The sequence below is a fragment of the Aricia agestis genome, chromosome 1, assembly GCF_905147365.1.
Source record: "Aricia agestis chromosome 1, ilAriAges1.1, whole genome shotgun sequence".
Taxonomy (NCBI): domain Eukaryota; kingdom Metazoa; phylum Arthropoda; class Insecta; order Lepidoptera; family Lycaenidae; genus Aricia; species Aricia agestis.
In genome coordinates, this window is record NC_056406.1 from 8956574 (window position 1) to 9083498 (window position 126925).

Sequence of the window (126925 nt, forward strand, 5' to 3'; positions counted from 1 at the left end):
TTAAGCATGTCACACACATCCGATATCTTAAATGCATTAAATATCGGAGGGAGTAAGGTTCAAAGTAATACTAGTACTGTAGGGCTATAAAATGGTCGCATTTTACAATTCCTCTAAAATCAATTCAGAAACTGAATCGTCAAATCACTCAAACTGACGAATGTCAAATTAGTACGAATTACTAGACATGAATTATTGCAAGCAGAGAGAGGTCTGCATTTTGTGATTTTAAAAAATGAATAATATTATGATTCATAATATAATTCTCCAAAGCGACCATTTTAGCCCCGCTGATATGGTGACCGATGACCTAAAAGAATAGAACATAGACTTTAGGTACCTCCTTAAAAATCAAAAGCGAGTTTTAATTCCCATGTCACCATTTTGATAATAGGGATGACGACAAGGTCAAAGTTTAGCTGATTTTTAAATGAAAATTTCAGCTTCATAAGTTTAGTTTTTTTTTTGGGAAAAGCCTTCAAAGTTGGATGGTCGAATAATTTTTTTTTAAATACATTTTCTTAATTTTTGTATACCATTCGATAAGTTATGCAATTTATAACAATTTTTCTTATGAAACCCCTTTTATTAACGTCAATATAGTTAATATATTAACATAACTATCGAACAAAATCTTCCCGCGATACGTACAAACTAGCTAGGTGTGACGCTTTGCATGGAGCGTTTTGGGAAGGTCTATTTTATGTAAGTTTTGAATTGTAAGGTATTGTAAACTTGTAGAGTTTTTAAGCTATCAGAGTCATTTATTACCGATGTTTCTGTTTGAATGGTCCTTTGGTTACCAACAAGGAAAAAAAATCGTCATGCCGATTGAAAAAGGGAATAAATATTTTACAGTGGGTACAAAATTCTCTAGGTAAGGATTTTAAAAATTCCACGTCTGTGGTGAAGTCTGGAATCAAAGTTTGTTTATATTCTACTAGATGACGCCCGCTAGTGACATTATTCGTTTATCGCGAGGGAACCGTACGTTTTTTCGGTATAAAACAATCCTATATTCTTTCCCGGGGTGTAAAGTATCTACATATTTCACAAAAATCGATTCAGTGGTTTTAGCGTTAAGTAACAGACTGACACACAGTATAAAATTAGTATGGATTAATTTCAACTTAAAGTAATAAATAATTTACCAGTAAATTTACAAAATTTCTTTAATTTACAAATCGAGAGTATTTTTTGGAAGCCCCGACGAGTAATAATATTGGTAGATTGCACACAGACAGACAGTATGTACACATCACGCATTATATATATATTTTTTAATATTTTAAGTAAGGATTTTAAATTAAGGATCAAAGTTCATTTATATCCTACTAGATGTTGCGCGCGGTTTCGCCTGCGTAAACAAGGATTTTCACAGACAAATTAGCCCACAAAAAATAGCCTATGATCCTTCACGTGGTCTACTTTTTATCTGTGCCGAATAACATCAAATTGTTACAGTAGTTCGTGAGATAAGCCCTTTCAAATAATTTTCCCATTTTTTTAGGGTTCCGTACCCAAAGGGTAAAAACGGGACCCTATTACTGAGACTTCGATGTCTGTCCATCTGTCCGTCTGTCTCCAGGCTGTAACTCAAGAACGGTAATAGCTGGAGAGTTGAAATTTTCGTAGATTATGTATTTCTGTTGCTGCTATTACAAAAAATACTAAAAACAAAATAAATTAAAATATATTTAATAGGGGCTCCCATACAATATACAACTAACGTGATTTTTCAAATATTTTTTGCTTGGTATCAATGATGACTACAGGTAGGCACTTGAAATGTTCACAAATACTCAGCTTTATTTATACTTTAATAATTAATAATAAAATTTAAATAAAATAAATAATTAAGGGGGGCTCCCATACAAAATACACAATTTTTTACTATTTTTGTTCTATAACGGTACGGAACCCTTCGTGCGTGAGTCCAACTCGCACTTGGCCGATTATCCACATTTTCGTCTCTTTCTCTGCTTAGTCTTAGCGCGATAATATAAATAAAGGTCGCTGTTAAGCATTAGTGTTTTAACCCACAATTTTTTTTGTATATAAATTTTGAATGCCGTCTTGTTCTAAATCATCTAAAGATGATTTAGAACAGGACGGTATTCATAACTCAATACGTAATTTTTTGTGGGTTAGTACACGAATGCTTAACAGCGTCCTAGCCTTCCTCAATAAATGAGCTATCTAACACTGAAATAATTTTTAAAATAGGACCAGTAGTTTCTGAAATTAGCGGGTTTAAACAAACAAACAATCTCTTCAGCTTTATAATATTATAATAGTATGTAGATTGCAAGCGAGCGAAGCCAAAGCAATACGCTTAAGGGGGCGACTAACCCTAAAGTGTTTATTTTATAATTCATTTTTATACTTGAAAATAAACCCCGAATTGTTTCATTTTCTAAAATTAGATACTACATTGTATTTCCGAGAATTCGATCTGAGCAAAAACACGATATCTTAAAAATTTCTCGATAGAATTAAATCACAAAGATGCATCTAATTTTCACGAATTTTTCATTTATTGCCATAACCGTGCATTGAACTAAGTTAATATTTTAACACATTGTATAAAATTCTATCATTGAGAGATCAACCTAGCGGATTTTTAATATGTTGTATATTTATCGAGTTATTGAGAAATAACTAATTTGGCGATGAATCCGCGTCGTTCTTTTTCACCTGGCATATGAAAGACGGGCGTGAGTGTGAAGAGAGAAGGATGATGTTTGATTTTTGGGGTTAGTCGCCCTCTTAAGTAAAAAAATACCACCCGCACTAACATACTTACAAACATACAAAGCAAGTTAAATAAAAGCTTCTAAAAATTGTTATTTACCGAGTGCTACGCGCAAGTTGCAGGTGCTACGAGCGTGGGCGCGTAGAGCTACGAAGTACGAATTTCGCTTCCTCTGTGTTTTACAGTAAAGAATAAAGTTGGAGCTATCTCCAACTATTAAAATGTTACTTTATATATATATATATATATATATATATATATATATATATATATATATATATATATATATATATATATATATATATATATATATATATATATATATACACGAGCAAACGAGCAAACGGGTCACCTGATGGAAAGCAACTTCGGTCGCCCATGGACACTCGCAGCATCAGAAGAGCTGCAGGTGCGTTGCCGGCCTTTTAAGAGGGAATAGGGAAGGGTAGGGATGGGAAGGGAAGGGAATAGGGTGGGGTAGGGAATAGGGGATTGGGCCTCCGGTAAACTCACTCACTCGGTGAAACACAGCGCAAGCGCTATTTCACGCCGTTTTTTTGTGAGAACGTGGTATTTCTCCGGTCGAGCCGGCCCATTCGTGCCGAAGCATGGCTCTCCCACGTATAAATATATCCTTTTTGTATTAAAAACTATTAAAATCATAAGTAAATAATGACTATTAATTATTTACTTATGATTTCAATAGTTTTAATATAGTACAATATGTAATAGTTTGTTTGAAAACTTATAAAATTTGATATCAGTATTTATAAATAATGATGGCCAACTGCAGTAATTTGATGATGAATGGTCGACAAAGCATCTCAATTTGGCCAATCAGTTAATTACTCTACTATTTATACTTAAAACATACGAGGATAATTCTAGAAGAGTAATGTTTACTATCTACCTAGATAGTAGAACGTTATTTATAATTTTCAATATTATATTAATTCTGTAAATAACAAAAGCAATGTGAATATAGATACTACTTATTTAAATAACAACTAATAATTTGTAACAGGAAGGGGCTTCAAGAAATCTTTAGGCTTTTACTAAAAGCCTCTTCCCGTTAAGAGAACGTACATACAACACGTGAATCGAAATCAAAAGAAAATCGAAATATAATTACGCATTTATTTCTTACTAGCTGCTGCCCGCGACGTCGTCTACGTGAAAGCTCTACAGCACCAAAAGTAGGTAATAGCGTGAATCGTGATAATAATATTAAGTGGTCTATATGTTGATCTCTCCTCCTCTACTTCTTACCTCTTAGTAAAATTCATGCAAAATTTGAAATAAACCCATGCAGTACTTTTTGAGTTCAGCCCGGACATACAGACAAATAGACAAATATTCCAAAAATTCAATGTACTGTTGTGATTTTCCTACGATTTTATTATTATTTACAGATAAAAAAAAAGCTTTGTTTTCACTCTAACCAACATACTTTTGTTTCATCTCTGTTTATACAGAACGTTAATTTACGTCCCTGAACCTGTTCAAACTTGGCACCGTAACCATTCGGAAACAGCTTGGAAACGTAAATATATCTTTTGTTTTATCCAATTTTATCAAATTGGATAAAACAAAAGATATATTAAGAAAGTCAATATTTCTTTTTTTTATCAAACAAAAGAAATATTGACTTTCTTAGAAGGTGTTTGCACAGTTTATAAAGTGATAAATTAGTATTTGCCGAGTAGTTAGCGTGGCTTTATTGATGTACGCAAAAGAACCCATTCAATTATTTATATGGCGGAATGTAATAATAGTTTCATTCTTTCACCAGTCGTAGTCGTCGTACCGCCTATCCCGGCTGCACAAGAAAATGTGAGCTCTATTAGAATCGGGAAATAATATTAAATATTACTCTTATTATTATCATCCGTATTGTTTAATATTTATTCTTCTACAACTTCATTAAAGTATACTTTTGTGTGTCCAAAATGAAGTACTACGGTGTGTTCTCGGAAGGAAGCAAAGTTAATCAAGTGTTATGCGCCATTTTAAGTGAGTTTTTGCATTTTTTATATTTAACGATCGTTACATCTAGGAAGTTGACGATAATTGAATATTTATTAGTACGAGTATGAATTTTATTGTGTTCGCAAATTTTGCACGTTTAATATCACACTTAGCATTTTATATGTCATGGTTTTCCAGCACACTAGCATTTGTTTATGATTTTAAATCAAAGTATTTTCGTTAAACACCATTTGTTATACCATCTTAGCAATTGAGATGAGCGAAAGATATCATGGTCATGACCGTTTTTTGTGAAACGACAAAATATAATAATTAGTTCAATTGGGCTCAAATCTCAATACATCTGCACGATTTGTATGAACACCATGGAAAGATTTCTTTGCGTAGAAAGAAATAATACTCGTAATTCAAAGTAATAGATTGAGAAAGAAATTCTGTGTTTCTATTCTTTTGCACTTTTACCGTGAAAGTGCAATATTTGTATTTAGTCCATTGAAGTGTTACAATTTAAGGACCGAATATTGGAGGACGCAATCTTTGAAATATGCTGGGGGGAGGTCAATAGAAACTTAACCTCCAGTTTGTGGAGTCGCCACCCTTGTCCCCCGGCCGCTATCTTGAAAAAACGGGTAACAACACTATTTTCGCTATATCTCGGAAACTATACGTCTAGTGTTACAAAAAATTTGCGAAATCATATTTTGTTGCAAATTATTATGCCTACAAATATGTTCCTTTAAATTTTCGCCCTAAATCAAAACTTAAAAAGTTATAAGCAAAAAAGGGTCAAAATTTTTCTCATTGCTCTTTAATTTTGTTTAATACATTTTAATAAAAAAATACCTCAGACCAACCATGTAGATGATTTTTTGAGGAAAAGACCCCCCCTCCCCCCGATCTCATGAAATTAATTTTCTGCAGATACAAAGGAAATTGTGGAAGCATGTGTGGCTAAAAGCAGACCTGAAATGCTCTACAGTATGCCAACTATTATGTAGAGCATTTCAGGCCTGACTTTCTGCAGCCACACATGCTTTCACAGTTTCCTTTGCATCTGCAGAAATTTAATTACATGAAATCGGGGGGGGGGGGGGGGGGGGATGACCTTCATCAAAAACGTTCTCCATACTAATATAATAAATGCGAAAGTGTGTCTGTCTGTCTTCCGTTACCTCTTCACGCCCAAACTGCTAAATCGATTTTGCTGAAATTTGGTATATTTTGAGTCCTGGAAAAGGTTACTGTTTATCTTGGGAAAATGTACGGTTACCGCATGATAAACGAATCTATCGTTTATCATGCGTTCAGCAGTGGACGGCAATTATAGGCTGATGATGATGAAACGAATTTTGGCGCGACGGAGTTGCAGGCGTTATCTACTTTCCAATAATTTTGAAATCGGTGTAACTTTAAGATTCGAATAGGTATGGAAATTTATAACTATTTATAATCACTAACAGTAGTTTTGAATTTCTTCAGTTTCTTTGAGCACATCTTGTAACCTTTTACTCAAGAATACGCATGATTTTGTTTTGTTTTCAGTAAACATTCCAGTGTTTTCGTACGGTACCTGTGTGGGATGGATGTCTCCTATGTCGTTGCTGCTGCAGTCAGACCGATCACCTAGAGAAACTCCACTTACTGACGTAGAGGTAAAATAGTTCCTGCCTTCAAATTATATAAGGCTTGTCTTGCTTTACGTTTTACAGCATCAACATAATATTATGGTTTAGCATTTGTGGGACTGTGACAAAGCATTTACAGTTTGCGTTTATTTTCTTTGTTATCAAACATTGTTAATTTCTAACGTAGAAATAGAACTCTACATATATTTTTTTACTTCAAAATCGTTAACAACTAGTTAAAATGGATGAATTGTAAATTTTACTACTTGATTTTTAGTTGATTTTACATTTTTTTAAATCTTAACCCTTTTTTCAGATATCATGGATGGCTGCTGTACCTTACGTAGTGTGTGTATGTTTTGACTTTTTAATAGCTGAGATCTCAGACAAGTTCGGCAGAAAATTCGCAACAATATTCATGTCATGTGGAAATATTGTGAGTACTTGCTTATGTGGTTTTTGTTCTTGGATCTTAACGAACTATGATCAAACAAATTGAGCAATTATAATTGTTGCTTCGTCTCAATTCAAATACGAAGCGTTAGTGTACTGAATAGATGTTTGGTCATAATATGTCTAAACGCTCGTATCTTATATCTTTAAACGAGCAATTCTTGTATATATATAATTGGAATCTCGGAATCGGCTCCAACGATTTTTATGAAATTTAGTATATAGGGGGTTTCGGGGGCGATAAGTCGATATAGCTAGGAATCATTTTTAAAAAATGTAATTTTATTCGTGCTTTATTGAATACCGAGCAAAGCTCGGTCAAATAGCTAGTAAGTCATTGTAAAAATAATATTTTACACGCCATATTAAACATTTTTAGGAGGCACTTAAATTATTAATTCTCGAATCAGTACCGCTCTTTCTTTTCTATGAAGAAGAAAATGTAAAATTGCTACTAATTGCGAAAACTTTGAAATGGCTTATACGACTTACGAGTTACCATATTTATAATAATAGCTGTAAGTTTTCCGAAGAAATAAAAAAAAATAAAAGAGCAATACTGAAAAAAATTCAATAAGTGCTAAAATGCTTCAAAGTTTCTCAAAACAACATTTATGAATTGCTTACAATAATTTGTTTTAAATATTACTTATGATGTTATGCGATGAGAGTTTGACTAAAACTTGGATGTATCATCGGACGTCTCACTATGTTTGCTATATTATACTATGTTATTTGTAGGCGAGTTGGGGCCTACTGCTAATATGTACGGACTTTTGGGCGCTGATACTCGCCCGTGCCATTATAGGTATCAGCATGGCTGGCTCATTTGTCACCTGTCCCATGTATACCAAAGAAATCAGCGACGACTCAATCAGAGGGTCTTTAGGATGTTTGGTAAGTTATTTTAGGACTACAATGTCTTTTTCAATTTAATAGAAGCGACTTAGGTTGCATTTCCACGTAAATGAACTAAGCAGTGTTGCGACTTGCGAGGAATCTGAGAGCCAATAGAATTCCGCAAATGAAGAAATTCTAATGGTTTTTAAAAACACATTTCTCGCGATGCCGCATAGCTCAGGTTCGGTGGAACCGCATCCTATAATAATTAAGCTAATATTATAAAAAAAGAAAACTCGCTAAAATATAATACTAGACTATGTAGCAAAACTAATAAATTATTGTATTCACAATTATTGTTTTTCAGTTGTAGCTCCACAATGGTGTACTTAATAAAATTGTGGCTTTTAGGTAATACTGTTCCAAACGTCAGGAAATTTGTTTCTATATGTGATAGGCGATATTTTTGACTACTACACCATACTATGGATCTGTATCGCAATTCCTGTGGTACATATTCTCCTGTTTTTATATATGCCAGAATCGCCGTCATATTTAATCAAGAAAAAACAAAATGAGGTTCGTAAATCCTTTCCATTACTAAAATTATAAGTGGGGAAGTGTACCTGTTTGTCCTATCTATCTGTCTGTCTGTATGTTACATCTTACGATTAAAATACTGAACCGATGTTGATGTTTGTTGTAGAGATACTCTAATTCCCGAGAAAGCACTTAGCTTTGTTTTTTCAATAACAATGCAACTAGACATAATATAAAAAGAAGTTCTGTGCTAGTTTTGTTCCAGTAAATATTTGTTATTTTCTAAAATTATTTTGACTTACAAATCGTCAATTTTGCAGAAAGCCATCAAAGCCTTAGCATGGTTAAAATGCAAGGGCGAGATGGACAGTGACGTGACGAGGGAGGTTGATCTCATCACCAAGGAGCAAGCCAGCGATGAGAAGCCAAACAGCTTCTTACTCAAAACTATGCGTAAGCTCATTTTATATATTTTTGTAGGAGAGGCGGAAATATCCCCCTTCTCTTTTTATCTTTATATCATACAACAAATTGCTGGTTCTTCTGTTTTATGTCAATAAAAGTAGTATAGAATAGGTTTTGAGTATAATTATATCTTACACAAACCGATTATTTTATTCTTTCATAAATTAACATTCAATTTTATAAAGTAACAATTATAAGTATAGCGCAGGTAAATTGAAGGAACGTTATTAATGTTTGTCTTAACATAAGTCATAACTAGGTATGTAATATATAGTTACAATTCTTTGCATCATAAATAATATCATATATATCCTACCAAAAACACTTTCATGTAAAAATGTTGCCAAGATGAGAACATAATAATATTATAGTTCGTCGTGTCAAAAGGTAGTGAGATCTCATGTAGAGCCAAGTTTCTAACCTTACATACTCAGCCCTAAATCTAAAAACCTTAATTTTACACTAAAGCGCGGCAAAATATTTGATAATAATATTATGTGTCAGCCGCACGAGGAGAATCTAAAAACTCTACACATTAGTCAAATAAGTAATATATACGTACTTACAAAAAGTATAATATATACGTACTTTAATATATATATTATAACATATTTACAGTACGGAACCCTTCGTGCGCGAGTCCGACTCGCACTTGGCTGATTTTTTGGTGTATTTCTTTTAGTTTTCCATACCCAGAGGTTAAAAACGGGACTCTATTACTAAGACTTCGTTGTATTTCCGTCTGTCCGTCTGTCTGTCTGTCTGTCTCCAGGCTGTAACTCAAGAACGGTAATAGCTAGAGAGTTGATTTTTTTACAGATAATGTATATCTATTGCCGCTGTAATAAAACATACTAAAAACTAAATGAAAATAATATTTTAGGGGGGCTTTTTACAACAAACGTGATTTTTTGGCCTTTTTTGCTCTATATCAATAATAGCAACTGGTAGGTACTTGAATTTTTCTCAAAGTCCTTAGTTATATATCTACTTTAATATTTTATAATAATATTAAAATAAAATAAAAAATTAAGGAGGTACCATTTTAGAGCAAAATAAGGCAAAAAACACAAATTTTTGCCTTATTTTGCTCTAAAATGGTACGGATATAGGTTAAGTTGGGTTTGATAATTTGTTCGTTGTTTCAGTACTAATATTATGTTACATACCAAATTTCAGCTTTCTAAGACTTCAGGAAGTACCCTAACAGTTTTGATGATCGGTGAATCAGTGACCAAATTGTGGGTTTTTGAACACCTATACAATCTAAAGTATAATAGCTACGATATTCAAACTTTGCGCATTTAATGACTATACCTATGTCATTATATCTTAAAAATTTCAACTATCTGGCATTATTCAAAGAAAAGTTACGAGGGTTTAAAAATACGACGAAACGTTTCGAGAAAAGGTAGGTAGTGCCCTTGCGCGCTTCGCTTGGCTCATCTTGGCGGGGGCACTCCCGTGCCCCCAGATCTTTCTATAAATTTACTACACTAAACTGCAGACATCTTGCAAATAAACTACTAATACTAAGATAATATTAATGTAAAATATTGGTTTGGAAAATCCTGACATTCATTCTTTAGTAATATTAAACATAATACCCAGGCAAATAATGTCAAGTTTACTTCCACTAGATCACAATACAAAGACAATAACAAATAGATACGACTACATAATACAATGTGTATTTAGTTAGCACGTATACTAAAATACAATTGATAATAAGATATCAGATTTATTTAAATAAACATTATAAAGATATGTGTCAAATCGTACTTTCCACCACATGAGATATTCCACAAAATCACGAATCTAAAAGTAGAATAGAAGAAGAACTTTAAATTCTGTTATTGGGTAAATCTGACTTTAAAAATATTAGAAAGAACAAAACAATATCCAAACACCACGAAAACAACTGATTTCTCAATCATTATACAATGTACATACAATAAATATTATAAATGCGAAAGTGGGTCTGTCTGTCTGTCTGTACGTCTGTCTGTATGTCTGTCTGTTACCTCTTCACGCCCAAACCGCTGAACCGATTTCGCTGAAATATGTCATGGAGATACTTTGGGTCCCGGAAAAGGACATAGGATACTTTTTATCCCGGAAAAATGTACGGTTCCTGCGCGATAAACGAATTTTGGCGCAACGGAGTTGCGGGCGTCATCTAGTTATACAATATACAATAAGCCATGATGTAAACAATGTAGCCTTAAATTTATTTTCTGCTCTTTTAGTTTCTGACAAACTACTCCGTAGAGTGTTCACTATAGCAATGGTAGTGACTCTTGCAAGGGAAGTGTGCGGCGCCGTTCCTGTCTTGAATTTCGCTGGAGACATTTTCGCCTTTGCTTCGAGTGATTCTGCAGTTGTTTTCAGTCCAAACCAACAAGCGATGATCCTTGGAGCGGTGCAAGTGATTGGATCTGTGCTTGCATCGAGCGTTGTTGAGAAAACTGGAAGAAAGGTATTATTATGTTCATTTTATTAGATATTTTATTAAATTATATAACAATTCTGCAGGTGATTTGGCCACTAAATGATGGGTAGCTTTGTTACAACTTACAGTGTATAATTATTGTTTCTCACAATGTAGCTGTTATATTGTATCCACCCAATGTTCCATTAATTTAATTAATTCTTAATAAAACAAGCAATTATTTTATTATACTTCTAAAAATAATATAGAACAGGCTCAGGTAGTTACAGCATGTTCCGTGAAGGTCTGTATACCAAAAAGGGGAAAAAAATAACTAGAATAATTATAAACACAGTCATTTTCATTTTCATTATGACAAAGCTTCAAATTCTTTTCGAGGTGATATACAGCAACTGGTTGTGGGTAATGCAATTCCACGTGACTCGGTTTCCAGAAATCACGTTTCTGACGAGCATTTGAAATTATAATAAACTAGATGACGCCCGCAACTCTGTTGCGCCAAATTATGTTTATACAGTGTTTAACAAAAATAAGTGATAATACTTTAGGGTCTGTACGTGTAGAGAGTTGAGAGTTCACTGTAAAAGTAGCAGCACTGAAAGACGATTTTTTTTCACTTTTGTATGGGCACGAGTTTCCCCATACAAAAGTGAAAAAAATTTTGGTCTTTCAGTGCTGCTACTTTCACAGTGAACTCTCTACAAGGAACACGTACACACCCTAAAGTATGACCACTTATTTTTGTTACACCCTGTATATCGCGCGGGAATGAAAAGTAACCTAGTATACGTTTCCGGGATGAAAAGTAACATATTAGTCCTTTCCCGGGACTCAAAATATAACAAATTTTAGCACACTCGGTTCAGCGGCTTGGGCATGAAGATGTAACAGATAGACAAACAGGCAGACAGAGAGACAGACACACTTTCGAATTTATAATATTAGTATAGTATAGATGAAGTATGAAAGTTACTCACGCCACATTAACTGAGCCAACTGTGTTAATCGTAAAGAATTGAAGTCATTTTGTCAATGTTATGCCTTTTTAATGATTAAAGAAACGTTTCATTTATCTAAATTATTATAACAATACTATATTTGATGGCTGTAACAAATTAGAACACGAGAAATCATTATTTCTTTTCAGATTTAATATCATCTCTGCTAATATTTAAAAATTTAATATTTGTATGCTTGTTTTCGCATCACACGAAAACTACTAGACAGATTGATTAAATGATCAATTTCTTAATCTTAAGGATGCTACATTATTCCTATTTAATATCTACTTTTTAATAATCTTCATCACAAATTAAAAAAAAACGGTTTTGGTGCCTTCGAAGTAGGCACGGGTCTTGAATTTAATTTTATTGATTCGTTTTTGTTTCAGTCGTTGCTATTCATATCATCTTTACTATCCGGACTGAGTATGTGTGCACTGGCCAGTTGGTTCTTACTCAGGGACTTCAACATCGGAGCACCATCGTGGATACCACTGTTGACTCTTTGTTTGTGCATTTTCTGTGACGCCTCCGGGCTTCAACCCATCTCTGTGGTGTTGTGCGGTGAAATATGTTCCTATAAGGTCAGTATCTCGAATTTTCAAGTAGTTTATGAGAGTATGTTGAATTGATATGGACTGATTGTCACTCTCAATGAACGCCAAAACGACCGATCTCCTGCAGCTACTCGCACCCAACATGGGCCTGCAACTAAACGGAGATCGTCGTCCCACCTAGTTGGAAGTCGACCTACACCCCGATTTCCCAGCCTTGGCCTTGAGAGAGGCCTATGTCCAGCAGTGGACGACTATATGCCGATATGATGATGATGATGATGATTGTCACTCGTTTAAGTGCTCTCGTTGAGAATTAAGGCGAGCTAATCAAATATGAATTATGAGAATATGGCGAATTATGAAGATACGCAATGAATAAAGCCATTAATTGAAACAACCTAAAGCAAAATATGGTTTGAAGTTTTCGCTCGCTTGTTCAGAATTGTTGATCCTGGCGTTGGTCATTCAGTATGCTACCTTTAAATTAGATATATTATGTATAAATATAGTGTTGCTTGAAATTTATAGCTGATTTATGCTTCTCTTTTATTCCAGTACCGAAGCACAGTCATGGCCGTCACGATGGCGACATCCTCGTTAGCAGACTTCGTCCAGCTGTTGCTATTCAAGCCGCTAGCTAATGTTATTGGAATCCACGTTGCGTTCTATTTCTTCGGCGGCATTTGCCTCTTGATGGCCGTGTACGTCATATTCCAAATCCCAGAAACGAAGGCCAGAAGTCTTGAAGATATTTACAGAGATTTATCCAAAGACGCAGCGAAGAAGGCGAAAGAAAAAGAGGCCGAAGCAACAGTAGCCGCTGTTGCATGAATTTTTATTATTTATTTATTAAAATGTCAAAACCAATATTGTGTACCTTATTAATCTGTTAGTTGTTAGGTACTGTATAACCAGTAGGTATTCAAACGTAGATAAATTAATCGTCAAAAAAATAAAAACGGAAAAGTAACTCCGTCAAAAACATTTTCTACAATACTTGTCAAAAATGTATCCTAGACACACACCTACACCTTTACAATACATTTGCAATAGGTGGCCTTAAGCGGTATCAGGCTGACGTTACATGTTACAAGTCTTCTTAGCCGTGATAGTTTTCCTTTTAATTTCCTACCCCCGTGAATTTTTCTCACATTTCCAGAAGCAACCGTTTAGCTGGTAGATGGTGGGGACACTGGACTCTAACGATTTTTTCCACTTTATAACTGCAAATTTCACAAATGGATCCCTAAATTGGAAAATGATTTTTGAATACTCGTAAAATTTTTAAAAAACCTATCCAATGACACCCCACACGGTGGGATGGACGCGAAAAAAAATCACCCCCGCATTGATGTCTAGAAGAGGTACTGTAAAAAAAAAAAAGATTTTATATACTTACCTGCATCATTAAGATGTGCACTCATGCCGAATTAAGGCTTTGTAGGCCTTATAGTCTTTGAGCAAAACCGCGGACAGACAGACGGACGGACGGACATGACAGACGGACAGACTGACGGACGGACAGACCGAAACTATAAGTTTACGGAACCATAAAAATGAAGATTGTCGAGAATTATTATACTGTAGGTACTCGGCGAAACGAGGCAATAGCGGTCATTGACCTTTTTAGTCACTAAACGAAAAATGCTCGCACTGTATCTAGAAGATTTTTTTTTTGAGTTGCCAGCATTATTCTCATAGAAAAATTTGTTCATTTTGACGGGCTCATTTGATGGTTTCAAGCATAGACTTATTTATATACTGTCGTAAGTTTATGGTTTCAAGGATAACGGTGTTTTACACTAACACACTGTATTCTTACCTTAGGCCTTAGAGTGTTATTAGATCGGATAGAGCAGGTATGTAAGTATTATATCCTACTAATATTATAAAGGCGAAAGTTTGTTTGGATGTATGGATGTATGGATGTTTGTTACTCTTTCACGCAAAAACTACTGAATGGATTTTAATGAAACTTTACAATAATATAGTTTATACATCAGAATAACACATAGGCTATAATTTTAACCGACTTTCAAAATGGAGGAGGTGTTATTTTTTTATGTTCAACGATTTTCAATTTTTTTCTTTTGGTGTATAAAGTATCATCCCAATTTGGTACCATATTCAAAAAAAGTGGTGACCTGATAAAGGAATCCATAAGTAATCAAGGGAACTCCTCTAAATGTGGTGACTTCGGTTTCATGAGAAGTATTCTATTAATGTTTAATCTGCGATTTGATTGAATGACACCATACAATTTAATGACTCGGCCGAACGTGGACTGAACGATCGTCACACAACGTCCAACTAGTATCATAGTCCTGAAGGTGTTGAGAGAACTCCTGACTTCTTATATGTAGATACGAGGTTGGAGGTCTATTTTTTGTCTGGTCACTCATAGTGTGGACATGTATGAATTATGATTTATGATAAAGTATATAATTATATATTTGTTTGTTTGTTTGTAAGTATTATCATTTTGTCTAGTGACCCCGTTTCAAATCATTTTACGAGTTAAAAAATAATAACATCAGTTCTCTTACACCGAATACGAATACACATAAATAAGGGGAAAACTTTTACTGTCAGCGCGTAAAAATAATGAGGTCGCTTATCAAAACAAACAATCATACGTATAAATGTAGATTTATAAAAAATGGCGATGCGATGTCCCCTCCCCACACCTCTCCACCCTCCACTGACCTTTCACACCACACGTTAGTAAGGATTGCGGATGTTATTCACAGCCGAAACAAGAACGCAAAACCTTCAAATTACCGTTATCTATTTGTACGATTTGTATGGTAATGCGAAAATAATCATTTGACAACGAAGGAAAATGAATATGAAAAATGTTTTATTTCTAAATCGGTTAAAAATTAACACTTTTAGAACGTCTATGAGGCCAACCACTACCCTGTTACGACAAAACGGTACAACCCGGGTTACAGCGTTTTGTCTAAAGTACAGTCTAACTGCCGAACTCAGAGTGGAACATTAATTACTTAAATGTAATTAATTCAAAATTTTGACATTATTAAGCCCCATACATTATCTGTCAAACTCTTCATTAACTTGAAGGTTAATCGTAATTAAATGTCTCTGAGTACGGCGGTGAATTTATATACTCGGTGTAAGCTTTCTATTGATATAACCCACAAAATTGAGGACAAGTTTTTAACTGAGATATTCCATATTACATTATTCTGTAACCCAAAATGTGGATGAAATATTTCTGCAAAACGCTGTAAGCCACTCGGCTTACAGTGTTTTGTAAAAATAATTAAATATTGCAGCGTTTTGTACCCGTAGTATTTTTGCAAAACGCTGCAAGCTGAGTTTGCCCCTTAATATTTTATACTGGTACATATTTTTATAGTATTTTAAGAGAATTAAAAAACATACGATAAATTAATGTTCTAACGAAAATTTGGAAATATTATAAGTAATCAGCTCATATAGAAACCATATACTTACCTATCTACACTGGATAAAATTTGGTGACAAGCTTAAGTTAAAAAAAATTAAACTCATTTTTTTAAAGTTGGCGTGTCACAGGATACAGCGTTTTGTCGTAACAGGGTAGACCACCGGTTCGGGAACTAACCCGGCGAGAATAACCGGCGTAAGAAAAACGCACGCACCTTTAACCAAAAAGATGGGAAAACTGTTATTTTTTTAAATTAAATATAAAAATGTCTAATGACTTAAAATAATTTACACAAATGATGTAAAAATGTGTTATATTTATATAGAAGCAGCCTATGGTGTGTCAGCGTATTTTTCTCAAGGTGTGGTATCATTTAGAATAGTAGAAACAGAACAGGCTCTACAAAATCATTGATGCCTGGTTCCTGGGGATTTTGATTCAAGTTTAATTAACATTTAAGAGTGTTTTTCACTGGTGAATGATAGGACGTTAGCAAAGAGCTAAAGAATAAATATAAGTATTATAAAATTATGCCAAGGAGATTTTCTCAAATTTTTAATATCGTCAACATATTATAAAACTTCATAATTATTGATACTTCTAAAAATAAATTATACTTACTACATATTTCAGCAATAACTTTCGTTTTTGATATTCTATATTAATTATTTTTACACCCGCGCCCTACGTCACTGGTGCAAATGCTAGAGATGGGTAGTGGGTAAAAACCCATTCGTTCCATTTGGGTTAAAACTGGGTGATTAGGGTTTTAACCCGGTTATTGCCCATTTTCACCCATTTTACTGGGTGAAAACAAAACAAATATTGTAAATGATTTATTATTAGAGAGTATATATTTTATACTTAAGTTTAATAGAAAAAGGTAAGTATTACAAATAAAAACCAACAAATTAGGTGATATGCTAAGTACTCACATACGGTTTTGCTCGATAGTTTTACTCCGAATCGAAGGAAATGACATATTTGACATATTTAATTCCATCGAGCCGGCTCGAAGCGAGCCTTCGAGCTGTCAGTTTTGCGGTCCACACGGTGCTTATTGCTCGATTTGGAGTAAAACTATCGAGCAAAACCGTATGTCAGTACTTAGCAATACACAGATTAATCATCATTATCAGCCGGTTCTTCTCGCCGGGTTAGTTACCGAACCGGTGGTAGACCTCATGTCGACGTTCTAAAAGTGTTAACAACCTATTTAGTATTTAGAAAAAAATATTTTGATTTTAAAAAAAGAAATTTGGTTACAATCAAAAAGACCAGATGTATAGGGTGTCAAGAAATTGAAGAAATTAAAAAGTGGCAGCATCGTAGTGTCATCCCTTTCAAATCAATCTAAGAAAAAAGGGATGACACTACGTTGTTGTCACTTTTTAATTTCTTCACTTTCTTGACAGACTATATTATGATGCTTGAGATGGTTCAGGGCTTTGAGATTCCATCGGGACGGTCGAATTAAAGGTGAAGTAGGTACTATACCATCCTGGACCTTTTGTTAACTGCTGCAGCTGGAGCTGTTGGATTAACTGGACTTATAATTCGTCCATGATCTTCATTAGACTTAATATTTCGATATTTGGTCTCAGATTTGATAGTATCTATATGAAAATGGTTCGGCCCCTATAGTCTTAGCTCACTTTTGTACTGTCAACTATAAGAAATATTTTGGTTATTTTAGGAATTTTATATTTCTACTCTCTTTAAGCTCTTACAAAGGCTTTCTTTTCCTCATTGAGTAAGATGTAGCTTACTGAAAAAAGTTTTACTGATATTCATAATTTTGTTAAAATTCGTAAATTGCTAGTTTGAAGCTTTTCTCTTTAGATATTATCAAGAATTTTTTGAAAAAAAAACGTGAAAAGCCTTCTAAAGGCCCAAAAGTATAAATAACTGGACACGATAATTGACCTATTTTTGTAAGTGAAATTTAACTAATTGACCTTTACTGTCTAGATGAAAATCCACACCAACCACCTTGACTAAAGCACTTTTAGGTCTTAGATGGCTATTAAATTGGTTTTTGATATAATATTATCATTTCCAATGTTTATAGTAAGGCTCTCTAGGTATATGACTCTATTATTGGTCATGAAACATTTAACATTGTGTTAGAGCTTTTGTCATTACAAAGTTTTTGTCATTACTGTGCTTTAATATCAACCTGTATTTTATTTAAATTTAATTTTTTTACAGATCAGGACTTTAAAAGAATCTTCTAATTGCTTTTTGAAATCATCCAGTTGATAAATACTTTTACTCGAAGCTTTCATCTGCGAATGCTCTTAGTAGTCAAATTTTGATTCATTTTCAAATCCTTAAAGAAAACCTCCAATTTGTAGAATATTGTTTGAAATTAAGTCTATAATGAAGCTACTACTCTCTGTGGACATAGGTTCTAAAAAAGGACACTTATAATTATTATCTTTTGCAGAAACTTATAACTACCCCTATGTTTCATCCCCAATAACAAGCTAAAGAAACAGCTATTATTTGTCCTAACTTAGCCTAAAAATCAATTATTTCTTCTTAATTTATTTTATTTCTAAAAAAATAATTAAATGTAATGTGTTCTGAATCAGAGCATAGCGGGCTATACATATATTATGGAAGGATGTTTTGTAGGAACCCGGCAATGTATAATATACTATAAGCACTATCATTTTCTCGAAAATTGTCAAATAGGGTTTTTTTTTTTTATATTTTTGTGTAAGTACATCTTTAGACACTAAAGGAAATGTATATGAACAAAAAAAAAAGCGCGAAAAAAAATTCCGTCGAATTAAGGGTAAATTCCAATTGTAGCTTAAAAATACTATTTTTTCTGCTCTTTCCGTTGTCAATTTCTTTTTTAGTGTGTGTATTACTGTGGGCACTAAAAGACCGCTCTACAGCAGTAGAAGTACACGGTGCTGAAGGAATCCTTACAGCTACTTTGCTCAGTGCTTCAGACCCACATAGCCCCTACCGCCATGTTACAGCGCTCACATCATTACTTACTATAATTATTATCCCAAAGGAACGCACACACATAGCCGCAAGCGATTTTACGTGCACACTGTATACTTAAGTGTCGTTTCTTTTCGCGTGGTATTAATTATTTTGCCACTGTCAAGTCAGAGCACAAAAGGAATAACTCGGTGCGCCTATTTGTGTCGGTTTAATTATACATAAACTCGAAAATATAAAATATTTATTTTTCACCCGCCCAAACCACCCAATGGGTGGAATGAAATGGGTGATAACTGGGTTTTTACCCAGTGATGGGTTTTAACCCGGGTGATTACCCATCTCTAGCAAATGCGTCTTTCATATTATCTACCACAATATACATAACTACCTGTCTACTCTGTATCTACTAATGAATGTCTTAATAAAGATAACTAGAGATCGCCCAATGGTCGAAATTCGACCTTAATTTCAACGACATTAGGACTACTACCTATATTTTGTAAAAAAAATTGACTTTATCATATTTTTTTCAACCCTTGTCTCTGGGACTCAGCTGATCTCAGACTGGCTGTGTAAGCATTGTCTTATAGTATTTATGATTCAATAAAAAAACTATACTCCATTTTCAATTTGTCACAATGTTGTCAACAGACTTCAACCATAAATAAAAGAGTAATTCGTATGTATAGGCTTGTCACTCAAAAATCTGACATTTTTCCTAGTGTGTGTGTAATGTTTTATTTGTTAAAAAAATGTATGATAAAAGCATAATTTTAAAATAATATTAGCTCAATGCTAATAAACTATAACTATAACTCCTTCACCATATAAACTATAACTGTGCAAAATTTCATTCACCTACGTTTCCCCATTTTTCGTCAAAAGGGATACAAAGTTTTTGGCTCACGTATTAATATATAGATATTATAAAGCTCATTTGCGACAAAACTAGTTTTTAGCGCGGTAACCGTGGATTTTTCCGGAATAAAAAGTATCCTATATCTTTTCCCGGGACTCAAAGTATCTCCATACAAAATTTCAGCAAAATCAGTTTAGCGGTTAGAGCGTGAAGAGGTAATAGACTGACAGACACACTTTCGCATTTAATTATTAGGGTTCCGTACCCAAAGGGTAAAAACGGGACCCTATTACTGAGACTTCAATGTCTGTCCGTCTGTTTGTTTGTCTCCAGGCTGTAACTCAAGAACCGCTATAGCTAGTCTTCTGAAATGTTCATAGATTATGTATTTCTGATGCCGCTACAACAAAAATACTAAAAAAAAATAAAGTCAATATTTAAGACGGGCCCCCATACAACAAACGTTATTTTTTGGTCTTTTTGGCTCGTGATCCATGATGGCAACATGTAGATTGTAGATACTTAATTGAGAATTTTCACAAAATTCTCAACTATAATATGACGTGTACTTTAATAGTAAGTAATAAAATTAAAATGAAATAAATAATTAAGGCTCCCATACAAAAAACACAATGTTTCCCTATTTTCTCTATAACAGTACGAAACCCTTCGTGCGCGAGTCCGACTCGCACTTGGCCAATTTTTAAATTTAATTAACCTCTCCATACATGGGGGTTCATAAAATAAATATGCGTGGGAAATTTTAAATGCCATATTATGATTATTCTTAGTAATAATATGACAGATATTATATCGGCAGGTTAAGTACCTACATAGTAGGAATTTAGAAATTTAAATAATGGTAATTTTAAGAGTCTGGATTTCACGAGTTATGCTAATAAACTTGTTAGTAGATTACACTAGCAACTCGTTTCGCAAAAACGCAGATTGAAACAGACGATTTACAATTTTACTATGTGTTCCCATGGGGAAATAAATAATTCACATTTGATTTTATACTTGTGGAATGTCAATAAGTTGGTAGACACAATTTAATACTACTTTAAATACTTAATGATTTTTGATCTATCAGGAAAATTAAAAAATGACTGACTACTTTAAAACAACTTTATTTTTTTAACGGGCTTTAAGAAAAAAATGGTGGCCCACCATACATTCCCACCGCTAGGACGTGTCTCCTGTGACGATAGGATCGACAGCTGTATTCAACCACGAAAACCCTTTGATATGATCTCAGGGAGCCCGAGGGACATGCTAAAGCTGTCTTGGGACCCGCATTGAAATTAATCAGAAGAAGATAGGAGGAGTAGTTACTCTATTTGTGAACTTATTGTCGCGTGAAGAAAAAAATTTGCTCGCTTTGTCGGTGTCGTTAATATTCGCTTTAATTATGGAGATAATATTATAATCGACCCAGCGCGGTAAGGTGTAACAAAACTAATGTGAAAACTGTGTATGGGTTTTCTTTATATAGAGTTTACTGAGAAAATAGCAGCACTGAAAGACTAAAAGTTTTTTTAGATTATTTGTATGGGCAAGGGTGAAGAGCCCCTGCGCGATGTGTTTTCCCATACAAAAATTGAAAAAAATGTTGCTCTTTCAGCACTGGTACTCTCACAGTGAAATCCACACACACCCTAAAGTATTTATCACTATGTTTCGTTACACCTTGTGTAGAGGTATAGACCAGTTCTGATCCCACTCTCACACAATTAACCTGTTAGTTTCATCATGATCAGCCCGCATCCACCGACAAATGACGACCAATTTAATGTTCATAGATACGCGCAAATCCGGCCATATTTAGGCGAGCAAATATTAAGACTATTCCATTCCATTGCCAACAGTGGTCAAAGCTTTGTCGGTCGTGTTCGAAATAAAAAATGTTACGCAAATATGTGCTCAAAGTATCCTCATTCATCTATTTAATTATTTGATTGAGAATAGTTAGGTAGTGCAAGCAAATTTAATAATTTTTGACTTTAATAAATTGTACCTGTGAGTTAGTAAAATGAAGGTTTACGGGGTGTTCGGTAACGGCAGTAAAGTGAACCAAGTGGTCATCGCAGTTCTAAGTAAGTTCGTTTTCTACTTACTTTAATTAATATTACCATTACAGGTTCCTAGGATTTACTTTACTTTTTGTGTACTTATTGTATTTAGAAATTTTATATTCATAAGATAATTAAACTTTAAAATTGAATAGAATTTGAAATCAAAATTTTACCATAAACTTTTAAATAAGTACATTTTTTTTAATATTATATATAACATATTCTCATTTTATTAAAATACAAAATGTTTCGACTGTTATACGCATTTGAAAATTCGTGACTCTAGGATAAAAGACGTGAAAACTGCATTCAACGATGTCTTCAAATTGCTCTCCTGTAAATTGTAATATTGGGTTTTTGGACATCCGATAATTTACGTAGGAGCTACGAATAATAAAAACTAGTAGGAACCATTTAATTATGTACTTATTCAATTGACATAAATGTGGATTTTCTTATTTTTATAATCTTTCTTATGCTATTATTATAAACAAAAAAAAAATCAGAAATCAAGGAAGTAACACCTATATAGGACAACAAAAATATTTTTACGAGAGCTTTCTTCTAATAGTTTCACCAAAACTCGCTTTCTCAGAAAGCATGCCATACATACTGACGTAGCCGATGGCGCCTACAACGTGATTATAGTAGATATCAAAGTAAAATTATAGTGTTCTGGAAAACTAAAAGGTAAAAAATTACTAGCACCTTCTAAAAAAGAAATGTTGCAGATCGCAGTATTTAATTTATTTTAGAACATTGTATTACTTAATTGAATTATTGATAGAATTTTAAATTAAGGGGGCGACTTATCCTAAAGTGTCGATTTTATAATTCATTTTTATACTTGAAAATAAGCCCCGAACTGTTTCATTTTCTAAAATTAGATACTACATTATATTTCCGAGAATTCGATCTGAGCAAAAACACGATATCTTAAAATTTTCTCGATAGAAAAAAATCACAAAGATGCATCTAATTTTCACGAATTTTTCATTTATTGCCATAACCGTGCATTGAACTAAGTTAATATTTTAACACATTGTATAAAATTCTATCACTGAGAGATCAACCTAGCGGATTTTTAAAATATTGTATATTTATCGAGTTATTGAGAAAAAACTAATTTGGCAATGAATCCGCGTCGTTCTTTATCACCTGGCATATGAAAGACGGGCGTGAGTGTGAAGAGAGAAGGACGATGTTTGATTTTTGGGGTTAGTCGCCCTCTTAAGTAAGAGAGCAACAAATTACGTTTTCATAAGAAATTTTCAATGTTTATAGCCTTAAAAAAATTACTACTGTCTGTTGATTTACTTTTATAAGAAAGTAGGAAAAAATACTATACTTATTTAAAAAACATACATAATATATTCTTGTTACACAGTACAGTAACAAAAAACATGTTATTGGGAATTTGGATGTAGGTATTTAATAAAATTATTTAACATTCTATGTATTTTCTATAAAATAAACTTTAGACGACTTTAAAAATTTTTCTTTTTTTTCTCTTTTACCTTTTTTTGTGTCTCTTTGTGTACATGGCCCATCTATGACAAATACATCCACTATTTATAAGGTTTGCTGGAAGAGATCTCTTAAAGAGATAAGTATGCCGTTGCATTAATATAACTTTTATAAATGTATAATTGTAACTCTGTGCATAAAGAATAAATAAATAAAATTTGTTGTTTTATAATTTGCTGATTGAAACAGGATTTAGATTTTAATTAAGGCCGTCCCCGGAGCAAACGACCTTGACGATACATTTGCTGCGTTGCCGAAATCGCACCAAAACCCTATTTTTTTACCTTAGTTCAAAATTGACCTAACTTTAGCACACCTTAAAAATTAAGCACATCTATCTATAATAGTGAACCTTATCTTTAAATAGTACTGAAATATTAGAATCGTTAAATATTATTAAGTATTTACAATAAAATTATTATTATATTTTCTAAACACAACAGGGTTGTCTTTTCTTAAAAACAGAATTTTGTTACAATATTTTCAGTCATTATTGTAAGTTTCAATAATGACTGAAAATATTGTAACAAAATTAGAAGGATTCGCAATTGTTCAATGTTCGACTTAAAATAATCGGCCAAGTGCGAGTCGGACTCACTAACGAAGGGTTCCGTACCGCTATAGTGAAAAATTTGGCCAAAAATTGTGGTTTTTGTATGGGAGCCACCCTTAATTTATTAATTTATTTAAATATTTTTACTTATTTATTAATAAAGTACACATAATTATTTTGTTTTTATTATTTGTTGTTATAGCGGCAACGGAAATAATATACAATCTGTGAAAATTTCATAAGTCTAGCTATAGCTAGACTGCTATAGCGGTTTTTGAGATACAGTCTGGAAACAGACAGACAGACGGACAGACGGACGGATATCGAAGTCTTAGTAATAGGATCCTGTTTTGGCCCTTTGGGTACCTAAGTGTGCAGTGCAAAAGCGTCGCCTTATAACGATAAGGAATAAAACGTGAAAACCAGACAAGATCACAACTTTTTGAATTAATGTCCAATAGATTAAAATAATTTTAATTTGTATTTTTTTTTTGTAAGTATCATTATTAGTTGTTAATGCGGCAAGCAACAAAATTTTTGAAAAGTATTCCTTTGGATAGTACAATTAAATATTAATATAAAATTATTTAGATATTGCAACAAAAAATGAACAACAAGAGCTGATGAGAATATAACATGAATTGCTAAATCAATCCTATTCATAGCTTCTAATGACGCCTATATCATGATTAAATCTATCACACGCCGATTTCAGTAGGTATCGTTTTTAGGGTTCCGTACCCAAAGGTTAAAAACTGGACCCTATTACTGAGACTTCGATGTCTGTTCGTCTGTCCGTCTGTCTGTAACCAGGCTGTATCTCAAAAACCGCTTTAGCTAGAGAGTCGAAATTTTCATGAGATTGTGTATTTCTGTTGCCGCTATAACAACAAATACTGAAAATAATTAAAGAAATATATTTAAGGGGAGCTCTCATATTACAACAAACGTTATTTTTTTGGCCTTTTTTTGCTCGTAATCTATAATACCAACAGGTAGGCACTTGAAATATTCAGTGAATCTTTAGTTACACTTAGACTTTATTAATTAATAATAAAATTTAATAAAAATAAAAATTTAAGGGGGGCAATACAAAAAACACAATTTTTTGCTAACTTTCGCTCTACAGCGGTACGGAACCCTTCGTGCGCGAGTCCTACTCGCACTTAGCCGATTATTTGGTCGATGTGCACAGTGCAGTTTTAATTAAAACGCATGAATCGTATAATATTATCTTGATATCAAACCTTTACTAAGAAGTTTTTTTACTTACTATGTACTACTTAGATAGGCTAGGCTAGCCTATCCATAAGGAGCAATTTAAATAAAATTTGTGAAGTCTCGTCTTTATAATTATCGATACCAGCTACCAATCCTATGAGAGTATTAAGATCTTAAGAATTAAATACTAATATAAATTATAATCATATTATTATGATTGTATAATATAATTTTTCGATGATTAAATCTGCAAGATCATCACAAGCATAGGCTTGGAAACTAGTATCGATCTGTATCAAAAAATTTACAGTTTGAACTTTGATCTCAAACATCTCACTCATTCATTCTAATTTTTAAAAATCCTTCTCAGTAAACCTGCCAGTATTCGTGTACGGTGCCAGCATAGGATGGCTGTCTCCCATGTCGTTGCTGCTTCAGTCAGACCAATCACCGAGTGGTGTCCCCCTATCAGATGCAGTGGTGAGTTGTAAACATTTAAACTTAAACCGTATTTCCTTGTTGCCAGGGTTCAATTTACTATTAAACTGTTGTATCCATTAAGACGTGAACCGCAGGCAAATTCCAAGGTTCTCATTGAGACAAACAACAATCTTCGATACGCAGTTGTATCAAAACAATACAATCTATTTCCATTGCAGACATCTTAATATGTTTATTAATGATTTTACTGCCTACATTGTATCATTCAAATATTATTGCGTCGATTTAAGGGACTAAAATGAATGAAATTTTCGTCGACTGACTTTTTAAATTTTATCCTTGATTTTTTCTTTTCAGATATCATGGATCGCAGCGGTCCCATATTTAGTGTGCATCTTCTTCGACTTCATCATGGCTGTGATATCGGATAGATTAGGAAGAAAAGTCGCCCTTATTTTCATATCAGTTGCTAACGCTGTAAGTATTTTTGCGTTGTCTCAAAAAATTTTTACCATAACTGTGATAAGATATTATATATTAAACTTTTATATTATATACAAAGTTTTTTTTTTGTTAATAATGTTCAGGATGTTATAATAATGTTTAAGTCTTAAAATTTATAACATTGCATCGTAACTATGAGAAAAGATATTCAATGATTTTTTTCTTAATAATGTTCAGGACGGTATAAAAAAATCTTAACCAATTTGAAACATCCAACACGATTCACGCAAGACGGAGTCTGGAATCGCCTCAAACCATCCTCAAACTGATTGTTATTTTTCAGACAAGTTGGATATTGTTGCTGGTATCGACTGAGACATGGGCACTGATCCTCGCCCGTGCTCTGATCGGAATCCCCATGGCAGGCGCTATGGTCACCTGCCCCATGTACACGAAGGAGATCAGCGATGACTCTATTCGTGGTAGTTTAGGATGTTTGGTATGTTTCCTTGAAATTATAACACGTCACTAAAATGCAAATTAATAAGAAATGGTTTTTCGTTAGAATTTTACTGGAAATTTTTATAACTAGACTCTATGTAGATTGTAGAGTCTTTTAATTTACAATGTATATATTAAATAAGTATAGACATAAATAATCTTCACATACATCAAATTTATCACTTAAATATTTTATATTATATTATTCATATAAATCTAATCATACCTGTTGTTTTAGGTAATAATGTTCCAAACGATAGGGAACCTGTTTCTGTATGTCATCGGTGATATGCTGAGTTACCGCACGATACTGTGGATCTGCCTGGCCGTGCCGATCGCGCACGTGATAGTGTTTGTGCCAATGCCGGAGTCGCCGTCGTATCTAGTCAAGAAGGGTAAAACGAAGGTGTGTTTCATAAGTATTAAGTGTTATATCTATTCTTCAAATCAACGTGGCGGGGATACAATGGTTTTTAAATGTGTTTCTTTTCAAGTAGTTAAAAAAGTTCAGTCTTCGTTAAAGAATGTATCGATTGCATCGACGCGTTGTAGACCAAAGTCAATCGATGATCAAAACTCAATTGAATAATTTTGTATCCTACAGGCAGCAGTGGCGGCTTTAGCATGGCTCAAATGTAAGAGTGAGACTGATAATGAAATCCTAGAAGAATTGGATCTTATAATTAAGGAACAAAAAAATGATGAAATGACCAGTTCAAATTTTCTACTTAAAACATTAGGCAAGTTTATAATTACTACTTAATTTTACTGTACAATTATCTGTTGTTACCTACATCATAAAATATTCAAAATTATTTATTATGATTCTAGAGTTCCTGCTTCCTAAGCTCATAATATCTAATTTGAAAGAAATGTTATAATGTAAAGTCTTAGATCAAGTATTTATGTTTGTTGAACATTGAATAATCTGAATATCTTTTTTACAGTTACCGACAAGCTTCTATCCAGAGCCTTCACTATCGCTATGGCAGTGACGCTAGCGAGAGAAGTATGTGGGGCCATCCCAGTGCTTAACTTCGCTGGGGAGATATTCTCGTCTGCTTCGGAAGGATCTACAGTCATATTCAGCCCCAACCAACAGGCCATGGTTCTTGGAGCTGTGCAAGTTGTAGGAGCAGTACTAGCGTCTAGCGTTGTTGAAAAAGCCGGAAGAAAGGTATAGAGCTATTTGAAAATAGGTTGTTTCTAGTATTATATTATTTCTAATAATAAAAATCAAGCCAGTTACACCCAAGTGTGTTTACAAATAGACACTCTGTTTCTTATGTTGTAAATTCTCATAACCCAATGGGACGGAAAACTCGACGCGACTGACGAGGTATCATATACAAGACCGACTTTTTGTATGCCACCTGACGTTTGGATTTCAGCGGGCCTCAGTTTAATACAAAAATGTTGCTTCGTTTTTTGACCGCTAGAGGCAGAATCGAACTCACACGAAGCCATTAGAAGGTATAGGCATCAAGTCACAACACTAAATTCATGTTTTTTTCTTTACAGCCATTGTTATTCCTGACATCGTTGATATCAGGGCTCAGCATGTGTGCACTAGCGACGTGGTTCCTGCTTCGGGATTACCAGATATACGCACCTACATGGATACCACTTCTGACTTTATGCCTTTGCATCTTTTGTGATGCGTCCGGTCTGCAACCTGTCTCCATGGTATTGACTGGGGAGATTGTCTCATATAAGGTTAGTATAATTTATAATTTTTAAATCTGTACCAAACTTTCTTTGTAAGACACCTTTTCACTTTCTTTGAACTATCAGAGAAAATTCATAGGCAGATGGCTGACCTGCGTATTTTGGTCGCGTTTTATTAAAACCATTCGACAGATGTTCGACAGTTGACATAATCTGACCAAATAACGTCGGTCCGTCAACTGCCTATGAATCAATTTCTTCGATGGTACATATTTTTGGATTAACATTTGTCTTCTTATTTATTTCAGTATCGAAGCACAGTGATGGCAGCCACTATGTCCGTATCATCAGTAGCGGACTTCCTTCAGATGCTAGCATTTAAACCGCTAGCAAATATGATTGGAATACATGTAGCGTTCTACTTCTTTGGTATTATATGTATTCTTATGGCTGTCTACGTAATTATACAAATACCTGAGACCAAAGGAAGGACTCTTGAAGATATTCACAAAGATTTATCGAAAGGAATCGTCAGAGTAGATAAGGAGGCTAAAAAAAGTGTACAGACGGCACTTTAAATACTTGTTAGATATTAATAAATTTATTTGACTGTTACCTAGTATTTTACTTGAATTCTCTATTCTATTAAGGGAGAAATAAGCTATATATATATAATAAATAAGTTAGCAAAGAAGTAATAAGTAGAAAAGAACTTTCATCATTACTGCTTTACAGAACCGTACTTACCTATCTGCTATGAACAAACGATCCCTTATAGGAAATGGAAATGGAATTTTTAATAAATAAACAAAAATAAACAAAGATAAAGGCTTTCGGCTGAGCGTGTTGGAACAATTAGAGATCATAAAAGAAAAGAAAAATAACAGATTTGCATTGTTGAATGACCAAACTTGCTTGACTACGTCACCGCTTATTAATATGTTCGGGGGTACTAGTGAGAGTAGTGGGGGTAGTGGGGATAGTAGCGGGGCTCGATAGTGTATAAAAGGCGGTGTTTTGGCCGTTGGCGGCACTTAACGGACGTTGTTCGTAGAGTCCACATCCTGAGGATGCTCCGGTGTTGGGGCGAAACGCGCGTCGAGGTTTTCAACCTGCATGGTGGTGAGGGGCCTTGCACGGATTTGCCAACATTATTGCTTGTGTGGTGGTGGTGTTTGCAAGTTCTTGCATGCGAGTGTACGCATAGGCAGTGTGGGAGGAGGGAGGTGCTGTACGCATGCCTATGCGTACACTCACTCATTTACTTAAAGGTGGAAGTTGTTTTGCGGAATATTGCTAAAAATAATAACAAACTAAATTTAAACTATGGATTTCCGCAAAGTAACGCCTGATTCCATTAACTAATAAATAAACAATAAAAAGAACTTTAGTTCAAAAAGGTTTTATTAGATAGTTGATTGGTTGCAAATTGAGCGTTTTAAGCTCTGCCGTTATCCAGTCTTTGGCTGAAGATAAACTACCGACTATGGCTGCATCATTATAGCACGATCTTCTGGCTACACCTCTCACATCGTTACTCTGCAATGCAATAAAGAGACTTAAACACATTCTACAAGTGTCAAACAATACAAGAAATTTTGTGTTCAAACTGTTAAGTTTATAATCTACTTTAGATCCTTTACAATTGAGTAAAATAAATTAAATGAAATATTTAGGGCCTGGTGCACCACTTCCTAATAAGGCTATCCACCAATTAACTTGACAGATCAAGTATGGAGAATCTGTCAAAAAAGTTGTGAATAGCCTATTAGGCACTTTATCAGAAAGTGGTGAAACAGGCCCTTAAGTAATAAAGTATGTGCAGTGTATGTTTGTTACTTCATGTTTATGCTACCGATTTTGGTTAAAATTTAGGATAGAGCTCAAGCTCTACATTCTTGATTAAGACAAGCAGATGGCGGACCTAAGTAATTTGGTCGCGTTATGTCAAACCCAGCCGACAGATCACGACTAGCTATGACTATAGACCTATGTCATTTGGTCGGATCATGTCAATCATGATATTCCACTGCCTATACGAATAAATTCCTTCGATGGTACTATCAGATAAGTTTATTCATTGGCAGATGGCGGACGTACGAATTTAGGTCGCGTTTTGTCAAACCCACCAGACAGATGACCATTAAGTTGACATAATCCAACCAATTGACGTAGTTCCGTCAACTGCCTATGAATAAATTTCTTCGATGGTACATACTCCTTCGCAATAAATCGGAGAGCCGTAGGCGATGATGCAGTAGTCCTCTCGGTCAGTTTTCCTACTGCACGCCGCGTCCGGAGTGTCGCCGCTGCCAGAGCATCCTCCAGGTGTAGATGTCAGCAAGGTCTGGAGTAAATTATAAGCACACACATAACAAATTATAAGACTTAATCTGAAATAATTGATTTAGTTATTGTAAGAAGTAAATTAAAGTATTTGTTGTTATAGAAGGAAACAAAATACATAATATCTGAAAATGTCAAGTCTCTACCTATCACCGTTCTGGAGACAGACAGACGGACAGACAGCAAAGTCTTAATTTTAATTGTGGTTAATTTAATGAGCTACAAGTTTATTTCTGTATTTTTTTTCTGTATATTTGACAATAATCGCGATACGGGTCGAACATGTCGAAATTATACTTTGACTTGTTTTTTGCAGTTATTTCCGTAAATATTGATTTTACAATAAAAGTTATAAGGACTAAAGTTGTAGAGAATCAAATTTGCGACAAAAATCCTTATCATTTTCTTAAAAAAATAAAATAAAGGAGATATAGCTAAAAAATATTAGACCTTTAAACCGATATGGCGGCTTACACGAATTTTCGTGTCGAATTTTTGAATTTAAGCTATTTGTGACCACCTCTAAACACTGGTCCAAAAAAAATTCTGACTATAATTAATTAAAAAAAAACTAACTCTACTAACAGATTAGCATAACGTCTCACGCAATTGAAGTCTATCAAATCCTTAGGGTCAATTCAGACCGCAACGCGCCTCGTCTCGCCTCGTCGCGTTGCCGTCTGAATTGACCCTTATACATTTAGAAATGCATCTACGCATCGCTTTGCGGTCTGAATTAACCTAGAATAAACCCTCATTGGTGCCTATCTAAGATTTAAGTTTCTTAAGTACATAAACACACTTCTGATACCGAAAAGATTTTGGAGTCACTATCAATAATTACCGAGACAATTTTGTTGTTCCCGTCAAATCCGAAGCCGAGACATGCTCCTTTGACTGGCGCCTCCAGCCCCAGACACGCGCCTATCCACTTCTGCTGACCCCAGCTTACGTCTTCCTGGAGTACCACGAGACCGAAATCGAATTCATGGGTGCCTAAAAAAATAAAAACAATTTTCGTTAATTTAAACTTTTTTGGCCATGTGGACTACTTGAAGAAAAAGGTTGGAATCGTTGCAAAAATTCAAAAGCATGTGCTATTATAAATTACGAATACGAATATTTGAAAATAAAGCTGCGCATCCATTAGAGCAGCCTTAGGCCGAGAGCCTCGACTTGAAGCAAACCGAGGCAGCGGAGAGAGGAAGTGGAGACGCTAACTCAGGTTTGTTCCGCTGCACCCCGCGGGTGGTTTTAGTGAGTAAGAGTCTCACATACGCCCGGGGGGTGCTTTAGCTAACTGAGGCACATCCCCACCCGGGGCACCCATGATGGGTTTTACCCTGCGCAAAAAAAAAGAAAAATCTCCACTTGCACGGACTCAGGTCGAGCGGCTGCCTCGCCCTGAGTTTGCTTCAAATGGATACGCAGCTTATCATATATAGCAGACCCCAAACAATTGCTAGGAACTAGAAATTTCTTTGCGACTTCGTGCAAGCGAAATTAAATTTCGCGGAAACCAATATGATGATATTCTATACTTACGCCAAAATAGTACATATTTTGATGTAAAACTTGCCTGTGTTGTAATTCGGATGGAGCTTCGTGCTGCGAATGGCGTATTGCTGTTTTGGCTTCGGTGAAGTCGGTACCTGTGCCCACATTGTAACGTTTTGGGCACCAAGTATACAGCTGGCTGACGTTAATATCACTTTGGGGCCGATCATAGACCCCATACAATACAACCCTGTTTCGAACATGTCATTCAGTGTGCCCCTGTAAAATAAAAATATAGGCTTAGCCAAAAAGTGGCCCCGTACCATGTGAGTTTCTTACGCCGGTGGTCTTGGCTCCCGAAAGCTCCCGAACCGGTGGTAGATCAACGAGTAGGACGTTCTAAAAGTATTTGATTTTTTTTCATAAATAAATAATTTTTTACTTTTTTTTAGGATGCTGAACATTTTTTCACTCGAACAGAGACGTAGTCGGATTAAGTCAAGGTTAGTGAGGTGATAAAGTCGTAGATTTGCTCTTCAAATTTAAGGCAATATTCTTTAAAATTCATGTACCTACTGTTAGAAAACTTGATTCTTAGGCAGGTTCCTATTTCCTAGGGACTTAATATGTAGTTTGGTCGCGATACGTCAAACCTAGCCGACAGATCACAATTAACATTGAGTTGACTGTTGACATGATCCGACCAAATGACGTTGGTCTGTCAACTGCACAGGAATCAATTTCCTCGATGGTACATTAAGAGATCGCAGAAAGCAAAATTTACCATTTTATAATTATTATTTTTACTTGATAATAAGCTACGAATAAACTTCAATTTTTAAACATAGATATTATATACTACATTGTAACAAAGATATTGTATCTAATTTTCAAATTTTTTTCAATTTAATTTCAAAACGGTGCATTCAACCGAATCAATATCATAAAACAGAATGTAAAATTCTCTTACCGAGGGACTATACTAGCAGATTTTGCAAAATTTTGTATATTGATCGAGTTATTACGAAAAAACCATTTTGGTAGGTCCGCGTCTTTCTTATTCACCCGGCATATGAATGAAAGGCGTAAAAGTGAAGAGACAAGGACGATGTTTTATTTTTTGCCTATTTAGCCATTTAGAAATGTATTTAAGACGACATGCTCAACTTTAGATCAAGCGTTATAATTATCCTTTAAACTATTTTTGTGGAAAATATTTAGGATGATTTGTCTGCGTGTTTTCTTTATAAAATTAAAATAATACGTATAGATAATACCACAGAGAAAGTGCATACTTATTTTCCTTAGTCTATGATAATACTTAACGAAAGTATAATATGAACTCACTTGTGAAGAGTAGCACACCATGGGCAATCTACTGATTGTATAGGCATACAAGCCGTGCTAGTGCTGCCGACTTCTGAAAATTATAAACCATAAAACTGTACAGACTCTCTTATTCCACTAATCATTAAGACGAACAAAGACAGCATTTCAAAAAGTTTGTGTTAACATTCTATGGCAACACCTGTTTACTCTCTGATTTAAGGCGTAAAGTTCTTTTATCAAATTGTTTAATGAATCAGGCACAAATAGTTTTTAAGTGTGCCGAAGGCTTGAGACGCTTAGCTTTTTTTTTTGCCTAGCCGACTAAAATACCGACTACTTCGACAATCGCCAAGACAATCAGAGTTGAAATGCGGCACGAATAAAAAAAAACCGGCCAAGTGCGAGTTGGACTCGCAGCAGCAATAAGGTTTATTTTTATGAAATTAAAAGGAAACATGATGTTTTTCCAAGACCAAAAGTAGCCTATGTTACTCTCTATCCTTTCAACTAAGTTGATGCCAAAAATCAAGTCAATTGGTTGCTTCGTTAGGCTATGAAGAAAGGACAAACAAACAAATACACTTTCGCATTAATTATAATATTAGTATGGATAGTTGTTTCCCGCGACTTCGTAGGCGTTACCATAGTATAATAACGGAAATGGATAATACTCTCCTTTTTATGGTCCTTTACTCAAATGGTAAAAAACGGAACCCGAGTACAAAGATATTATAATATCAGCCTGTCCGTCTGTCCATATCCAGGCAAAGCCTCCCTCATATTAATCAAATGACACTCGAAATCTGTATGTTTCACATGTTTCACTATTAATTAATAACTTAGATTATAATATAAAAATGGCTATAAAAGACAGGAACGATAAAGTCCTAAGCCACATGGCGGGTAGATTCGACACAGAACGATATCTTTTTAACAACCTAGAAACTCCACCCAGCTTGAGTGACCCCTCTCCACCAAGCCAATGTCACAACATCTAAAGGCAAAGGGTGGAGCAGCATAAAATCTAAGGAAATCGGAAAATGTCGGATCTACTGGCCGCCACACCGACTGGGACCTCACCGTTCAAAACATTAATATTATTATTATGCAATTTATAAAACAATAAATGTATATATTTATTTATTATATGTATAACATATTATACTCTATTCTATTAAATATATATATACACATATTAAAAAAAAAAAAAAAAAAAAAAAAGTGTCCATGGCGCGATGGACCACAATTAATTAAAATTCATAATATTATTTCAATTATCCTTGGTGCAAAAAATCTAAATAATAAAATAACAAAAAAAGGATATGGACGAACAGTCTATAGACGGCCCCAATTTTATAATAAAAAAAAAAAAAAAAACTTAGTTTGTTCCTAAGGAATAAGAATTAAAACTCAACACTAACGACGCAACATGTTTTTGCTTGGCAACATTACCAGGAGGGGGGGGGGTATGGGGGGGGCGCAGCCAGCCAGACAGACAGACAGACATACATGACGAATCTATAAGGGTTCCGTTTTTGCCATTTGGCTACGGAACCCTAAAAAAGTAACTAATTCAACTTAAACTTTATTTACTACGAGTACATGAAGACCTCTGCGTGCTATTATAATATTTCACTCTACAAATAATTAAGTTCAAAACTTGAATATTACAGAAGTTGATTTTTTAAAATACCCGAATGTACTATTGAGTGATTTCGATAGGTTTTTCGTGGTACTTGCCATTTTCTTTGCCATTATTCTCATTACTTTCTTTTTTCCCAGGTGGTGTGTCCGTTTGTTCCTCCGAGTCGTCGTCATATCTCGGACGAAGGCAGCACCATTCGTTGTCCCTGCACTGTTTCTTTTCTCTAAAAAATCAGAAGCGACTTATGTAAGTGCAATGATTGTACCTATAATTTAAATGCCGTATGTAATATTAATTGTATAGGTTATTCTGTAACTAAACACTATAAAATAAAGAATACAGTAATATAATTTACATCATGCACCTAAAGTATCTTACCTATGTGTACTTTACCTATGCTTACTTTTACTTCCGTACGTACGTACTTCTTACTTTTAAGATTTAAATCGCATCTTGAACATTGAAATCTTATACCTTAATTTATAATTATGAATTATGTTGTTTGCTACTTTTACTATTTTTGCCCTAACTGAGGAGTAACGTATGCCGAATTTACATCAGGGAACTAGCGTTACGCAACACTCATATTGGGATGAGTTTCATGTAAGTAGTTGCAGCACGTTTAAATCTCTCTCTAACTAAAACTCATTAATATAATACTGTTATGAATTGAACAATTGAACCAACGACATGACTTTGTCAACATCAAAGCTTTTGCCTTCGTTGGTTTGTTGTTATAAGTATTTATATCCGTATTTTACTAACAATTTCTTCCACAGTGTCTAATTTCATAGTTTACATAATAACATTGTGGGCTGCCTCTCTAGCATCTTTATTTTTATATTGGGGTGTTTTGAATCCCGACACTCGTTTGCTCCTATACCAATAGTTCCTCCCTTTTAATAAATGAAATGTTATTCTCACCTCAATTCGCTATCATCAATGATACCGTAACCCGCGATTTCATGCTCCGCAGTACAATACTTCTCGAGTACACATATTCCCTTTATGTTATTTGTATTATTTACAAAACACTCTCTAGTCTTGTTTGCTCCTGAAAAAAATATTACAACAATTATTATTTCGGTTTTCGCTAATATTCATAAAATAAACATTTATGGCAGACTAGATAACGCCCGCAACTCCGCTGCGCCAAAACTCGTTTATCGCGCGGGAACCGTACATTTTGCTGGGACAAAAAGTATCCTATGTCCTTTCCCGGGACTCAAAGTAGGTATCTCCATACAAAATTTCAGCAAAATCGGTTCTGCGGTTTGGGCGTGAAGAGGTAACAGACAGACAGACGGACAGACAGACAGACACACTTTTATATTTATAATATTAGTATGGATTTACATTGACTCAGTAACTGTCCTTAGTCCATTGCCCTGTCAGCACACTGCCATAGTGTAAATTGATTTAAAGTCAGCAGTGTACACTGACTCAATGTAAATCTGCCTTTACACTAAAGCACTGACACGTCAGTGGACTGACTTCAGTTACTGACTCGATGTAAATATGCCTTTATTCTACAAAACAATTATAAAGATATTATAAATGTTAATGTTATTCCCGACTTACTGGCAGCTACTTTCCAACTTGCCGAAGTTAGATTAAAAGTATAGGAAGATTTAAAACTGCGTAAATCAAAATTATTCTGAACACAATTAGTAATGATAAAAACTGATGAATCTAGTCTTCTTGTCTTGAGTAATCTAGTTTCAAATAACTTCAGTAACTTTGACTTCCGTCACCTCAGTCCACCCGTGATCACGGACGCTGAATATTATAGAAGAAAAAAGTAGGGAATAGTCGAAACGCCGAGATTAAGAAAAGTGATGCAATAAAAAATTCCGAGTCCGAGTCCGAGAGTGAGTCGCAGAATTTCGGTCGCGTAAATATATTTTCATGCTAATCATGACTCACAAAATTACGCTCGTGTGAATCAAATAGGACTTTTGTATGAAACTGAATGCAGCAGAATTTCTGCCAGCCGGAATTCTGCGACTCACAACTCACAAATTACGCTCGTTTGGCTTCACCCTAAGTGTTAAAACTTTTTTCCTCCAAACTGACCTCGTATGTCTGGATTCAAAGAGAAACCTTGTGCACGTATTATTTGAATAGTAGTTAATGCGAAGTACGACAAAAGCAGTAACTTTGCCAAATCTTTCGAACACATCTGAAAAAAAAATATATGCTTAGAAATCTGCTAATGAAAATTAAATGTATTATAATTCAAACTTTCATTACATATTTACTGTGTGAAGATAGTTTTAAAATAAATAGAATATTCTGTTACAATATATTTTAAATAAATTTTAATTAAACGTCAGTGCATTAATCGGAAATTAAAAAAAATGTATAATATTCAAACAACAATATACATTACCATGCAAGGAGATTTTGCACTTACTATGAATATAATAATATTAACTGTTTTCTCTGTATGTTATATTGAACTATTCGATAAGACTGACCCTGTAACCTCATGATTCAAGAAATAGCTAATAATCTCGGGTTTACCCATATTTTATTTGTTTGCGCCAATTTCCCAGTAAAAGACTAAGTACCAACTTACATTAGAAAGAGAAAAAATATAATAATATTTTAGTTGCGTTTCATGCAAAAAATTAAAATTGTTAGTTATTCTTAAATTTATATGGTATAATTAGAAGAAGTTTTTTAAGGTATTGGATGTTTTTAGAGCTACATCTAACACATAAAAATTAGCTGATCATACTTACGTTTAACGGTGAAAGCAATATTGAAGAAACAATTCTATCTTACTAATTATTATGTACTTTTGCAGTACAATATCTAGACTTCAATAAACAACAGCCACACTTTTAGTAATAATTTTATGATTAAATCAATTAGCTATATTTTACATTCTAAATTATTAGTCACGTCTAGTGTATCACTCATATAATTATGTGATGTTACCTTATTACATTTGCAATAATATTTTTGATTATAACACAAACACTAACACCGTTGCCAGCAACGCGTTATTTACATCTGTTACACTTTGTGTTACCGGTTTAAAAACTGGTTTTACATTTTTTTATTCTTTTGGTGCGGAAAATAGCTGGTCTACCGTCTCGTCTAAGTCTCAAATCGTCTAAGTCTAAATCGCAAAGTTTATAATGTTATACACAGGTTTGTTAACTAATTAGCTAAAAAAATATATTATATTGGTCATCATGAATGTCATCATTTTCAGCATTTATTTAGTTTTATTATTTTAATGCACTCAAACTTCTAATTATACAAAAAGAACGCCTGCGTTTATCGACCACTCAAATGCTTGGAAACGTGTATGTGTTCTTACTTGGACAGGCATTAAACATTTATTTCTATGATGTACAGTAACTCATACAAGCTTTGCCCTGCAGGGTGCAGCTATAATAATAGAAGCTAGTTACATGAGTTAGCAGTTTATCCAGACTTAATCTAGCACTCCACTTAGCCGAGCAATAACGTGAGATTACTAAGGTTTTGCTAGGTGCACTAACAATGTTTGGTACAAATAACGTACAATATAAGGTGTCAATAGATAAGACTTAGAACATCTTGTAACTAACGAATATTAATACTGTATTTTTATAAGCAGTTACATGAACGTTTTCTTAATGTATTTCTTAATTCTTGATTATGCTAGAAAAAGAAATGAAAAATGTATTCATAAATTTATTTGCACCCTGCTTAAGAAATTTGAATTTTAAAGGAAAGCAAATTGCAAAAGGACTATCAAATGGTTGACGAGAACAAAAGAAAATCGAAGGGGCAAAGTCGCGTCCACAATAAAAACACCACAAGCGCTGATTTTTCTGTATCTTATGTTCAGTGCGCGTAGTATATTCAAAGACAACCGACGATCCTCCTCTGAAATAGTAAAAAAAAATAATGTTAGAAATGTACTTACAAAAAAATAATACTTTCCCAGTTCTTAGAGTATCTTTATACCAGCAGCTTTATCGATTTAACGATTTGACTATGACCACATTTGAGTATGAACACAGAACTTACTCAAATCGTTAAATCGATAAAGCTGCTGGTATAAATATACTCTAAGACCTGTGAAAATAAGCCCCGATTTGTTTCATTTTCTAAACTTACGAGTAGATACTACATTATATTTCCGAGAATTCGATCTGAACAAAAACACGATATCTTAAAATTTTCTCGATTGGAAAAAAATCATAAAGATGCATCTAATTTTCAAGAATTTTTCATTGATTGCCATAACCGTGCATTGAACTAAGTTAATATTTTAACACATTGTACAAAATTCTATCATCGAGAAACCGACCTAGCGGATTTTTTAAATGTTGTATATAAGTATTTATCGAGCTATTGAGAAAAAACTAATTTGGCGATAAATTCGCGTCGTCCTTTTTCACCTGGCATATGGAAGACGGGCGTGAGTGTGAAGAGAGAAGGACGATGTTTGATTTTTTGGGTTAGTCGCCCTCTTAATATTAGATCCTTACATATGAAATTGACGTTTTGTTGTACAGGCCACTTTGATCTCAAATATCTTCTTTGTTTAAGAATTCCAAAGCAGTCATTCATTTATTTTTTCTTGATATTTTTTTCTTTGGAGTCGTTTATATCGCACAATTGAAAAAATTAAATATAGATTTATTTAAATTTTCCTACAAGGAAAAAAATTAAACTCTGATGTGGCAGTCCAAACCGCATTCAAAGAATTTATTGACTGAGTCTCTCCGTTTTTTTAGAAAAGGGATCAACTAACTACCCTTAAGATGGCAAAGATGCATCGATAACAATGGTATGCACTTACTTTGATTAATTAAATATATTTTACAAAAAAAAAACGACTTTATTTTCCTCCCATACAAAACGCCAATTTCATATGTAAGGACCTACTATTAGTATAGGGTTTCTCAGAACAATACTCACTTGAACAGCTCTTTTGCAATAGCAACAATGCGGATAGTCTTATAGATTCTATTATCTCGTATAATCTGTTGCACGAAACACACAATATAATTTCTAACATCAGTCCCCTGCTAATCCAAGTTATGACACCCAACATGTGACTCGTTGCTGTTGTATTTTCAGTTGCCTTAAAATTATAATTCGTAAGTATGATTTCCTGATTTATATATAGGGTGTAACAAAACAAAGTGATAATAATACTTTAGGGTGTGTATGTTTCCCTTATATAGTGTGAAAGTGATGTAAAATTAGCAGCGCTGCACCCATAAAAAAATGTTCGTTCAGCGCTGATACTTTCACAATGAACTCTATTTAAGGGAAACATACACACCCTATAGTATTATTATCACTTTGTTTTATGACATTTATAAAACGGACGATTTTTTTTATCTTTACGAATAAGTAGAGATAGTAAAAAAGAAAGTACTATTTACATTTAATTTCTTCCACATGATCCATATTTGTATGTATGACAAGGAATGAACGAACTCCGTGACCACATGCGTAAACGTCTGCAACACATTTTATCAAAAAATTATTACACGGACTAAAAGAGCTTAATAATTATTTTTTAATACATACCGGGACTTTAGATGCTTTTTCTGTAATTATAATGGCGTCAATTATATCTTCCATAATAATTGAGAGCATGTTTCCATTATTTGGCACATTAAGATTAGTATCCGTATCTTCAAATGAATCATATTTTTCTATCATGTTTCGCAGCAAGTCGTTGTAATGTTGTCCTTTTTTCGCTATGAATAATATAACGATGACGTAGTAGATAATTTGCAAGTCGAATATAATCGTCGAAAACACGAGCACACATCTACTCCAGATCCATGTCGAATCTACCAATATTTTGGTGACAGTAAAAACGGTAAAGCTGGTAATAATGATAATATTTAATTTCATAGATAATCTCTTAAAATATCTGCAGTCATTGCTGCACAGCTTACGATCGATAGCTTGAAGTAGGACGAGTAATTCTACGTTGTGATCACTATTGCAGATTGTGACAAAATTGTGCATAGTGTGACTGGCACAGTAAATCGCGTATGTCAGAGCGTATATGAAACAGATAATTTTATTTCTGAAAATCTCCGAGAAATTGTCGATTATAATCGTTAATATCCAATAAAAGAAAACGTTAGGAATGACGCTGAAAAATGCATACAGTTTAGTGTTTTTGGAAATATTATTACCGGATAAGACATATTTACGAGCACCGAAAGGAATGCTTAGATAGTAGAAGGGTTTGAAAATTTCAACGAATTCACTTTTCAACATGATCACTTTCGTCCTTCGTATGAATACTGAGAACTGGCGAGTGGACGATCAATACGTAATTTGTTAAGTACTGGTTCTTGTGAGTCAATTTATTTGATGGTGTTTATGAACTACTGCTAAATACATATTATAAGCTTAGATAAGACAGGTCAATAGCTAATATCGCAAAAAACGGTCGTTTATCATTTGAATTTTCAATGAAATAAACTTGACATCAATGAGAGTATAATATTAAGAAACATTATAATTCGCTCAAGTCTCATTATATTACTCTTACAAGTAGTACCTATTTAGTAAGTGTGGACTGTAGGCAGTATTGAATTTATATAATAAAACTCGGTATAAGATAAAACAAGATTCAATTTAACCACGAAAAATATCAAAATATAGTAAATATAAAAGACAATCTTATTGGTATAGATTACAGATAATTATCTCTACTTTGAAATAATATACTCTACCAGTCAGACCTGAGTCAGACAGTTAAATTAATGATATATTATACTCTATAGTCTATAGTTTAAAATATTACATTTTTTTATCTTACAAAGCTAATATCTCTCATCTCATTAATATTGAGAGATTTTATTATTAATATTGTAGTAGTAGGTAATATTGTAAGGCCGTAAACTTAAAAACAATATATGTTTATGATTGCAATCAACATTTACATATAAATATGTTTTTACTGTCTTATGAAGGAGATTAATCAAGGTAAAATGAACATTAAAAATAAAAATAATATGTTAAACTCGTACTTATATCTTTTAAGACAATAATTATTACAACTGTAAAACATAGTATAAGTTAGAAGAGCAATGCCGCGATGTCAAACTTTGCTCTACAGTTATGCAACTAGGATTATAAAAAGTATATATGTGTCTATCTTTCTCTGCTACTTCATTACGCAAATACTGAACTAACTGAACTATTTTTTTCTTTAATATCAAATTTCTATGTAGATACTTTTTGCGTCCCAGGCTTGTCCCAGGTAACCATATAAAATATTTTCGATGGAGATTTTTTTCGCATTTATAAACTGTGTTGTGGACTATGGTATTATAACTTCATATAATATAATAACATCATGTACTGGCTTGTCGGACTACGCGGTACCACAGAGTATATATTAGTAGTTTACAAGTTGTCATATACACCAGTGTTTTCCAACCAATGGGTCGAAACTGAGGGTAAGCCAGAGGTCAAAAGGACTGTGACAGTATAAAAATATATTTTTTTACAACCAGTATAAAAATTGACCAAGCCTAAAACGGTTTTGGCACGCACCTCTTGGAAAATATTATGTCTTCAGCCTAAGATAAACAACGAAAAGTCTTCTTCAAACTAACCTTGCATACTCATTACAATGATAGTAGTTTAATAACTCTGTGATAAATTGATAATTAATGTCTAGTCGTAAATTATTATGCGGTGTCTGCCACAAATCACAATCAAGTGTATAAATACTGCAGTAGATATCCTATTACATTATTAAAAGGCGCATTAAGGGGGCGACTAACCCTAAAGTGTCGATTTTATAATTCATTTTTATACTTGAAAATAAGCCCCGAATTGTTTCATTTTCTAAAATTAGATACTACATTATATTTCCGAGAATTCGATCTGAGCAAAAACACGATATCTTAAATTTTTCTCGATAGAAAAAAATCACAAAGATGCATCTAATTTTCACAAATTTTTCATTTATTGCCATAACCGTGCATTGAACTAAGTTAATATTTTAACACATTGTATAAAATTCTATCATTGAGAGATCGACCTAGCGGATTTTTTAAATGTTGTATATATGTCGTAGGATGATTTGATAAATCCGTGTTTTCGCGAAATCCCTAGAATTTTCGCGAAAATTCGATTTATCAAATCATCCTACGACATATATATATATATAAAAGGGAGGGACGATGTTTGATTTTTGGGGTTAGTCGCCCTCTTAATAACAAGCCTTTTAAGTACTGCAATTATTGAATTTTATTCCCATCTACTACAAATTTTAAAAAAGAATCATAATATTTAATCGTTTATTATAGTTTTTTAACATTAAATTTACTTACATTTTTTCTAAGCGACAGTTAGAATACCAATTTCTTTAAATTTATCTCTCAGAGATTCTAAAGCACACATTTTATAAATATAACTAGATGTCCCACGGCTTCGCCCGCGTAACTTAGGAATTTTACGGAAACCGTACATTTTCCCATAAAAAATAGCTTAAGTCCCTACTCCCTTCACTTGGTCTACTCTATGTCTGTGCTTAATATTGCCATAAAAATTGCTCCAGTAGTTCGTAATTTCTAATATTTCCCCCGTTTTTCCCACATTTTCCTGAGTTTCTTCGGTCGTATTAGCCTAAGCGTGATAATATACAGCCTATAGTCTTACTCGATAAATGAGCTATCTAACACTGAAATAAGTTTTTAAATCGGACCTGTAAGTTCCTGAGATTAATGCGTTCAAGCAAACATACTCTTCAGGTTTATAATATTAGGTAGGTATAGATTTTTTTTAATTATCGCAAATTATTTGACAAACTCGAGTCTCGATCTAAAAGACTATGAAAAGTACCAATAACAGGGTCATTATAGGCTCATAAGTCATAACCATGGGACGATGCATGGTATAATTTGGTAGTGATGATGATGATGAATGTAATTTGCATAGTAGTACATTATGCTTTCCGTCCTTAAAACAACGCCGAAACTACCAAACTTGTATCTATAGAGAATCAGGAGTTCTCTCAGCACCTTCCGAACCACGGTATACCTCGGTGCTAAATCTTACTTTTAAAATTTTGAAAATCGGATAACAAACGGAAGAGTAATCGTTGAACATAAGAAAACGAACGTAACACCTCCCCCATTTTGAAAGTCGGTTAAAATTGTAGCCTATGTGTTATTCTGATGTATAAGCTATGTTATTGTAAAGTTTCATTTAAATCCGTTCAGTAGTTTTTGCGTGAAAGAGTAACAAACATCCAAACATCCATACATCCAAACAAACTTTCGCCTTTATAATATTAGTAGGAAGTAGGATAGTAGGATTAGCTAGTAGGATATAATATGGCTCGCTCCTGCAGCACAAATATTGTATAAACGTCGGCAGCGTTTCCCCGTAAAAGGATTCTATATGACATCCTACTATGAAAAAAAATATATATACGAATACGTGCCGTGTCTTCGTCAGAAATTTCGTCAGGAAAGTTGAGACAGAAATGTTAGCAAAAACTTTTCAAACATTTTTCAAAGACCATCGCAACTTCTGGATCATTAATTCATTAGTATTTTTTTTATTTTCAAAGTATGGTTCCAAATCAGAGCTACGACAGGTGACATTTCCAGCCTCACCAGGTATTATTACCTGTCATGTTATTTTCTAAAAGTACAATTAGTAATATACGATTCTTCGGTTCGCTCCTAAGTCCTAAATAAAAAAAAACAAACCCTGTGTTTGTTGAGAGGATTTCTCCGAATCTAGAGATAATGCTTCTTCAGCTCTATTTCTTTTTTTCTTAGTTTATCAACCGGCAAACCGGCATGTGTTCAAAAAAACCGGCCACAAAATATGTCGAGGATAAAAAAATCATGTTTCTCGTGTTTAAAATAATACTAGATGACGCTCCAAACCGTATGATTTTCCGGGATAAGTAGCTATCCTATGTCCTTTCCCGGTATTGAAAGTATCTCTATACTCAGAAAAATCGGTTCAGCAGTTTGGGCGTGGAGGGGTAACAGACAGACGGACACACTTTTGCATATATATTATTAGTATGGATGTACTATCTTTGTTGTATAAGTAAAATATAATAATAACATTATGATGTCCTTTACATTTTACTTAATGAGTTACGTCCATTGCTGACTAATATCACTTTACATCGATCGCAACATAATATCTGAAGTGTGTTATGTATTCGATATTTTAAACTACTTCTGTGGAAAATAACAAGTCATTATTTATTATTATTGCTCACTAGATGACCCGCTGAATTTAGTATCATTTTCCTCCATAAATGTAACCTTTCCTGGATTTCCACGAGTATTTCAAGACTAAAATTAGCCAAATCAGCTCAGCCATTCTCGAATTTTAGCAAAAGTAACAAAATTAAAAATTCTTTTTTATTTAGAAAGAAGATTTGTCGGTAGTCGGTACCAATTACGTCCTATTCACGACCAATATCGGATTTTGATCTCTACCTACGAGTCCTACGAGCGAGTCCTATGACATACAAGGTACTTATAACAAAACTAAGTAAGTAAGTAATAATACTTTATGTATGTGTCCCTTGTATAGAGTTCACTGTGAAAGTAGCAGCGCCGAAAGAGCAAACATTTTTTTGTGATTTGAATGGGCAATATAACAAATCAATACAAAAGTTTTAAAAAACTCTCATTCTGTACTGCTAGTTTCACAGCGAACTCTATATAGGGGACCCTTACACATCCTAAAGCATTATCACTTAGTTTTGTTACACCTTTTATAAGTAATCCAGAAAAACGCAGAGGATTGATAAGCAATTAAGCAATAAGTACTGTTTATAGTGAGTATGGCAAAGTAGATACACCTACCCAGCAAGTGCGCCATAAAATCTATATCAAAAGCGAAAGAGTTTGTTTGTTTGTCTGTTTGTTTGTTTGAACGCGCCAATCTCAGGAAGTACTGGTCCGATTTGAAAAATTATTTCAGTGTTAGATAGCCCATTTATCGAGGAAGGCTATAGGCTATAGCCTTCTTCGATATATTACTTATTTTGTCACGCTAAGTCTATTAGGAGCGAAGAAATAGAGGAAAATGTGGAGAAAACGGTGGAAATGATTTGAAAGAGCTTATCTCACGAACTACTGGAGCAATTTTTATGTTATTTGGCACAGATAAGAAGTAGACCACGTGAAGGATCATAGGCTATTTTTGTGGTTAATTTGTCTGTGAAATATCAAATTTACGCGGGCGAAGCCGCGCGGAACGTTTAGTAACTATTTTTCCACTCGCATATGCCGGGTCGGCGCACTTTGCCACACAGCTACGAGTATAATATGTGAATATCTCCGATGGTACTAAGCCGTTAGGAGGGTCACTAGACATCAATAGGAGACAATTGCTGTAGACATTATAGGCGAGGATAATTTGTTAGACGTGTGTTAACGTGTGGTATGTGTATAAAAGCAATATATGACCTACATGAGTTCTGAGAGAGAGATCTGTTGTTTTAACTTGACATAAAATAATTACGTGGGTGTGCCGTGTGCCTAGGTATACATTTATTTGGTAGTAGAAGGACCGCGAAATAATTTTTTTATTTTATTATCTTGTCCCCCTAACATAACAGTGTCAGGACTTGTTGTTATCTTTTAATTATACACCATAAAATATTCAATTATTATACATACTACATTATTAAAAGTTCTTATACGAATAGGTTACAAACAAACCGCAAAATAGGTTACAAACATATAATTTAAAACAGCTTAAATAAGGAATTTGCACGCCATAGAAAATGACTCAATCTGATCATCTAGTTATCTTGTCTAGCTTTTTAACTCAGTAGGTATCTGATTTTCCATTTATTTCATAAGTTCTAAGTATTATATGTTTTGAATTTACAAAAAAATTGGAAAGGCCCTATGAGTAACCAACAAAATATATTATCACTTTCAATACTGATTCTTCTACTAAAAAATCTGGAAAACCAAAGGAAAAAAAGGAAGAAAGGCTTTACAAATTTTATTACGGTAATTGTTGCCTTACCTGCAAGTTGCAACACAATAATCTATTTAAATAAGGATGAATCTTCAATTTTGTCTCGCTGAAACTGGAGAACGGCTGAACCGATTTGGCTAATTTTAGTGAAGTCGAAGGAAGGAAAAAAAAGATACGAAGTTCACCGGGTCATCTAGTAGTTAATAATAATAATTATTTGTTCTTGTAAAAATATTAATGCACTACTATCTACATAACGTAAACAAGTTAAACGGACAGTCGTCCAGTGGACATCTATTATTATGTACTAATCGTGAGCAATTAATATCAATTATTGTTATAGTAGACAAGCCACGAGACTCGACAAAAAATTCAAACTTTGTAATCAAAAAGCGACAAAAACAAATATTCGTAGAAGTCCAGGGAAGGTTTATATTAGGTGAAATCATTCGAAGTTCATAGGGTCAACTAGTAACGAAATATTAATAACATAGTTTAAAAAATCGGCCAAAAGCGAGTTGGACTCGCGCACGAAGGGTTCCGTACCGTTATTGAGCGAAAGTAAGCAAAAAATTGTGTTTTTTTGGCCCCCCTTAAATATTTACTTTATTTTAATTTGATGATTAATTATTAAAGTACAAATATAATTAAGAATATTGTGAGTATTTCAAGTGCCTAGCTGCTACCATTATTTATTACGAGCAAAAAAGGCAAAAAAATCACGTTTGTTGTATGGGAGCCCCACTTAAATATTTATTTTATTTTTAACCGACTTCTAAAAAGGAGGAGGTTATATGTTCGTCTGTTTATATATATATTTTTTTGTATGTTCAACCATAACTTCGCCGTTTGTGGACCGATATTCATGATTCTTTTGTTGTTGTACAGGGTTGAATCCGAGGTTGGTATCATGTTCACAAAAATGGTGATCTGAGGATGGAATCCATGAGGAATCGAGGGGACTCCTTGAAATTTGTATGGAAATATATAGTAATTTTTTTGAGAAGCATTTGAGGTAAATGCTATCAAAAAGTTAGATTTTGCACCAGGTATACCCTGGATCCGAAGGTACCGAACAGAACTTTTTAATCCTTATACATACAGGTTCGGGGATTTCGGCGTTGCTTAAACAACTGAAAGCATTGGCTTATGCTACACATTATCAATTTGATTGATCATCATCATCACAACCATAATTATACCATGGGTCATCACATTATAACCCAATTATTGGTACTTTTCGTGATATTTTGCATCGAAGCAAATATTTTTGATGATTACATCGCTATTTGTGGACCGATTTTCAAAATTCTTGTGTTGTTGTATAGGATATAATCTAAATTTTATATAACAATTACGAAAGCGGTGAGCTGACGATGGCATCTATGAGCAATCGAGGTAAATCATTGAAATTTATCAAAACACTCATAGTGGTTAAAATGTTGTTTCTAGTAACTTAAGCATATGATACGAATATGAGAAATTTCATACGAAGGTGTCTCTTGGTCCAAAGGCACTGAACAGAATTCCTGAACCTTTAAAGATAAAATCTTGGAAACTGCAGCATCGCTTAGATAAGAAAAACATACCATCTTCATCACCTTGATGAGTGGCAATCTTCCACAGTGCGTTTTTTGCGTAACTTTCTGCCGCGCACTGTAAAACTCTGGAATGAACTGTCACCAGCAGTATTTCCGGACCGATACGACCTGCAAACCTTCAAGAAAAGAGCGTATACCCTCTTAAAAGGCCGGCAACGCACCTGCAGCTCTTCTGATGTTGCGAGTGTCCATGGGCGACGGTAGTTGCTTACCTTCAGGTGACCCGTTTGCTCGTTTGCCCCCTTATTTAATAAAAAAACACGAATAAAATGACATTTCCTAAAAATGATTCCTAGATAGATCGATTTATCGCCCCCGAAACCCCCTATAAACTAAATTTCATGAAATTCGTTGGAGCCGATTCCGAGATTCTAATTATATCTTATAATATAATATATAAAATTCTCGTGTCACAATGTTAGGCCGCGTACTCCTCCGAAATGGCTTTACTGATTTTAACCAAATTTTATATGCATATTCAGTAGGTCTGAGAATCGGCTACTGGGTACTTTTTATATTCATAAGTGCATTTGTTGAATAAATAATAGTAAATTATTACAACTCGAGACTGACGGCGACCATTGTTTGTGCGACGGGATAGCGATGGACGTTGCCATGGTGACATACTTATTTAGTCACTTCAATAAAATAATATGGGTGAAATACTTTATATGACAAAGAAACGTTTGCCGGGACAGCTAGTAGGTATATAATTATATATATACAAGAATTGTTCGTTTAAAGATATAAGTCTATAAGATGTGGGACGGGCGGTAGAAAATCTTGAAAATTGACCAGTGCAGTTAGGTATATTGCAAGTATTACTTATGTAAACTGTTGTTTGTAAGTAGTACCCAATACTTATCTTATCATAATATTCAATCACAGTTTTATCAAGTATTTGATATGACAGGAATTCCAGTTGCGAACGATTACTTAAGATTATTAGAACTAAGGTTTCTTATTTATAATTAATCAAATTTATATAAAATGATAAATTTAATTATGCTGTTGACTAAGTTAACTGTTGGTTAGCTAAGTAACATCTTTTTTAGGGTTCCGTACCCAAAGGGTAAAAACGGGACCCTATTACTGAGACTTCGATGTCTGTCCGTCTGTCTCCAGGCTGTAACTCAAGAACAGCTATAGCTAGAATTCTGAAATTTTCACAGATTGTGTATATCTGTTATGGTTAGGGGGGCTCTCATACAACCAACGTGATTTTTTTAACCTTTTTTGCTCTATATCAATAATGGCAACAGGTAGGTACTTGAATTTTTCTCAAAGTCCTTAATTATATGTGTACTCTAATATTTATTATTTAATAATAATATTAATGTTAAATAAAAAAAGAGGGGCTCCCATAAAAAAAACATAGTTTTTGGCCTCATTTTGCTCTATAATGGTACGGAACCCTTCGTGCGCGAGTCCGACTCGCACTTGACCGATTATTTTATTATCTTCATATAGGCTGTAACAAAACGAAGTGATAATACTTCAGGGTGTGTATAATATATCCCTTGTACATATTATAGAGTTCACCGTGAAAGTAGCAGCGCTGATTTTTTTTACATTTGTACTGGCAAACTCATAAGTCATGACGCTAGGGCGCTTGCCCATACAAATCGCAAAAAATTGCTCTTTTAGTGCTGCTACTTTTACAGTGAACTTAATATATAATATAATACAATGTGTCCCGACACCGGTTTCTGATCCTTCAATATCATGGTGTACGGCATATTTTATTGACAAATTGGCTTTAAAAACTGTGAAAGTGGCAACGCTGGAAGACCCAATTTTTTTTTACTTTTGTATGGCAAACGCCATATTATACCGTCATGACTCATGAGTCATGACGGTATAATATGGCGTTTGCCAATACAAAAGTGAAAAATAAAATGGTATTTCAGCGCTGCTACTTTCACAGTGAACTCTGTACAAGGGACACATACACACGCTAAAGTAATTATCACTTAGTTTTGTTACATAATGTTAAAAAAAAATGTCAAACTAAAAACGTAAAAAAACAAATGACCAGTATATCAAGTAAAGACAATCTGACAGATGACAGACTCGTATGTAGAAAGATAATCTCTGAAATGTGAGTTATCGGTCAATAATTTTTCCCGAAACGACGCAAAAACATTGACCCATTTAAAAATAGAGGCAATACCTGTTCGTGTTTATGAAGTATTTATCAAACGAAATGACATTGCGTGGACCAATTCAGCTCTGCGTCTGCGCAAGATAATGGTATTGAAATTGGTGTAAGCTACTAGCTAGTACGCCGTGATCCTCGTAATCGCACGCACGCATTACCCGTGTTATATTATGACGGGCTATTAGTAAATAACGAAAATTGTGTTTCGATGTTTTTAAGTTTGAGTCCGCGCTGAATTTTTAACTCCGTGCGAACGAAACCGCTCAATGTGTAAACTATTAAGATACATAAAAGAGAATAAAATTATCATACGTGAGGTGTATTCCCATAATAAAAAATAATTATTTAATAAGGCGTAATTGTGATTAATAACCTTGTTATATGAGACAATAATAATATCACAAAATATTTCTCACTCCAAAGACGCAGTCGTGAAATAATTTGCATGGACACAACGCCGGTATTCTAGTTACAGTAATAGATTTGTACAACAAGAACAAGGTACTCGTGCTAACTGGAGCAAACCTATCAATAATGTAAGCGGACAGTTGATACCTGTACATTTGTGCGTATTGAACAAGTTTTCAAGAACATTTACCATTGAACAAATATACAAGTGGCCATAATTTGACTGTAATGTAAAACATGAAGAGAAGGAAATGAGAAAAAGAGAAGAAAAATAAACAAATATGACCTGGACAAAGGAACTTGATGAGGCAGCCGAGATGGCCACGAAGAGGGGACACTGGCACACATTCCTCTTCTATCTACTGTGCGGTCTAGCGGCGATACCGACTTCCTTTCTAGTGTTCTCCCAGGTAATTATTATACCTTGCGGCATCAACACTCTTTGCCTAAACTACCTACCTATTAGGTAGGTAATAGGTTATATTATATAATTAAAAGCTGAAGGAAAGAGGTCAATGTTTTTTAAATTAAAAGTTTAACTAAAAAAAACTATAGATTCCAAGCAAGTCACCTCAATCAAAAAAGGAAAATTGTTTGTCCTGCCATGCCTTGTGATTCTCCTGCAACAAGTTTTTTTGGTGTTTGAAGTAGAAAATAAAGGATAGTATCGATCCTTTCACATCGTTTAACTCTTTCTGGGACATAACCGTACCTCCAAATTATCTCTTAATAGGTATGCCGGTTGACCAAATACCTATTGTTTCTTGTAAATAATAACAATCCTTCTCTGTCATAAGTCCGTCACGCTAATTTAAGAAAACCAACATTACTTACCTATTAGTTAATTGCTCATTACTCAATATTTTTGCATACATGACATATTGGTCAATAGAACTTATAATATTGTTTGCCTTTGTTTTATGTCAAGTAAACAACTCTGAAAAGTTGTTTACTGCGCACTGTAAAACTCTGAAATACTTACACTGTCACTATATTTTCAATACGACCTGCAAACCTTCAAAGGCCGGCAAATACTTGCAGGCTGCAGCTCTTCTAATGTTGCGAGTGTCCATGGGCGACAGTATATTTGCTTTCCATCAGGTGACCTGTTTGCTCGTTTGCCCCCTTATTTTATAAAAAAAACGATCATATAACTGATATCGTGTACTTAATAATCCTAAAAAACAGTACATATTGTATGCAGATTATTTTCTATACCAAACTAACATTCTATACTGTCAGATATAAAAGTGATAAATATTTCAACATTAAATTCATAAATACATAATTACAACACTGTACATCTGTATTAAAAATGTTTTTACTAGGTATTAATCGCCAAACTATCGTTTGCAGCATCGCGTCGTCCTGAATATCATATAGATTCCTATAAGAAAAGTCAATTAGTTACGATCGTTTTTAAAGTACTCGGTGATTGTTTAATCCAAAAAGGACATTGTATTTGGGATACAGTATAAGTAGTCTACTATGCCTGATATAAATGGTTTCAATCGATTACGGGTTTTTGGTCCATACATTTTTGGGCATTCGCCTTTGGGCAACCGTTTTTATGGCCCTATATTTTTGTTTTAATTTTGCTGCAATACATCATATTATACATCACAATCAATACAATATTACAATATACGAGTACTGCTGCCTTACTCCCGAGTCCCGACACAATCAGTATCGCATCGAGAATCGTATCAGCTCGATCCCAAAGCTTTTGCTACTTCCGACATAATATTATGTACTAGCGAAAAATCGTGCTGCGGCTAAATTTGCTCGTAAATCAAAATCGTATCAGTTTCGGGTTTGATTCTGCAGTTTTGTATTTAGCTTTTATTGCCAACACCTAAAATTTAAAACTGTAAAACTTTTATAAATTCGTTATTAGACCAAATTTGTAAAACTTTATTGCAACTGTGTGTTCTTCAAAATATTTATTTTTTTAGGTATTTACAAATGCCACACCAGATCATTGGTGTTCGCCGGATCCCGAACTAGGACACTTCGGGCTGTCCAACGAACAGCTGCGAAAATTAACTGTACCAGAAACTAACGGAGTATATGAAACATGTAAAAGTTATACAATTGATATAGACGAATTACGCTCTATGCTCAATAAAACAATAACAAGGTAAGCTTTGCGTGCTAAAGTAATTTCAAAATTAGAAGTTTAAGATTAACAGATAGAATAAGAAATAGCACGCTGCGTTCCAAAACTGGTATAACAGACATAGGCATAAAGGCTGCCAAACTGAAATGGGATTGGGCGGGTCATATTAGCCGTATGCATCCTGACCGCTGGGCAAAGATCGCCACAGACTGGGTACCTGATGATGGACGACGCCGCCGCGGTCGACCTCGCAAAAGATAGCGCGATGAACTTGACACATACAAGCCAGGTTGGCCGACGGTGGCGATGGATCGGGATGAATGGAAGGACTTGGGGGAGGCCTTTGCCCAGCAGTGGGACAGCATAGGCTCTTAAAAAAAAAAAAAAGTTTAAGAATAGGTAGAGCGAGTATTTAAATATTCATAATATTATAGTTTCTCTGTAATATAATGATCATAACAATTCAATAATAGTTATTATAATTATTACTGTTTTAATAAGTTATTTTGGTGTAATCAGTGCGAGCGAAGCGAGCTCTAGTAAAATCCCACAACCTGAGCACTTTTGTGGTACACTTTACGGAAAAACTATAATGCTTATTATATTTTATGCTTTAACATAGTAATTTTTATCTATAATATGTAGATGTGTTATCATCGGTCAGTCAAGGTTCGGTTACTTTTAAAATAAAATAAAAAAACTGCTTTAAAAATTATTATCACGCAGAAAAACGACGCGAGTCCCCACAAAGCTCGGCTTTTAGCTAGTGAATAATTTTATCAAACTAAATTAATACTTTGAAGGCTAACATGCAAGTATAATTTAACGCGACGATACGTAGTGGTTAAGAATTTAAAGAGGTTTGTCACGAGTGTGTTGACTTAAGAAGGTTAAAATTAGAATGCAATACAAACCTGTAGCGGCACAATAATACAATGTGATAATACGCTTTCAGTATTCTTGTTAAACACGATCTACAAAGTAAACATTGGCTTTGGGCCAAGTGCGATGATTTAGTTATTGTATTCACTGTACATAATTGAAAATATTGAAAATATTTAAACCACGCTACACTAATCTATATTATAGTTGTCTTTGACAGTGACAGTCACATGGATTACCCGTATGCGTGGAGTAATCTTTTATTAATAATACAATAATGGCTTTGTATTATAGGACCCAAGTATCAGAAAAAATCGGAGCAAGCTCATCTCATCTAAAAATAACTGATGAAGATTTGGATGGGAAGCGAGTAAGTTAAAATATCAAATATATTTAATTTAAAGAAAACGTAATATATGAGTCGGTGGGATATGTTCAATACTCGAGGACGTGATACTTGGCTATTATAAGTGTGTTTGTGTAAACACCGTATCCTTGAAACCATCAAATGAGACCGTCAAAATGAACAATTTTTGTATGAAAACAATGATTTTCTCATAGAAAAAGTTGTTCATTTTGACGGTCTCATTTCATGGTTTCAACGGTGTTTGCACAAACATACTGTATTAGATGAAAAAAAAAATAAGCCGCGCCGGCCGCATAGTAATTTACTAAGTGTCCATAATTCTTTTATATATAGGGAAATTTGGTCAAAAATTAAGTACCTAATTTTATTACATAATTATAATAAGAATCGAGTGCCGAGTACTCTCCATGTCTGACCAGTCAAGCCGTATACGGGTTGTATAAAAGGGCTGTATAAAATTTTATTTTTTGTTGGTAATAAAAATGTTTTCCTGCTTAAGCCTGGAAATAATACCTCATTTCCACGTGGTTTTCAAATCACATAGTTTGTCATTATTATCTTTTTCCCAGAGCTGATTATTGATACTAGAACGATAAGTCACTGACATGATACAACAATTTGATTAATGTTCAAAGGAGGCATAAATAAGACATAACATTTATTGAAATCAATAAACTTTAGGATTAAAAAAAAATGTCGCATTCGTGTTGATTCACGATAACCAGTCGCTAACTGATGAAAAGTGATGTTTTATTTGCAATAGCTAAATATTTTGGACAAGGGTATGCGACGAGCTTCATAAGATTTTAATAATTTGTAACAGTTACGTGTTGAGGACGCTATATTAGCAGTGAGACAGGAGTCAAGCAATTGCTCTAACGGATGGACCTTCAGTGAGGAACATTATAAGAGAACACTTGTCACTCAGGTAGGAGGTTACGATTACATTATAATTTGATTTAACCATATTATTATCCATACTTACTTAATATTATAAATGCGAAAATATGTCTGTCTGCCGGTCTATTTGTTTGTTACCACTTCTCGCAGAAACTACGAAATAGATTTTGCTGAAATTGGGTATGGATGTACTTTGAGGAGAGGACTACTAGGATACTTTTTATCTCTAGAAAATGCACAATTTCCAGGCAATAAAATAATTGTGACGCAGCAAAGTCGCGGGCGTCGTCTAGCTAAAAAAATATTTTTCTGATTTCTTAAGGATTTAAGCTTTCCATCTAATCATCTAATCATGTACTTTTCAGTTTTTATTGGTGTGCGACAAGGACTGGTTACCGAGAACCAGTAATACGCTTTTTTGGGTTGGGTCAATATTCGGAAACCTGTTTTTCGGAGCGATTTCTGATAGGTAATAAAGAGTCCTTCAAAATAATTAATTACTCAATTAATATTACTTTAATCATGTCGAATACTTTTTAAGGTATGGTCGACGTCCAACGATACTCCTCATGATACTGATAGAAGTACCTCTGACGATTGCTGCATCATTTTCAAGCAACTATTGGATGTACATAGCTCTGAGAGTACTTGATGGTTTGTTTTTCCCAGCATTGTACCAGCTACCTTTCATTCTGGCATTAGAATTGATGCCACCAGCAAAGAGAACATACACAGGTATTTTCTGATAATTTACATAATTGAAAGTCTGGGACACAGTCTAAGCAAGTTAACTATATCGACTCTCGACTGGAACTGAAATATATTTTATCCAGTATAGAATGATATTTTAATATGAAATTAAGGTATTTTATCATTTGATCCATACTAATATAATGAATGTATTTTATGTTTGTACAATATCTTGAACGCAATAAAGTATATTCTATTCTATTCTATTCTAATATTATTGATGCGAAAGTGTGTTTGTCTGTCTATTACCTCTTCACGCTTAATTCGCTGAACCGATTTTGCTGAATTTTGGTATGATGATAATTTAAGTCGCGGGACATAGGATACTTTTTATACCAGAAAAATATCAAATTCCTGAGCAAATTTTAGCGCAGCAGAGTTTTGGGCGTCATCTATATTAGTTGTCTATAAACTTAACTGCTATTTGTAGGTATCGTCGTTGGAATGCTGTTCGCCAGCGGCATGTGTTTGCTGGCCTTGCTCGCTTTTTTCCTCCGTGATTGGTATCACTTGTCTCTGGCTACCAGTGTGCCTTTTGTATTTCTATTTGGGTAAGCATTACATCTTCATAATATTGTCTGTCCGTATGTCTGTGTGATAAAATGGTTAATAAAGAGTGACCATTTCAGATATTACTGGCTTATTCCAGAATCTCCCCGTTGGCTCGTCGGAAGAGGACGGGTGGCTGATGCGGAGAAAGTGTACATAAATCTTGCAAAGAGAAATGGAATTACACTGCCACGTGGATTCCTGATAGAACTGCATGTAAGTGACATTAATTGTGATTCATACGCAAAGGCATTTTTAATCGTATCTACCGCGATGATTACTCAGTTTAGGTAATCATTTAATCACTTTAAAATAGTATAATATAATCTATTCACGAAACATATCAATTTTAGTTAAAGCGTAAGAAGCTTTACAACCTAATTAAATATCAATATTTTTAACAGAATTTTTTTAGAGACGAGGACGGAGATATCGATATAGCGGTAAATAAAAACGGATACCTCCAAAAACTACGGCCAACAACAGAAGAACTAAACGATAGACGAATAAGTAATATGATAACATTCCAAAAACAGATTAAAAAAGAAGTGGATAATATTAAAGTAACAGAAAATTTGGGTAACGAACCAGAGGGAGAAAATAAAATGGATGAGTGTATGGAAAACTCAGAAGCAGAAAATATGGAAGCTATAAAATTGAACACAGAGATGAAGCACTCAAATTATGATTTACCTCTATCTTTGAAAACCGAACAACAATCAACAGTCATTGATTTGAGAAAGAAATCTATACAGGTTGTTAATAGAATCTTCCTAAATAACTCATTTGAAGATGTAGAAGAAAAGAAAAGAATAGATGACCAAAACTCGGAAGGAGATTGCAGAGCATCACCAATTGATTTATTCCGATATCCAAACTTGAGAAAAAAGTTTCTAATTTTAACTTTCAACTGGGTTGCACTGGGCGTTGTTTACAATAGTCTTAGCTATAATACGCCAAATTTAGGAGTAGACGATTACATCGCATTTTTCATTGGTGAGTAGAAAAAGTGAAGATTTTTTACACTTGCATCTGAATGATTAGCTTTACAATTTAATTTTTATACAAAAATATTTATAATTTTAGGAGGAGCAGTAGAATTGCCGTCCTACTTCATAGCCTGGTTCAGCATGGAGAAATACGGTCGACGCTGGGTCTTGTCGACATTCCTTCTACTTGGAGGGCTGTCATGCCTCAGTTGCGTACTCGTGCCAGAAAGTAAGCTGCTTCTATTGACTTGTTTATATAATTTATTACTAACTAGATGACCGGGTGAATTTTCCTTCAAATAATTCCTTCTAACCTAACCTAACCTTCCCCAGTGGCGACAGGGCTGGCAAAATGCCACAGGCCCCTGACCCAAAAGGGCCCCAGTCCATGAGGCCGTGAGGTCAGAATTTTTTATGCATTGTTTTATTATTAACGTGACGAATCGGTCAAATAGCTAGTCATAATATTAAAGAAGACATTATTAAACATATTATCTTTAATTTTTCAGCCTGGCCATGGGTGACGGTGTCACTGGCGATGCTGGGCAGGCTGTGTGCTGCTGCGTCCTTCGCCGTCTTCTACGTGCAGATTGGTGAGCTGCTGCCGACGGTGGTGCGAGCGCAGGCGATGGGAGCGTCCTCATTTATAGCAGGCGTTGGACTACTGGCTTGCCCTTATATTGTGCACTTGGTTAGTTGAGTAATTTATTTATATATCATTTTATTAATAAATGATAGACAGTTAACAATAATAACAGTGTTAAAAAAGCCCGGAACAGGGTTTGTGTTAACACGGCTTCACGGGATATAATAAGTAACACTACAATGGAAAAGTAACCTCCAACTAAAAACTAAATTATTTTGTTGCGAAACGCTTCTTCAAAAACTTTAAACTCATTATAATACTTACTATATTTTTGGTTACCTATATAGTCAAAATGAAATAAGTTGTCCCCAGCGGTCATCGTCCTTTTTAGTCTGGGAGCTATATGAAAAATTCTGACTGACTGAAAAACTCACACTGTATTCAGTTAACTTAAGTAAAAATTGAACTCCTATGAAGACACATCTAATATTTAAAAAAAATGTCGGGTTTTCCTTCTTGGCGCTATAACTTCAGAACGCACCAACCGATTTACACGGTTTAGCATTCGTTGTAAAGGTCTCGGGCTCCGTGAGGTCTATAGAAAATTAATTCAGAAAAAACTTCAAGAGAAGAGCAGGCAAACCCAACATAATATGACAAGTTTTTAACAGGTGCGGTCAATGACCGCTACCAAAAACCGCTACGGACAGGATACGGCAATACGAGAATAAACGTCTATGTAAAATAATAATAAACCAGTGATTAATAGCAGACTCTATTTTATTTCAGGCCGTGTACTCCAGGTCACTGCCGCTGATCATCATGGGCGTCCTCAGCTTGGTGGCAGTGGTCACCTCCCTGTTCCTCCCGGAGACCCTCAACCAGCCTCTTCCTCAGACCCTCGGAGATGGAGAAATGTTCGGGAGGAACTTCAAGATTTTCAGTTTCGTTGAGAAAGGATGATAATTATGTTTATTTTTTATAATATTATCATGGACCAATCGTGTATATTATAATAAGAAGAGTTACTTAATAGAACACAGTATTATTTAGATACGTAAGTAAGCGTTGTTTCTTTGACGAATGAAGAGAAAAATATTTTCTTATAATAAAAAAAAAAAACAAAAATGCTAAAGTGTGTCTGTCTGTCTTCCGTTACCTCTTCACGCCCAAACCGCTGAACCGATTTTGCTGAAATTTGGCATGGAAATACTTTGAGTCCCGGGAAAGGACATAGAATACTTTTATTCCGGAAAAAATGTACGGTTCCTGCGCGATAAACTAATTTTGGCGCAACGGAGTTGCGGGCGTTAACTTAGTACCTATATACGAGTATGTTATTGTGTCATGTAAGTAGTACTGGACTTTGTTATCCATCACAGACCACAGCTGCACGAATCTGTAAATTGCTAAGAATACTGAATAGTTCTTTTAAAATATTATATTATTAAATTTACCGGGAGCTAAAATCTAAATACTTAGTAAACTGCAAGTTAAATGAATAGGCAATAACTATTTACATAGTAGTAAATTGTAAAAATTCAGCTGTTTTTAGTCTGTAATCAATACAATTATTAATTTTAATCATAATATTATTATTATTTCGAAAATTAAGTTGATCATTAAATTTTATAACACTGGCAATTTTATTAAAAATCATTTGAAATTTCAAACCTCCAACTATCGTTTCCGTGGTGTAGCGGTTATCACATCTGCCTAACACGCAGAAGGCCCCCGGTTCGATCCCGGGCGGAAACATGCTTTTGCATTATTTTTGTACTAATAACAAATTATATATTTTTACTGTTATAGGAAACTATACTAATATTATTCATTTTACATAATATTTCGTGAGTGTTAATCATGATTCACGGTACTATCTATATTCATATTTAATCCATAATTAAGAGAGACGCGGCGCACGCACTAGTCTCTAGATTAAACTGTTTAGGAAGCCCTCAATTAGTGCTAATATCAACGTTATAAGAAACCTAATAATACTATTGATATGATTATAATAATATTATTTGGTAAACATAAATATTATTGAATAAACTATAAAAAATTAACTTAAAATTAATTAACAACATTAAATAATGCCTGTCATCTACTAGCAAAGGTCAGTACTTTTTAGTTTACCTGATACCTAATAGATGGTGCTAATAAAATAGATTGATGCTATTTGTCGCTAGATGTCGCTGTTTGGACCCATATTTTTTTAAAGTTTGCCATTTAATAATAGAGGTCTCTTTATTTCATTTACATGAGTCCTAATAAACCAAACCACAGTAAGTAAAGCTAGACAATCTAGACCCGTGGTCGTCAAATTGCGGCCCGTGGTCGTTATCTGTGCGGCCCGCGACAAAGTAAATTATTTAAATGTTCAACTATACTATTATTATAATATGATATTAATTGTATTGCTACTTTTTAATGTGCAAAAAAATTATTATTAAGTATTATTATTATTACTCTACACAATGGTTAAAATTGCGCCATATTATTTAATGATAAAAGTAACTGGCCAATTCTGGCCTGTTATTGCTAATGTTTAGACTTTAGTTAACAAATGCCAAAATATTAACCTAATCTAGTTGTTTTATAGGGCCTGATTACACCTATCGAACCGCCAGCGATGTTATGTGGGTTCAATTCAGACCGCAACGTGACGCGTAGATGCATTTCTAAATTTGCACGCAATTGAAATCTGTCAAATCAATACAAATTTAGAAATGCATCTACGCGTCGCGTTGCGGTCTCAATTGACCCTTAAAAATTCATCACAATTCACATCGCTTCGACACGTTGCAATGCGAACTGACCCTAACAAGACTTTTGTCAAGATAAGGATCACTTTCATAGGAACTCCAAGGTAATATATATCTCTAGGTATTTAATGATAATATTATAAAGGTAGAGAGATTGAAAAAAAAAGTTAGGTATGGATAGCGACTCTAATTTTACTACTGTTATCTCGCGACAATAATGTCTATCGCCTATAAATTCTCCATATAGACAAGTATGTATGATTCATGAACTTGTAACTTATTGTATCTATGGCATTTGTTAATTATTTTTTAATCGTGTGAAAATTACTCATCGATCTAAAAGTGGTCATGCGACACCTGTAATCAGTACCTAACTGAAATGTTTTGAAAATCGTTAGCATATCTTGAAGAAAGTAACTTTTAAAATAAGTACATTAATTAATTTCACTTGTATTCTACGATTTTGAAAGCTACTTGCTAGGTAGAGTGAAAGATGCCGCTAGGGTTGCCAGGTCGCTTTGCCAAAAAGCCGGACAATGGTGCCAGCTTGGCCGGACATTTGTACAAAAAAGTCCTGCTATGGAGTACTGTAATCGGAACTCTTAGTATTCCTAACACGTTCGTAATTTTCTGTTTTATTAAAAACAGTTTTACATAAAATTTTACGTTTTATTTAGTGTAAAATCTTCTAGAAATAGTAGATTTTCATATAAAATTATCGATTCAAAGCTCTACAAAAGCCGGACTCCTCTTAATTTTGGCCGGACAAGCAATCAAAAAGCCTGACTGTGTCCTGCTTTATCCGGACGCCTGGCAACCCTAGATGACGCTGTACTGTATTTCACTTTAAAAAAAACCCTTTTCACTCGTATCCTTCCTAGGTAGTGTTCTTTTGCTAGTTACACATATTGCACTTAATAATAGTATTTTAAAAAGATAAAACCGACTTCAAATTGTACGTAATTAAGAATTAAAATCCCCTATCTCAAAAACTGCTGAACTGATTTTGATGAAACTTGCAGTATTCCCTAAGTTGAACAATACCTAGTACAACAAAAAATAATCACTTAAATCGGACTTGTGATCCGGAGATATGCGTGCCAAACATAAAAACATACTTACATACATACATACATACACTTTTGTTTGGCACATACACTTTTGTTCAGAAACAGCTATACAGAGTGTAACAAAAATAAGTGATAATACTTTAGGGTGTGTACGTGTTCCTTGTAGAGAGTTCACTGTGAAAGTAGCAGCGCTGAAAGACCAATTTTTTTTTTCACTTTTGTATGGGGAAACTCGTGACGCTCGGGCCCTTCCCCATACAAAAGTGAAAAAAATTTTTCGTCTTTCAGAGCTGCTACTTTCACAGTGAACTCTCTACAAGGAACACGTACACACCCTAAAGTATTATCACTTATTTTTGTTACACACTGTAGATTAACATATACAAATGTTGGATAGTTCTGGAAATATTACCATTTGCACATGTTGCTACTGTAGGATTGGTGCGTCATGTACGTACCTATCCTACAGTAGCAACTCGCTAGATAAAGGGAAAGGCTGCTATCAGCGGTTGGCGGGTCCGGAAGTAGAGACAGTACCTGGGGTATAAGAAAGTTCCCTGGTGGTTAAGGTGCTCCTCACCTATCATCCGGAGGAATTCCAAATATTCAGGCGAACGTCCTTTATGTGTCTAAACTCTTTCTGATAAAGTGCCGAATAGGCACAACAACATTCACAACTTTTTTGACAGATTCTCCATCCCTGATCTGTCAAGTTCAGTGGTCGATAGCCTATTCGGCACTTATCAAGAAGTGGTGAAACATTCCCTGAATCTATAAAGTATTTTCCCAAAAATAAAGAAGAGTGAAAGAATAAGATCATCAAACTTCTTGTATCAAACAAGCTTGCTCAGCCAACAATGAAAACGGATCAACAACAATTAAACACAGTATTACACAACAAGGTCTGGTACAGCAAAACATGCAAGAAATGCTCGCTACGTTCTCAGGCGAAACGCCCCGCTCACACGCATTTGATCCGAGCGTGCCGTGGGACTGTTCATATAACCCCTGAGTGGCTATTTTCTAGTCTATAAACTGATTTAAACTATTTAGATAATGGAATATATGGAGCTGGGCCCTAGTAGTCCTTAAATGTCAGAGTATACTGTAGTCCGGCCGCTGATGGAAATTCGTCCATTGATCTATCTTCACAAGCGCACTAAAATATTCATATTCGTGCATTGAAACAAGAAAAATTATATGCTAGTAAAAAGACAAGCAGCTATTGATAATAATTAATTACCCGAAATTCTCTTACTCCTGCTATAGACAAAATAAATAGAGTGTAAGTTGGAACATAAAAAAGTAATACCTAATACTGAGGTCCTTTACTCAAATGTGGCCTATATGTCCTACACATGATACTGTTTGGCAAAAAAGCTTCTAGTCGTATACTGCACAGTCCTAGTAGACAAGTGGCAAGCGATTGTCGTAAATGCTAACAAAATGTTATGGGATTTGACATAAGTCATCGCTTCGCTAAGGAATACTAATGTCAAATCCCATACATTTTGCGGCGTTGGCGTTGGCGTTTGCGATAATCGCTTGCCGCTTGTCTAGGCCCTCTGACAAGAAATATTCCTTTCATACATACATTTCTCACATTTTTGCTCCTGGAAGTCTAACCTAAAATTGGTTTATGTTTCATACGGCGCGCCGGCGCCGGCCGCTTAGATGTTGAGTTATAAAATTATAAATACATTGCAGGCGGAGCGTTGCAGTTTTTGATATAGGAAAACGTGTGATTTGCCTACGGGAACCACTGCAACAAAAATAATATTTCTATATATTGTTATTTGATACACTATGATTGTACTATGACATCAAACCGACTAAAGGGCTAAAGTAAAGTAAGAAATCATATTATAACATTTTAACTAATAGTAGTCCCGAGACACTTTTTTTCGTAGGTAAGTATAAATAATATCTACAGTAGTACAATATTCTATTATTATTATTACTTAAGTATTATTATTATTTGTATTTTTTAAAATTTATTTTCTCCTTTGCGGGGTAGCTAAACTGCTTGCGGGCTTGTGGCCAAACTTGTGGCATGTAAATTTGAAATTAAGTGATGGATAAGAATTTTCGGACGGTTCGGCATGTATTTAAGATGACTGCTTCTAGAATTCTTTGGACTGCTTTCTGTAAGGTTATGTATGTGAGTGGATGTATATTAAGTGTTTTTAGTGATATTATGTGTAATGTTTTAGGTATGATGCCTGTGATTGAGATGATGATTGGTATGGTTTTAAGTTTAAACTAATATTATTAATATTATTATCAGCCTACAGTGTCCCACAGCCCATTGCTGGGCAAAGGCCTCCCCTCTTTCTTTCCAAAGTTCTCGATCCTGTGATGTTGCTGGCCACTCTTTATCGAACGCATCAAGTTCGTCGCGCCACCTTTTCTTGGGTCGGCCTCTGTTACGCCGATCGACCGACAATATTCTATAAACAATCGTTGTTAATTGTCGAAATTAAACTGGTTAAGCCTTAAGGCATTCACAATTAGTGTTAACTGGTCACTTACTCTGTGGTTTTATCAATAGAAAGATATGTAGACTATGGTACGGATTTTTTTCTCTTCCGACTTCCGAGCACTATCTTCTACATCTACCAGAGGTATTAACAGACTGACAGACTGACAGACAGACAGATACACTTTCGCATTCATAATAATAGTAAGTATAGTATAGATATATACTAAAATCCTTTACAGCCAGCATCAAGGCGGGCCGCGTTGATCAAAGTTAACAGTCTAATGTGCAATAAAGTACACCTATAACCAGTGACTCAACTGGTTAATAATAAATCATGTACTTCCATAAATGTCAGTGCTTAGATTATACCCAGCATCGTTGCATCTTAATTGATATTATCTAAAATTCAAATTTGATGAATATAAATTTCAGGAGATAAAAGGAAATGATATCCATATTGAATCTTCCGAAAGAGTCACAGAAAGCTGCAGAGCCTATAGACTCTAATCAAGGGGTCAAAAATTAGTTTCGCTCCCCCCATTTTAAGAAATGAAATGACCTTCGCGGTTCACAAATTTTATAAAAAAAATATTAATTAAACAAGGGTAATTGCGGAAATTACAAAGATATTTATTGACATATCAATGAGAAAAGAGCCAATTTTTCGAGATAATTATCTTCGTGATGTTTGGAGAATCCTCCGAAAATTATTTTTAACGAAGTTCATCTTCGAAAATGCTTGGTCCGCACACAATGGGTCGGCGCGGCGCGGGCGGTGGTCCGGATGCGGATCGCGGTCCGCCATTTGGTGACCCCTGCCCCAATCTAAAATTGTGTTGTTCTAGAATCTTATCCAAAGGAAGAGAGTGCTCTTGTGTACTGCACCTACACTTGGGCGCTATAAAATTATCACTGTACAGCTAGCTACCGTCACCGAAGCCGGTGTGGGATGCCGTGCGGTTACTGTAATCCTAGAAGTTCAGACTTGTCTTGTCGAACTTGTTGAATTCTGAATCTCACACACTCTGATTTCTGAATCAGTCGTGAAAGCTGAAAATAAATAATAATAATAACTGCCACACCGGTTTCGGCGACGGTGGCCGGTTTCATTACCAACCAGGCCAGGGCTTGTACCACGAAACCGTTTTGAGACTCAAACAATCGAACGAGAATGCCGCATCCTACTCTAACAAACGTGAAATGAAGTTGTTAGAGCAGGACGCGGCATTCTCGCCCGATTGTTTGAGTCTCAAAACGGTTTCGTAGTAGGCCTACTGGTACGTAGGAGTAATTTTATAGTGCCCAGGTGTGTGCGCAGTACTAATAGAGAGTGCTCACTCTCTATTTCTTTACTCTCATAACCCAATAGGACGGACGACCGATACGACTGGCGAGAGATCAGTCGCAGAACCGTTTTTTTACATGCCCATCCGACGCATGGATCATCTTACTTGTCAGACAATCAGGTGATCAGCCTGCATTTTTCTTACCAAACTTGGAAAAAACATGTTTCCAACGCGGGAATCGAACCCGCGACCTCCGAGTCAAGAGCCACGTCTAAACCACTGGACCACGAAGGGGTTAAAATAAAATATAGGAGCGGCGAATCCCTTACAATCCCAATGGATTAACTGCAGAGACGTGAGAAAACACGACCCGGAAGCGAACACCACATAACTTACTAATGTCGCAACCTCTATTATAAGCTGCAATTATGTTCTTATACAATATACTAAGTGACGCCCCCAACTTTGCGCCAAAATTCATTTATTGCGCGGGATATTTTTCCGGCATGAAAAGTATCCTATGTCCATTCCCGGAACTCAAAGTATCTCCAAAACAACCAGTAAAATCGGTTTAGCGGTTTCGGTGTGAAGATGTAACAGACAGACACACTTTCGCATTTATAATAATATTATATATACTAGATTTTCATTCATTATTAAAATTAATATCTCTGGACTGCTTAATACTAAACTAAACATCTTCCTCTATCCAATTAATATCGTATTAAAAATAGCAACTGTTTTCAATCCCAAATCCAAACAACGCAGACAGAGTCACGGGTAGTAGCTAGTTATAAATAAAGTCGCTATGATATAATAGCGCCCATCGCTATCTCTGTGTGCATGTGTGCGCGGCCCTATGTTGCAATCCCTTAAATAGGGCAGACCTACTAATAGAAATGTGCAGGGCTGCATTCGGCGCCGTGATTTTTCTATTCTTTTTAAATACTTTTTTTTGTTCTTTTTTTACTTTTTTATGGTGTGTGTGACCTATTCTGACTTGTGAGATTTTCTAATGATTATTATTACACGTCTGAACGTCACATTCGAAATATAAAATATTTAATTCTTTTTTCTTATAATAGGTACTTAGTACTTTCTTTGAATTAAACGAATCTTACTACAAGCATTTGTAAACTGTAAAGTATGCAGTTTATTAAAATAAGCTGTATTAAGCGAAAAACTATACTAGTTCAAGTTGCACGTGCGACAAAGAATCGAATAACAATAGTATGATAATGCGTCGGCCGTCGCATTAAAATTTACAATATCTTTAATTTGAAAAATTCAATCTTCACAGAATAAACTAAAAATCAGCCTGATAGAGGAACGACACAGGGTAATTTATTGCAGTAAAATGTACGGTTTCCGCACAATTTTCTTTTGAACACTATAAGAATGAACTGCGGGGCTAAAATGGTCACATTTAGCAATTCCTTTCAATCAATTCAGCAAATTAATTGTCAAAACTGTCAAACTGACGAATGTCAAATTAGTACGAATAATAATTCGTACTAATTGTCTAATAAGACACGAATTACAGAGTGACCATTTCACGATTTTTATACAATGAATCATAATATTATGATTCATAATATGTTTCTCCAAAGTGACCACTTCAGCCCCTCTGTTTTTGAGAACATTTTGCTTACACCTGCTCTACCTGCTATTGAAGACGCGTTGAGTCCGCCCCTGGTATCAAACTTTAAAAAGATTGTTTGCATCTTTTAGTTACAATTTTTGGGTCACCAATGTCTGTGTGCGTGATATACTGGTCGACTAACTTAATTTTACAGCATAATAGATACGCGTTTGTTTCGGAAAATTTTAGAAACAATTAAAGATAACCTGTGTTATTAGTTACCTATTCGATTATTAATATAAGCTGGTAGACGGCTATAACTGATGAAAATGTTTGTGACTTGGCAAAAATATTACCTCAAAGGCTCAAACATTTCGAAGTTCAGGATTTGGCACAGGTATCGTTATTCAGCACAGAATCAACGATAAATTGTGATGCCATTTTTTTTTGTACTTCAAAGTATGTATAAAATTTTCCACAAAACACCGATGTGAATGTTTTTTGCCATGCCATCCCATATCAATTACCTGTTAATTTATTATTTTATCAAATTTGTATCTTACCAAACTATACTCGCGAACTTTGAAATTGTAAAACTTCATCCACAACAATAAATCAAAGCTACTCCAGATTGCTTGTTTGTTAAACTGACCTTAAGAAATGAGGGCGTATAGAATTGTCACCAGGACGACATGATTCATTGAACGCATCATTAGTATAAAATAATCAAATAGATCAGACAAGCGATTATCATACAATAAATGTTATGCTAATAGGTACTAGTTGGTCAATTGTCGGAGCTACTGACTTCTGCCCCCCGGTGTAGGCAACCTTGGTTGGATGTGGAGTATCGTTCTAAAAAAACAATTAATTTACGCGTAAAAAAATGTTGTTGAGCTGTGTGAAATGCTTAGGACCTTAATTTTGCAGGCAAGTATAAAAACTCGCAATTCAAGTTGGAAAAGAACTAAAAATCAGCCAGCCATTTCGTGTGATAGTGCGACCCTTTGATTATTTTTACTACTACACTTTTCTATCCAAGAGGTCGTTCTTACTGGTAAACTTATTTTGTTTCAAAGCTGACGTGATCGACATTTTACCTTCCTACCTATTCGTCGCTATTACGGGGGCGACTAACCCAAAAATTTTTTAAAATTAGATACTACGTTATATTTCCAAGAATTCAATCTGAGCAAAAACAAGATATCTTAAAATTTTCTCGATTAAAAAAATCACAAAGATGCATCTAATTTTCACGAATTTTTCATTTATTGCCATTACCATGCATTGAACTAAGCTAATATTTTAACACATTGTAAACAATTCTATCATTCAGATACCGACTTTTCTGATTTACTTTTGTTTTTATGCAGCTGCATATTATGCTCAACTGGCCTTACCATCAATTATTAATAATTATTAACCTTTACTCATCACTTTTAAAACTCCAACCTATGTTTTGCAGGTATTCAAAGTAAAACAACAAAGATTCAAAAGCTCTAGAATACAAATATTTTCTTAATTAAAAATCATTATGGTCAGGTATCCCTAGAACATTTTTTTTATTACTATCAAGCTAATTTTTGTGAGTAGCTCCATTTTGGTAAGACGAACAACAATAATTTTATCTGCGAAAAATCTCGAAAGTGGTAGCTAACAGAGATAGACAGGATTTCATACTTTGATTTGATGGTCCTAAAATATGGATTGTACTATTTGTACGACAATGTTTCTATTAAATTATATTATAACTATTAACCTATAAACATACAAAAAATCACATGGTTAGGGTTCTGTTTCAGAGTTCCGTGGTCAACCAAATTTTGTTGATTACAGAACCCTAAAACGGAACTCTAACCAGCTGATTTTTTGTATGTTGATAGGTTAATAGTTATATAATTTAAGAGTAACATTGTCCTACAAATAGTACAATCCATATTTTGGGACCATGAAATCAAAGTATGAAATCCTTTCTATCACTGTTAGTTACCACTTTCGATATTTTTCGTAGATAAAATTGTTGTTAATCTTATAAAAATAAAGATTTAAGCTACTCACAAAAAATTTGCTTGATAGTAATAAAAAAAATTGTTCTAGGGATTTTTAGGTCACCACCGTAAAAAAGGGAAAACCTTTCAGGTTTTCTATAACTTTATTTCATATACAGAGTGTAACAAAACTAAGTGATAATGCTGTAGCGTGTGTACGTGTTCCTTGCAGAGAGTTCACTATGAAAGTAGCCGCGCTGAAAGACCAAATTATTTTTTCACTTTTGTATAGGCAAGGGCCCGAGCGTCACGAGTGTCCCCAAACAAAAGTGAAAAAAAAAGTTGTCTTCCAGCGCTGCTACTTTCACAGTGAACTCTCTACAAGGAACACGCACGCACCCTAAAGTATTGTCACAGTTTTGTTACACTCTGTATAAGCTTTATTTACTGAATTAAACATTATGGTTCCCTGGTAGTATTTCAACTAGTTCTACAGTCAACGGTCTACAGCATGTAGGCAACAAAATTCTGTTTGCCTGGTACCCGGTATCTTTCACGGCGTGGAATACTTCCTCCCCACCAGCGCGCGGCGTGGGCATGCCGCATGACACACTTTCGCCCGAAGCCTCGAAACGTTTCGAATATTCACCGAGTGGTTTAAACTCGAGAAATTCGGAGTTGGGGAAGCGACACATCTACATACGATTTGGTTAAATTTGTTATAACAAAGCACCCGCTAATAGTATTCCTGTTTAACAATTGACATAAGTCATGTATATTAATTTATGTAGACTAGAAAGGAAATCTAGACTTACGAAACAGGGTTTCAGTCGATCTGGAATGTGTCACTGTCTACTGATAATAAATACTCTTTTAGCAGCAATAAATAATCAATTGAACATTAATACTGTTCTTTTGTTTCCTTTACCGTCTTTCATTTCGGGAAAATGCATGATAAATTCAGGTAATGTTTATAGTTAGTAATTAAGTAAATATAAGTACAAAATTGAGTGAAGTAAAAAAGTATTAATTTTGTAGGCCTTAGTATAACTTTCAAGATTTACTTTAAAGAAGTGAAAACGCTTTGAAAGTTAATTTCGCTGTATTTCAGGACCGTTAGAAGCGCACATAGTCGGCTAACTTTCTGTTGCTCTTGTTTCGTACACCATCTACCAGGCCCGCATGAAGGCGCGCGGTCCACACGATGGTATTAGATCGCAAAGGCCTCGCGAAAGTGAGAGTGGGATCGTTGCGTAATATTCTCGACGCCTTAGCAGCGCTGTATCCGACTATAGCACGTCCAGACTTAAATTGCCTCTCAATTTCTATCAAAGAGAACTTTATCCCTTGACAATAAATGCCCCGTTGGAGGTAAGATAATGGTGAATAGTCTGTAAGTCCATGTTTTTGTAGCCCCGGCGTAGGATTGATGATTAAAGTTAGCGCATTACGTGGGACGATGGAGGTGTCAAATAATTTACAATGTTTTGGGTTTGGGAAACGTTGAACCCAAGATCTACAGCGATATTACCTATGATTGCAATGTACTTTATTGTGTTTTTTTATGAAATAAGGGGGCAGACGAGCAAACGGGTCACCTGATGGAAAGCAACTTCCGTCGCCCATGGACACTCGCAGCATCAGAAGAGCTGCAGGTGCGTTGCCGGCCTTTTAAGAGGGAATAGGGTAGGGTAGGGAAGGGAATAGGGTAGGGGATTGGGCCTCCGGTAAACTCACTCACTCGGCGAACAGTGCAAGCGCTGCTTCACGCCGGTTTTTTGTGAGAGCGTGGTATTTCTCCGGCCGAGCCAGCCCATTCGTGCCGAAGCACGGCTCTCCCACGTATAAAATGCGGTGCTATTTTCGCAGGCTTTTACGATAAAAGACAGAGCTATCTAAACATGGAGATTACTTGGCGTACTCTACTAAACTCATTTTAACGGAATTCGTCACAAAATGGCTAGTGAACCAGAAACTTGGTGTGATTAACTTAAGGTAAGCACCGCATGTGTGCCTAAAATGTCTTTTAAAAACCAGTTTATCCTGATTTCTATACTAAAACAATAAGTCAGGGCAGTTTTCAAGAATTCGTAAATGATTAATTAGCAATTGGTATAGTCTTTACACCGGTTTAGAAATTGTATTTTTAACGAAAAGGCTTTTTTTAAAGGATGTAAATTGTAAAGTATCAGCCCACTTTTTCTTTGGGCTAAGTGCCAAAAGAATGACGTGTTGTTTAGTCCTGTGTAGAAAAAACATTGTCAACGTGACGTAAGACATGCAGAACTATGGGAAGTATAGTAGAGTACTTTCGCCTTCGAGTTAAAACGAAGTTTGAGCTTAGATTTTGTTACAGTACCCCTATAAAACGCTTGAACTTAAAAGTTCAAGCGTTTTATAGGGCTAACTACTTAATCTAAGGATTATCCTGTAAGCTTCGCTCTACTAGTGAAAAACAATACTAATTAATAATTATCTTTAATAAACTATCGACAAAGTAAGACATGCAGAAGTATGTTTTTTTAACTTTCAAATAAAAAAACGAAGTTTAAAAAAAACGTATACCTAAGTTACAGAATTAGGTATCCTGTAAGCTTCGTTCTACTAACAAAAAACAATATTAAATTATCTTAAAAATAGTCAGTAGAGCCTCAATTTTGAGCAATTTCAGCTATATTAGTACTCTACAATCAAGTTAAAACTCAATTCTCTGCAACTTTAACTCTACAAGTCTCAATATCGAATATGTTGAAGACTTGTAGAGACTCTCTTACAGGACCTAGCTGACCTAGAAACGGTCTACCGAAATAACGGCGAGTACCAGGTTTGCATAGACTTCTAGAAGACGTCTGGTACGTAAGAACATCGGTTCGTGCGGTGACTGGGTTACCGGCGCGGTTGCATCACAATCGCTAACCACTTTCTGCTGTCGCTCGCCTACTTACCCACTCATTGAGACATCGGCACAACACGAATTGGCCACTCAAGATGGTATATAGTTTCAGCTATTGGATTATCCCATTTTCCTGTAAAACTGATTCTTTTTCGTCAAAAAGTGATTTATCCAAAAATTATAAATAGTAGCTTATCATACATATTAATGTAGATTCTTCGGTAAAATACCTTTAAAGCTTTATGTTAGTAAATTGCAATATCAACTTCAAGTACCGTGTAGGAAAGTTTTGCTAAAATGTGCATATTTTTGTGCGAGACTATAAAACCTGTTAGCTTGTTCGTTGCAGTAACTTTGTGCGGTTACATGTAAATCAAAAAGGGTTTGGATTTTGATGGATGGATTTTTATTTTTTATCTGTTTGGCTACACACTCAGAAACTCACAAGAAAAACCGGCGTACGAAACTTTTACCTCCAAAGTCCAAACAGACCTATTTAATGAATGAAAAAAAAACCTCCACTCGCCAATTCTCACCATCATGAGTACAGTGCGCCGGCGCATTGCGTCACAGCGCGGCCGCTCACCGCACCCCCACCAGTGGAGGGGCTGTTGCCAGCTTCGCTATTTACCACCACTCCCACCACACTTACCTGACACAATTTTTTACCAACGACATTATGGTGAAAAGTCCTATGAGAGAATGCGCCTTAGAAGTGAGGTATATTATTATGTAGAGAATATGTTTTGTTATAGTTTAAAATCTTTGGTGACCTAATTTTCTTCTTTGATTTAAACTTTTTCTCAAATGATTTTCAGTATCGAAACTCCTATGATAGAGGCTAGTCACATCTCACACAAACTTTGACATTATACATGAATTTTGTGACTCGTGCCTCGTTTCATGTTTTGGGCTATCACTTAAAATAATTGTACTAATTCTGTGCTAATAATTTACATTTATATATAATATTATAACGAAATTAATAATATTCATCAACTTCTTTTACGGGTTATGTAAGAAGTTGACAATAAAATTCATAGGCAGTGCGCTACTGCGCAATTTGGTCTGGTTACGTTAATTCCCATAGACAGATCACTATTCGCTTCCAAATTTGACATAACTCAACCAATTAATGTATGTCCACCATCTGCCTATGAATCTGTTTCCCTGCTGATCTTCCATAGAGTATATAGAGATAGTTATTATGTCTTTTCAAGAATAGTGTAGAACGATAATAATTCGTCAATCTACAAGGTGTAACAAAACTAAATGATAATACTTAGGGTTTGTATGTGTCCCTTATACGAGATGTTAGTGTAAACAACGTTATCCTTGAAACCAATAAATGGACCATCAAAATGAACAACTTTTTCTATGAGAACAATGCTGGTAAGTGGTAACTCACAAAAATTTGTCTTCAGACCCATACAAATTTCCGATCCGGGCATCCGTATGGGTATGAAGATGGCTTTTTTTTTCAAAAAAGATGATACACACTGTATAAAGTTCAATGTGAAAGTAGCAGCGCTGAAAGAGCAACATTTTTTTTTTGTATTTTGCATGGGCAAGCACCCGAGTATTATGAATTTTCCCATCATCATCACATCAGCCTAAATATTCATCCACTGCTGGACATAGGCTTCTCCCACACAAAAGTTTAAAAAAAGTTGCTCTGTCAGCGCTGCTTCATTGATAAATGAGGTCTCCTATGACCAATACACACATAATGTATTAATTATCTCTTAGCTTTGTTACACTCTTTATAAGAGACTGTTCAACACTTCCTGATAAGTGCCGGATAGGCTATCCACCACTTAACTTGACAGATATGGAGAATTTGTCAAAAAGGTTGTGACTTGTGGATAGCCTATCCGACACTTTATCAGGAAGTGGTGAAACAGGCCCTAAGTATATTATAATAATAATGAAACGCATAATATAATACCGAGCCTATAAATATGTAGAGTCGATTCATTATACTCATCAACTCTACATCCGTCGGAACCTAGAGCAATTAATAAACAGTAAGGTCAATGACATGTATTTCAAGGAAATACCTAGCTAATGTAAAAGCACGACGACAGCAAATATCGAATATCGCTTGTCTAACGATTTGCCGACTCAAGTGAAATTGAGTAGAAATTATTATTTTTAACAAAAAATTAAAACCGACTTCCAAGGTAAAAACAATAATAACATCCTTATAATATGAACCAATTTAATTGACGTAGGTTCCTAAATTTTTATTTGTAAGTATTTTCGCCATACTAACAAGGGTCACATTTCGGCCTGTCATCCGACAGGGGTTGATTTTTGAGAAAAGTTTATCTGAGCTTTTTTGCTTCACTTGGCTACCCCTATCGATTGGTATAATAAAAAGGGGTGGTCATAGGGGGTTGTATTTTTGTCGTCAAAATTTTTCTAAGTATTTTCGCCATACTAACGAGGTTCGTATATCTGGCCGGGGGTTGATTTTTGAGAAAAGTTTATTTGAGCTTTCTTACTCCCCTTGGCGCCCCCTATCGATTGGTGTATTCAAAAGGGTTGGTTATAAGAGGTTGAATTTTTTCGTCCAAATTTTTTTAAGTATTTTCTCGTGTTAACGAGGGTCACATTTCGGCCTGTCTTTCGACAGGGGTTGATTTTTGAGAAAAGTTTATCTGAGCTTTTTTGCTCCCCTTGGCGCCCCCTATCGATTGGTATATTCAAAAAGGGTGGTTATAAGAGGTTAAAATTTTGACGAAAAATTTTTCAAAGTATTTTTTCCATAGTGCCCTTCGATCATAGTGATCGAAGATGTGCCCCGTTTCCTTCAGTCCAACCCAAATGTGTGCCTTACGCTCTGGAGTAAAGGTTGAATTTGTTACTTGTATTCAACTTTATGGTACTTGAAATATTATGTATTTTGAAACAACATTATGAAACAATATTAAGTATATTTTTTTTTATATTAAAATCGCTTTGAAATATACCAAATTAATAAGGACATAACGTGATGACTGATGATATTTTATGGTGTTGTGTGTATATTGTATCCATATACAACCATGTGACATTGGTGACCCTGACATGATAGTGATGATGATGATGATGATGAATGTAATTTGCATAGTAGCATATGCTTTCAGTTCTCAAAACAACGCCTAAACCCCCAAACTTGTATCTATAAGGAATCCGGAGTTCTCTTAGTATCTTCGGAAGTATAGTATACCTTGGTGCAAAATCTTATGTTTTGGTAGCATATGCTTAGGATGCTTCTCATCAAACCAAAATCACCATATGTTTCCATATAAATTTTGAGGAGTTCCCTCGATTACTCATGGATCCCATCATCAGATCACCACTTTTGTGAAAATGGGACCAAATTGGAGTGAAACCTAATATAACAAAACAAAAATTTTGAAAATCGGTTCACAAACGGCGGAGTAGTGGTCGAACATACAAAAAAAAATATATATCCACAGCCGAATATATAACCTCCTCGTTTTTTGGAAGTCGGTTAAAAAACACGTGTCAAGATAAATTATTTTACTTGTAATAGCGTTTCCCATCATTTCAATCCAGTGATCCAATCCAGCGCTAGATTGCTACTGGATTTATGTAAAGGATTTATATAGAATCCGGGCTTTCTATGATTGCGCATGTCCGAAATTGATTGTGCATTCTACTCGTATATACTGCTTAGTATAGTTATCCATCATGACTTGGTGTAAATTGGTCCTTAAAATAAGTTTTACGTTTTACCCCAAAATGCGTTGCAACGCGCGCGCGATACTGTATTTCAAATATATAAATGAACTTTACAGTTTACTATCTACCAAATATACCAATACAAGAAGGTTTCATTGCAAGAGCAGCCACTATGGTGCACAAATTTGGCAAAATTGTAAAAGAGTTCAATGGCTTACATTTAATTCAAGATACACATTTTCAAAACGCGTAGATTCCTTAAGGTGACTCCTTGATTTATTTTTAACAATATTTTTACTTAACCTTTCGAAAATTCAAAGTCTATTGAGTGCAGGTCACAAAAGTATGCATTTTAAAATAGCAGGCAATTTTGGTTTCGCAATGTGCATTTTGGTTGATGAGACAACCAAAATGCACATTGCGAAACCAAAATCTATTTTATACTTTAGCCCTATTTCACCAAACTATGCTACTGTCTTTGAGCACAGACATGCGGTTGACCTGCATAGGTAAACTAGTTGTAGGCAAAACCTGTGCACCTGATAGTAGACCGTGACGCGAAAAATATATTATACCTACTAGTTTAATAACAAAAAAAAAGCGAAAAATATTCCCAGTGTCAATCGCAGAGACGAATATAATCGCTTACGGCTGAACTTAGAGAGAAAAACGCTTACTTAACTTTAATAAGATCATATCATACTTTTATGCATTTTAAGATGCACTTTTTATTTATTTATTTATTTATTTATTATACATTCTTACAACTATCATTACAGACTAATGTCCAATTCAATAGCGTAGTAAATAGATGAATTACATTTTTTTTTGTATTATTTTTAGACTTCATTTTAATGTAAATGAAAATGCCATCAACAACAATAAATACATCCCCTAAATTTACTGTATAATATTATTTAACAATATTATGTTATCCATGAACTAATCGACTACACTCCACCTACCTAAATTAATTCATGTATAACATATGACCGATAGTGTCACTTTTGTGAACTCACTCAAAGGACATACGAATAAGTCCAACTTGCTGTTGACTTTGTTAAGACGTGTTCGGATTGCTCCTACAATGGGCGCGTATTTTAATAAGTTTGTTCTAGAGTGCGGCGTCGCGAACAGGTCGGGAGACCGCCTCCGCCACACATACCTATCGGGGACATTCAATGCCAGCCATTGCAGTAAACCCGGATAAATTAATTTGCCACGCAACACTTTCAACATAAAACACGCCAAACTCAAGTCCCTCCTGGTCTCCAACTTGTTGTATCCCACCATGCCTAACACAAACAGCGTCGGATACATCAGCGGGTAGAAAGGATACACTCCATACAGTTTTAAGTAGAGAAAACGCAAATACTTGTTTTGAATGCGGCATGAGCTTGTACTTGCTCTCATGCGGGGCCCACACAGCCGCGTTGAACTCCAGCTGACTTCTCACGAACGCATCATATAACGCTGTAATCGCCCTAACATTCCGAAACGTCGCGGACCTTCGTAGTACGAAGCCTAAACGCCGGTATGCCTTCTTACAGACGTTAGAAACGTGATCCCGAAAGAACAGCTTCTCATCCACCAGGATCCCGAGATCCCGCACCGACTTTTCCCTGGACAAAGTAACCTCATTTACCTTGTAGTCGTGGATCAGGGGAGTCCTCGCTCGGCTAAACGAAATGACCGAACATTTGGAGACATTAAATGCCAGCTAATTCTTCCGACTCCACTCGACTACCCTCGCCAAGTCCCGCTGGAGGCGCTCACAATCATTGATGCCTTTGATCGCCAGCAACAACTTGAGATCATCCGCGAATAGTAGGCATATTACATACATAATTATCTCCGGTAAGTCATTTATCATAATGAGAAATTTTAAAACCTCTTAATTTAATTAAAATTAAGTAATCATTATTTAATGTATCTTAGTGTGACAACTGACAACATAATATTAGCAACGTGGTAAGCTGTTTAGGACATAAAGGTAATATAATATTATATTAACTTTATGGTTTAGGATGAAGACTCTAGAATGTTCCTAATTCCAACATAACAAAATAACAAAAAAAATGTTAAAAAAAATAAAAAAGGAATGTTTTAAAACAAAAAGTAAAGAAATAAAAAAATATTTCTAGTATTTTAATGTCATGTATTGGAGAGAAACATGTGTATCAATATTCAATGTTATGTATTAAATTAATTTTATCAACAATTCGCGAATTCGCATACATCTACAGTCTACTACGCAGACATAGAGCTTGAAAGAAAAAAATACATAACCACAGATAATCATTAAAATAAAAAAAAGTTATGTAATAAAAATAATAATTTCATAAGCTCTGTTCCATCTAGCGATTGTCCACGTAGGGCCGTGCCGCATCTCGGCGATGCAATCGGTCGATATCGATGTTGCGTACGATCATTGATAACGGGTTGTTGCTTCTGTCCGTGATGATAGTGACTCCGCCGCGATAGCATGCACGATAACGCTTTTTATCGATTCCAATAATATAAAAATAATTCATAAATAGAATCGAGTTTTTCGTTTTGAGATTTAAAATAAGAATGAGGAATCTAAAGAGTTGGTACTAATTTTTAAATAGTTTAGAACCTGTTGTGACAATTACATAATTTAGTTTGGTAGCTACATTGCTTACTTGCATCTGAGATTTATTAAAAACAATTTCTCTGCATAGGTATTTATAATTTTTTATTACTTAAGGGACGAAAGATTTTGCAAGCTTTCATCTTAATATTGTTGATAATGTTACCTTATTTTTCATAATGCGATAATTTATCAACCTATAAAAGCAAATAAACAATACCGGTTTTGAATGTGGGATATTTTAAATACTAGGATTACTAGGTAAGTATTCGTTTACTAACGTAGAGTTTTTATAAAATAATTAATATTTTAATAAATTAACGTGGTTTTTCATTTAATAAACTTTCATTTTATAGATAAATATGTTTAATCCTACAAAGAGTTATTTTATGTTTCATAAAAAATATTTAAACAATAGCCTTAAATACCTGAAATTTCAATTGAAATAAACTCGGTGCTACGATGTGCGCGAGCCTTAAAACTTTTACTTGCGAACTTTCAGCAACAGCTTCCTTCCGGCCAGCATTGCGCGCGCGCTCCGTCAGTCAGCGTCCGACTGTCGGAGCGAACGTACGTGCCCGCTCCGTCCGCGAGTGCCCGCCGCGCGACCGTGCATGTGCTCTAGTGATCACCAGTGCCCTGAAGTGGAGACTCGCAGCAGCACCGCTGGGCCGATCGGCCCCGGCGGTATGGAATCACCTCAGATGTACGACGCAGCAGCGGCCCCGCCTCCGCCGCCGCAGCCCGACCTGAAAAAGGCGGCCGAAGACAAACGCACCCCTTTCCCGCCCCCGGACTTGGACGAGCTCAATGGACAGGAGATCAGCTTGGACCTGCAGCACCTCATCGAGGACCAGTTCCGGGGGGAGGACTCCATGGCCCTGTTCCAGGAGATCCTGCCCGGAGCCCGGTCCCCCCAGCACAGGCCGTTCGCGCGGACGACCCTCGCGTACATGCCCCAGCCGGTGCACTCGGGGGCCTCCTACGTCGCGCCCGTGCAGGCAAATTCACACGAGCAGGCCCCGCCGATAAAGGAGGAGCCGCCGGAACCGCACGACTTCCGGAGATCCGTGACGTGTGCGCAGTACACCGGCCAGTACAACGTGCAGCCCCCGGTGGGCGTCAGCGGGCCGTACGGGGGAGGATTCACCCCACTGCCGCCCCTGGGTGCCCCCCTGCTCCCGCCCCTGCTGAAACACAAGCCGGTGCCGCCGCCGAGGCGGTCCTCCTCCGGCAAAGCTATAGACAAGGGGACCGACGAGTACAGAAGGCGGCGGGAGCGGAACAATATAGCCGTGCGAAAATCGCGCGAAAAAGCTAAGGTCCGCTCCCGGGAAGTGGAGGAAAAAGTAAAAACGCTCCTCAGAGAGAAGGAGGCGCTGCTGAAGAGGCTGGAGGCGGTGACGGGGGAACTGAGTCTTCACAAGCAGATGTACGTCCATCTGATCAATTTAAATCACCCGGAGATCACGGAGCTCTGTCGATCGATGCTACAACTAGGAGCTCCTCACGGGCAGGACCATACGCTTTGACCGTAGGTGAGTGTGGCATCTCGGTGTTTGCATGTGTGTACTGTGTGGTGTGCCGGTCGCATGTGTGAGGAACGGTAAATCATGCGCACGGAAAAAGGGTTTTGTTTTATAGTTATTACGCAATATAAGTTTATTACTTGCGACGCGTAAAACAGTTTCTTTGACACATGTTTACGGCTTGTAAGTAAATTGAAATAGCTGTTTTCGATTGTCGAAGTCGATTGTAACTATTTATATCTACGAAAAATAAATTATTATGTATAAAATATAATATAAAACAAAACACTAAGCGCTAATTTAACCAAATGCTTTAAAAGCTTCCCCAGCTCTATGTAGAGTTTGACGTCGTACAATGTTGCATATTATAAGGATTTTGAAATGAATATTATAAGGATTTTGAAAATTTAATTTATATATAATATAACATGACTTCTGAAATATTATTTAAATTAAAATATTAGGTAAAGTTTTTTATACCAGTCAATAAGTTTTAATTATAGTATTACTATAATTACGAATGAAACTCCAAAATAATAAAATAAACTTTTAGAATCAAATGTATTTCACATTATCACAATTCCTAGTGATTTCTTTGAAATATATTTGTCATCATAATAGATAAAAAAGAACTTGATCAAAATAGGCTTAGGTTTTTGACTTTTACAAAAATGTAGAGTCGTTAGTCTAAATCGCTTCTTTGAATTAATTCCCATAATTTTATAACGACAACTTTGGAATAAAATAAGTCTAGTTTACTACGAAATTTTGAGCGAAAAGTAGGTTAGTACGTACCACAATAATAAAGGATTTGACCAATGAGCTGTCACATCTCAATAAAAGGGTAACAATGAGAGTCAAGGCAAAGGAAGCCATAAATAATTTAGGTTTTAATCTAACTTGTTCATTATTTTCCATCAAATCACATTAACTATTTCAATTATTCTAAACGATGACTCATGAAAACCATAATCGATTTCTGGAAAAAAATTATGACGCTAAGTAGTAAGTAATAACCTAATTATAATAGAACTACATACCAGTCAAATTAAGCTCTCGATTATTTGAATGTAAAATTGAATGTAAATAGATGAGAATGATGCTTTTTCAATTTACTGTCAATAAAAATGTTATTCCAACTCTTTCTTTATCCGTCAAACCACAAAAAGTTTTTGAAACCGCCACTTTTTTTAAAATTAGGTAAAAATTTTGGATTAATAAATACTCGTAACTCGACTAGTGTATGTAGTACTTAATGACACCCGCCAAAATTCATTTATCGTGCGGGAGCCGTACATTTTCCAGGATAGACAGCAAAATCGGTTCAGCGGCTTAGGCGTGAAGAGGTAACAGACAGACAGACAGACTTTCGCATTTAAAATATTAATGGTTGACGGACTCAGTAGAACTTTTCTTCCCCTTGTCACCATGGCGCAAGCGGCAAGGTCCATGTGACACGGCGTTTAGACATCTTGCATAATCCAACACTGAATCACGTTTAAGTCGTCACGTGGATAATGTTTTTAAACTCCATAACAAGGGCTGAATCACTGATAATGTTGAGAGAAAATCCGACTTTCTTTTTTTTTTTTTTTTTATTTTACATTTATTGCACACAAGAAATTTTTAAATAAAAGTTGACATTGAAAGACGACACAAAGGAACTGCTTATTTCGAAAGAAATTTCTTACAGCAGCCCTACGGAGAGAGATGTGATATAAGACATCAGGTAAAGCGTGCACAATTACAAGATAAAACTTTAAATCTATACAATATAATATACAATACAAAATAATAATAAAATATTATAAATGCGAAAGTGTGTCTGACTGTCTGTCTGTTACCTCTTCACGCACTTCACTTCAGTCAATTTGGCATGGAGATACTTTTTGTCCCGGAAAAATGTACGGTTCCCGCGCGATAAACGAGTTTTGGCGCAACGGAGTTGCGGGCGTCATCTAGTAATAATAATAAAATATACTTTTCTAACTTTTCTATTCGTTTACGACTGGTTGGTCTGACTTTTGAAGCTCATTAGTTAGTGATAGATTCAAAAGTGATACATGGGATTTGCCTTCGACTTTACGTGGTTCTGTATAAGCTGAACGTAGGCGCTTCAGCTTATACAGAACTACGTAACTGCGGTACTGCTAAATGCAGTTTTACTTTTTACAGTTATAATTATTAATCTGTGCAAAATGATAATCTGTGACACAGAAAGGACCATCCTGAACCAGTGCCGCCTCTTCACTTCCAGAAATCTCGTACTTAGCATTTGAAAAACGTTTTCAACTGCGCACGTGTTTTTTTTTACTGTAGACTCAAAAGTTTTCATTTATGGCTTTGTTTAGGTAGTTGAAATTAGACATCAAAATATTAGGATCTCATACATTTCGGTTTCAATAACTTTTTCATGATTTTCGGCAGTTAAATTATCGAAATCATTTAGATCAGCATTCAGCCCTTTTCAGAATTCCACATTTTGCAAACCGTATCCGAATTCAAAACTATTGTGTAGGCGTAGTATACAGCATGTTATATCAATATAATTATGAATTATACTAGAGTATGTTATCTTAAAGGGTGAAGGCCGTATCCTTGCCGAGTGGACGTCACGTCCGTAGTACCGTTGTATAATATTATCACATTCGCGATTGTGTACTCTTCCGGAACCGAATTAACAATTCGCACTACTTGTTAATAACTAAACTGTGGTTTTATTTATTAATTTACAAAATGAATTAGGGGTTTTATTAATTTGCAGTTTAATATTATTATCTATATTAAAATATCACACAGGCTGGTTTTGTTTGTTACTTGAAGGATTTCGCAAATGATAAGTTTAGTTAAAGAGTGGATACTTCAGTTACATTTTGAGGTAAATTCAGCTTTATATTTATACGAGCTTTTGCCCGCAGCTTCGCTCGCGTTAAGAAGTATTACTATTTACAAACTTTCATTCCCTATTTTAACCCCTTGGAGGTAGAATTGATCAAAATCCTTTCTTAGCGGATGCCTAAGCTACGTCATAATATCTACCTGCATGCCAAATTTCAGCCCGATCGTTCCAGTGGTTTGGGCCGTGCGTTGATAGATCACCATGTCAGTCAGTCACCCTTGAGTTTTATATATATAGATATGCCAGAGGTTCCCAAACTTATTTTGTCTACTTAACCACACCTCCCACTCCCTCCCTCTCTTCCCACTTTGAGAAAAAAATATTTTAGCGCCCCATTTGTTTCAATTTAAAATGCATCCAGATGAAATAAATCACCCTTCCCCGCCTTTACACAACGCTCCCATTTTCTGGGTCCCATATACCGCCCCCCTTAGACCTTCAGCGCCCACAAGGGGGTATAATCGCCCATTTTGGGAAAGGCTGATATATGCCAATGAATAATAATGTTAAAAAAAAGTATGAAACTTGCCTATTTGCTCACCGTATCAAAAGTACATACTCAATGTTTTTATAATATTCTGGTGTCTACATATTTTAATAAAAAGCTTATACTACCCAGTAATGATTAAAAATCGGCCAAGTGTGAGTTGGACTCGCGCACGAAGGGTTCCTTACCACAATAGAGCAAAAATAGGCTGAAAATTGTGTTTTTTGTATGGGAGCCCCCCTTAATTATTTAATTTATTTAAACTTTATTATTAATTATTAAAGTACAAATACAACTGAGTATTTCGTGAATATTTCAAGTGCCTATGTGTTGCCGTTATCGATATCGAGCAAAAAATAGCAAAACATTCACGTTTGTTGTATCGGAGCCCCTCTAAAATATTTAATTTATTTTGTTTTATATTTGTTGTTATAGCGGCAACAGATATACACAATCTGTGAAAATTTCAGAAGTCTCGCTATAGCGGTTCTTGAGTTACAGCCACAGACAGACGGACAGAAGGACAGACGAACAGATGGACAGACGGGCAGACATCGAAGTCTTAGTAATAGGATCCCGTTCTTCCCCTTTAGGTACGGAACCCTATAAAGATCTCATTAAACTCAGAAGTTATAATGAAAAATAAGTTTAAACTTGTAAAAGTTACTTAAATTGTCGATGAAAAGTTTAAAACCAAACTTTTCATTAAAATCAAGAAAGCTGTTATAGCACGCTGCAGTTCCTTTCAAAAGTTGATATTATGTTAAGTGTCATAAAGAATATTTCACCAAGATTGCTTCGCAATAATATCAAGTTTCTCACGGAGCTGGTTTTTTGTCCCAAAAATGCGTTTTTTCTCCGAGTAACACACTAATTACCCACTTTTTATCATCACCGAAACCAGTTATGTGGACCTACACCAATACCACGGCAACCAACAGTGAGAACATATTCAAATTTGCCTGTGCAAATCGCGTATAACTTTCATTTTCGCTGTTCCACGGACCACTGTAATCGAGACCGTAAGTCTGAAGTGTAAGGTTCAATTCGGGTTGATGAGGCGTGAAATTTCGCCGCATGCCCTACTTACTGCCTTCCGATTGAATTGTTGATTTTAACTATTTCACGTTCGCTGGCGGAACAATGGTTTTAAGGTTTTTAAATTCTTCGAATCCTTTTCGCTGGAATAACTAAGCTTTATCTCCGGATGTAATATTATAATTCAAATGAACTTTCATTCAATAAAACTTGTTATATTATTAGGACAGTAAATTACCCGTTACTTTGATATATCAAAATTATTATATAAGGGCCGGCAACGCACCTGCAGCTCTTCTGATATTGCGAGTGCCCATGGGCGACGGTAGTTGCTTTCCATCATGTGACCCGTTTGCTCGTGTGTCCGCCTATTTTATAAAAACTACTTAAAAATACGAGAGTCGAGTATACGTCTTTGTCTATATTAATTACCCACAGCAAAGATGTCAATTATTATTAAGTATCTGTTTTTAAAGAATTACTATTTATAAACATCTACATAATTAGTAGCTTAACAGGTCAAAATCATATTTTAGTGAAACACTTTCATTTCTGTTGTTACTCTTGAAATAATAAAATTATTCTTGGTTTCTACAAAAGTGAAGCTTAACAAAAAATGGATTTAATTATTTTAATTAACAATTATGCAAATTAACAATATTTTTAACTTTCTCTCTCAAGGTATTATATTTTACATGCTATAAACTTTTAAAGTTAAAACAAAACATTAATTTTAAGTTTTGAACCATTGTAGTGGTCAATGTCCCACTCCAGTTACTATTTATATATGTTCCTGTCAAAGTTTATCGAAATTAGGCTAATAATTTTGGAGCCGATTTAATACAAGTCTTCCTCTTCTCTTCGTTTTACTCAGATACAAATTAAAATATCGTTAGTAATTAAATCTTTCCGATGAAAAAATTAATTAGGTAACGTTTTCTTGTTCCAGTAGAAAAGTGTGATGATTATTATTAATAGCCGATGGAGTCCCACTGCTGGGCAAAGGCCTCTTTCCTTCCACATGTCTTTATCCTTTGCTGTATTTTGCCACTCTTGAAAGTATAATTTTCTTAAATTCTATTTTCTACATTTTGTTATAAAAGTAACCTAGAGTTTACTTAATACCTTTACAGTCCTTTGAGTTTTAAAATTTAGGAATGTAGACTCTGTCTTCGATTCTTTAGCTTTGGTATCTTTGGCTGTCCAATGCGAGATGAAACCACTGAATCTACATTTTTATTGCTTAGCTTAATAAGTGAGGTGAGGGTAGATTAACTGAAAAATTCTGTTACAAACTTAGGGCCATCGCCCACTGCGACTTTTAGTAGCGATGCAGTCGCGCGACTATGAAACGCACGACTGAATCACTACTAACGCGCGTTAGGCGCATCGCAGACGACAGACTATCCGTGACGCACACGACGCGCAGTTCTATTTCCACGGACTAAAAAGTGCGTCACGGTTAGTCTGTCGTCTGCGCTGCGCCTTAGTCGCATTTGCAACGCCATACAGATACAGGACATACAGCTAGCGACTGCATCGCGACTGTATCGATGCAAATATGCGACAGTATCGCGACTGCATCGCTACAAAAAGTCGCAATGGGCGCACGGCCTAAAATAAAAATTCCATGATAATCAGACTTAGATCCGTTTCCAACTTTCGCGTACCTATACCGCGATCTTTCCATGATATTATAATATACGAGCTTTTTCTCGCGGCTTCGCTCGTGTTAGCAAGTATTATTATATACAAACTTTCATCCCCTATTTTGACCCCTTGGGGGTAAAATTGATCAAAATCCTTTATTAGCGGATGCCTACGTCATAACATCTACCTACATGTCAAATTTCAGTCAGTGCTTTGGGCTGTGCGTTGAAAGAGTTTTATATATATAGATATATTTTCATGACTTAGATATCCGTCTTTAACTTTCGCATCGTGATCCTCTTTATATTAACATTCGTCCATGGGCGTGATCTTATATATATAAGGACATGATGGATCGTTACCGTGCGAGTACGAACACGGCGGCTTTCACTTTTCACGTTATGCCTTTTGTACTTTTCGGACGGTGTTATGGAAGACCAACACATATTTGTGTTTTGAATCCAAAAGTAAATATTGTGTAAGATTATAATGATCACTACTTTTTCATAATTACATAATGTGTACACGGTTTTTATGTAAATCTATGATAAGTGCAAACACATTTATTATAATTACTTAAGCATTAAGCGCTAAAAAAAAATACTATCCCTTTTTTTCGTGCAAGGCTTATGCTTATGCATAATATTTATAACTAGCTGTTGCCTGCGACTTCGTCCGCGTCAACATAGTATAATAACAAAGATTAGATTCATATGCATGTAGTAAAAAACGGTTCTTTCAATATTACAAACAGACACTCTAATTTTATTTATATGTATAGATGTATCGATGTATAGATGATTTAATAAGCCTATTTACAGTACAATTTTATAGTAGGGTGTCATTACTGACAATGTAGAGTCCGCCGGGGCGGACGGCGGCGCGCGCGCGGTTTCGTAACACGTCGAGTATGTGTGTCAAACGATCAGTATACATCACGCAAGAAAACATTACAACTTATTGCTTTGATACTTTATTTTACTTCTTGTTAATAAATAGTACGACAATCCTTGCATTTTAATGTTCCTATTAACGCGTCAACCTAACACTTGGGACTTGAGAAATCAGTAAATTAGAGTCAACAAGCACATGCAGTGTATTAAGATAGAAAATAATAAGGTGTAAAGCTGAAGGCGATGTGGAAAGTTTTAAATTAATATTGTGAAAATGTAAATATTAAAAAACTAGATCAAAATCGGTTCACCCGTTTGGATGCTACGATGTCACAGACATACAGACACGTCAAACTTATAACACCCCTCTTTTTGTCGGAGGTTAAAAAAATAATAAAGAGTCTTGTTAAGATTTTAATTTTAATTTCTACGTTCCACGAATATTGTTTAACAATGTTATTAGTACAATTTGTAATTAAAACCTCTACAAAAATTATAGGTTGAAAACTGTAATTAATAAATTATAAAACTATTATATTGATGGATGCAGGAAATGCCGCTAATCACTGCATTGACGGTCACATTCATGGTCATATAACAACCCTCACAAAGCGATTAAAACATAGCTACATTTCACATAAAATCGTTCCAGACCCAAATTGGCAAAGCGAAGCTATGTTTCGGGAATAAAAGTTTGCAAAGACGAAAATAAAACAAAGAATTGAAATCGGGAATTTTGGCAAAAGTAAAAACGAAACAGCGGTATTAGTCAGTCAGGCCACGTGCTCTTAATCCTGAATCTTGAAGCAAGTTAAACATTTTGTACTCATCCCAAAAAATTTTCACTTTAAAAACTTTTTTTTAAAATGAAATAAGGGGCAAACGAGCAAACGGGTCACCTGATGGAAAGCAACTGCCGTCGCCCATGGACACTCGCAGCATCAGAAGAGCTGCAGGTGCGTTGCCAGCCTTTTAAGAGGGAATAGGATAATAGGGGAGAATAAGGATGGGAAGGGAAGGGAATAGGGGAGGGTAGGGAAGGGGATAGAAGGGAGTAGGGTAGGGGATTGGGCCTCCGGTAAACTCACTCACTCGGCGAAACACAGCGCAAGCGCTGTTTCACGCTTTTTTCTGTGAGAACGTGGTATTTCTCCGGTCGAGCCGGCCCATTCACGCCGAAGCATGGCTCTCCCACGTCAAAACTAAAAAAAAATACAAAACTTGAGAGGTGTCAAGGGACACGCGGATGGAACGAAGTTATTTCTTATGTACAAAAACCTAACACTCAATAGTCAACAAAAAAATGCGGTATCTATCTTCTATGTCTGTGGCAAAATATGTCATGACAACTTTTTGGTCTTATTTTTTTCCGTCTAGCCCCCTTTCGCACCGCGCGATAAGGAACTTCGTTCCAAAAAAAAGATTTGTACTTACTCAAGAAACAAATTAAGAAAAACTTGGCTAAGTTTCACATAATTTATTTATTAAAGCGCTTTCAGGAAGAAACGGGTTTGAAAAGTTTCGGGGAAATCGGCCGGACAACAAGAGGTGTTGACATAACGTTTTGTCAACAATCCTATTTTGGACTGGAAATACGAAAATCTAGAACGTTCTAGTCGTTTGATAATAATAATTTAAATATTGTTAATGTTTTTTTCTACAAAAACATCCCCAATTATCAAAAACATGTTTCTTGTGTACAATAAAATTAAAATAAAACAAACATTTAAAGATACTGTATCTTTATAACAATACTGCTCAAACTTAACAATATACTTACTGTGGTTGAAAAATCTCACTTAATAATAACTAGCTGTGTGACCGAGCTTTGCTCGGTATACGATGAAAATGACATTTTCTAGAAATGATTCCTAGCTAGATCAATTTATCGCCCCCGAAACCCCTATATACTAAATTTCATGAAAATCGTTGAAGCCGATTCCGAGATTCCAATTATATCAATTATATATATATATATATATATACAAGAATTGCTCGTTTAAATATATGACATAATAGGTGCGTTTAATGATTATTATTTAAACTTTTGACTAACTACTTGACTACTGACTACTATCAATCTTTCTAAAGTGTCACATAAATTTGCTCAGGTTTGGTGTGAATTTTATTAATTTGGACATCGATTTGAATTTCTTTGTTCCCACGCGAGTTTGTCCACTTTCTCCTTTCAACTCCCACACCCTGACGACTGACGAGCCGTTTCGGAAGTGTTTGTGACAGTGCGTACTGCGTAGGCTACGGATACATAAAAAAACTTAAAAACTAAAATCCATATTAAGATACTACTAGCTGTCCCGGTAACGTTGTTTTGCCATAAAAAGATTTTGCCTGTTTTCCTGCTTTTCTCTTGAAGTTTTTTCTGTTTTTTTTTCTATAGACCTCACGGAGCCCGGGACCTTTCCAACGAATGCAAAATCGTGGAATTCGGTTCGTGTGTTCTGGAGTTATAGCGTCAGGAAGGAAAACTCGACTTATTTTTATATATTAGATTATAAATGCGAAAGTGTGTCTGTCTGTTACTTCTTCACGTCCAAACCGCTGAACTGATTTTGCTGTGGTATGAACATATTATTTTGAGTCCCGGGAAAGGATACTCTTTACATCAAATAAATGTACTTTTCCCGTGCGGTAAACGAATTTAGGCGCATCAGAATTACGGGCGTCATCTATTGTTAGGTAGTTTGTAAAAAATGGATAAATATTATAGGTCTACCAGGATCTGATGGCAAATTTTGATGGCAGATATTAAAAAAATATCCTTGATCATTTGTTAAATTTTTATATTAGCATGTTTCACACACAGAATCAGCCGCTTTAAGGAAAAAAAAGGATCAAAATGTTTTATACCAACTACCCCGGTATTGCTAGAGTCAATTAATTCTTTTCTCATTTTTTTGCTATCAAATTCTGGTAGACCTATAGCAAGTTATTAATTTCAAGGAGTCCTTTCCCGGGACTGAAAGTATCTCCATGCGAAATTGCAGCAAAATCGGTACAGCGGTTCGGGCGTGAAGTGGTAACAGACAGATATACACACTTATAATGTTAGTAATGATTGTTTTTTAACAATCAATACTAACATTACATAAGTGTGTATTAGTCATAAAAGGCATGCCGACTGTATGGGCGCCGCAGACTCGATCGCACAAAAAGTGTGTCGTCTGCGATCTCCCTAAATCCTTTAGCTCTATCCATTTATATAATAACTAGCTGTCCCGGCAAATGTTGTTTTGCCATAATATAAATCAAGTATATCGCCCATACTCTTTTATTGAAGTGATTAAATAAGTATGTTACCGTGACAACATCCATCACTATCCCGTCACACAAACAATGGTCGCCATCAGACTCGTGTTGTAATAATTTACTATTATTTATTCAACAAATGCACTCATCAATATAAAAAGTAGCCAGTAGCCGATTCTCAGACCCACTGAATATGCATATAAAATTTGGTTAAAATCAGTAAAGTCGTTTCGGAGGAGTTCGCGGCCTAACATTGTGATACGAGAATTTTATATATAAGATTATAATAATAATACATGGAGCAGTTACATTTTCTAAAACCGATCTTAGTTTCGTCTCCCTAAAACATAATAAACGATCGGAGCTAACTTTGCTACCTCAAAGTTAACTAAACATTGTAATTTAATTAATTGAATGAACATTAAAATAAATGGATGCCATTTTGAAAGTCGGTTAAAATCACGTTGACAGAGAATAGCACGTGCGTTTGAACACGTGGTCCCACGAAGACGATATAATTTCATTGACAATGTAAATTCTTTCATTCATAATTTCAATTGATAATAAATAAATAATATAGTGAGAATTCATAGTAACATTTTAGGAATGAGTCGTACGATAAAAAAATGCAGTGTAGATAAAACGTGCTGTCATGAATATACTTAATTATTGCATCTGTATCTTCGATATTTCATGTACCATCGAGGAAGTTGATTGCTATGCAATTGACAGACCAACGTTATTTGGTCGAATATGTCAATTCAATGTTAATTGTGATCTGTCAGCTAGGTTTGACGTAACGCGACCAAACTACTTAGGGCCCCGATTTGCATAGGAATCAACTTCTTGATAGTATTTATGAAAACGAAATAGCAGGCACATCGTGACAAAGTTAAGATGAGGTCATTACTTTTCCTTCGTCTTACAAATTTTTGCGACGCGAGTTCAAATTTTTTTAACATATATTACTATCCTAGAAAAAAATTCACTTCGCCGCTAGGAAAGTTTTCGCTTCAACAAACATGATTGCCATGCACTACGAGTATTATTTATAAAGTTATATTTTCATCAAGGTACTTTTAGGCGTGGTTTGGATCATGGTCTGTATCTGGTTCAGCGAGGCTAAAATGGTCGCTTTGAAGAATTATGATATGAATCATAATAAGATTCATTTTTCTAAAATCGCAAAATGCAACTCTGCTTGCAATTCATTTCTGTATTTCTGTACTGCTTTGACATTTGTCAGTTTGACAGTTTTGACAATTCATTCGCTGAATTTATTGAAAGGAATTGCTAAATGTGACCATTCTAGCCCCGCTGCATCTATACTAACATTTTAAATGGGAAAGTCTACCTGTCTGTTTGTCACCTCTCACGCCCAAACCGCTGAAGAGATTTTGCTGGGTATGGAGATGCTTTGAGTCCCGGCAAAGACATAGGATACTTTTTATCAAGAAAAATGCACGGTTCCCGCTCGATGAACGAATTTTGGCGCAACAGAGTTTCGACTTGCCGTCGTCGTCTAGTTAAATATAAAATCATAGACACATTGTACATTCTTTGAACACCGTCACGTTTTAAGGAATTCCGTTTTTCACGTGGCCGTAATCGTTTTGTTTTCTTTCAAACTTTTATAACACGTTACGCACATTTCTCGTTGCCCAACAAAAGTAAACAAATCTAAATATAATATAAATAAAAGTCAAAGATGACTGACTGACTGACTGACTGACTGATATAGTGATCTATCAACGCACAGCCCAAACCACTGGACGGATCGCTCTGAAATTTGGCCTGCAGGTAGATTAATGACATAGGCATTCGCTAAGAAAGGTTTTTTTTATGAAATAAGGGGGCAAACGAGCAAACGGGTCACCTGATGGAAAGCAACTTCCGTCGCCCATGGACACTTGCAGGATCAGAAGAGCTGCAAGTGCGTTGCCGGCCTTTTAAGAGGGTATTGGGTAATAGGGGAGGGTAGGGAAGGGAATGGGGTAGAGGATTGGGCCTCCGGTAAACTCAAATCCCACGGATTTTGATAAATTTCACCCTTACAGGGATAAAATTGGGGATGAAAAATTGTAAAATAATATTACGTCTTCTTAACGCGAGCGAAGTCGCGGGCAAAAGCTAGCTTGAATTTTATTCAATTTCGTTGACTATAATATTAGTTGCTACTGGCTATAATATTGTGTGGAGAGCAAGTTTTTTGTTTAAACAAAACATTAGCGTCTTACTACAAAAGATTTAAACACCTGTTGAACAGTTGATTAGAGAGAAATTCATTCATAATGGTCTCAAAACAACTGTTCAATAGATGTTAAATAGATCTTTTGTGGTAAGCCGTAAGACCGAAGATTACGATATTAACTACAAAAATATACTTTTGCACGAAACGACTAAACTATGGAAGTTGCTGGCGACATCTAGAACTATTAATTTATAGTTAAGACTACGTGATAAATTAATACTTACTTAAGTTTACTACAATATTAATTATCATTGAAAGATTGCCGGGCTATAGTTCCCGAACCGGTGGTAGGTTCAATAATTGGCCAAGTGCGAGTCGGACTCGCGCACGAAAGGTTCTGTATCGTTATAGAGCTAATAAAATGTGTTTTTTGTATGCGAGTCATCTTAATTATTTTATTTTAATTTTATTGTTAAATATTAAAGTAGATATATAATTAAAGATTTTGTGGATATTTCAAGCGCCTACCTGTTGCCATTATGCATTACAAGCAAAAAAGCCAATAAAATCACGTTTGTTGTATGGTAGCCCCCCTTAAATATTATTTTGTTTTTAGTATTTTGCCGTTATAGCGGCAACATATTATATACACAATCTGTGAAAATTCTAGCTATAGCAGTTTTTGACATACAGCCTGGAGACAGCCAGACTGACTGACAGACGGACAGACATCGAAGTCTCAGTAATAGGGTCCCGTTTTTACCCTTTGGGTACGAAACCCTAAAAAGTGGATTTTTAATACCCATTTTGAATAAAGCATTATTTTACTTTTTCACGTGATCAGCGATATTTAAACACAAGTATTCGTTGACTTGTTACTACGTAGTACGTAGCACTTGCCCGTAGGCGAGCGTCGCGGTCATTGAACTTTGCGCACATGCCGCCAAAGGTGTGTATGGCCCTAAATTTTATAATTATGTTTTAGCAGCTTTCATTTATATACGTATATGAATGTTCTACTAAAAATACTTTAGTTAATTTATGTTAAAGTAATAATCCTGATATCGATCTCATTTATAAGAGGCATGATAAGCGATACTCAATATATAATAATAGAAAATGTTATTGTGTGGTAAATATTACCGTTAATGTGCGGAAACCAGTTAGACTTCATATTAACAAGGTATTATCTGGGTGAGTCAATTAAAGTGCAAAAAGTTTATTCTATTCTCATTAAATTACATAAAACAGGTTCTCATTTGAATAAATCATGCTATTTAGCCGTAGAGAATTATTTAATATATATTTTTTGGACATAAACAAAGGAAGAAATTATTAAAATTTAAGTAAAATGTAACTCCACTAACAAAATATAAATAAAACAATAACAATAAACAAATCTTTATTTCACTTAAAATTTCTACGACGCTAATCTTACACAATCACTGATCTCCACACTAGGATTCCCTGTGTCGTGGAGACCAGTCTTTTCCATCATGCACATAAACACTAGATACAAATTAATTGATATACAATTAGGTAAGTAAGTAATTTTACTTATTTTAACCAGTTAGCTGGTTAAAATAAGTAATATGTGATAACTACCATAAAAAATGTTCTAAGTCTTTTTAACAATACAATGTATATTTTATAAGTAAACAAACAATATTTTATATAACAGATCGTATATCAACTAGAAAAAACAATCAAAACAACAACAGTTTTAGGTTGACAAGCTTAAGGTCCGATTTCATCAACGTCTGTTAAAGTTAAAGCTCGAATTAAAGTAAGTTAAAGCGCGTAGTTAAAGTTGAGTCACCCAAAAACACGTTATAAAATAATATTATGTACATTCTTTGACTATACAAAAATTATCAAAAGCTAAATAAAAGCAGTACTTACTACGGAACCCTATATTGTACGTGGCCCAATACGCACTACTTTGCGCACATGCCGCCAAAGGTGTGTATGGCCCTAAATTTTATAATTATGTTTTAGCAGCTTTCATTTATATACGTATATGAATGTTCTACTAAAAATACTTTAGTTAATTTATGTTAAAGTAATAATCCTGATATCGATCTCATTTATAAGAGGCATGATAAGCGATACTCAATATATAATAATAGAAAATGTTATTGTGTGGTAAATATTACCGTTAATGTGCGGAAACCAGTTAGACTTCATATTAACAAGGTATTATCTGGGTGAGTCAATTAAAGTGCAAAAAGTTTATTCTATTCTCATTAAATTACATAAAACAGGTTCTCATTTGAATAAATCATGCTATTTAGCCGTAGAGAATTATTTAATATATATTTTTTGGACATAAACAAAGGAAGAAATTATTAAAATTTAAGTAAAATGTAACTCCACTAACAAAATATAAATAAAACAATAACAATAAACAAATCTTTATTTCACTTAAAATTTCTACGACGCTAATCTTACACTGATCTCCACACTAGGATTCCCTGTGTCGTGGAGACCAGTCTTTTCCATCATGCACATAAACACTAGATACAAATTAATTGATATACAATTAGGTAAGTAAGTAATTTTACTTATTTTAACCAGTTAGCTGGTTAAAATAAGTAATATGTGATAACTACCATAAAAAATGTTCTAAGTCTTTTTAACAATACAATGTATATTTTATAAGTAAACAAACAATATTTTATATAACAGATCGTATATCAACTAGAAAAAACAATCAAAACAACAACAGTTTTAGGTTGACAAGCTTAAGGTCCGATTTCATCAACGTCTGTTAAAGTTAAAGCTCGAATTAAAGTAAGTTAAAGCGCGTAGTTAAAGTTGAGTCACCCAAAAACACGTTATAAAATAATATTATGTACATTCTTTGACTATACAAAAATTATCAAAAGCTAAATAAAAGCAGTACTTACTACGGAACCCTATATTGTACGTGGCCCAATACGCACTAGTTGGTGGGCTTATTGTTAAACTCCTGCTTGTAAGGTGCCAGTTAAGTTTGGCTGTTGGTGTCAGATGAGGATTAAAGATAATATTAGATCGTGGGTAAATCGATATCAGGTATGTTTGTTTGTTTGTTTTGGCAGATATCGTATGTGTGTCACTGTTATCAAGCGCCCTAAATACTATGAATAGATACTATTCCCAAAACTTCAAACATGAGTTTAACTTGTTTCAAGTTTTGACAGTTTTAACTATTATATTATTACTGTTCAGTTGTTACAAATCATAGAATGTAACAAATACTATAAAATATAATATAAAGTTCTATCTGTTACCTCTTCAATCTTAAGCCATTGATGGTTTCAATGAACTTTAGTATTGAGATACTTATATGTAGAGTTCTGGGATAGATTTTAGCACCGAAAACCGTAAGATTTTTTCGTATAATGTAATATGATATAGATTTTACTAGATGACGCCCGCAACTCCGTTGCGCCAAAATTTGTTTTTCACGCGGGAACCGTACATTTTTCTGGGTATATAGTATCCTAATTATGTCCTTCCCCGGTAGGTACTCAAAGTGTTGAAACCGATTTTGCTGGGTATGTACCCAGCAAAATCAGTTTCAGCGGTTTGGGCGTGAAGAGGTAAAAGACAGACAGACAGACACACTTTCCCATTTATTAATAAATAAAATTTTATATTATTTTAGTTAGCTTTGAAATGAAATTCTTCAAAAGTACTAGACCGTAATATGTTTAGCGAGATCAAACCACAGGAAGGCTCTGTAAAAAAAGGATTTCTCTTTGCCAACAGAGGTCATTTAAGCTTCCAAAATTTGTACATAGATTTTTTTTGAGGCATACACTTTAATTTGCTCGTAGCTTATATGAAATGTATTTATGGTTTTTAAATTACGCGACAAAAACCATTTTGTCGCTTACGCCCTTTCCATTTTTGCTGTTCCATTGTTTACTATGAGAGGCGGGCCCAAAAACAAGCAATCTAAATTCTAGAACATATCCAACATGGTTTTTTACTTTAACGCGGCGTCACCTTAAACGTATTTTTTTTATAAAATAAGGGGGCAAACATCAGGAGAGTTGCAAGTGCGTTTTCGGCCTTTTTATGAAGGAATAGGCTAATGTTATAAATAAGCAGAAGAGATAAGGCATAGGGAATAAGGTATACCTTATTCCCTATCCCTTATCTCTTCTGCTTATTTATTACATTATATATAAAATCCATATGATTTTTTATAGATTTTCGTTTAAATAATATGTATTTTTTTACATTTTGTTCTATGGATGTTTCCTTGAGTTTTTTCCCCTACAAACCTTTGGACCAACGAAAATATACGGCATATAGTATGATTATGCATAAGATACTTTCAAAATAAATTATTTCATGTTGTTTCAAATCACCCCCCGGACCACGGAAAGAGAGGGTAACTTGTTGGGTAACAAGGTTGTACCCCTCGATTTTTCCCCTTACAGCACTGCGCGCTTTCTTATTATTTTTCTTGTATCTATCGATGGTAATAAATGCCGTACAAATATTATATTATATGACCAGTATGCTTCTACCTGCACTTTTGAATTCTCACCAGCACTCAGTTGGACAGCTTACAAGTGACGGCATATTGCCAAATCTTATTATTTTATGCTCTTATATCGTCCTATATATTATTACATCAACAGCAGGTTCATAATATGAACCTGCTGTTACTTAATAACATATGGTCAGGTAGTTGATGGTCATATTTATGATCCATCCATTTTCGACATGGGCCTGTAGTCTATAAAATTTAGCGAAACGTTAATCAGATGAAAAAGAATCGCAAGTGTTCAGTGTGCGGTGTTTGAAATTAACTTACTTAAAATGTAGATTTCGTAATTGAATTGTTTAGAATGTCACAAACGATAGAAGATCTGCCTTTCTTATCTTAGCCTTTATTTATATCCGGTGTGACTAATCAAAGAGTAATGTCATTGATAAAAGCAACTTAAGTGCCAAGCCACACCGAAACGAGACGCAGCAAGACGCGATGATGTACTTAAAGGTGGCACTTCACATGGCTATTTGTATTTGCGTATTTGATTATTCGCCAAACAATCACCATGTGTAGACGGTATGTTTGACAAATTATTGGCCTTATTTGCCTATTTGACAAATATGACCAATACCAAATACACGTATATCGGTATACATACCTTTGTCGGTTTTTGACGCACATCAAAAGAGTCAAATGGGCAAGTAAACAAATTCAAGTAAAAGTTTGGTATTTGACGTCCATGTATGGAAGGCCGTATTTGCCTTTATTTGCTTGTTTGTGTATACGTTAATAATTTTGCCAAATGCAACAAATAGCCAATAGCAAATACAAATAGCCATGTGAAGTGCCAGCATAATAGCTCTACTATTAGCCCAGTAGGGTTAGTTCAGACTTGTATGGGAAGCTGAAATTAATTATTATAGTCAGTCAGTATAAAAAAATCTAACTCTACTGGGTATATCTATTTCACTTGATTTGCGAATTGTGCATCTATCCGCCACCGTCAAACTGTGTCTTGCAGTTTCATCTTGTGTTGATGTGAACACGATGGAAATAAATGAAAATTCATTATTTCAACTATATTTCTGTGTACTAATTTTCAGTATTTTTCGGTAACTTTTTTTTACATGGGGAAATGTTTTCCGTATCCCCGGCGGATTGGTGACATCGGCCGGGGTATGTGGGAATCCCCGTAGGAGCTACCCACTAGAACCCATAGTGCTTTACTCCTGCTAAGGCAAAGTTCCAGGCACGATCAACCCACCACAAATTTTGGTACACTATTAACTATTAAGGGTGGGTTGCACCAGAGCCATGGTTATAGTTACAGTTATGGTCAAAGTTATGGTTAATAGTTATAGTTAAGGCTAACTTTAACTTTAACCTTAACTTCGACCACAGAATTAGACAGATGACAGCTGGTCCGACAAGGCTTTAAATGAACGTGGGCGGGGGCGCTGCTAGTAAGGGAGAACTGTCAAAACTTGCGTTTTTGTATGATGAGTGATGACAGCGTTAGTTTTTTTTTTTCGCTACGTTCATTCATGATTCAAAGCCTTGTCGAGCTCAAGGTTATCGTTAAATATGGCGTCCATTATTGACTTTAACCAAAGATTTGGCATTTTGCATTGTAGATAAAGTTATGGTTAAAGTTACAGTTATAGTTAAAGTAAGTTGGTGCAACCCACCCTAAACGTAGTGTATATTTTTTTTTTTTTGTGGGAGTAAAGTGTCCTATGCAGTAAATTTAATAATGCATTTTAAAAATCTTAACACTAATAAAGTAATAAGCTTTACCTTTCTATGTCAAGAAGAGCATAATAATTATTCTTTATATAATACTAATTAGTTACTTTCTCGCGAATGTGAAGATCGCGAAGACCAAATCGGCAATGTTTACATGCGACAAAACTAGGTCGAAGTTAGACGAACTTTGAAACAGGTCGGCGAACCTTGGCCTTGACTGACACTACGCAATACTCTACATACCTATATACAAAATGGAGTGCGAATTTCGTAAGATCAAAACATAATAATGTTATTAATGCGTACGTCTATTTGTGTTTTACCTCTATAATTGATCCTCTGAACTAATAAATTCCTTGGACTTTCTCTTTAGGTCAATTTTGAACTAAGTAAAAATATAGGGTTTTGGTGCGATCTCAGCAACACGGCAAATGTATGTTCAAGGTCGTTTGGTCGGGAGACGGCCTTAACGTACTGTATTAAAAATGCGTTTATCTATCTGACTTTACAGTCAGCCTAGGCTAGTCTAGACGTAACCTTATTAAATAAAACTAGCTGTTGTCCGCGACTTTTTTTTTATGAAATAAGGGGGTAAACGAGCAAACGGGTCACCTGATGGACAGCAACTTCCGTCGCCCATGGACACTCGCAGCATCAGAAGAGCTGCAGGTGTGTTGCCGGCCTTTTAAGAGGGAATAGGATAATAGGGAAGGGTAGGGATGGAAAGGAAGGGGAATAGGGGAGGATAGGGAAGGGAATTGGGCCTCCGGTAAACTCACTTACTCGGCGAAACACAGCGCAAGCGCTGTTTCACGCCGGTTTTCTGTGAGAACGTGGTATTTCTCCGGTCGAGCCGGCCCATTCGTGCCGAAGCATGGCTCTCCCACGTATAAACGACTACGTCCGCGTCAACACTAAAGAAGATTTTCCCCATGTTTTCTACATTTTCCACTGATTTAACTCTTCTAATGTTTGTAGAGTAATGTTATACTGTATACAGCCTGAAGACTCGATAAATTCGCACTGCTTTAGTACCTGAAATTAGCGCGTTCTATAAACAAAATCTTCAGCTTAAGCTAAATGACAAAAGGTTTTACTTCCAACTCATTTACTTTTGTAGTTTGTAAATATTTGTAGCGTTTTTGCTTTTTCTATATTTTTAATCTAATTATATAATATAATTGGAAAGGTCTTGAGCATCGTGAGGTCTTTAAAAAAAAACAGAAAAAACTTCAAGAGAAAAGCAGGAAAACAGGGAAAATCATTTTATGGCTAAAAAAGTTTGCCGGGACAGCTAGGATTTTATATATTTATGCTTTGTATTGGCCGTAGAGTGATAATACATTAATTAAATAAGAAAGATAGCGCGTTATCACTCGCTGGTCTATTTTCCTTTAATTGCATAAAAATACATTTTCCATTGACAATATCAACATACTTTATCTATACAATGTTGTGAAACTGTTTTTAATTGAAAACTACATAATCGATGTAACGTAAATAATAGAATCATCATTCTATTCCAGTAATACATTACTTGAATAGAATGATGCGTTTAGCGAGTAGGTATAACGGCCGTTCCCAATATTTGATCTATCTCTGGTTTTGCCCTACTAGAGATAGGAATAGCTCACATTAGACATTAGGGACATATATTTTATGTCAATTGTGAGCTATTCCTATCTCTAGTAGGGCAAAACCAGAGATAGATCAAATATTGGGAACGGCCGTAAGACAATATAGTAGCAGGACTCAAAACATATTATCACTGTAAAAAACTAACATAAATAAATTTCCACAGACAATATTTTTAAACTTTTGTTACGGTAATACTTAATCGTGATTCTCGCTAATTTTTATTTGATTTCATAAGGTTTTTGTACTTTTTATGTGATTTAGAATTTGATAAGTCTATATCTAGGATAGATTATTACTGCACGATGTGTTCACACTATCTTTAGAATGCAGCACCAGAATAGACAGTAAGCAATAAGTTCTGTTCGAAGTTTGACAGCGTTTCTGTCAATATTCAGATAATTATGACTTGCGCAACATTTTTGGTTGGATTATTTACTGTATGTGCTTCGATCTTTTCTTAATATTTCCCATTCTTATTTGACAAGTCACAGTCACATCCACATGACCCAGATCTGGACGCACCCTAACACTCTCAGTTTTCTGTATCTATTCTAAGACACCGCTGCTATCTTTATCTATTTATAAGTAGCTGATTCACCGCGTGTTATAATGATAAACAAGAGTAAAATTCATACCTCAAGAGCACTTCTCATCTTGTTTAATAAAAAACTTGACCTACAATACTTAAAAAAACATTTTATAAGTGGAAGGCGCGGTTCTTTTATTTATTTTTTATGTACAGTATATTACTGAATTAGAGCAAAGCATTTCTTTTCCGGAATACAAAACGAATACTATAAAATTATTAATCTCATGACTGAAATGCTAATTCTTAATTAAGGCCATCCCCTGAGCAAACGACCTTGAACATACATTTGCCGCAGATCGCACCTAAATCCAATTTTTTACTTATCTTAGTTCAAAATTGACCTAAAAGAATTCAAACGTTTTTGACGTTTGAATTCTTTTAGGTCAATTTTGATCGTTGTTATAGATTATAGTACTCAAGTACTGATTTTTTACTTGGAACAAACATTTTTACAATTCGTTGCTGAAAAAATCAAGTGTCAGGGCCAAAATTTTATACGCCCATCCGACTCATGATCCATGGAACATAGATCATTTCTTCAATTTCCTAAGGATGATCTGCCTGCATTATCTATGAATACTAATAATTATTGTAAAGAAGATATTTAGTTATGGTCAAGAGCCACATTCTAAAACATTATACCACGGCAATATTACTAGCAGGTTATAAGGTGACTACAGAGAATTGACCTATGGACCAAAACTATAGGCGAGTCAAAACCTCAACAGATAATATCAACATTTGTATAAAATGCATCGTGGTCTGGAACATAATGTTCATGCTTTCAAGTTTTCGCGCGTGTTTTTTTACTTTCATTAAGCTTGTATCTTTCAAAGATAAAGTTTTCTGCATATTAATACAAACATCCAAAAAATATGAGTCATGGCGCGAGCGGCGAGGCACGTCCGATCGCGCGGCGGACGGACGTGGTATGACAATCTCACGGCGCGGCGTACTTTCACTCGCCTGTGTGCGTGTTGTGGGTGTGACTTTTTTTTATTAATTTAACCCACATTTATGATTGTTACGTCATTGATCTGGTACATTGTCATTATAGCTTACATAAGCTTAATGTATATGGATTAGGTTAAAATTATAGGCCTTTATTTAAATAGGTTTTTACTGTTTAACATATTCATGTTTTAGTTTTTACACGTTGATCTTTATAGTCTAAATATTATAATATCTACTGAATATAAAATATATATTATGTTTGCATAAAATCTTGAGTAAGATCGACAATATAAAACTTAGGCAAAGCAATACCTAGCAAAGCTCGTGAGACATGAGCTTTCGACATAATTTGAATTCTTTTTTTTTATGAAATAAGGGGGCAAACGAGCAAACGGGTCACCTGGTGGAAAGCAACTTCCGTCGCCCATGGACACTCGCAGCATCAGAAGAGCTGCAGGTGCGTTGCCGGCCTTTTAAGAGGAAATAGGGTAATAGGGGAGCGTAGGGATGGGAAGGGAAGGGAATAGAGGAGGGTAGGGAAGGTAATAGGGTAGGGGATTGGGCCTCCGGTAAACTCACTCACTCGGCGAAACACAACGCAAGCGCTGTTTCACGCCGGTTTTCTGTGAGAACGTGGTATTTCTCCGCTCCCACGTATATAATTCTGATAATACACCATCAACATTTTTTATAAAAGTGTACGTTTTACCTTATAACCATTAATAATAATATCTAAATTCTAATTAATAAATAATAACCTAAAAATGAGTTTTGAAACAATAAAAATAAGTTTATCAAAATGCAGTACCTGGCGCATGGCATATTTATTAAAACGTAAAAAAAACAAAAAAATGTTGTCAATGTTGAAGAAACGGAAGAAACTACATTAGTGAGAATAATTAAAATTTAACGCAGCTCTCTGCATTGAGATGTAGAGTCGTTATCGTTCAACTAGCCCGATCTCTATCTGTATAGTGCAGCAGAGTGCATTGCCCACAGAGTTTCGGCTGCGAGGTCGTTGACCGAGAAACTGTGATTTTTTTATGACATAACCCGTTGGGACAATGTTTTGTAGAGCTCCAAATGTAAGTAGAGTTAACGCAATTTTATGACGCTATAAAATGTGAGAGTATAGCCAGATATGTAATAGATTGATACAGCTGTCAGGATTAATAAATCATTGGAAATTGATAAAATATTAAAACCCTTAAATAATAGAAAGGTTTCCATAATAATAAATAAATTTATTTTTTTCATCTTGTAACTTTAACTTGAAGAATAAAGACATTTCAAAAGATTTTTTACAGAAAAATAAATGTATGTGTGTAATAAGTAGCAAATTAGTTATTTTGGCAAGTTATCTTACGATTGTAAAATCCCTTCAGCCAAGGAAGTAACATTTGCTCTCTTATCACTCAAAATCAGATACAAAATATTTTAGTTAAACTGGATCATAACTAATTAATGCGTGTATATTAAGCTCGTTGGCAAGGCTCTACAAAAGATATAGTTAGGTAAACCTGTAGTGTATGTTGTAACTGTGTACTGTGTAGTCAATTGGCTATTTTCACAGATACCCATCGGCATATCTAGGTATTAAGGAAAACTGAAGATATCTTATTTTGATCAATCAAAAATCCGTTGCGTGATTCAGTGTTTACTGAACGTAATAGGTTGAGACTTGAGTCATATAAAGGTCATACACACTTTCTATGGATAGTCAGCATAGTCTGATGCAACTGATGTGAGATACAGGAAAATAATAATAAACTCTAAGTAATTTTTTTATATAATGCAGTTTTTTGTTATTGCTAAAACTTTTTAATTAATAAATCATTAAACTCGTAAACCACATCCCTTTTGTAGTTCTTCAGCGACACAAAATTTTCTCGTCAGGGTTGTCAAACTCTTATAAATTATAATTCACTAACTGATATACTTTACAAAAATAAAACAAAAAGTGGTAAAAATGATGTCACGGCATACAAACACGTGTAAAATTGAACAAATTCATTAAGACGAGTCAAGAGCAAAGATGTAGAGTCAACATTGCAACACTGACCGATCGCACGTTCCACTTTCATCTAACATTCAACTTCAAACGCCAAAAAATATAATAAATATGACGTAAGATAGTAGGACATTAGGTCTCTGGGACTGTTATGCAAGTGCTTATGTAATTCGTGAAAGTCGGCCATCATGTTTCCGCCTTATGTAATGGCTCTCAAGTATACTGACACACTTTTGTTTTTTTAACCGGAAAAAAGACAAAAAATCGGTCGCGGACCGCGGTTACGATTGACTTTGCCTTTGTTGGAAATATAGGTCGATTTTTTTTATTTATATTTTATTTAACTGCAGATATTATGTAGCTCTTGAAAGTCTTTTAAGTTTTATTGTCATGTTTTACACATGTGTTTTTTTTTAATCTTCGTTCATTTATTCATAATTTTTTTAATTAAATCTTTATGCTGTAGTAACATACTATTTCCCTGTGCCTACATAGTATAGTATTATAGTAGATGCTAGAACCAAGGCTTAAAAAAGTAATTCATATTATTAGTTCAATTAAGAACATGCAAACAAGACGTTTTTATAGAGTCCTATAATAACATTGTTATCTTAATTGACTCAGATTTATAGGTAAAAACACAGCAGTATGCAAATCAACTTAAATTATTATGCTTCAATGATGAGTCTACTGCTTAGCTATTTTATTATTGTTTATCAACATTGTTTTGACGTCTGATGGGGTCAAAATCTAGTCTTTGACATTTGTTTTAATCGGCCGTTTGTTTCGGCCCGCTGGATTAACTTAACCAGGATTAAATATCATCATAATATCTATCGTTCTTCGTATTTATGAAAGTGGTAAAGCTTGTCTAATTTGAAATGATGCGCCCCACCGGCCACCACTTCACTAGTTGATATAAAATTTTGTACTTTGAATACAAGGAAGGGGCGCGTAATTTTAAGTTAGACAAGTGGTAAGCCCTATCCCTAATTACTGTTTACTATGAATGTTGTATGTATATTTTTTATAAATATTTTTTTTTGTTTCAGATGGAGCTCGAAGGGTCCTCGCAAAGACTCCGTGTGATACGTGAATTAGACTTAAAGTGACGCCTCTTCAACGTTATAATAGTTAGCTAAATAATACTCTGTTGTAACCTACTTTGTCAAAGATAAAATTCATACTTTTTTACATTTGTGATGTCTTTAACGCTACTCAGACAATAAAATACTATTCTCTGGCCTGTATGTGATCTCAGTTGTAGTGGCCAAAATAGAATCGATTTCTAACACTTGCGCAAAATGGAAATCCATATTTTTATACATCTAAATATAAATTTGTACATTTTTAGGTAGTAGTAAGTGAGTAAAATGTCTTCTGTTACATATTTTGAGTTTGTGTTACTTGCTTCTAAAATTTTATTTGTGATGTTTTGGGTTGTTACTTTTTTGTTATGTTTTATGGAGATTTTAAAAAGCTGTTAAAGCTCTAGCTCAATTTAACACTGCCAATAAAATAAGATTTTTCGTTTTCATCCATCAAATCGCTAGGGCTGTCACTTGGTTCAAAACCGTTTCATACAAATTGTACAGCATCGCTTTGTAACATTATCATACGGTATTTAATTTCGACTTAGTATCATTTTTATTAATTTGTAAAATATAGGTTTAGCGTTTATTGTATAGTAATTATTGTGTAAATTGGTTGTATATAATTTTTGATCATTTATTGATATGTCTCTTATTTTCGTGTATGCTACTTTGAAAGTTAATTTTGAAATTAAAGAGGCGAGATATTTGCTCATGTAATAATTTTTTTGATTATCATCTTTCAGCCTCTTTAAATTCAAAGTTCGTCACTATTAATATCTTCGAGTCTTACGTTAAGAGATATAAAAGATCTAGCTTTAGCTATTGGTCTGCAGTGATAATATTTGATTACGATTAAGATACTTTTATATCTCTTACTTCTCAATTTAATGTAATTGTAAATATTTGGATTGTTAGTTCGTATACAAGACTAATGGATTATCAGCTATGGGATATTAAGAGTAATAATTATTTTGTTGAGTTCTAAGAATGTTTATTCCTAAAAAAGTACCTTTTTTCGTTAGTTGCATTCACGATGTCGTAGTTTTAAGCGATGGATGATAAAAACACGATCTTGCGTATGGGCACTGCTAGATGGAAGTACAAGGAGGTAATTTATATTAAAAGTAAAATATTATTTTATACTACTTACTTACTAGGAACGAGAACAGATTCAAGGCTGCTAGAATGAATATTTTTATAATGTTTTTATAATAAGCGAAAACTAGAAGCGACAACCCTAGGTGATATATTTCAGTCGTAGTCTTAGGGTTGTCGACAATATAACGGGTCTCGAAACATATAGTTACCATATGGATCCTACGAAATAATTATAATAGACCTACTTTTAAAATATATATTACATAAATAATGATAATAACAATCGCTTTGTGGCGTTGATAATATTATATAGTTTATTGTAAACGTTTTTACTCCGTCCCAATATTATGATGTATAATATTCTATATACATAACTACAGTTGTTATATTTCATTACTTAAATATACATTAAGTCTATTGATCGTGTTTTTATATTACTGTAAATTCTAGTTGTTGTAAGAACTGATATCGCGGAAAATATTTTAACAGTGGCCAACCGAAACAAAGTTTCAGTAATTCCTAGATACTTTTTTCTTTAGTGTTGTGCATAGCAATTGTTTTTTTTTTTGTATAATTATTAATTTTACGTCATCAAACATTCATTATTTAATGTTACCCATTATTTAAATCACTATTTATCACCATCATTTTTCATATTTATTTATTCATCTTTATTTCAATTAAATACATGTTTTTAAAAGTTGCTGATAGAAGTGATATTTGTAAATGTTTGCAAGCATGTCTTAATTCATAATTTTTTACGATTAATTTATATGAAATAAAATTTTTGTTGTAAATCTAACAAGCGAGATCAATAAAAAGTACTAAATGGAACAAATTGGGTCAGGAGTGTATCAAACGGAAGTGCTCACATTTTATGTTCCCAAACATTACAGCTACGTGCACCGAAACGCGTAACGCATTCAGTCATTGTTGTGGGCTTTATCCGAATTTGTTGAAAAAAAGTAAAAAATGTTAGGTATCTTGAATCCATTAATCGTAATTATATTAGTAAGCGCTTCTTCTGAACGTTGGAATTAGTTTAAAAAAGTTTTTAGTTACACCTGCATGCACAACACTTATCATTGTTATTTTTCTTGTCTTCGAATGGTGCTATTCTTTCGATGTTTCTTTTCAGAACCAAAGACTTTGTTGCCCTTTTTATGTTTTATATATTTATCGTGTTTATGTTCTTTATCCTTTTTCTGAAAAAGGCGGCCTGGTATTTGACAATAACGTTAGTTTTTTACCGCGTTATATCAATGTTGTAGGTGCAATTAATATAATAAATACCTATTTAATATACTGATTCGTTTTATTACCCTGGAACCAACAACTTTAAAAAATCAGATATAAAAATAATAAGTAATTTTTTTATAATTTACTTACTTTTTCTTTTTATATCTGATCTTTAGGTATAAAGAAATATTATATTACCATACAGTATTACAACAAACGTAATTATTTAGCTATTTTTTGCCCGATATTAATAATGGCAATAGGTAGGCCTTTGAAATGTTCGCAAAATACTCATTTGAATTTATAATTTAATAATTAATAGTAAAATTTAAATAAAATAAATGATGAAGGGGGGCTCCTGTAAAAAAAAACACATTTTAAGCTATTTTTGCTCTATAATGGTACGGAACCCTTCGTGCGCGAGTCCAACTCGCACTTGGCCAATTTTTGTTTATAGTTTTTTTACTTCATTTTCATAGTTCTTGATGTACCCATACATCAAGAACTATGAAAATTGGAAAGTCTGCTTCACTTTTATGCAATTAACATTCTATGTTGAATGTAATGTTATACAATAGACAACGCTGGAGGGAGCAGGGCCGTATTTATATTTTTTAGGAGTATAGGTCGCTTTCATTTTGCCGCCCCTATGTACGAATTATGTCGCCTTCCTAGGACGCTGCTACCCATAGGTGATAGGCCATGGCCTATGGGCGGCATGCCTATAATAAATCCGGAGCTAGGGATGGGGTGGAAAAGGACCTGATGGCGTTGCGAGCTGAAATATTCCAAGATCACACAGGATCGGAAGAAATGGCGTTTGCTTGTGTCAGAGGCCAAGACAGAATTTGGGTATCTGCGTCACAGTAAGTAACTAAGTAAGTAAGTAAATATTATATTATTGTAATGTGCTGGAAGTTGGAACACAGGAAACTTAATCACCTTAGCTTAGGAAAATAATTAATTTAGCACTTTTTTATGAAATAAGGGGGCAAACGAGCAAACGGCCCCATCTTGCGAGAGCAATGCGATAGCAATTATTGCGCGATAATTGCTCAAAAATCGCAATGTCGTATCACGTATTCAGCCAAAACAATACGATTGCAATCGATCACTATTGTTTGTAACATTCATGACACCCAGCAATCACTCTCACGATTATTGCTAGTGGATAATTGATAGCTATTTTTACGTGATAAGGTAGCGGGTCACCTGATGGAAAGCAACTTCCGTCGCACACTCGCAGCATCAGAAGAGCTGCAGGTGTGTTGCCGGCCTTTTCAGAAGGAATAGGGTAATAGGGGAGGGTAGGAATGGGAAGGGAAGGGAATAGGGTAGGGGATTGGGCCTCCGGTAAACTCACTCGACACTCACTCGGCGAAACACAGCGCAAACGCTGTTTCACGCCGGTTGTCTGTGAGAACGTGGTATTTCTCCGGTTGGGCCCATTCGTGCCTAAGTATGGCTCTCCCACGTGTAAACACTTGCTATTCTGTATCCAAAGTTCAAACTGGCTGTTTATGCTCGTATTTGAACTTTATATTTAGTCAAATAACGCCGTACGTTTTCTTTATGTACACACTTCTGGAAAACTTAGCTCACCAAAAAGCACCCAGGGATTGACAATGTAATAATATACATAAATGATTACACAAATAGGTATGTATTTTATTAAAAACTAGTGAAAACTAAAGTTAAATTCTGTTAGAAATAACAAGAACAGCAGTTATGTCATTCTAATGATCCCGCTTCTTGCTTTGTTAAAATACTAAAAGTATTTTATTAATGTTTAAGATCCATTGCGTCCGATAGTCTTAGAATGCCCATCTCTGCCTTGAATAGGGTATCGTTAATGATTTTCTCTGCGACAAGTCTTTGTTGACTTGACAAACCACGCATCTTCATGGCGACACTTTTTCCAAAAATATCAAATCGGTCCTCATAGCCCTCTGCTTCTTCTACGTTAGAATGCGTCAATTTTTTCTTAGGTAACCTGGGGCGTTTGTGGACTGGTGCACGGTATGATGTTCCAGGAGAATCGTAGTCCACATCTTGAACTTCAATGACATATTGCGAGCTGTGCGAATTACTTTCTGACACGTTATCTTGAAACGGTTCGAATTCCTGAAAGAAAAATACTACATTATTGGCTGTGAACAAAATGTAGCTGCAGGAATATAATAGCTCCCACACCGGTTTCGGTGACGGTGGCCGGTTTCATTGAAATCAGGCCAGCTACGCAGGAGTAATTTTATAGTGCCCAAGTGTGTGCGCAGTACACAAGAGCACTCTCTATTCCTTTACTCTCATAACCCAGTGGGACGGCAGACCGACACGACCGGCGAGAGATCAGGCACAGGACCGACTTTTTACATGCCCATCCGACGCATGGATCATCTTACTTGTCAGACAATCAGGTGATCAGCCTGCATTGTCCTAGCCAAACTTGTTTCCAACACGGGAATCGAACCCACAACCTCCGAGTCAAGAGCCGCGCTATGTACCACGGAGGCGTTAAGGAATAGTACATATGCCTGAATGTCAATGGGACGTAATTAGGGTTGCCAGATGTCCGGTATTTAAGCGTACAGTCCGGTATTTTTGAGGCCTGTCCGGTAAAAAATAAACGGTCATATCGGACAGAACAATGTCCGGTATTTTGAGAAAAGTAGATGTTACTGGTACCTAGTTTTAGGTGATTTTAATTTTTTAGAAGCTCCTTAGTCACCATATGGTGACCACAATTTTATGACCGCAATTATAATATAAAAAACTATTTTTGCGACCTACCATACAAAAGCATTTGGGGTTGTCCGGTATTTTTTCGTGACTCACCTGGCAACCCTAGACGTAATAGACAGATGATAAGATTATCATCTGTCTATTCACAGACCAGGCTGGCTTCACAGCTATCCGGGACACCCGTACGGACTAGCAATAGCGGCCCGGAGCGGAGGCACATATTATGAGACGCTAGAACAGGGGTTCTCAAACTTATTTTCTGGGTCCCACACCCTTTAGGCCTTCAGCACATTTTATGCAATTAACATATCACTTGCACAGTGCTAAGTGGTAAAAGAAAGCAACCAGCAGTAAGTGTAGGTAAGTAATAATAATAGTTAAAAAAAACACGCTTTTGCCAAACCGCCATCTTGGAAGTCCGCCATATTGGATTTAAGTCACGTGACTATTTTTATCGTATTCCTGACAGCAAACCCTTTGATTTGATACCCATATCATGGGGGTGCATTTCAAATAGCCTGTCCGTCATCTTGGGGGGCCGCCATATTGGATTTGTAATGACGTTTCTTGGCAGCTAGTCATATTGTATTGTCATCAAAACTCAGAGCGTATGCACATCCTAATCGAAGACCGGAAATTAGGTCCAATTAAGATTCCAAGACTTTCTTACACACACTTACATAACTTTAGAGTAATTAGTGAAGCTAATAAAAGCATGTTGAAAAAATAATAACTTATATTTTAATAACATTAACTTACCTCAGAACTCAGTCTGTTCGTCTCGTCTAGCGCTTCAGTTTTTGTTTTAGGTAAACTTATCGGATCTAATGAAATACAGTGATCTAAAAACAAAAATAACACGATTTTATTAGAAGATTAATTCATAAAGGGGTGTTACATTCTCCTTATTACGGGAAAAGGCGCTGGCTTCCCCGCTGGATTGACCCTTGTCAACATAAATGATATTGATACATCACAGTGTTTAAATTCAAAATACAAGATGTTAGGGTAAACACCGTTATCTTTAAAACCATCAAAATGAGCCCGTCAAAATGAACAACTTTTTCTATGAGAGCAATTCTGGGAACTAAAAAAAATCCGTCCTCATAAGTCATATCCATACAAATTGCCGATCCGAGCATCCGTATGGGTATGAAGGCGGCTTTTTTTTTAGTGTATTTGCAAATAAATATGCAGCGTATCTTCTTCACTATCATAAGAATAGTAAGATACAGCCATGTAGGTACAAAGAAATGTATTTTCTTGGGATTCTTTTAATTTAATATAATATATTATTAATAATTGATAGGTAGAAGGCGGAATATGAATCAATTTCTTCGATGATTTGCTTCTATACAATGCTTGCTTCTATACAATATTTGCTTCTATACATGTTTGCTTCTATACAAAAATAAATTAATAAAATATTACCTGATGTAGAATCATCGGGCTCGTCGTCATCAAGAAAGTCTAGTAAATGATAGTACCATAGGTTTGGCTGGTGAACTCCACCGCCAGATTCGATGGAGTTTTTAATTTTGTTCATTTCCTTGCGACGGTTAGTACGAAGTGTATTTATTTTTCTTCTAACGGTCTCTCTTGTTGCATTCGGATCGTACTAGGGGATGAAATAATTATAATTAAGTACTAAAATATCATAATTACTATTATTGTGTTGGCCTGCTCGCAGACACGTATGACGTAATGATTAATAATTAAGGGTGGGTTGCACCGGAGGCGTTGTTATAGTTAAGGTTAAGGTTATCGTCAAATATGGCGTCCATTATTGACTTTAACTAGGGATTTGACAGTTCATTTCACATTTTATTATAGTTAAAGTAAAGGTTACCATAAGAAGGGCAGCTAAGCAGGCACAATAAACTGCTAAGTAAGTATTGATAACGTTTGCATACAATATTATCTTAGGCAGCCCGCCTGTACAATAACATTGATCAATATTTTATTGTACAATTTATTTTATAATGAGACTAAAAGGCGCGGCAATGTTCAATGTTAACCCGTAAGAGTCCGGGTGCCATCGCAATTCTCATACAAACGTAATACTAAGAGCATTTCCCATATTTACGAGAATATTTACCATATTTGAGTTATTATTATTCAGCTTGAGATAGTAATTACCTAGGTACCTGTACAATGATTTACTGCAAAATATTTGGTAAATATTCTTGTATGGAAAATGATCTTGGTATTACGTTTGTTATGACGTATGTGAATTGCGATGGCACCCGGACTCTTAAGGTGCGCGTCCACCAGATCGGAATTGCTTTGTAGTCGCTTCATTCGAATTTCGAACGTTCCAAGTTCTGAAGTTTATGCGATGTAGTACTAGGGCGCGTTCCACCAAGCGCCCACAACGATAACGCTCACGACCGTGTCTTTTCTCGTTGCACTTGCATGTGAGCGTCAATGATACAAGCTCAAGTGCAATGATTATGGAGCGTTTCTAGCGTTATGTAAACTTAAACGGCGAGGTTTGAAAAATTGGTTACAAAGTTACAATTCAGTTAGTGTCAGCAATTTCATGCACCTACTTTTCCACATTTATCGTTAAAAGTGATCCAAAGTTTTTCGCTCGCGTATTAAAATATAGATTCATACAATTTTATTCAAAAGAACCGCCTATTTTGCATAATATGTAAAGATGGCGGTTTTATTAATTACTTTTTTTTAATTATTAATTAATTTTCGAACTTTTAAGATGGGTCATTCTTGGCTTTTCATGAGCAAAAATAACGACTTCATGATTTACATTTTTGCCGCGATCACCATGGAACGGCAGAAATTTTCAGTATTTTGAGCGGTTAGTGGAACTCACCCTAGGTTTGTAGTGTACAATGTACATGTGTGTGTGTAGTGTATAATGTGGAAATACAAAGAGAAACAGACAGACAGCTGACAGGCGGACATGGTGAATCTTATAGGGCGTTTGTGCACTACACGGAAAGTTATTTCACATTTTCCATATCAAAACGTAAGAAATCGGGACGCCGCGCCACGCCGGACGGTATAATTCCGTGTAGTGCACAAACACCCTAAGGATTTCTATTTTCCATTTTTTGCCATTTGGCTACGGAACCCTAAAAACGATCGACATGACGTGTAGCGGCCAGCGGAAATACCGTATGTGACAAAACATCAGTAGATATAAAATAACTCACCTCCTTCAATTTGTCTACCATTTTATCGTAGCAAGCCGTTTTGAGTCGTCTATTAGTGTAGATGTTTAGTCGCTAACAGCTGCAGCTGTTTATTTATTCACAGCTTATAATTACTTTGTAAATGTGGACAAGAAAAAGTTTTTAAAGAGTATTCTGGAAATAAATAAATAAAAGGCGAGAAAACGTAACAAACAAAGAAATAAACTCACTTTTACATAATATTTTATAATATTAAAATAATATAAGTAATTATTTTATTACCTACTTATTATTTATTAAATTATTACATACAAAAATTATTACATATTATAATAATTATCATAATTATAACTCCGGGCAAACTGATCGCGCGGCCTATGTGTGGATGGAGCGCGAAGCTTGCGACAAATGTCTTTTGATCTTTTGCCGACATTTCCGACCCGCGCGGCAAGCTCGCAGATGCGTCGGCCAACGTCTAAATACCTACGGCCAACGCGCGAACGCCCGTTCTACACATTGGGCCAACGCGTCTGCAGACGCGTTGGCCAACGCGTTCGCCTATATCAAGAGCCGGCATTAGAGGTCCGTCCCCAACACAATGCTGCTCATAAATAATTGAACAATGTGTTTAGGGTTGGTTATTGAGTTGGTATCAATATTCTCTAATCGCGAGCTTTAAATAAGCGAGGCCTGCTTAGAGATACGTATGACGTAACGATTAAGTACAATAATAATAATTATATAAGTATTGATGACAAACACGTCATCAATAATTATTATAATATGTATATAGATATTTAAGTGTTACACGTGCACAATAATATTATATTCATATTATGCGCGTAAAGCATCCTAGATTTTGTATATAACTTATACGGGGACATGGGCCATACGGTCGTGGAAGACCAGGGACAGCGGCATCTGTCGCTGTCAAAACCTGAGTGAGTGATTACCTTTTCTTTTTTTCGTGGCAATGCACTGACATTTTTGTACTTACTACATATTATTTTTTTCACAACACAATATGTTTTGTTTCTTTTACTTCTAAGTTTTTTTATTATTATTTGTTATTCTTCTGTGTATTTTATAAAAGTGGTGTTTTTGTTACATTAAATTGAATAAATGATTCTTATATATATCCGCGATATCTGCGAAAAAAAAGGGCTCAGCAGGGCTCGATTTTAAGTGAAATATAATAAAAAACGAACAAAAGTACCAATAAAAGGATCATGCTGTGGTGATGCATGGTGTAATAGTAGTAATGATGATGATGAATGTGATTTACATAAATGCACTTTCGGTTCCCGCGACCTCCAAACTGGTATATCTATAAGAAGTCAGGAGTTCTCTTAGCACCTTCGGGACCATCACAGACATAGATCAAGAATCAAGATAGATACCGCATGTCCCTCTATTTGTATGAAAACTACCGTACCTACTACCTACCACTTGTGAGGAACACACTGTGACGTACCGATGATAATAAACGTGTCCATTATCTAGGCCAACGTTTTTATTCGAATTTCTACAGCTCAATACGGCACAATTAGGCATTTAGGCATTTTTAAAATTCCGATTGACGTTCAATTCCGCTAGCAGACTAAAGAACAGACTTTCGAAAGACGAGCAATTGCTCGTCGTTTGGGAACGCGATATGGCACGCGAAGTGCATAGTGCATACACATGCGGTATCTATCTTGATCTATATCTGTGGGGACCATGATATACCTTAGCGCAAAATCTTACCTTAATTATACATAAGGTACTTCTTCTAAAACTAAAATCACCATGAGTTTTCATATTATGCACTTTGAGAAGTTACCTACATACCTCATTGATCTCATGGTCAGATTGCCACCTTGGAAACTGTAGCACCAACTTCAAATAACATACTTTAAAACAACAACGTATAAGTATCTATATTTTTTTAAATCGCTTGACAAACTCGAGTCCCGATCTAAAAGTACCAATATTATTAAATAGGATCATAATGGGACGTTGCATGGTATATCGGTTTATGGTAGTAATGATGATGATGATGAATGTAATAACATAATAATTAATAATTATGCTTTCCGGTCTCAAAACAATGCCGAAACTCCCAAACTTGTGTCTATAAAGAGTCAGGAGTGCCTAATAATAGGTAGTAGATGTAACTTGGTGCAAAATCTTACTTGTTGGTAGCATAATATTATGCTTAGAGTAATTCTTACGAAATCATAGTCACCAAATGTTTCCACATTTTCGAGGAGTTCCCTCGATTGCTTATGGATCCCTTTATCAGGTTACTACTTTTGTGAACATAATCGGGATGATACTCTATACACAAAAAGAACATTTAAAAAAAATCGGTTCACAAACGGCGGAGTAATCTTTCAACAAAAAAAAAACGATAATAACACCTCCATTTTGAAAGTCAGTTAAAATTGTAGTCTATGTGTTATTCTGATGTTTATGCTAAGTATACATAATATTAATTTAAGTTTCATTAAAATCCATTCGGTAGTTTTTTCGTGAAAGAATAACAAACATCCATACATACATCCAAACATCCACACATGCAAACTTTCGCCTTTATACCTAATATTAGTAGGATAAGACTGAGGCGCGGCAATGTATATTATCAACCTGTCAATAATATCGAGCGATTCGTAATGGGAAATGAAATTGATCGTCTAGGGGCCACCTCTATTTATATTGTATTATCTATGGGGCCGCCTTACAATAATGACGTCGTTCGGAATACGCAGACTTTGTAAATAACATTTTGCTAAGCTCACAACGTGCTCGGTCAAACGCACACATCATTAATAATAATACTCACACGTCATGCGAATTGTGCTGTTGCATACAAGTTACGACCAAAATTCTATCGAACAATATATCGCAACATTGAAAGATAAAGGATAAACCTTTGCAAGTCATAAACAAAATTAAAAAAAAACTCATTTTTTACATAAATAGACGTACAATTATTGTTTTAACTGTATTAGGTTGCTCAATGACTAAAGTGTCGCTTTCAGCGCTGGCTGTCTCCCTCGCACTAACTTGCTATGCTATGAGCTATCTCAAATTGATTAAACTGCACAGTTTACCGCTACAATCAAAATGGCGCGGCGTGTATGTGCGGGCTCGTACGTGACGCAATATTGGTAGACATAAAATAACTCACCTCCTTCAATTTATCAGCCATTTTCTGGTAACAAGCCGTTTTGAGTGGTTTATTAGTGTAATCTTTACACTTCTTTTTCCATAGACATGGCAAAGATTTGTACAACTCTAAAAACTCCGTCAAAAACTGCTTTGGATATTGCCTGGCGTCTATCATGTTTGATGTGGACGCGCGGCGACCGGCGAGCAAATGGCGTCCGTGCCGCGCTCGCCTGGGGTCTCCCCCTCCCTCGCCTCGCGCAATCTCCATTAGCTGGCGCAAACTAGTTGTACAATGTACATGACGGTTGTCAATACTGCGCAGTATTGACAACCGCGCCGTCATAATTACGTTCTGCGCTGAATTTTATTGAGGCGTCACGATGATTAGAATTGCACATTTTCGTCAAAGGAGATAATTTTAATAAAACCGATAAAATAAGGGTTTCGTATTCATGTAGGATAACATGTTTCCTGTAGTACCTTGATCATTTGCACAATTTTATAGTTTTAAAATTAATGACGTGTTCTTTAATGCTGTACTAAATGTCAAAATATGACATGTTCAATATTAATGAACATTGCACAATGTTTTACGTTTTTTATGAAAGTCCGTTTATTAGGGTTCCGTACCCAAAGGGTAAAAACGGGACCCTATTACTAAGACTACGATGTCTGTTTGTCCGTCTGTCTGTCTCCAGGCTGTAACTCGATAACGGTAATAGCTAGAGAGTTGAAATTTTCATTTTCCACAGATTATGTATTTATGTTGCCGCTATAACAACAAATACTTACTAAAAACATAATAAATTAAATATTTTATTTAATTCCATACAACAAACGTGATTCCGTTTTAGGGTATCGTAGTACCGTAGTCTAACCAAACAAGTTTTGTTGATGACAGAACCCTAAAACGGAACCCTAACCAGCTATTTTTTTGTATATTGGTAGGTTAATAGTTATATAATTTAAGAGTAACATTGCCCTACAGATAACAGAATATAGAATTTTCCATATTTTAGGACCATCAAATCAAAGTATGAAATCCTTTCTATCTCTGTTAGTACCACTTTCAAGATTTTTCGCAAATAAAAATGTTGTTTTTCTTATCAAAATGATGCTACTCACAAAAAATTTGCTTGATAGTGATAAAAAAATGTCCTAGGGCTTCCTGAATATTGCAATTTTGTAGCTTTCAAATTATGAGTTAATAAGGCTCTAAAAACGGTAAATTACGGCATCTCCGTAGGGGAAGACTCCATAAGTTTCACCGGAAGATCATGGGAACCATCAGAATTTTATCAACTGATGCAATCGGGAAATATTAGCAGGAAATCGATGGAGCCTTGCTTTTAATGGTGAACATAATGAATTGGATGCGGACAAACAATAGAAAAATTAATATTTTCCTGATGCGATCACGCGATCGTAGGCTTCTAGTTTCTACGTCAAGCGATGGAAAATTCGCTAAGATAACCTAGATTAGGTATCCAGACCTAAATTACTATTTCCAATCCTCAAACAAGAAATATGTTGTTTATTTTTTCAACTAAAAAAGTCAACGTCGACGTTGTTTTGTGTGATTTTTTTTTGTTTTGATAATAAACATTTATTCTAACGACACATCTTAAACTAAAATAATTAATATAACCCTCATTTTGGCACGATTCTGTAAATTATGTAACATGATAATTATTTTTATTAGGATTTCTACTACCAACACCACGGTGGGAGCATACCAGGAACTCAAAAGTCTGAAGTCGATAAAGAATTTGCAGGCCAATTCCATCGCATCTTTACGCCTCTGAGAAAGAAAGTACTACGGTCATAACTTACATAAGCAGGTAAAAGATTTACAGGAACGATTTCATAGTACACACTTGATTTAGGTAATCTGGAGTCTGGACTCTCGACGCAACAGGCCGATATCATAATATTACCATCACATTAAAAAGCCGCTAAAGCCGAAATGGGCAGAAGCGAGGGCCGCAGCCCGCAGGGCTGCCGCCTGCCCCACAAATGCATACCAATTTAGAAATTAGGCCGATATAAATACGCGCTGCACTTGCACGACGCAGGGCTGCAATACATTTGTTTATGGGACGTTAGTACAAATTTTTGGTACTCGAGGCTCGAACCGAAGGGAGGAAGAGGAATCGAAGAAGCTGGCTAATAAAATGAAACGCATCCCGAAATGTAGCAGCTCGCTAAGCATGGCGAACTGAAGAAATTGTCGACAGTAGAAAGTTAGCGGAAGAACAGTGTATGAAATTATTTATTTTTGTGTTCAAAGAGGAATTGATCTAGAGGCATCACTAGATGACTGTTTGCCTAATAGTACATTGAACCACAATGTTTATTGCTAAAATTTTCAGGAACTATAATATTATAAAGCACAAGATTGAGTCACTGATTTATATTTCCCTACTATTTTCACTGGTCGCCAGCCCTGCAAGAGGGGCCGGACGAAACGCGTGCAGCCAGGAACACGTAACGCCGAATTACGACTAGAAACATTAATATATTTCTAGACTAGCGACCCACCCCGGCTTCGCACGGGTATAAAATAAATTATGGCCTAAGTCACTGAAAAAATGATTAAAATCGATTCAGTAGTTTGATTTTAAATAAGTAATTTATATTCATTACTAGTTACTACCCGTGGCTCGCATTCGTCGAAAATATTCATTTAAAATCGTTATAATTATGCTGTGAAAGGCCATAATCAATAATGTATTTAAAGTATTTAATTGAATAAGAATTATTGCCGTATTGGTTAAAATCGCTTAGAAAAGTAACCATTATTTGAAGTTAAAAGTAAATGACAAAAAATATGTTATTGTGGGATATATCCATAAGAGATATACGTGGGAGAGCCATGCTTCGGCACGAATGGGCCGGCTCGACCGGAGAAATACCACGCTCTCACAGAAAACCGGCGTGAAACAGCGCATGGGGCGTTTGTGCACTACACGGAATTTTACCGTCCGGCGTTCATAACTTTCACGTTTGCCATATAAATAAGGTAGGAAATCGAGATGCCGCACCGCGCCGGATGGTAAAATTCCGTGTAGTGCACAAACGCCCTTACGTTATGTTTCACCGAGTGAGTGAGTTTACCGGAGGCCCAAACCCCTACCCTATTCCCTTCCCTACCCTCCCCTATTCCCTTCCCTTCCCTATTACCCTATTCCCCCTTAAAAGGCCGGCAAGTGTCCATGGGCGACGGAAGTTGCTTTCCATCAGGTGACCCGTTTGCTCGTTTGCCCCCTTATTTCATAAAAAAAAATATACCATCGTTGAGTTTTCCGTAGACCTTTTCAATGCGTACAATGCGCACCCCTGCATTGGTACTTGTACTATTATCTATTCTGTGGCATTGGTAGCGCCCACTTCGAAAAGGGCGTAAATCGCAATATTTTAATTTCGCCATAACTTCTAAATCAAACGTCCAATTTTAATCATTCAAAGAGCAAATATAATCTACATAAACTGTACTTAGTGATGAAATTATTTATTTTGATAAGGATTATTAGCATGAGTAAAATAAATGCGTTTAAATGTAGTCCAAAAAAAATCAAGATTTTTAAATAAAAAAATGGTTGTTGTGCCTCACTTGACTATCTACAAAAATGTCCGCGACACACTATACCTATGTATAGTGTGTCGCGGACATTTTTGTAGATATTTATAAGATCTACATTTACTTAGAACATTGTATGGTTCTATCTTTTATAGTTTAGGCAGCGTACGCAAAATAAGTAAATTTTCTGGTTGTTTCCGAAAAACTGAAATAAACACACCGGCAAAATTAGAGGAACATAACAACATTTTTAATTTTTTTTTAATTGTTCACTGATTTTCTAATATTTATTTATTTATTTACTAATTGATTATTAAAAATTAAATTTTATATAAATTTAGGGCATAAAAACGTGAAAAATAGAAAAAATCAGCAAAAATCAAAAAATTAAGAAAATCTTTGAAATTTCAGTAGTAAGTTTTTAAGATAAATTCTCCATTTTTATTAAAGCAATGCCATGTTAAAAGCGTGTAATGCCTTCTATGGATCTCAAGAGGGCCTGGATACGCCATTCCATGCTTGCATTTTAATTTTCAATAATTTCCTGTGGGATATTCTCCTAGTCCTCCACTAGCGCCAACTCGAGCTCCTGGACACATTTTGGAGCTGGAGTTTTAACTCGTACCGTTCACCCATTGATGTGCCACACGTCTTCAATCGGATCCACATCCGTAGACCACGCTGGCCTCTCCACCTGGGCTACGCCAGCATCGTTTAGGTAATATTGCCCGATTTTATTACTCTATGGACGCACATAAAATTGAAATTACTACCTAAAACTGTGTAAAAGGCACACCATGCAGTTCCAGGATGTCGGTGCTATAGCCCTGTACTGTCAAAGTACCATCATCTATAATCATCAGCTCCATGCGGGCTCCAAATCATATGCAACTCCAAACCATTACGAAGCCTGCATCATAGGCCACTGTTTCCGGTAAGTTTGATGGCCTGTAGCTTTCCTTATGATTTATCCACATTTTTTATCGCCTGTCAATACAATGTACACAGAATTTGCTCCCATCACTGTACAGCACAAGATTTCACTCACTTGTCTAATTTTGATGTTCACGCGCAAATCTTAGCCTGGCTCTTCGGTGTCCTGTCTCAAGTTTTGGTGCCCTTGCTGGCACTTTTGAGTTTAATTTAACTTCTTTGAATCTTCTTCTTACTGTACAATCAGTTACACGTTCATCTTGGACCTATTCCGACAGGTTTCGTGTCTGCATAGCAGTTTGAGGTCGATTTCTTAAGTTTTGTTTCCTTACAAAATGGTCATCCTGAACCATTGTCACCCGATATCTGCCTTGTTCTCGTCTCCGAACGTAAGATCCAGTCTCTCTGAAGCGTTGAAAGTTACGATGAACCACGAAAGCCGACACACCTAAGGCCTGACTGACCGAACGGTAGGTGTGACCTTTCTCTATCGTGGTTACAGCTCTAGCTGTCGCAGATGCTGGGAAATCACTAATTTTGTATCTAAGCAATGTGTTCTTCCAAAAACCAAACAATTAAATGAGCTGAGCATACCTTGCACCCCGCTAAAACGCCATTCTTATCAGGAACACTTATAACGTCAATAATCGAAAAACACTTATTAGGGCATAATTGCTATAAAAACCTGTCAACTTGAATTGAATGAGCTTAGAAGCTATAAAAAAGGCTTTCAGACAGCCCGACCCACTTTTGTTTTTGTTTTGACCCGTTTTGGCCCTTTTTACCTTTGTTCCGCTAATTTTGCCAGTGTGTGTATCTTACGGAACCCTATATTATCCAAAATAAAAAGTAGCCTATGTTACTCGTAAATAATGTAGCTTTCGAATGGTGAAAGAATTTTTAAAATCGGTCCAGTAGTTTTTTAACCTATTCATTACAATTAAACAAACAAACAAACAAACAAACAAACAAAGTTTACCTCTTTATAATATTGGTATAGATTATAATATACAAAGTGTCTAGAACCTAGTCCACAGGCACGGTTACTACAAACAACTTATCTTTATAATAGGTAGCAACTAGCGAGCGTTAGGCGTTAGTATAATAGAATTACTGGTTTTGGAAAATATATCAGCATTGTTTAAAGGCAGTGCCGTAAATAGGGCGATGCCACCGGTGCCCAGGCACAGGGCGTAGACTCTGGGTGGGGGCGCAAAAATGGCCAAACCAGGCAGGAGTATTATTTTTTCGGTTTGCTCCCGATAATAGCTTTCCCACTTCCCGCTGCGCCCCTAGAGCACGATTCCAACAGTAAAATAGACCTATACATTACTTTGGGTAATATAATATCTAAAAAAGCAAGGGCGCAGTTGTAAAAGCTCGCACAGGGCGCAAAAAAGACTGTTTACGGCACTGTTTAAAGGTACTAGATTGTAAATTTACACCTACACCATCATAATATTAATATTATAAGACAAAACTTTACATTAGAGACAGCAGCTTCATTGAAGGATTCCAATGATGCTGCAGTATTTAATGTTAAGTTGAGGCTTTCAACCAGATTTGTATAGATAAGAGTGAGTTCAAGTTTCGATTTTATAATTCATCGTAGTACCTTCATCGAAAATCTTATGAGTTATGACTATACTAAATTAAGGTTGAATTAGCTCATCTTTTTTTACCTAGTATCTCATTTTATGGTTGGTCATAAGCTCCAACACATCCATTTTGGACAACGTTCCGCCATAAAAGTATACTGTAGTTATATATTTATATTATACGTTTATGTCGGTGCGTTTTAAGCATTAAGAAGTAACAAACAGATGGATAGACAGACACACTTTTATTTTGTACTAGCTGTCCCGGCAAATGTTGTTTTGTCATAAAATGATTTTCCCTGTTTTCCTGCTTTTCTCTTGAAGTTTTTTCGGATTTTTTTTCTATAGACCTCACGGAGCCCGAGACCTTTCTAACAAATGTAAAACCGTGGAAATCGGTTCTTGCATTCTGGAGTTATAACGTCAGGAAGAAAAACCCGACTTATTTTTAGATTATGCATTAACAATTTTAGTAATGGAATCATTAATGAGCTGTGTACAAGCTAAAATTATTCGTTAGGCGCTATCAAGCTTATACACTGAATTGATGAATGATGAGTGAGAGACTCTGGAGTATCAAAATTGTCACCGAAGGGATCTTCGCTTCAATTCCCGTTTCACGCTAACCGTACACTGTCCCATTTAACTGAGCCAGTTAAAAATAACTAATAACATTCCTGCCAAAGAAACTGTCTCTTCTGCCAAGCATTTAACCCTGGCTCTATAGAAGAGGTTAATGAAGCGAGATTAGAGTGCTGATAAAATTAAAAGTTAATACTTTTACAATGCAGTAACAGACTGTAATTAAGCATACAGGTTATAGTCAGTATACAGTTACTGTATACTGATTATAACTGCAGTCCCCTTAGACAAAGTATTATGTATTGAGTTATGAATGCAGTCTTGTTCTTTATATCTATGAAAACTATGACTTAGGAGAGCTATGATGGCTACTATTGTAGTAGCCATCATAGCTCTCCTAAGTCATAGTTAGTCGCTGTTAAGCATTTGTGTACTATCCCACAAAAAAAATACATATTGAGTTATGAATGCAGTCTAGTTCTAAATGATTAAAAGAACAAGACTGCATTTATAACTCAATGCCGTAAATAGGGCGGTGCCACCGGTGCCCAGGCACAGGGCGTAGACTCTGGGGGGGCGCAAAAATGGCCAAACCAGGCAGGAGTATTATTTTTTCGGTTTGCTCCCGATAATAGCTTTCCCACTTCCCGCTGCGCCCCTAGAGCAAGATTCCAACAGTAAAATAGACCTATACATTGCTTTGAGTAATATAATGTCTAAAAAAGCAAAAGCGCAATTGTAGAAGCTCGCACAGGGCGTAAAAAAGACTGTTTACGGCACTGATAGGTACATAAGTAATTTTTTGTGGGATAGTTCATTCTTCGTACACAAATGTTTAAAACAACGTCCAGTTCAACAACGTTTTGTCGTTGTCTGTTAGAAAAGGTGCTTAAGAAACAAGGACGTTTTATACGTGGGAGAGCCATGCTTCGGCACGAATGGGCCGGCTCGACCGGAGAAATACCACGTTCTCAGAGAAAACCGGCGTGAAACAGCGCTTGCGCTGTGTTTCGCCGAGTGAGTGAGTTTACCGGAGGCCCAATCCCCTACCCTATTCCCTTCCCTACCCTCCCCTATTCCCTTCCTTTCCCTACCCTCCCCTATTCCCTTCCCTTCCCTACCCTCCCCTATTACCCTATTCCCTCTTAAAGGCCGGCAACGCACCTGCAGCTCTTCTGATGCTGCGAGTGTCCATTGGCGACGGCAGTTGCTTTCCATCAGGTGACCCGTTTGCTCGTTTGCCCCCCCTTATTTCATAAAAAAAAGGACAAAACATTGTACACACAGACTAAATCTTTTCATCATTCGTATAGGAAGTAAAAGACTCTGGAGTACCTGAGTACTTATTTTTATCATTTCATAATATTATTATTTAGCACCAATCCGTTTTTCTGTGTGATTCACAATGTTTTGCTCTAATTTAAGTAAGTACCTAGAATGGCAACCGTTAAAGGAAACTTATTTTTTGGCTAGTTATAAAAGATATCCGCAACCTAACATATAACCTCCTTTATTTGAAGTTGGTTAAAATACGTACACGCAAAATACACTGAATATATATATATATATATATATATATATATATATATATATATATTTAAATCGCCGAAGACTTGTTGCGTCTTTTCAAAGTCGAACCCTATGGCGTCTACCATTCCCAATGACTTTTTAATTGTTATTCGTGCGAATATAGTTACATTGCTGTCATGTGAATTCTATTGTCGACGAGAAATTTTGTTTACGTACGAAAATTAGATATTCAATTTCAAATAATTCTCGCTGGTTTTTTGCTTCCGTTCTCGATGGAAATCATGTGACACATTGTATATTTTTGTATTCGTTCCATGCATTTAATCGTTTTTCCTACATCCATTTAAATGTATGGTTATATTGATACCGTATATTGTACTATATTAATTCCATGCATTCTACTAATTAAATGACTCCTTACTATATTTGAGATTATATCGGTACCGTATATTATTTTTTTATGTACGCCATAAACTGTTGAGTTTGTTGCTTCCTCCTAACCTTATATGTTATATCGATACATACATAGGTACCTATATAATAGATCCCAATAAATTCATTGCGTGATGTGGTCTCTGTCTACCCCAATGAGGGACAGGAGTGACGATATGTATGTATAAATAGAGAATCATCCCTCTTTATGAAGTCGATTAAAATGAAATACTTATTTCTATAACTTGGAGTACATAACAGACATTAAAAACAAGTTATCCCTATATTACATAGATTAATTAAATTTTAAATTATAATTAGGTAAGTCCGCTAGGCTAACTAAAAAATATTAAGAATAATTATGATAGATATGATCATTTTATTTATGTGAGCGTGTTTCTTCTGAACTTAAGTATGAACACAAAATAAAACAATTGTTTCGGTAGTAGGTATTTTTAAGTTTTATTGTTTAAAATCAAGTAGGTACAATAATAAACCCATAGTCATAATAATCAAAGTGTCGGACAAATCAAATACACCGAAATAGGAACATAAAAGTAATTTAAGAAATTAACAATTTTAAGAACGACCAGTTGAGAGGCTAATTTACTGTGACATTGACTATAGTTAACTTGTGTATGTAAGCAATACTAGTTTTCAATCGTGGCTCTGCCCACGTGACAAGTTGATAAAATTTAACAAATTCAAATTCGTTATTAGCCGTTTAGGCGTTAAAAAAATAAAACAAAAATGCTTAGAAAAATATTAACCTGAAGAATCACATATCAGACATACCTATCAGTACAAAATCTCAAAAAAAGGCCCTTTAGGCGTCGAAAAGAAAAATAAAAACGTTTAAAAAAATTATTAACGTACCTATCAAAAATAAGATAAAACAGTCCAAAATCTCAAAAAATTACACAACTACACAAAAATTACACAACAATATATATACTTTGTTTGTAAATTTAAATTATGGTTATTATCTATAATAGTACCTATTATTTCTGTTTATTTATTTTGTACAAAAAGAGGACGGTATTTGATTATAATACAAGTTCACAATAATAATAATTTTTTTCGTAAGTAGTTGGTTAACGCGCGCGCGTAAGCAAACACGACGCGACGTTGCGTTCTGTGCTGTGATAGTCATAGTCAATCATGGTTGTCGTGATTGATGTAGATCGTTTCGATCGTTTTTTGTATTGTTTATTGTATCTTCTTCTTCCTAGTCGTATCCTCATGGCTGAGGGACGTGACCACCAAAATTTGCTTTTTGGGATAGGGCTCTCCACTTGTCTCTATTTTTGGCCTGATGAAATGCCCCCTGGAACGTGCAGTCAGCAGCCTTGACAATCGCGTCTGTCCATCGTGTAGCCACTCTGCCTCTGCCTCTTTTCCCCTCTAATTGCCCAGCTAGTATGAGACTCTCAAGATTATTAGGCTCCCGGCGGGCTATGTGGCCAAAAAAGGCAAGTGATCGTTGTAGACAAAGCGTGGACAGGCGGGTGGTAATTTTGAGTTGCTGAAGTATAGACGTGTTGGTCCGGTGTGCGGT

The 126925-nt window shown here is 35.2% G+C and overlaps 7 protein-coding genes and 1 non-coding gene across 10 annotated transcripts; 5 read left to right on the forward strand and 3 right to left on the reverse strand.

Moving 5' to 3' along the window:
* The first annotated feature begins 4535 nt into the window (after positions 1–4535).
* LOC121739754 (facilitated trehalose transporter Tret1-like) lies at positions 4536–13544 on the forward strand. The gene is made up of 9 exons (XM_042132310.1): positions 4536–4768; positions 6287–6396; positions 6686–6805; positions 7564–7719; positions 8074–8241; positions 8523–8655; positions 10917–11146; positions 12510–12704; positions 13233–13544. The coding sequence occupies exons 1-9, from the start codon at positions 4705–4707 to the stop codon at positions 13506–13508; spliced, it is 1452 nt and encodes a 483-aa protein (XP_041988244.1). The 5' UTR covers positions 4536–4704; the 3' UTR covers positions 13509–13544.
* An 8263-nt stretch (positions 13545–21807) lies between these two features.
* On the forward strand, positions 21808–28981 carry LOC121739766 (facilitated trehalose transporter Tret1-like). The gene is made up of 9 exons (XM_042132322.1): positions 21808–22032; positions 25683–25792; positions 26111–26230; positions 26541–26696; positions 26937–27104; positions 27303–27438; positions 27646–27875; positions 28220–28414; positions 28675–28981. The coding sequence occupies exons 1-9, from the start codon at positions 21969–21971 to the stop codon at positions 28942–28944; spliced, it is 1449 nt and encodes a 482-aa protein (XP_041988256.1). The 5' UTR covers positions 21808–21968; the 3' UTR covers positions 28945–28981.
* A 771-nt stretch (positions 28982–29752) lies between these two features.
* LOC121729688 lies at positions 29753–37458 on the reverse strand. Its single transcript, XM_042118289.1, has 9 exons — positions 37437–37458; positions 37260–37365; positions 36108–36237; positions 35279–35406; positions 33557–33629; positions 32292–32488; positions 31557–31708; positions 30585–30713; positions 29753–29905 (listed from the first exon to the last, which is right to left on the reverse strand). The coding sequence occupies exons 2-9, from the start codon at positions 37363–37365 to the stop codon at positions 29759–29761; spliced, it is 1062 nt and encodes a 353-aa protein (XP_041974223.1). The 5' UTR covers positions 37437–37458; the 3' UTR covers positions 29753–29758.
* Positions 37459–38907: 1449 nt separating this feature from the next.
* On the reverse strand, positions 38908–40897 carry LOC121731368. Its single transcript, XM_042120776.1, has 4 exons — positions 40734–40897; positions 40586–40663; positions 40113–40278; positions 38908–39071 (listed from the first exon to the last, which is right to left on the reverse strand). Exons 1-4 carry the CDS (start codon positions 40866–40868, stop codon positions 38908–38910), a joined length of 543 nt encoding a protein of 180 aa, XP_041976710.1. The 5' UTR covers positions 40869–40897.
* Positions 40898–51028: 10131 nt separating this feature from the next.
* Positions 51029–59598, forward strand: LOC121728193 (organic cation transporter 1-like). Its single transcript, XM_042116332.1, has 12 exons — positions 51029–51733; positions 53279–53463; positions 54619–54694; positions 55515–55619; positions 55957–56060; positions 56133–56326; positions 56772–56892; positions 56971–57106; positions 57295–57886; positions 57977–58108; positions 58389–58570; positions 59255–59598. Exons 1-12 carry the CDS (start codon positions 51605–51607, stop codon positions 59426–59428), a joined length of 2130 nt encoding a protein of 709 aa, XP_041972266.1. The 5' UTR covers positions 51029–51604; the 3' UTR covers positions 59429–59598.
* Positions 59599–60150: 552 nt separating this feature from the next.
* On the forward strand, positions 60151–60223 carry Trnav-aac. Its single transcript has one exon. It is a non-coding gene; the product is annotated as a tRNA-Val (tRNA).
* Positions 60224–79048: 18825 nt separating this feature from the next.
* On the forward strand, positions 79049–107725 carry LOC121727943 (CCAAT/enhancer-binding protein). Of its 2 annotated transcripts, none has more exons than XM_042116019.1 (3): positions 79049–79102; positions 79344–80379; positions 105281–107725. In XM_042116019.1, exons 1-2 carry the CDS (start codon positions 79071–79073, stop codon positions 80371–80373), a joined length of 1062 nt encoding a protein of 353 aa, XP_041971953.1. In that variant the 5' UTR covers positions 79049–79070; the 3' UTR covers positions 80374–80379; positions 105281–107725. The 2 variants fall into 2 exon arrangements, with proteins under 2 accessions (XP_041971953.1, XP_041971962.1); XM_042116028.1 differs by having other exon boundaries at positions 79056–79102; positions 79350–80379.
* Positions 107726–109323: 1598 nt separating this feature from the next.
* Positions 109324–116920, reverse strand: LOC121726319. Of its 2 annotated transcripts, none has more exons than XM_042113636.1 (4): positions 116732–116920; positions 111833–112019; positions 111161–111243; positions 109324–109783 (listed from the first exon to the last, which is right to left on the reverse strand). In XM_042113636.1, the coding sequence occupies exons 1-4, from the start codon at positions 116885–116887 to the stop codon at positions 109442–109444; spliced, it is 768 nt and encodes a 255-aa protein (XP_041969570.1). In that variant the 5' UTR covers positions 116888–116920; the 3' UTR covers positions 109324–109441. The 2 variants fall into 2 exon arrangements, with proteins under 2 accessions (XP_041969570.1, XP_041969576.1); XM_042113642.1 differs by lacking the exon at positions 116732–116920 and adding an exon at positions 113581–113634.
* Between the last annotated feature and the right edge of the window lie 10005 nt (positions 116921–126925).

Bases quoted from the DNA above. Each gene is read 5' to 3' on its own strand.
- LOC121739754 (XM_042132310.1), top strand. From the start codon at position 4,705: ATGAAGTACTACGGTGTGTTCTCGGAAGGAAGCAAAGTTAATCAAGTG. The intron at 6,806-7,563 runs GTGAGTACTTGC...TGTTATTTGTAG, and splicing joins TCATGTCATGTGGAAATATT to GCGAGTTGGGGCCTACTGCT. The intron at 11,147-12,509 runs GTATTATTATGT...TTTTTGTTTCAG, and splicing joins TTGAGAAAACTGGAAGAAAG to TCGTTGCTATTCATATCATC.
- LOC121739766 (XM_042132322.1), top strand. From the start codon at position 21,969: ATGAAGGTTTACGGGGTGTTCGGTAACGGCAGTAAAGTGAACCAAGTG. The intron at 22,033-25,682 runs GTAAGTTCGTTT...AATCCTTCTCAG, and splicing joins AGTGGTCATCGCAGTTCTAA to TAAACCTGCCAGTATTCGTG. The intron at 27,876-28,219 runs GTATAGAGCTAT...TTTTCTTTACAG, and splicing joins TTGAAAAAGCCGGAAGAAAG to CCATTGTTATTCCTGACATC.
- LOC121729688 (XM_042118289.1), bottom strand. From the start codon at position 37,365: ATGTGTTCGAAAGATTTGGCAAAGTTACTGCTTTTGTCGTACTTCGCA. The intron at 32,489-33,556 runs GTGAGTTCATAT...TTTATTTTACAG, and splicing joins TGGTGTGCTACTCTTCACAA to GGGCACACTGAATGACATGT. The intron at 29,906-30,584 runs GTATGTACCATC...ATTGCATTGCAG, and splicing joins CTCCGATTTATTGCGAAGGA to AGTAACGATGTGAGAGGTGT.
- LOC121731368 (XM_042120776.1), bottom strand. From the start codon at position 40,868: ATGATAGAAAAATATGATTCATTTGAAGATACGGATACTAATCTTAAT. The intron at 40,664-40,733 runs GTATGTATTAAA...AATGTGTTGCAG, and splicing joins AAAAAGCATCTAAAGTCCCG to ACGTTTACGCATGTGGTCAC. The intron at 39,072-40,112 runs GTGAGTATTGTT...TTACTATTTCAG, and splicing joins ATTGCAAAAGAGCTGTTCAA to AGGAGGATCGTCGGTTGTCT.
- LOC121728193 (XM_042116332.1), top strand. From the start codon at position 51,605: ATGACCTGGACAAAGGAACTTGATGAGGCAGCCGAGATGGCCACGAAG. The intron at 54,695-55,514 runs GTAAGTTAAAAT...AATTTGTAACAG, and splicing joins AAGATTTGGATGGGAAGCGA to TTACGTGTTGAGGACGCTAT. The intron at 57,887-57,976 runs GTGAGTAGAAAA...TTATAATTTTAG, and splicing joins TTACATCGCATTTTTCATTG to GAGGAGCAGTAGAATTGCCG.
- LOC121727943 (XM_042116019.1), top strand. From the start codon at position 79,071: ATGTGGGATATTTTAAATACTAGGATTACTAG. The intron at 79,103-79,343 runs GTAAGTATTCGT...GCGAACTTTCAG, and splicing joins TTAAATACTAGGATTACTAG to CAACAGCTTCCTTCCGGCCA.
- LOC121726319 (XM_042113636.1), bottom strand. From the start codon at position 116,887: ATGATAGACGCCAGGCAATATCCAAAGCAGTTTTTGACGGAGTTTTTA. The intron at 112,020-116,731 runs GTGAGTTATTTT...TTCATCCCCTAG, and splicing joins TGGCTGATAAATTGAAGGAG to TACGATCCGAATGCAACAAG. The intron at 109,784-111,160 runs GTAAGTTAATGT...TTTTTCTTTCAG, and splicing joins CGAACAGACTGAGTTCTGAG to GAATTCGAACCGTTTCAAGA.